The sequence below is a fragment of the Lynx rufus genome, unplaced genomic scaffold (assembly GCF_022079265.1).
Source record: "Lynx rufus isolate CCGP_SWC_20201006 ecotype Redwood Valley unplaced genomic scaffold, mLynRuf1.p SCAF_29, whole genome shotgun sequence".
Classification (NCBI taxonomy): Eukaryota; Metazoa; Chordata; class Mammalia; order Carnivora; family Felidae; genus Lynx; species Lynx rufus.
In genome coordinates, this window is record NW_025814844.1 from 848,150 (window position 1) to 991,456 (window position 143,307).

Consider the following 143,307-nt stretch of genomic DNA (forward strand, 5'->3'; position numbering starts at 1 on the left):
TCAATTGCACATTTATACAAAAACAATGAATGATTCAAAAAGAAAATTAAGAAAACAATTCCATCTATAATAGCATCAGATAGTATAAAATACTTAGGAAAAACTTAACCAAGGAGACCAAAGTTTTGTATGCTGGAAACTATGAAACATTGCTGCAAGAAATTAAAGAAGACAAATAAGTGGAAAGACATCTTATGTTCGTGGATTGGAAGACAATATTGTTAAGATGTCATTGCTACCCAAAATGATATACTGATTCAATGCAATCCCCACCAAAATTCCAATGATGTCTTTTGCAGAAATAGATAAATCCATCCTAAAATTCATATGGAATTCCAAGGTACCTCAAATAGTCAAAACAATCTTGAAAATGAAAAAAATTGTATGACTCACACATCCTAATTTTTTTTTTTTTTTTTTTTTAGAGAGAGAGAGACAGTGCATGTATGATCAGGGAAGGAGCAGAGAGAAAGGGAGAGAGAGAGAAATTCACAAGCAGGCTCCATGCTCAACACAGAGCCCAACTAGGGGCTCAATCTCACAACTGTGAGATCTTGACCTGAGCTGAAATCAAGAGTCAGACGCTCAACCAACTGAGCCACCCAGGCACCCCCTCACACATCCTGATTTTAAAGCTTACTAAAGGGGCGCCTGGGTGGCTCAGTCGTTTAACTGTCCAACTTTGGCTCAGGTCATGATCTCTCAGTTCGTGAGTTAGAGCCTCACATCAGGCTCTGTGCTGTCAGCACGGAGCCTGCTTTGAATCCTCTGTCCCCCTCTCTCTTTGCCCTCCCCCACTCGTTCTCTCTCTCTCTCTCTAAGTAAATAAATAAATAAACTTAAAAAAACTTATTACAAAGCTACAGTAATCAAAACAACATAAACACATACTGGCATAAAGACAGACATATACTGACATACAGACACACATAGCAGCTGCTTTAAAGTCTTTGTCAGACAATTCCAACATCTGTGTCATATCAGTGTTGACATCTATTGATTGTCTCTTGCCAGGTGAATTGAGATTTTCCTGGCTCTCTGTAGGCTGAGTAATACATGTTCATTGTTATAAAATCATTGGATTGTATCCATTTTGAATATTATGTCATGGGACTTTGTGTTCTGTCTAAATCCTATGAGAATGTTGATATTTTTGTTTAAATAGGCAATTGACTTGCTTGAATTCAGGCTGCAAGTTTTATCCAGTGTTCCATGGGTTGTGGTTTGGTGTCAGTTCCATTTGCAAAGCCTTTGAAGTGCTTTTCAGCTCTGTCTTCCAGATGTACCATCCAGTGGCCATTTTGGAACCTGGGTGGTGTCTGTCCTAATTTACTTTTCAAAAGCTATGGTGTGCTGTTTAGAGTCAGACCCATATAGTTAATAAACAACTTTGCAATCTTCCTGGTCCTTTCTAGTTCCTTGGGGTTCCCCTTTGTGGTCTTCTGGCCAGAAAGGTATGGCTTTATTTCCCCCATTTTGCCACATTCTCCCATGACTGGTCCCATATCTGGAGCCAAGTATTGGAGGAGAGAGAGAGAGAGAGAGAGGCCCACCCTTTTGGGAATCACAGCCTCTCTGATCAGAGGTGAATGTTCTCCTCACTCAGAATTTTAGGCTCCCGAAGTGGCCCCCGTTGCCACTGCTGTTTCTGCTGCTGCCACCACCAGCACAAAATTGTTTAGGGGGTGAGAAAAGAAAGTGCAGAAAAAAGAAAAAAAGAAAAATGGGATCTTCCTGTATTTCTCTCCATGTTTAGAGTCCCCCTTCCCACTCCTCTAGCCAGAGAAAATGAGCTCCTCCTGAAGCTCTCTCATTCATGCTATATGCATTTCCAGGTTTCAGACTGCATTGACTCTAAACTGGGGGATACTTGAGGGGGAAAAGGAGAAAATTCACTAGTCGTTCAGTAATACTTTGAATTCTGGCATTCTTCCCCAGTGTGCCCATTATTGTTTACTTTTTTGCTCCAGGTTCTTTTTTTTTTAATATTTATTATTTTTGAGAGAGAGAGAATGAGCGGGGGAGAAGCAGAGGGAGGGAGACACAGAATCTGAAGTAGGTTCCAGGCTCTGAGCTGTCAGCACAAAGCCCCACGCAGGGCTCGAATTCACGAGCTGTGAAATCATGACCTGAGCTGAAGTCGGGCACTTAACCAACCGAGCCACCCAGGCACCCCTCTTTCCAAGTTTGATATCTGCATTCAGTGGGAGAGATAGGGTGGAGTGTGTTGATTCCCTCTCATCTGGCACATTTCATTCTGTAGGATGTCCTCAACCCAGGCACGCATTATGACTCTGGTTGGTCCTAGGCACTTTTGCATTTGTGGGTTCCTTCCTGCATAAAAAAGTTAAAATATACTTTATATTGCTTTGGTATAAAGATGAATACAATGCAGACTGGATTCATACTATTGACATTTTTCCTTCTGATTTCAAAATAAATTAAGATTAAAATATTTTTGTGAGTCTCTAAAAATATCATGGATAAATTGATGCTGTCTCAATCTGAGTCTGTTCAAAGTTTCCTTGAGACTAGCCCCAGGACATGTTAGAGTACTGCTGAAATGATACTGTGTTGTTCTCAGCATATCATGATGATGACTGGATCATCATGGGAACCTTGATCGGTCATAGGAACCATGGTTCCATTGTCAGATTGCTGTCTGCCAGGTTTCTCCTCCATAAAGCTACCATTTTCTTCTTTGTGCTGGATAAGTATTTTGTGAGGAGATATCTGAGACTATGCTAATTCTCCAGTTGTCTATATTTGCCTAATAAACTACCCCCAAATTTAGTGCCATTGCAAAGACCACTTTATCATGCTTATGGATTCTGTGGGTCAGGAATTCAGACAAGGCATGGTAGTTCTGGCTTATTTCTGCTCCTCCATGATCTGGGGCCTCAGCTGAAATGACTTGAACTGCTGGAAGTGTCTTAAATGGCTGCTGGCTGGAGGATCCACTTCCAAGATGGGCTGGGGTGACTGACAGGCTCACTGGAGATTATTGTCAGTGGAGCCACCAATGTGTGGCTTCTTGTTGTGGCTTGGGCTTTTCATAGTATGACTGTGCGGTTCTGAGAGGCAGCGTTCCAAGAAAGAGTGCTCTAAGAGACAAGGATAAAAGTTGCAGGGTTCTTCTGGTCTGGCCTTAGAATTTACAGTGTCATTCCTGCCATGTTCTGTTGGTTGTGAGTGAAAATGCTCCAGCCAGACTCAGGGAGAGGGAAACTATTCACTTCTTGATGAATGCAGAAGAGCATGAAGGGTGGGAGATTTTGTTGACACCAATTTTAGTTTTGGGAAATACGCTCCATATTTTGCAATATTCTGTTCCTCATCAAACCTCGACCTACCAGCCTTAGAACATCCATGAAGTCTCTGGCCTGAATCAGTCCATCATTATGATGGTTTCTCTATTTCCATCACTCCCTCTCTTTTATTAGTTGGCTTTGTACTGTAAGGAAGAGCTTTTCCTTCTCCTTAATCAATATGACTCATAGATTCCTAGGTTATTCAGTGGGTTGTAGTTGGTTATTATCATGTTTATTTATTTGTTTGTTTGTTTATTTATAAAGGTTTATTTCTTTTGTTTTGAGACAAGGAGAGTGTGAGTGGGGGAGGGGCAGAGAGAGTGGGAGAGACTCCCAAGCAGGCTCCAAGCTCAGCATGGAGCCCAAATCGGGGCTGGATCCCACAACTGTGAGATCATGACCTGAGTCTAAATCAGGAGTTGGATGCTCAACTAACTGAGCCACCCAGGTGCCCCCTTATCATTTTTATTTTGATGCTCTAATTGTCCCAGACTTGGTGGGTGGGAGCCCCTTACTGTCCTTTTGACATGTCACTATTCTTTGAATACTTTATTTTCCAGTTGCCCCACTGACACTGGAATCAACTATTTCTTCAAGGAGTACTTTTCTTTTTAAAAAATTTTAAATGTTTATTTATTTTTGAGAGAGAGAGAGAGCATGAGCCAGAGAGGGGCAGAGAGAGAAGGGGACAGAGGATCCAAAGCAGGCTCTGCATTAACAGCCTGATGTGGGGCTTGAACTCACAAACTGTGAGATCATGACCTAAGCTGAAGTCAGACGCTTAACTGACTGAGCCACCCAGGCACCCCAAGGGAGTCCTAATTCGTTTTGGTGAAGGATAATGTTTAGAAATCAAGATCTGGGTGCCTGATGTGCTTGTTGCTATCTAGGCCTTCTCAGCGGGCAGTGCTAGGGAAAAAGTATGCACACACAAACATATGTATTTGTATATCTATCCATCTATACATGCACACACATACATAAACACACACATATATACATATACGTACATATGCATATACAAATATATGTGTATATTATACAATATATAATACATATTTTTTGTACATACATATATACAATACATACAATACACACATACAATACATTGTATATACATATACAATATATACAATACATACATACAATACATTGTATATACATATATGCAATACATACACACACATACAGTTCACCCTGATAGCTCCAGTTCTTCAGGCCTGCCCCCTTTCCACATTTGTAATTCTCCTCCAACAGTGAGAAAAACCTGGCTCCCATTATCCTCAATATATTTGTTCAATCCCCTTGTGTGTAACTGATTTTCCAACCATACCAGCTGCCTCCTTGGCTTCCAGCCATGTTGCCATCTCCAAGGGAAAAGAAGGGAGAGGGAGGGAGGAGAGGGAAGAGGAGGAGGGTTTCAAGCACTTTGCAAGCCAGCCTTCCACTCCATCCCTACTTCCACTGCTTCAGTTGGTCCTGACCACTGTTGGCCTGGCCTCTCTGTGGCTAGTGGCCCTCAGTTTCTCCCTGCCTCAGCCTCTTCAGCCCATTCACTCTTTCTGGCTTCCAAGAGTTTCTTCCCTTTCTTTCTATTTTATGATTTTTTAAAATTACAAAAACATTTCACACTCATGTTTACGAATTCAAATAATGCAAAGCATGTAAAGCAAGGCATGAAGGTTTATAGCTACCCGCCTGCACTCCACCTCCAAGAGGTAACCAGACTTCTTTTCTGTGCTTATAAGAGCACACTCATGTTGGGGCACCTGGGTGGCTCAGTTGGTTAAATGCCCGACTTAGGCTCAGGTCATGGTCTCACAATTTGTGGGTTTGAGCCCCACATCGGGCTCTGTGCTGGCAGCTCAGAGCCTGGAGCCTGCTTCAGATTCTGTCTCTCTCTCTGCCCCTCCCCCTTCACACTCTCTCAAAAATGAATAAACGTTAAAAAAATGTTTAAAAGAGCACACTCATGTATATTTATACAGTTTTAAATATTGAAGTAGGATAGTTTGATATATTTTCATTGCTTGTTTTCTTGGTCTGAGCATAAGAAATCTTCCACAATCTTTTAAACTGACACATTGGAATCCATTAAAAGAATGTACAATAATTTATCCTTTTACCTACAGAGTATGTTTTTAAGGGTAACTTTTGAGGGTAACTATGTTTTTAAGGTATGTTTTAATTGGTGCCGGATGCCCTTCATAACCACTGCCCGTCTCCCTTGGAACCTGTTGGGCATCCGCAGGCAGGTTTTTGCCTGAGTTTGGTCAGGGGACGCTGGAATTTGGAAGAGGAAGAAGAATTGAGTTCTGGGTGTTTACTCCCTAGCTCCTCGACAGGGTTGCACCAGGCTGGCCCTTCTCCTCACAGCTCCTGCAGGGGGCGCTCTCCACACAGCTCCTCCTCTCATCCCTCCAGGCCCAGAAAGGGCGACAGCCCCTGCGCTAGCTGGCGCCCCGCCGCCACTCTGTGCTTTCCGGTTTCCCCACACCTTTCCCACACTTTGGTAAATAATCCCTTTATTAAACTCAGATTGCCCTATTTACATGTGCAGTACGTTTGCACGCGGGGCAAGCACAGCATGGTCTCAAGGACCGTTTGCAAAGCGGTCACACACATCAACTCAGGCAGTTCCACCCACCACAGAGAGGTGGCTAAAATGTGAATGCAATTACTGCCCCGCCCCCACCCTCAGAGACAATTGAGGGCTTGTTACTACTGAAGAATAGAGAAACCTCCGTGCCGCACTGGAGGCCCCTAGTCCGCCAGGGATCTGCTCACACCACACCCTCTTCTCCAGCCACACCGGGGTGGGGGTGGGAGCACAGGCCTCCTACTCTCCCACCCCTGCTGACTCTGTATTTATCTTCTAAATGAAGCAACCGGTCAGCTCTTGAGAGGAGAAATTTCGGTAAAGCATGTTTGAGAGTAATTACCAGCATACGCAGAATTCTAACAGATTTATTCTATTCTGACTCAGCCACATGGGCAGCTACACAGCGCGCTGTCTTTATAACACACCACACCACACGCTATCCCGCAGTTTCCCTCGGCACAGTCACAGCAGGTGATGACCAGAGGTGGGGAGCCCGGTGCTGATTCTAGGAGAAGGCAACCTGAGTTCTGCTGCACACTGGCAATGACCTTGGGTTGGCTGCACTGAGCCTCTAGGCAGGGATGGCAAAGACCTTCAGGGCCTCAATTATAACTGAATGAGGCATGCACAGCGTCCCAAGCTCAGGACCCTCAGGAAGTGCTAACTCCCTCCCCAACTCCTCAAGGGTTTGCTCACTCAGGTTCCTTTTGGCTCTCCTGGCCCAGTGGTCATCTCTCAGCACAGACCACGGTCTAACCACCACTGTACCCTTGGCCACTGGCCTACTGAATGGTATTGATCACCAACACCTGTGGCCACTTTACAACTCCACCCACAGCCCTGATGCCCACTCTTCCCTTCCAGGGAGGCCTGCCTTCTCAGCTTTCTCCATACCCCCAACCACACTGCCCCTGGGGAACCCAGAGTCTGGCCTAAGCCTTTTTCTTTTTATCAAGGTGGCACCCCAGAGAAAGGGCCTCTGTCCCCGGATCCTGGAAAGTCTAGACCAGTGGGCTCAGGAAGCACTTGTGAAGAAATGAACTGTTTTGGTGTCTTTAAGTAATATTAAATATATTTCTTTTCCAGGGCACCTGGGTGGCTTAGTCCGTTGAGTGTCCAACTCTTGATTTCGGCTCAGGTCATCATCTCACGGTTCATGGAATCGAGCCCTGTGTGGGATCAAGCTCCGAGTCAGGCTCTGCACTGTCAGTGCTTGGGATTCTCTTTCCCCCTCTCCCTATACCTCCCCCACTCTTGCTCAATCTCTCTCTCTGAAAATAAATTAAAAAAATTTTTAAAAACCTTTTTTTCCTTCTGATCTTAAAAGTAAAACATTCATGGGGCACCTGAGTGACTCAGTTGGTTAAGCGTCAGACTTCAGCTTAGGTCATGATCTCGTGGTTTGTGAGTTTGAGCCCCACATAGATCAGGCTCTGTGCTGACACCTCAGAGCCTGGAGCCTACTCCTAATTCTGGGTCTCCCTCTCTCTCTGACCCTCCCCCACTTGCACTCTGTCCCTCTCTCTGTCAAAAATAAATAAAGATTAAAAAAAATTTTTTTAAGTAAAACATTCTTACCAAAAATTTGGAAAATACAAAAATAGTACTACAAAATCAAAATAGAAATCCAATCACCCAGAGGTAATTATGATTCCAGTTGTGGTAGTTCCTTTGGGTCCTATTAATTAAGTAAGTAAGTAAGCTCTATGCCCAAGGCAGGGCTTGAACTCACAACCCGGAGAGCAAGAGTTGCATGCTGTACTGACTGAGCTGTCCCTGGACCCTTTTCTATATGTGTGTAGAATATACACATTTCTTTGTATATTTATACAGTTATGTACGTAGTTAGCACATACTTTCATATGCTTTGTATTTTGCTTTTGTCATTTTACATTTTTCTCAAGAGTTTCTCCTAATTTTCATATTTTTCTAATTATTTAAATTTCCTTTTTTTTTCTTTCTGTTTAAGCCTCCTAAAATCCAGGAGCAGCATTTCAAATGCTGAGTAAGATTGCACCCTATGAACAACTCCAGCTGGTGGAGATCTAGGCTGTGTTCCATCGTTGGCTACAGCAGCAGTGCCCTGGTAATTACATTACTCATTGTCCACGCCTACTTTTATACACAGTTATGCACCCAGACATCCAAGTGTTTGCTGTTGTCCCAGTTCAATCATTAATTGGGCCCTCGCTCACTCTCAGAGGTGTCACCTTGTGGATAATAGATTACATGGACCTCCTTACATGGCTCCCCTCAGAGCCACCAGAGGGGAGGAGGGGTTGGCAGGGTGGGGGGAGGTGGGTGGAGGTGGTTCCTGGGTTCTGCTGTGGGCACCAGGGTGGAGGATGGTGACACCAATCCCTAAGATGAGGTGGAGCTTGTGGAGAGTGTGGTGAGTTTTGGACACACTGAGTCAGAAGCATCCAGGAGACTTTCCAGGACAGTGTCTAGGAGCAGCCCGAGACCCAGTCCTTGCCCACCAGTGGTCACTCGGCACAGGTGGGGTGCACTGGCAATCCTGTATTTGCTCTCCATGGATTGCTCAGCAGCTCAGTGGAAGGACACATGTGTTAGGGCACCAGTGAATGGGGGATGAGAAGGGATATCGAAGTTTCCAGCAATATATCACGACCTTCCCCTAAGCTTATCACACACAGGTCTCAGATGGTCAACACTGAAAGGCTTTGTTGTTATAAACTGTATGTCAGTCCAAAACAAGGGGGCACATGTTGACCCATCTCAGCTGGAGCTCTAGCTTGGTCAGATTTACTTTCCAACTTTGAACCTCTGCCTCTGTAACTCAGTGGCCCATTGGTGGGGAATCAATGATGGCCCACTCCCCTCGTTGACAGAAGAAAGATCTGGTGCCCAGAGAGAAGAGCGACCCCTGCAGGTCGGGTGTGGGGGATGCATCCTAGAACTCCAGGGGTGAGGTGAAAAGAGTAACCACTGATTCCACCATCTAAATCAATCCTCACTGCAACCCTAGGAGGGATCTGTCATCATCCCGATTTGCAGGCGAGGAAACAGAGGCTCAGAGAAGTGATGTTCCCTTGGTTGCAGAGACTGGCAGAGGCTGGCTTTGAACCAGGTCTCTGCTTTCTGCCCCTCTGCTTGCCCCTCTTGCTTCCAGAGCGAGGCTCCCTCACCTGTCTGCCTTTGTTGATATTACAGAACTACCCGGTGAATTTTAGCCTTCATTCAGCAGAAGTGACAGCCTGTAACACCATCCTGGGGCCAGGCCTTGAGCCGAAGATACAAAGATGAAGAGAATACAGCTCCTGACTTAAGGATTGTATCTAATGGCAGAACTGCAAAGCAGCATCTCTGTTGCTCAGGTAAGAAAAAGAAATCCCCAGGAAGGGGAGTACCCTACTCAAGCCGTGTGGTCACTGAGGGGCGAGAACAGAACAAGGCAACAACTCTGTCCCCTGTTCCTTAAAAAAAAAAACAGTCACCCAGGAACTCCTGGGTGGCCCAATGGGTTAAGCATCTGACTTTGGCTCAGGTCATGATCTCATGGTTGGTGGGTTTGAGCCCCACATCAGGCTCTGTGCTGACAGCTCGGAGCCCGGAGCCTGCTTAGGATTGTGTGTGTGTGTCTCTCTCTGCACCCCCACCCCCCAAATAAATAAACAAAAAATAATTTTAAAAAGTCACCCGTCAATACACACATAAGTTGCTCACCCTCTCGGGTAACCAAGGAAATGCAATCTGAAACCACAAGGAGATGCCATTTCATGTACCACTGACAAAAATTAAAAACTCTGATGGAAACAAGGAAGTGCTGGTGAGGATGTGGAACAGCGGACCCTCAGTGTATTGCCATCTGTATGGCACAAGCCCTTGTCATGAGCCTTTTGGGTGGGTGAAGAGGCAGTGGCAGAGTGGCCTCCTGGCCACACGCCTGTGTAATCACATGGGCCACACCTGCCTTACTGCTCTACTGCCTCTGTGTTGAAATTCCTAATAATTTATCAAGGGGTCTGTGTTTTGATTTGCACTGGGTCCTGCAAATTCTGTGGCCAGTCCTACCCAATGGTTTCACTCCTGGGTATATGCCCTAGAGCAACTCTTGCATATGGGTACTAGGAGGCCCACTGAGAATGTTCATAGCAGCTGTTTCTGCAAAAGGCCAGAGAACCACACAGCATGGATGAAATCGGAGAAACAATGCTGAGTGACAAAAATGTGAAGAATGTGTACAGCAGTGTCCCATTTTCATAAAAAGCCCAGATGAACAGTGTAATGGTGTGTGGGGAGATATGCATATGTGGTAAATCTTTGACACTGATTCTCAAGGTGTTTATGTTGAATACTCCTTATTTTGAACAGGGAATGACCCACCTGGGCATGCTGCACTGTCAGGATCAGGCATGGAGAGATGGACAGCACGCGGTGGCCTGTGTGTGGCACCCTGGCTGAGCCCCGAGGCTGAGGAGAGGCTGCCATTAAAGGGAATGTCGCTGGCTGGGGCCCAGGCCTCCCAAACGTTAGCAGAAGCTGCCGAGAAACAGCTTCACGAAGTGAGGCCTCGGCTCACGGAGAACAAAATGCTGCAAACAGACATTAAATGTCCCATGTTGCATCATGTGTACGTACAGCTTGGACTCTAAGATTTATAGCTCTTGGATTTTATCTGTTTCATCTCCAGTGACTCTATATTGTTTTTGTCTCTCTGGGCAAAAAGGTGCCTTTCCTTTCAGGAGGTTTTCTTTTCTAAGCTGCAGTTCTAAACGTTTCTTACCTTGGTTATCTTGTTATATCTCTTTTTTTTCCCAAGTTTTGTCATGTTGTCATATTACTTTTATAATTTCAGGAAGGAACAGGGGAGGGGGAGGAAGAGGAGGTGGAGGGGGGGAGGTGGTCTCTGATGCCACAGCCATAATGACTAAGGGGCCTGCCTGGGATGGGCAGTGGGGCCACCACAGCCCCCTGCGCTGTGGCCAGAGCTGGCATTTGTCCCGGACTGTCTGCCCAGGTTGGAGCAATCCCAGGGCTGCTCTGAGATTATACCCACCGCTTGGCCTTGGACATGCAGATGTCTGGGACTTCTTTGGCCCAAGTCCCCAGAAGCAGACCCAAGATGAAGTGTGGCTTTGAGTGTGAGCCTGACACCCTGACCTCGATTGGTTTAGCTTTCTCTGCCCCAGTCCAGCCTGGTGAGAATGGGAGGGCCATGTGGGACCAGAAGGAAGTAGCTAGGAGTTCTGGGACCCTCTAAGGGGAACTCTGGGGGCAAGGTAGTCATCAGCCCTCCTAGATGGCTTCCAGTTTCTGTCTCCCTGGCTCTGCTGGCTGTTGGACTTGCTTCTCCAGGTTGAGGCCTCTACCCGCTGGGCACAAGACCCAGTCTTGACCACCTTGCTCTCATCGTTCCTGGAGGCAGACAGTTGTCTGTGCCAGACTTGGCTTCTGGGTATAGGTCTGTCTCCCTGCTGGCAGAGAGCCTGGCTGATATCCCCAGCCCCTACCTGCCACCATGATGGCCTGGTCTGGCAGGTGAATGACACCCAGCTGCCCCAGAGGCCGTTCAATCCCTGCCTGCCTGGTGCCCAGTCCTTCAGGTCTCCCCCACCACTACCCTGTGGCTCCAGAGAGGGTGCTATCCCAGGCCCCAAGCTCAGTGACAGTGGGGTGGGGGGTGGTGTAGAGCCACCATCTGGCTATAGCAATGAGATATAGAATTGTGAAGCAATTTGTTTGTGAACAATCAAGACAGCATATACTTAAGAACGAGGTTCTGCTGGGCAGATTCTGCAGGGAGCTTCCAAGGAGGCGGAGGGGACCTGGCAAGGGGAAGACAGATGGATGAGTAGGTGGGGCTGGGGGGTGGGGCTCAGGGCCTGGTTGGGAGCCCCAGCCCCCTCTCAGTGACATGACTGAGACAGATAAAGCTGCCTCCCTTGCAATGAGGCTGGGAGCCGGAGGGGCACGGAAAGCTCTCAGGGTGATTTGGGAAGGGACTAGAAGCTAGTCTGGCAAGGCCTAAATGGGGACAAAGGCTCGGCATCCAAGGCCAGGCTGGAGGGGAGGAAGGGATACAGCAATCCAGCTAGTTGGCCCCAACTAACCCCGAAGCACAAGTGCCCTCTCACATTTTGGGGAGTTCAGGCAGCATTTTGGGGCCAAGGCTCAGCAGTGGCTGCATGGAGGCATTTTGGAATATTTTCCTATTCCTTGGGGGTCTGAGTTCAGCCAGGAGCACAAGAGACCTGGCAGATGCTGACCTGCTTTCTCCCTTCTGAGTGTTTTCACAGGGGGGGTCCTCATCCTCAGTGTCCCTGGGCCACTTCAGGCATCTGGGGGCTCCCCAATCATGTGAGGTCCCCTGTGGGGGGGGGGCGTGGGCTAGCAGGGCTTTCTCCTGAATTAGTCTGCTGGCTTTGTGGGGAGACTGGTAGATGGTCTCTCAGCACCCCAGCAGCTCCTAAACATACTCTGGACACTCAGGCACCAGCTGCTGAGAGGTGAGAAAAGAAGGCAGGACTCAGGTGACAGGGTTTCAAAACTCGTGGTTTATTGACACTTGAGCACAGTGACCCCTGGGAAGAGACTGTGTTTCTGGCCCTCTTCTCCTGGGACTTGCCCCTGCACACAGGGGAAATAGTAGTCCCATCTTGGAACAAGATGCGCCTTGCAGAGAACACCTCTCCCAGGAGCCCTGCTGAGACGCGCACAAATAAACCCTTGGCAAGGCTGGCATGGCATGTGAATGGCAAAGCTCGGCGCATTTGGCAAAGCTGTGGAGCCTTGGCGAAAAGCGTGGGCCTCCTGGGGCTGCCTCCTTTGGGCTACAGGCAGAATTAAACCAAAAACAGCTTATTTTGCACAGGCCCTTAAGGTGCCCATTTGGCTCTTGTCGGGGCCAGGCCTAGGAAATGCCAGAGCTGTGACCCAAGCCCTGGGACTACTGCTGAGGTGGCCAGACACCCAAGCCGGAACTCAGAACTGGCATTATAGGGGTAGGGACGAGGGCCACATGCTGGTTTCAAAGGGTAGGGGGAGATAGGACTGTGGCCAAAGGCTGGCTCAGGACCTCAGAGGGCCTGTGCTTCCCCAGTGAGGCCTGCCCCCATCACTGTCCCCAGTAAAGGACACCCCTTTCCTAGTCCTGGATGCTGAGGACAAGCTGGGTCAGGGAGGCCATGCATCTGCCTCTGGATTTCAGCAGGTTGGGAGCTTGACTAAAAGGCAAGGGAGACCCTGGCTGTGCCCTGCCCTTCAGCCTCACACCTGCAGAGGGAGGCAGCTGAGCCTGTCTGCCTCTCCTCCTCCTGCTGGCTTGGGATCAGCTCTACCTGTAAAAGCAGGGCTCCCTCTCTCCAGCTTCTGTGTTCCATATACGGCTAGCAACTGTAGCTCCATTCCTTTCCAACCCACTTAATTGTAAGAATAAACACTAATGATACTTAACCACCCCTCCCGCTAGCAGAGGGGGAGAGTTCCCTTAGCACTGGCAGCAGCTCTCCAGGATGTGCCAGGCTTGCCCTCGATGGGCCCCAAACCTCCAAAATTCCAAGATCTGCTGCACAGATTCCGTGCAACCCTGTGTCCTATAAAGGAGAAAAGGGGGCCCAAGGAGGCTCAACGACTTGCTCAGCTCATATAATGAGCTAGTGGCAAAGTGGGAATTTGAGAAGGGGACTGAGGCTTCTAGACTTGGGGTGCTGGCTAGAGGCCTTCTTGGGACTGTGGCCTGACAAGGAGGTGGGCCAGGACTTTCAGAGGCTGAAGATGCCCAGTGGCTCCCAGTCCTCCCTGGTCAAGAGGGAAGAGACCTCTATGCCTAGGTGCTTGCACAAAGCCAGCATCTGCGCAGTGGGAACAAGGGCTCCCTCCGCCTCAAGGCAAGGCTGAGCAGCACCAGATGGCAAGGGCCTCTCACAGACGAGAGGGGTGGGCACTGGGACGAGCCTGGAGAGATCTCCCGGTGGAGCCTTGAGTCTGGGCAGGAATCAGACCACCACGTGGGGAGTCCAGACTCCAAAGGTGAAACCCCACTCTTGATGGCAATCCCAGAATAAGATTAGCAAAGAAATGACAAAAACAAGCCCACACCTCTTTCCTCTGTTAAGGTCATGCTCAGGGGCAGCCAGGCTGGTAGGGGCCACATGCCACCTCTTGCTGGCCCTGCGCTGGGAAGGGCCAAAGAGGGGGCTTCTGGCCCCCAGAAGGCAGCAGGGCCTTCAGATTAAGTGCGGCAATACCAGGTCATTGTTGGCTCCCACCAAACCTTCTCTGAACTGCGGTGACCACATTTAAGATACTTTTTCTGTCACGAGCCCTTGAGCATGGCACTGACCACATCATCTTGGCTTCTTCATCCCTGCGGTGAGAGTAGGGGTGAGTGCTGAGCCTGTGGGCGGCATCCCCCATTGCCCCCCTGCCTGCCCAGAGCTGGCTCCCACCCTCCCTGCTGCACAGCCCTCGGGCCTCAGGGGGGTGGCTCTTACCAAGTCTGCCCTTCCCCGGGCTGATGAGTGCCGCCAAGGCTCTCCCAGCTCCCACCTTCCTGGAGCCTTGCTACTGCAGGTGGATTCTGGCCTGGGGGACACAGTGCCAAGCTTCCTCCTGCTGCCCACCTCCCAGTGACATTCTCCACGAGCCTCCAAAACCACCCACTGCTCTTCCCAGACCTGTAGGCCTGGGTCCTCCCACAGAGACCCCTCTCTGCCGGACTCTTCACCCAGCCCTGCCACTTCTAGCTCAACACACATGCTATATCTACCTCACTGGATGTGAATAGCCTGAGTCACCCAAGCTTCGTGGCTTCTGAGCCTCACCTGCCCAGGGCATGCTAGGGAACGTAGAGCTCTCCCCCAGGTGGTCAGGCTGTGGGCAAAGCAAGGTAACAGAGGGCGCCGCCATGGTGGGCAAGAAACAGGAGGAGGGGTTTGGGGAGCTGTGGGGCAGATGGATGGACAGACTCCAAACAGAGCCAGAACCCCCCAGGCTGCCTCCAGACTTGCCAAGCCTCGTAAGTGTGTTTCCCAAGGAAACCAATTCGATTACCAACACGAGACGTTCTAGGACATTCCAGTCAAATGAGAAGCCTGCTCATGGAGCTCAGTTCCTCAGCCTGGGGACCAGCCAGAGACATGGGCAGCAGGACTGAGGTGCGTAGGGAGGCTGGGGGAGGTGCCATGGTCACCCTGAACTCCCAGAGCCCCTAGGTCTGGCCCAGGCTGTGCAGCATAGCTCATGCTCTTTCAGCTGGTTTGCTGACTGTCAGCAGCAAATCGCATCACAAAGGGGCAGAAAGGAGGTGGAGTGGGAAGAATTCTAGCTGAAATCATGCCACTATAACAAAATAAATCCTGCTCTTGTAAAAACTTAAACATGCCTAGTAGAATCCATCCCAGGCCCGGCGGTTCTAGCCTCACCTAAAGCTGTTTAAGGCACTTGAATGGCTTATTAACACCACCTGGAAAAGTGTTTGCTTCAATCCTGATTTAGGAAAAAAAATTCAGTAATACTGCAAAAGAAGTTTCTTCCAAAAAAAAAAATCAATACTTAAGGTTTCCAAGAATAAAATAAATGCTAAGCTCTGCTTAAGTTACATGACACAACAGGTCACCTTGGCACTGACAAAACAAAGACAAAAACCTGAAATACTGCTTCTGAGTTCGACTGTCCTGGAAAAAAAAAAAAAAGACCACAAACTGAAGACACACACCTCATTGTCATTCTGACCTTCCTCTCACTGGGTGTGTGTGGGACGGGAGGGAACCAGGGAGGCTGGGGGCTGTGAGCATTCACTGCAGACCAGGTCCCTGGTGCTCCGTTCTCCCCAATTTGGGAAGCTGGCTCGGGAGGCCAGGTGCGTCAGCGGAGACGAGCCTCCCAGTGGCTGCCAGTGAGGAGCAAGTGAGAAACCTGTGCTGGACACCCAGGTCGCACTTGGAAATGTCCGTGGCTCTGGGTCTGCCTGGGGACTCATGCAGCATCCTGCTGCCCCATGCACATGCCCAGCATCTTTGGTCTGGCTGTGGTCCCCACCTGAGCCCCCTACCTGATGGGGCTGGGAGCAAGAGCTGCTCCACTTCTTGGGTCGTCTTTTCTTTGGTGAGGTCTCTTCCCTAGGCCTCCTTCAGAGAACAAGGCCATCCCACTGCCTGTCCGAGCAGGGCACATCCCCCACCACCCAGTCCAGTTCCACAGCCACCAGGATGGGCCAATGCAAGCAGCATGGGAGACTTGGGGCCCTGGGAAAGCACTGTGAGGGTGGCACCCACTGTCCACCATCACCTGTCGGGTCCTAAGGCATCTGAGGGGGAGGGTTACGGGGTAGGGGCAGGGAGCCTGCACCTCCTAGCGTCTCTGTGGAGCATCGGTCCCTGGCTCTGCGAGGCCAGTGGGCACGTCTCCTACCCCCTGGGCCCTGCCCTTCAGCAGGTCTTGGGGGTCCCTGAGGAAGACCACCATGACTGTGATGTTATCGTGGGAGCCCCGCTCCCGGGCTGCAGCCACCAGCTCCTCAGCAACCTGCAGCCCGCTGCCCTGCTCCCTGACCAAGTGGCTCTGGACAAGGCCCGCGACCTCCTGGTGGGGGACGACATCGAAGAAGCCATCACAGGCCAGCAGCAGGTAGTCCTCAGAGCCTGTCAGCTCCCGGGAGGCTGAGTCGGCCTCTCCTGACACGTAGGGCTTCTGAAAGACGTCCCCTGGGCACAGGAGAGAAAGGCCTCCTGTTGCCAAGTCCAGCCAGGCCCGGGGCCTCACTGTGGCCACCCTCTTCCGACGCCCGTGTTCACCAGTGAAATTGGATAGTTTCATGTGGTGCTAAGGGCAATGTGGCAGACCTATTGGGTGCAGAGTTAGAACCCAGCCAGACCCGAGATCAGCTCTACAAAACAGCCTTTTCACTTCCAGTGGAGCCGGGCCTGAGAGAGGGGATGACTGAGGTAAAGGACCTCACTTTTCCTCCCTTATACTCAGGTCTGCAGGTTCCCTTTCCCCCAGGTCCCTCTCCCTGAGGGCCCACATCCAATTCGTTAGCAAGTCCTGGTGGCTTTACCTTTAAAGTGCGACTCGAAACCACCTCCCCCTCCTCACAAACTGCCCAGAACCACTGATCCCCCTCCTTCTGCTCCTGCCCAGGGGTGTGCACCAGACCACACCACTGACACAGAACTGCCTAGGGTGTCCCCCTCCTTTTAAGGAGCTTCCACTTTTGGAGAAGCCCATCCTGCTGCCTCCGCACCCGGATGTGCCAGAGACCCAATAGGCAGCAGCAGCAGGGGGAAGGGCTATAAGGCAGGCACCGCAGGCGGCCTTAAGGATAGGATGGCGTGTGTCCGGAGGCTGGGAGGAGACATGTCACCTAGACGGGGTTAGCAGGAATGGAGTGTTGCCTAGGTACCTGGGGGCAGCAGTGTGGCTGCGGAGCCCAGAGTGAGGCCCAGCAGCTGTAGGATGCTGAGAAAACAGGATTGTGGGGAGAGGGGGCTGCTTTTCTTTTTTTTTTAAAGATAGAAAAAGGAATCATCAGCATGAATGGGGGAGGGGAGGACAATCCTCATTTATGACCTTTCAGCACATACAGTAGTTAACCAAGGACCTCCTGGTAGGTTTTTCTGGGGAACTGTTTTAATGAGGAGATAATCATGTAAGGGTTAACTTCTGTGATTATTTGTGTGAGATAGAAGTTTCTAAGGTGTCTGCACCTGCACTCTCTCAATTTACCAGAGGCTCCTCAGTCTGATTCCACGGCCCCACAGACCACAGGTGCTTTATCAGCACAGGATGCTGCTGTCCCCAACAGCTATGTGAGCCTCTGGGCCTCACGCATGAGGCCTTTGTCTCCTGCCCCCTGTCTCCCGTCTCCTTACCGATGGCTCTAGACACGGCCAGGGTCCCGTTGACTCTCCAGCAGTCCATGTGAGACACAAAGCCGCCCAGCGCTTCAATACGCTCCTTCTCATCCTGTGGGGGACAGCCAGAGTGGGGGCTGGGGTGCACCCGTGGGGAAGGGTGCCAAGTGCTGCTGCCTGAGTGGAGCTGAACTGGTTTCTTCTTTTTTAATGTTTATTTATTTTTGAGAGAGAGAGAGAGAGAGGGAGGGAGAGCGAGAGAGAGAGAGAGAGAGACAGAGCGAGCGCAAGCAGAGGAGAGAGGCAGAGAGAGGGAGACACAGAATCTGAAGCAGGCTCCAGGCTCCCAGCTGTCAGCACAGAACCCAATGCGGGGCTCGAAGCCAAGAACCGTGAAATGATAACCCGAGCCAAAGTCAGATGCTAAACTGACTGAGCCACCCAAGTGCCCTGAGCTGAGCTGGTTTCTAAGTGCTGGGGGCTGCGATTCTCAAACAATGCCCAGATGAGGCATTAGTGGAACCGCAGGAAACCATGAATAACCTAGACGTCCTTCAGTTGCAGCAAGGGCTACCTCAGTTATAGGGTGAACACAGCCAGACCATCCATAGTCACCGACCCCCCGACCCTCCCCCCCCAGCTGTCTCACCTTTCACTTGGGAATACTTTCTTCCTTGCAAGCTGCTGGGACGAGCCCAAGCCTGTGCTACACGTGGCCACCTGGCAGGATTGGATGAAACCTGAACCAGGCCCCTCAGCTGTCCTCCTACCTTATCCACTCCACCAGCCTGAACAGCTTCTCCAAAGTTGAGCCCAGAGCCGGTGGCCAAGTGGGTTCCCATCAACGGCCATTTCCCACTCGACCTGGAATACAAGGCTCTACACAGCTGGGCCCCTGGGCCCCCACTTCCGTGAGGCTGCCCTGTCCAGCCATTTCCCCTCATGGCCCTCCGGCCTCCCTTCTGCCCCCTGACTGAGTGGTCTCGCTCACCTGCACATTGCCCAGGCAGTGGTCAGTTCCTCCTGGGCTCGGCTGGAACTGAGGTCAGCTGCAGAGGTATCGTGCCCTGCACTGCGCTTCGGCCACCCCTAGGCTCTCCTGCTGGGTTTCCCCTCTGCTGTGCTCCCCACCTCCCTACTTCTGACAGGATAGGCCCACTCTCCTGCCACATGCTCGCTCTCACACACGTCTCAGCTCTGTGAGCATGCAGCCCCCAGGTCCATGTCCCCGGTCCTGCCTGTCATCACAGGATATCCTACCCGCCCCTCCAGACTCTGCACTCACAGGGAACACCCCACCCTGTCTTCCCTGGCCTCCAGCGCCCCTGGCTAATGGCATCACCAACCTCTTAGAAGTGTAAGGCCCTTTCCCCATCCTCAAAAGCCTGGATTCTTCTCCATCCCTCCTGATGCTGCCTTGCCAGGCAGGTCCTCCTCCCCATAGCTGGACAGGTGACTGCAGCAGCCTCTTTTGTGACCCAGCTCTCACCTTGCCCTCTGGTGGTCTGACCATTCTAGAAGCTTCTAGTAATTCCTTGTGAAGTTCCTCCTGACACAGGAGCAGGAGCCCTTGGTCTCTCAGTGGCTGGTCCTGGCTAAACCTGCCCTTTCCTCCTGGACTCCACCCCTGGCCTGCTGGGGTCCCACCTGCCATCAGGATTGGGCTGTATGCCTCCTTCCTGCTCATTTCCCTCTTCCACATCTCCCAACACTTTGCCCAAGTACTGTGGCTTGCAGCTGCCCGTTAGTCTGAGAGGTGCTGGAAGGCTCACTGCCTCAGCGAAGTGTCCTGTGCACAGTAGGTGCTAACTGTTTGTTGGCCTGAACTGAATCCAGTGGCAGCAAGGCTCTGTCCAGACAGCAGCAGAACAAGGCAGAGTGCCATGTGGTCCCCACATGTGCCTCAGAGCCGGTTTCAGCAGCTGCCAGACCCTTATTGCCCTTCACTGTGGCTCACTAGGTTGTTACTAGTTTCCCACTCTCGTGACCAGTGTGATGGTGGTTATTTTTCATGGGAGACCTTTGAGCCAGTCTTTGATGACTTCTCAAAGGGTGTGGGTGACAGGCTAAGCTTGGGATCACAGGGCTCATTAGCCGGGAGGGGCTGGCAGGGGCCAAGAGGGCCCTGGAATCTAGTCTCTGTAGCCATGTAGGGTGCAGATCAATGAAAGAACAGACACTTTGGCAGGCTTCTCCCATGCCGGCTGTGGTCCCAGCACCCCATGTGCACCAGGACACCCCATTCTTATCTCCTGGGAACCCCATTTCACAGACAAGGCACTCAAGGCTTGGAAAGGGTGGAGCCAGGACTGAGCATGGCTGTCAGTCTGTGATCTTTGCTGTGGTGTCATTCTGCAGGGCTCAGGCAGTGCTGGGGAGACACTGCCAGAAAAGTCCTCACTGGGCTGCAGAGGAGGCACAGGATGCCAAGCTTGTAGGGATGAGGGTGGGCAGGAGCAGGCAAGGCACCCCGAGCAGAGGCTTGCAGCTAGTCCTCACTTAGGCAGCATTTCACCTGACTGCCCATCTCAGGGAAGGAGGTCCACCAGGGAGCAGGTGCCGAATGCCCCAGTGCTGCAGTGGCAGTGGAGTGACACAGGACACCTGCCATTTCCCGGCGGTATGCTCTGGGCAAGTTACTTAACCTCTCTGAGCCTCAGTTCTCTCTATATGACAGGGAGGGCGTATGTAGGAGGTTTAGCACAGACCGAGCTGCAGTGAGGCCAAGGAATGCTGTCATTCCTGGCTGTTTTGGTGATCACGGCCTGACACTCCCTTGCAGTGCTTTCCAAATCTAGAAGCCACAAAAGGACAGCTCCGTTCAGTTACATAAAAACCAACATGTCTACAAGGCAGAAGCCCATAAACAAAGACAAAGCAGGGGGCAACTTGCAAATCACCCTGCAGACAAGGAGCTGACCTCCCTGGTGTATAACAGATGCCTACAAATTGATAAGAAAAATAGCAACAGGTCAGGAGACAAATGGGCAAAGGACAAGAATGAAGGGTTCTCACAGAAGGCAACGTAAATGATCTTAAGTGTTTGAGAAGATGCTCGGCCTCATACTGTAAGAGAAATGCAAACTGAATAACCACTTTCCTTCCTCTCAGACTGGTCGGTGGGGCTATGGCCAGAGGACATACAGCCTGAGGAGGGCAGTGTGGCAAAAGTGCCAAGACTGTAAATGGGAGTGCCCTGACTCATCCCTCCATTCCTAGGAACCGTTCTATTAACATACTTGACCCAGAACAATGCAACGCTATGCAAAGTCATCTAGTGCCGTGTGGACTTTAGCATGAAAAAGACTGAGGAAATCTCGGGGCGCCTGGGTGGCTCAGTCAGTTAAGCGTCCGACTTTGGCACGGGTCATGATCTCATGGCTCATGAGTTTGAGCCCCACATTGCACTCTGTGCTGACAGCTAGGAGCCTGGAGCCTGCTTCAGATTCTGTATCTCCCTCTCTCTGCCCCTCCCCTGCTCTCTCTCAAAGATAAATAAATGTTAAAAAAAAAAAAGAAAGAAAGAAAGAAAGAAAAAGACTGAAGAAATCTCAATGTCCATGCACAGGATGGCGGACAGATGGAGCTCTGCATAGCCCTGTGGAAGGTGGGGGCGTTTTCTGTGCTGATGTGGAGGCCTGTACATGTGGGGAAAGCAGAGCAGGGACAGGGCTCCCGGGCATTTCCCAGTATGCAAACTCCCACCATCCTACAGAGACAGACAGACTGGATACCTTTGTGAGATGTGGTCCAAGGAGGAATGTCAGACTTAGATCCAGATGAGGACCCTGAGGCTCAGACAGTTGAGTGACTTCAGGATCCCAGTGTAGCCTCTACCCAGTGAAGCCCCAAGCCTGCTTCCTTCTGACCTTGGCTTAGCATCACCTCCTCCCTGGAGCCTTCCACCCCCACAGCCCAGGTGGCCAGCCACCCCTTGCCCACATGCACAAAGTGCAGGACTCTGCACTTTGACCCCACTTCCTGGGCTGCCTCTCCTCTGCAGCTCTGGGCTCCATGTCACTGTGGTGAGAAGGGCTTACATGGGACTCTTGGCTATTAATGCCCCAACTTTAGGGAGGGGACCCCTCTGCCAACAGACAAATCCTGTTTGCCAACAGACAAACCCCTGGCCACTTGAATCAGGCAGAAGGACCCTCCCTCTGGAGGAACACCAGGATCTCCCTACGAAGACGGTGCAGGGCCCCTCTTGCTTCCTTGCCTACCTGACCATCCACTAACCCGAGCAGTCCAGCATGATCGGGGCCGGGGATGACCCAGGCATGGAGGGAGGGAGCCCCTTACCTGTCGCTCAGGTCTGTGCGGCTCCATCAGCTTCACCACCTGTCCCTGTTGCACCAGGATGACCTGGGAGTCCCCGAGCCAGGCAACGTGCAGGGTCTTTCCCGCAATGAAAGCGCACACACCCGTGGTGCCACTCTGCAGCCGCTGAAGGGAGAGAGGGCTGAGGGTGAGCCATGTGCTGGCACTGTGGGCCCAATCCTGTCCAGACTGAACGACTCCTGCAATAGTGCTCAGTCAGATAAAAGGAACAGACTCCAGAAGTACAGAGGGCACAGTCAGTCTCCTAAGGGTTATGCTGCATGACAGGAGAGCACGTCCTGTGTGGTCCTGCTTATCTACAACTCTGGAAAACACAAGCTCTATCGTCTATTACGTCTGAAAGCAGAGTGGTTGTCTGGGGAGGGTGGGGTGACAAAGGCCGGGAAGAAATTCTTTGGGGGTGATGGGTACATCCGTTATTGTAGACAAATGCTAAAACCTATCCAATTATACACTTTATTTTTATTGAACCAACTGTACACTGTATATTTGTAATATGTGCAATTTATTATGTGTCAATTTCATCCCAATTCAGCTATCTTAAATTAATAATACACTTAATTTAAATACTTGCTTCAGTGAATTGTTATTTTGGGAGGTGGCCCAGAGCTCCAGGGCCTTCCTCACCTCCCTTAGGTGACAGTGACCAGGAGGTCTGAGGCATGTCAGCTTTGCACCAGGCTCCCACTTTGTAGTTTTAGATGCTGTATGGTTTTCTGTTAAGATGCAAAGTCTGGGGGCACCTGGGTGGCTCAGTTGGTTAAGCGTCCGACTTCAGCTCAGGTCACGATCTCACAGTCTGTGAGTTCGAGCCCCACGTTGGGCTCTGGGCTGATGGCTCAGAGCCTGGAGCCTGCTTCCAGTTCTGTGTGTCCCTCTCTCTCTGCCCCTCCCCCATTCGTGCTCTGTCTCTCTCTGTCTCAAAAATAAATAAACGTTAAAAAAAAAAATTAAGAAAAAAAAAAGATGCAAAGTCTGGGGGCTCCTGCGTGGCTCAGTCGGTTAAGTGTCCAATTTCTGCTCAGGTCATGAATTCACGGGCTGTGAGTTTGAGACCCACGTCGGGCTCTGTGCTGACAGCTCAGAGCCTAGAGACTGCTTTGGATTCTGTGTCTCCCTCTCACTCTGCCCCTCCCCCACTCATGCTCTGTGTCTCTCTCTCTCTCAAAAATAAATAAGCATTAAAAAACTAAAAAAAGGGGGCGCCTGGGTGGCTCAGTCGGTTGAACATCAGATTTCGGCTCAGGTCATGATCTCACGGTTCGTGAGTTTGAGCCCCACGTCAGGCTCTGTGCTGACAGCTTAGAGCTTGGAGCCTGCTTCAGATTCTGCGTCCCCCCCCCAACCTCTCTCTGCCCCAACCCTGCTTGTGCTCTCTCTCTTTCAAAAATGAATAAACATAAAAAAATTTTTTTTAAATAAAAAAAATAAACTAAAAAAAAAAAAAGATGTAAAGTATGGCTTTGCTGATTTCCATTGAGGCCCGTGCTTAGAGTGTCTGAGGACAGTATACCCCCTTCTAAGTCTCCCTACGAGCCATGTCAACTGGGGCACATCCTTTAAGCTCTCTCAGCCTCAGTTTCTCCAAGTCTAAAATGGACAAAATTTTAGTAGCTACCTCATGGGGCTGCTAGGAGGGCCCCACAGAATTTCTGCATTCTGCACGTAAGGTTCAGTGGGTGGTTAAGTTCACAGAGGAGGGGCTGGATGGCTTCTTTCAGAAACAAGTGCCTCACCCCTACACGGTTCTAATTCCCAAAGAAAGAATATACCCAGTGGACACCAGCAGCTTGCCAAGACTCTGCCTGGGTGAGCAAGGGAAGGTATTAATCATGGGCTTTATTTTTTGTATTTTCCTTTCTTTTTAATTTTTAAAAAATGTTTATTTTTGTGAGAGAGAGCGCACATGCGCGCGCGTGCGCGCGCACACACACACACACACACACACACACACACACACACAAGCGGGGGAAGGGCAGAGACAGAGGGAGACCAAGAATCTGAAGCAGGCTCTTCAGGCTCTTTGCTGGCTCTTTGCTAACCATGAGATCATGACCTGAGCCAAAGTTAGATGCTCAACAGACTGAGCCACCCAGGCACCCCATATTGTATTTTCTCATGCTTTGACAAACTGGGGTACTTGCCAATTCTAAAGAGTGCCTGTCCCAGGACAGGAAATGTCTTCCCCCAGGGATGCAACCTTCATGTACGAGCCAGCTGGTCTGAACCCACTTCCTCAACCGTCTCCTCTGTTTCTCCCATCAGGCTGCTTCCCCTGGCCTGGATGGCTGGGGACTGCCCCTGTCTGTAGTCCAGAGCCCATCAGGTTATTCAAACCATCCAAACTTGTGACTTGCCTGCTCTGCCTCATCCAGGCCCTCCTGTGAGGCCAGAGCAAAGGCTCCAGTCATGCTGTGCTCTCTCCCTCTGCCTCCCGACCAACCCTGGTGCCCCCCACCCCCATGGCCTTGCATGGTGTGATGTGTCCTCTTGGGCACTGTAAATAATAAAACTCTTCTTCCAAGGCAGGTGTTTGTGCCTGTCACCTTGCCATCCCTGATTAAAAGAGAATCCTTGGCACATTTTAAAATAGACTGACCTTCCCTGTGAGGCCTGCACACCCACCAGTGGGGCCAGGCATGCAAGACCAGATGCATGCTTTATGCGGCTTTTATTCAAATGGAAAACAAGCCCCCTTTTACCATAAAAATGAAGTGATTTGATTGCCAACAGAGTTTAGTGAGGACCTTCTTTTTTTTTTTATAATTTTTAAAAATGTTTTATTTATATTTGAGAGAGAGAGAGACAGAGTGTGAGCAGGGGAGGGGCAGAGAGAGGGAGACACAGAATCTGAAGCAAGCTCCTGGCTCCCAGCTGTCAGCAGAGCCCAATGTGGAGCTCGAACTCAAGAACCATGAGATCCTGACCTGAGCAGAAGCTGGATGCCCAACCCAGGCGCCCCTAGTGAGGACCTTCTGACACCACCAATTGCTTTGATTTCCTTCCTTTGGCAAGGGCTGGGTCTCTCTGATGCTAATGGCTATTGGCCCCAAACTGCACATGAGGCCCATTCACTGGTTCTCACCTCTCGCTTGGCTTTCCAGAGGAACATCTCATCTGTGTGCCGGAAGGCTTCTCTGAGGGCTCCCGCGGGGTCTGTGGGCAGCTCTGGCCGGTGGGCCACGTTGGCGTGCACATGTACAGCAGCATACCTTGCAGCGTCCACCCCTCCATGGCCATCAAACACAGCAAAGTAGGCTCGGTCCACGGGGTCCTGGTAGGGAATGCAGTGGGAATCACACTGACTTCGCCCTGACCAAGGCTGTGACCTGGCCAGAGGCTTTGTCTGGGAGTAGAGTCCAGGTGCTGACTGGGGTGGATCTGGAGGAATCAGCATGGACTCTGCCATCAGATAGGTCAACCTGACTCAAGCATGAGGAACTGGAAGATTTGGAAAAGGACAACTCTCTGGAGTTGGTTTCACCTTCTATACTGAGTTGCTGGAGCATAAAATGAGGTGTGATGTACCAGCGGCTCCCAGTGCTGGAGATAGAGCAGAGCCCAGTAACTGTGAGTCTGGGGCAAATGAGAGAATCCTGGGGCCTCCCCTTATAACAGATTTGGGCAGACCATTCCCCTTCCTCAGTCCCTTAGCTGGGAAAGCAAGGTGGCCACGGTTGGTCTGGCCCAGAAGCCAGACGATGGGACAATGAATAGGACTGATGGGATGATGAATCGGGTCTCTCAGACCTCCTGGGAAGTACTCTGCCTCACCTAGCACCTTGGCCTTCAGATGACAGCTACAGCCGTTACTCCTGCTTCGGCTCTGGCTAGCAGCTCTGATGGGAACCCCAGGTGGCCCCCACCCCCTGCACAAGGCCTGCTAGGCTGTTCTGCTTGGGGGCCAGGAGGTGGAAGACTAGAGGTGGAGCACTCACAGACAGGCCAAAGAGCTGGTTGAAGGCAGGAAGGCACACGTGCCGGTCCTCCATTTTGCGGCGAGTATTCCGAATGGCATGGATGGAGACCAGCCACTGCTGCTGAGGAACCTGGGCACTCGAGGGCACCTGCTTCTGCCACTGGCTGCATATTTCCCAGAGCTGGTTAAAGAAACTTCGCGCCAGGCCCTTGGCATCCAGCACTGATGGGTATAACAGAAGACTGTTAGGGAAGCACCAACCAGACCAGCTGGGCTCCACTCGCTCTCCCTGCCACCCCTTCCCTGTGGCCCCTTTGGCTCAGCAGACAGCCCCCACCACAGGCTTGCACAGGCCCCATAAGCCCATGAACCCCCGGAGCATTCCGGCCTAGTAACAGGCACACCAGCCTAGTAAACTATGTGTGACAGCCTGTGTCATCAGCAGTGAGCAGTGTCTGGTTTGGCAATATGCACAGGAAGGAACCTCCTGTCCCACAGTGAGCAACTCCACTTGTGGGAGCCCACCCTAAGGAAATAGCCGGAGACGCAAGGACAATTTAAGGATGAAGTAAAGAATCATTTACAATTGCGTGTTAATTAGAAACACTATGTATCCAGTGACAGAATAAATTACATTCTATTCTCTTGATGAAGAATTAAGCTGCTATTAATCATGATTTTCACAACTAAACATGCAATTGCCACATGGCCCAGCCACTGCAGCCCTGGGCTTTTATCCCAGAGAAATTAAAGCTATGCTCACACAAAAACCTGTGAGTCCCAGTCAGTGTTCCCAGCAGCTTCACCTGTAATAGGCGAAAACTGGAAATGGCCCAGATGTTTTTCACCATGTGAGTGGGTAAATTTCAGGACATCATGCCATGGGATACTGCTCGCAGCAGGAAAGAAAGGAAGGAGCTATTGGCAGGTCACAGAAACCCGGATGGATCTCCAGAGAAGTATGTGGAGTGAAAAAAGCCTATCCCCAAACTTACGTATTCTATGATTCCATTCATAGGCATTCTTGAAATGACAAAATTATAGAAATAGAGATTAATGGTTGTCAGGACTAGGTACAGGGCATGGGGTATTAGGGTGGCCATAAAGGGTAATGTGGGATCCTCATAGGATGAAACTGTTCTGTATCTTGGCTATGTCAAGATCTTGGTCGTGATACTTAAATATAGTTTTCCAAGATGTTACCATTGTGGAGGGACTGGGTAAAGGATGCATGGAATCCCTCTGTGTTCTTTTTTTTTTTTCTTTTAATAATGATGGCTTGATGGTTATTCTTTTATTTATTTTGAGAGAGAGAGAGAGAGAGAGTGTGAGTGACCACAAGCCGGGGAGGGACAGAGAGAGAAGGAAAGAGAGGATCCTAGGCAGGCTCTGTGTTGACAGCGCAGAGCCTAATGCAGGGCTCGAACCTACGAATAGTGAGATCATGACCTGAGCCAAAATCTAGAGTTGGATGCTTAACTGACTGAGCCACCCAGGCGATTCCCTCTGTATTATTTCTTACAACTGCATGTGAGGCTACGGTTATCTCAAAATAAAGTTTAATGGAAAATAATTACAGTGTAAAACAAAAATGGCCTTTTAGAGTGTGTGAGCACGTAAAATGCTTATGTCATGATATTAAGGAAATGAGAAAAAGAGAACAGAAAATCCCACATACAGTTTGATTGTGAGGACATGAAAAAGCCTTTAGCTGCTTGGACTCGGAAAATAAAATGCAGGAAAGGCATACAATCAAAATGTCAGCAGTGGTTGTCTGCAGGTGGTAGCTCTGCCTGTGAGGTTTTTTTCTTAAGAATGCTTTCTTAGTGCCTTTTCAATTTTCCATGACAAGTGTTAGCCCTAGTAATCGTTTCAAAATATGCCCATAAATTCATTGATGCTTTGATTGGGAGCCCGGTTTCCTTTCCCTCAAGCATGGGCCTTAGTGACCTGCTCCTAGTAAACAGAATAAAATGGAAGTGACCATGACAGCTTCCTAAGAGACACTGTGGCTCCCACCTTGCATGGTCTCCCTCTCCCTGTCTGTCTGTGTCTCTCTCTCTCTGTGTCCTGGTGAATCACTGGCCCTGAGGGAAGCCGGCTGCCATACAGTGAGGATCCTCAAGAAGCCCTGTGGAGGGTCCACATGGTAAGGAACTGAGGCCTCCTGCCAATACCCAAGTGACTGAACCACCTTGGAAATGGAACTTCTGCCCCCACTGGTTGTAAGATCGTGACCACGATCTCCTGAGAGACCCTGGGCCAGAACCACCAGCTCAGCTGCTCCCAAATTCCAGACCCACAGAAACTATGGGATAATAAATGTTTAAGCCACTAAATTTTGGGAGAATTTGTTATGCAGCAACAGGTAACAGCTTCTACAACATGGCTTAAAAAAAAAGTGGGGGCAGAGGCTCAGTGGCTGACTTGGTTGGGTGCTCGACTTGGTTCAGGTCATGATCTCATGGTTCACGGTACTGAGCCCCTTGTTGGGCTCTTCCCTCACAACGCAGGGATTCTATCTCTGCCCCTCCTGCTCTCTCTCTCGAGGTAAATAAATAAACATTTAAAAAAATCCTATCTAAACCTGTTTTCTAAAGAAAAGATTAACAAGGAACAGGTCCCAAGGAAACCTCAGGTGACATGCCTCAGAGACTCTGTTCATTTCCACATGTAAAGCCCTCCTGGGACTCCTGCTGGCCCAGGTACATGCAGCAGGTACAGGTGAGTCAGAGCCAGTCACCTGGGGGGGGGGGGTTTGAGGGCAGACTGAGGAGTGTCGCAGGTCACACGTATAGGACTTGGGGTGTTGGAGAAGAGCTCCTGCCCAAAGGCAGTGGCTATAGAAGAAAAAGAGAGGCAGAGACAAGGTGGGGGTGCAGAGAGGGTCTGAGAGCACAAGAGGCTACGGGAAGACACATCTGAGGGAATCCATGCACCAAGGCGGGGGTGTCTAGAACTGGCCACTGCCACCATACCCAGGACACAAGGGCCATTCAGGTGTCTGGCAAGAAACGGGAGACCATCAGGACTGGACTGAGGGGCTGTGGGTACAGGAAGGCTCAGCTCAGGGAAGACAGGTCCACATGCACTTGGCCCAGTGAACCCCCTGCCAACAAGTCAGGACCGTCATTCAGCTGGCTGGACTGCACAGCGCCGCTTCCCCCAGTCTCCTCCTTCTCTCCTCTGCAGATGGCTATGCTCGTATGACTACCTGAGCTGTTGGGCTCCTTTCTTCCCCCTCTGGGCTCTGCTTTTATTTGGCCTGAGACACCCAGGGAGGCACAGGGCACCGTGTACCCTCTTGCCTTAGGTTGTCCTACCATTTCCGTCAGCGTGTTTGAACTTGAATCTCAGCTTAAGCAAAGGCAATTACCACTGACAACGATAAGCAATGGATAAGCAATGGGAGGTTCGGCTGGCTCACAGACTCCTGATGCCACTGGCAGGAGATGCCTGCTTGTCTGGCTGAGGGCCTCATCCAGGCGCCCATAGGACCTGCTCACTGGGGAGGGGCTGGCTGGCGTTCCCACCTGACACAGCTACAGAGGTCTTAATCATATCTCTGTCCTTGAGCAGTGATGCTTATAACACCTGCCATGATGCCAATTTTGCATGAATGGCTTCGAAATGATAGACTTAACTATGTTCTGCTCCAGTGACAGGGATAGCTGATCAAGACCACAGGCCCAGGCCTGCGTGGAGGGTGGGGGCAGTCTGTGATTTCCTCCTACATGGGCCCCTCCCTCCTTCACTGGCCTTCGGGAACCCCCAGGTGTAGGGCGCTGCGGGTGCCAGCCACCGCCTGGGGCCTTCCTGCCAGCAGGTGGCGCTGGTTTCCCGCCGGGACTCTTGGGTGGGGCACTCCCTTTGTGGGGCTGTGTGCCTGCAGGCTTTGCAGAGGACAATGGCTGCCTGTCACTGTGGGCCTCGGTCTCCCGCAGCTCCCAGGCAGGAATGCGAGGCAATGCTGGGATGGAACGTGGGCAGGGAGCCAGGGAAAAGGCAGGGCACACGGCTGAGGAGGGCTTGGCACCTGCTGAAGCGAGAGGCCGCATGATTTTCCTCTTTCTCCCCGGCCTGTTCTTGGTTTGTCTTCAATGCTCGTGCTAATGCTAAGCTTAAAGTAACATAGGTAATAAATACGTGACCTGATGGAAGTAATTATATGCAATATATAAAGAGACAGAATCAGCAAATTGTACAGTAGTCTCCTGTTCCCATCTGCTTGCTTTCCGCGGTCTCAGTACAGGCAGTCAACTGTGGTCTGGAAGATGATCCTCCTCCTGATGTATCGTCAGAAGGTCGACAGTGACCTAACGCTACCCTGTAATGCCAGGTCATTCACCTACTTCATCTCATCATGTAGGCATTTAATTATCTCAAAAAAAAAAAAAATTAAAAAAAAAAAAAAAAAAAAGGGGCGCCTGGGTGGCGCAGTTGGTTAAGCGTCCGACTTCAGCCAGGTCACGATCTCGCGGTCCGTGAGTTCGAGCCCCGCGTCAGGCTCTGGGCTGATGGCTCGGAGCCTGGAGCCTGTTTCCGATTCTGTGTCTCCCTCTCTCTCTGCCCCTCCCCCGTTCATGCTCTGTCTCTCTCTGTCCAAAAAATAAATAAAAACGTTGAAAAAAAAAATTAAAAAAAAAAAAAATTATCTCACACCAACACCAAGAAGGCGAGTATAGTACAGTAAGATATTCAGAGAAAGACCACACTCATACCACTTTTATGACAGCATATTGTTATAACTGAGTATCAGCTATACTCTTACTGTGTTGTTAATCTCTTACTGTGCTTAGTTTATAAATTCAAGTGCTCATAGGTATGTGTGTATAGGAAAAAATGCAGAATGTATAGGGTTTGGTACCATTTGCGGTTTCGGGCCTCACCTGGCGGTCTTGGAATATATCCCCCTTGGGTGAGAGGGGGGATCCTACTGTATTAGGAAAGTGAAAGAAAGACATGCAAAATAAGAGCCCTGACTGTTTCTGGGTTCCTCAGGCTGGGCGGTGTGGCTTGGGGCCCACCCTGCTAGCCAGTCTCCCAGGAGGAGGCAGACAAACAAGCCCCATCGGCCCATCCCCAAGCCAGCTTTCAGACACTGCAGAGTCTCCACCTGACTGGGTCCTGAGTTGGATCGGCCCAGGCAACGGGCCCAAGCTCTGGCATTTTCTACCAGCTGGACCCTGAGGCCGCCCCCAGCAATGGCTCACGTCACCCTCCTGACTCCCACGCCACCCTGGGGCAATGTCAGCTGAGGCAGAAGAGCAAGTGGGTGGCTGAGTTACCACCTCAGTCTCCTCCCATGTAAAACGGGAAAAGCGTTATTCATCTCCTGAGCTGTTCTGAAGCTCAGCTGCCCTCCCTCTGCTGACCTTGTGCTGGTGTGTTTTCTCTGCACCTCCATTCTGCCACACTGTCATGAACACATGTGGCCAGCGCTGCCCTTTTGTGGCCCTCAGCCACATGCTGCCTGAGACCACCCCTCTAGCAGCAAAATAGGAAAGGCTGTGGAGCCCAGGTGAGCCCTGACATCTCCCAAACTGGCACTCCCCTGAGTCCTGTCCCTTGTCTGGTTGGTGAGTCTGTCATGGGCTAAGCCTCCAGGCCAGGGAGGGAAGAGAACTCACGGGTCACAGGGGCCTTCTCTTCCTCGTTGTCATCTTCCTCCTCCTCCTCCTCCTCCTCCTGTCTGGGCAATTTCCTGAATTCAGAAAGGTCCATCTGCAGCAGCTGGGAAACCGCCTCGTGGGCCAGACATGAAGCAAGTGGTGGGGGAGCATTCCTGGGGACAGGAACAAGAAGTGAAGTGGGGCTGGCACTTCAGCAGAAGCTAATACCCCAGTGCCTACCCGACTGTTCCAGATGAGAGACCTCCTTTCCACTCAGGGGGCCCTGCCGGAGGTAGTGATAACTGCTCGCACCACAATGTGCAGCCGCAAGGAGCAGGTCAGCCTCCGGGCCTCAAGGAGCTGGATGGGACATCCACTCAATGCCATTCATCAGGTCCCAAGCTACACCAAACATGGGTAGGGCTGGTGGGGAAGAGATGTGTCTGCTGGCCCCCGTGACCGGGCCGGACAACTGCCCAATATCCAGACTGTTGACAGCTCATGGTCACCAATGCCACCTGGGGACCTCTAGGGTTTCGAGTCTTATGGGTTGAATTATGTCCCCCCAAATTCACATGTTGAAGTTCTAACTGCCAATGCCTCAGAATGTGAGCTTATTTAGAAACAGATGCAACTAAGTCACACTGGAGTAGGGTGGGTCCCTAATCCAGTAACATACAGGAAATTCAGACACAGATGCACACAGGAAGAACTCTATGCGGAGATGAAGGCAGAGGCTGGGGTAATGAGCCAGAAATCACCAGAAGGAACCAGCCCTGCTGATACCCTGATCTTGGACTACAGCTTCCAGAACTCTGAGACAACACATTTTTTGTATTTAAATTGCTTGGCCTGTGGTGCTTCTCACACCATGTCCATGGAAAGCCTTCCATGGCTCCCCCATGTGTAGGGGTCAATCCCCCTGGTGTCCCTATACCTCTAGATGCATCCTGACCCCAGAATCTGCCTCCCCACCAGTGGGAGCCCTTCACAGGCCAGAGGATGTGTGCTCATCCTTGTGTGTCTGTTCTTGAGGGCTGGGGGGCAACGCCCAGGGTAGCCAGCAATTCTCTGCTGGGCAGATGCAACTGGCTTTCCCCTAAGGGCAACCACTTCCCAACAGCCAGACAAATGGGTCACTTCTCTTTGGGGGCTGGGTGTCCGTGGTGTGTCTATAGATGGTCTTAGGAATCTACTGGGATGAATTTGTGATTTAAAAGGAGAAGGTGACTCAGGGGAGAAGCCTCTGGAACTGCCTTTAGAAAACAACCAGCCAAGACATGAGAAATGAGTTCCTCTGCTGTTTGGGGATTTCCTGCTAACTACTGGTTTTCCTTGTTCAAGCAGGGAGAAGGGGCGTTGCTCCCGGGGAGGTGGTGCTGTGACTTCCTGCAGGCCTGCAGAGGCCACCAGGGTCAGGGAAGCAGCTTCCAGCAGTGGTGACTCAGACAATGCTTGGCCTCAGGCCACAGGCCTCACTGCCTGGATGCACTGTCCACCCCCATTCAGGGGTCATCTGCCCGTGCACCCTCCAGGCCCGTGGGCCCTGCAGCAGTCAGAGCTCCTAAAGATTCCAGAAGGTGCTACAATGAACAGAAGGTGTGTGCAAGACCTAGGTACCCAAGAAATGCTCTAGTCTCACTTGCCTGCCTCAGGATTTTCAAGTTTGCAGTCTAGTAGCAAAGACAGAAATGCAGATGAATAATTATAGTGTAAGGTACAAACTGCTTGGGGACCTGAGACAGGACACAGAACCGCTAGCAAGGGGGAAGACAGGATATAAATCATTGCACCCTTGAACTTGGTGATCTGACTTCCTAACAGTCTCATGAATGACACCATTTATAATCTGGAAAAACGCCATGTGCCACTATGCTTAGAGCCCCTTACACCCAGGGGCCTGCACACCAGTGACAGGAACAGGAAACAGACGGACAGGAGCCCACCAGGAAGCTGCCAGGAACGTGCTGTGGGGTGTTCCTGACAGACACAGTGTAGACAACAAGTGACCACATGTGTGACTATCGGGTCTACACAGGGAAGAAATACTAGAAAAGGATGAAAATAACTGAAGATAAATCCCTTAAGATGACCGGAAAATACATGCCTTTACAATATTACGTTTTTGTTTTAAGTAGGTTTCGTGGAGCCCAACGCTGGGGCTTGAACTCATAACCCTGAGAGCAAGGCCTGACCTGACATCAAGAGTTGGATGCTTAACCGACTGAGCCACCCAGGCATCCCCACAATATTATGTTTTAAAAGTGTTTTAAGATGGATTTATTAGGGGGCTTACAGGGGCCATGACCCTTGGCCTCTCCCTCATGGCTAATGATCTCAGGCCTACTCCACCATCCTGCTAATTAACAGGGTGCCTGTTCAACACCTGAGCCCAGGCACTGCCACTAGGGCCTCATGAGGTCCCATGTCACCTCAAGCAAGTCCTGCTTTTCTCCTCCATGTAGCCTGAGACACATGGCCTCTGACAAAACTAAAACTCCCTCACCCCCATGGCCCTGCACCCTGCAGACCCCTCCAACTGACCCCTGACTTCTCCAGCTCAGGCCCATCCCTAGGCAGGAGGGCTGGTCACTTGCTCCTGCCACTGCCTGGCTGCCCTCCTCTTCCTCACCCCCTTGCATCTCCATCACCATGGAGCAAAACCAGCCCTACCTTCCAGGATTCCTGCCCCTCTGGGCACATCCCTCCTCTCTGTTCTTCCCTCCACACACCGGCAGCTGACTGACTGTTCACACTGGTAGCTTGTCCTTCTTCTGACTCTGAGCTACTAGCCTGGGGCTCTCTCCCGCCTCCATCCCCAGGTCACTTTCTCTTTATCCCTGTGGATGTGTCTTCATCCCTGGCATAGCAGGCACTATGCTGGTGCTCTCACTCTCCCCAGGGTCTTGGCTCTCATGCAGGGGCAGCCGGGGTACCAATCCTCCCTGGCTTGCATTTCCCCCCCGCAGCCCCTAAGCCCTCACAGAAGTCCCAACGGCTGCTGTGGGGACAGACCTTGTGGCCCTGGGCCCTGAGGGAGGCAGAGCCCTGGGAGCCCTCCTCTCCCCTCTCCAGACTCTAGCAACTTCGGCCTACTACATTTCACCAACTTGCTTTATGCCACCTGCCTCTAAAATATTTCCTCAAAGCAGAACAGAACAAGCCAGTAACACCCTTTGCACATGCCACACCCTAAAGGGACATGGTCACCGGGCATGTCTTCCTGAGCTCTGTGGGCTGTGGGACTGTCAGGGTAGACACGGGCCAGCTCACACTGACCTTCACGCTCATTGACTCAGGCTCCCACCCCATATGCGGTGAGCAAGAGTCCTGAACTCTGCTGGATCCCACCAAGCAGGCCCTCAGGGCAGGGTGTGTGTGCAGGGATAGAGCTGACCTGCCACAAAGGAAGCATGCTTGGGGACACTAAAATAAAATGCCAGTATGCTGAGGCCAGGTGTGTGTCCCACTTTAGGGGTGACACAGTGACTAGGGACTGTGGGCCCAGCCCCTGGGGAGGGAGGAGGTTCACACAGATGCTGCATGGCCTACTAGCCCTTACTATCTGTTTCTTTCTCCCTTCAAATCTGCCAAGCTTGCTGTGTCTCATCTCTGCACCTCAGCTGCCACCTGTGAACAGCAGACAGTACAACCTGGTCATTGTGGCCACGGGCAGAGTGGTAGGCACACGGCCTGGCCCTTGCCCACCCTGAGGCCTTGGCCAGTCTCTTAACTCACCTGGCCTTTGCCTCCCCATCTGTGAAATGGGACAGAAACAGGATCTGCTGCACCTGTCATGGGTTCAACTGTGTCCCCCCCCCCCCCAAAGATATGTTGAAGTCCTAACCTGCAGTGGCTCAGAATGTCACCTTATTTGGATTTAGGGTCTCTGCAGGTGTAAGATGAGGCCATACTGGAGCAAGGTGGGCCCTAAATCTAATAAGACCGGTGTCCTTATGAGACGAAACCCAGACACAGAGAGAATGCCACATGAAGACAGACACACGGGGGGAATGCCATGTCACGATGAAGGCCAGACTGCTGTGATGCATCTACAGGTGAAAGAATACTAAGTCCTGCTGGCAAGAAGCTAAGAGAAAGGCCTGGAACTAATTCTCCACAGTCTTTGTTTGAGAGAGCATGACCCCGCCGACACCTTGATCTCTGACTTTTGGCTTCCAGAACCATGAGAATATACATTTCTGTTGTTCTAAGCCACCCAGCCTATGAGTTTATGATGACAGCCCTGGGAAAGCAATGCAGCACGGTTATGGGGATGGAAGAGGAGGCAGGACATGTGGGGTGAGTGGCAGCTGAGGTCAAGTTCAACACATGGCACATGCCAAGCCCCTTGCTCCCATCCCGTGTGGCCCCCTCCTGGCTGGTACACCGCTTACCTGCTGCTCAGGAAGCCCATCGCCAGCTCGGCCAGCTCACCCTCCACCTCCTCCTGACTCAGCACTGTTCCTGGGACCTTCCATGGCAAAGGGCTCTCTGGGCTCAGTGGGGCTGGGAAGTCATGGAGGAAGGCATCCAGGAAGCCCGGGATCTCCTCTGCCATTTGGCTGCTCTGCTGTGGGTCTCGAGAGGCCATGTCCACAGCATCCCGGGGGGGCTCTGCTGGGGTTCCGGGTGATCTTCACTCTGAGGAGAGATGTGAGGGTCAGCAAACACAGTGCCCTGCTCTTGGGGTAACTGCGCCCTCACCCCACAATGTTGAGTGTGTGGTGCCTTGCTTTCTCTCCTTTACCTCGAAACATCATATGGCAGGTACTACACCAAGCCCAGGGCCTCAAGACAGAAGGGCAGGGCTACTGGCTTCACATATAGTTCAGAACACCCAAGTAAGTGGGAGCAACGACGCTGATCAGTGTCCTGACATGGGTCCAAGAGGGGATACTTGGGAGCCCAAGAGAAGGAGACAGAGCTGAGATCAGAGGCCACATGGGTGCCCTGAAGGAGAAGTGACAGAGAAGGAAGGTGTGTTCCTGGTGGAGGATGGCTGGCATGGCCAAGGGCGGGCAGCAGAGGGACTCCGGGGCCAGGCCATTGAGGCAAAAAAACACAACAGGTAATTCAACCTGACCCTGGGACCTCGGGAGCCAGAAGGTGAGGAAGTGATACCATCAGGTCTGTGAGCATAGAAGAGAGAAGGGACATCGGTCAGGGGAAGAAAAAAAAAGAGTCTGGACAGTGCCAGGGCCGACCCTGGGCTGTTTTGGACATGGACAAGAGGGGGAGTAGGAAGGGGCCCCAGAGGCTGCAGGGCACCCCAGGGGCGTGGGCAGGACAGAAGCCAGGAAACATCTGGCTTGGGGACATCTGTGATGTGTTTTCTCCAACAGGAGCAGTCCTGGGCCTCCTAAGCCCTGGCTGAAGGAGAAGCACCAGGTAGAGCCCAGGCTGCTGGGTACTGGGCACTGGCTCCCACCTGTCAGGCTCTTCCTCCCTCATCCTCAGGAAGGCCAAGGGCTTACTAGCTGCCAAGCCATAACAACCTTGGGAGCCAGGACGAGCCCCCATTTCACAGAAGGGAACAGTGAGGCTTGGAGAGGGGCAGCCCTTTGACAATGGATGGTAGGGTCCAGGAGGGATTCTGGAGCCCACAGTCATCACCACCCTGCCCAGCTCTTCTCCCACGAGGGCCTCACTCACTCATGGATCCTGCCCTATTATCCTCCCCAAAGTGGGCCTCCAGCTCCTCTCTCCCAGCTCAGGACCTCCATGCACTGCCAGCCCATCTTCTTCCCTTACCCTGCCCCCTTGGGCCAGCAAAGGCCTGTCTGTCAGACTCCTGCGTGGCCCGCCTGGACTCCTGCTTCTCATGTTCAGCCCTCTAGACTCAAATGGGTCTGGAGCCTGTCTTCTGGCATACACCCTTCCCTGTTCACTCTCAAAGCCCCACTTCCTACCCCACATCCAGGTGTGCCACACCCTGGCCACACAGGCGCCTGAGCCCACCTGAGCATAGGCGCCTGATCTCCAGGTTTGTGAGTTTGAGCCCCACGTCAGGTCCTGCGCTGACAATGCAGAGCCTACTCGGGATTCTTGGTCTCCCTCTCTCTCTCTCTGCCCCTCCTCTGCTCTCTCGAAATAAATAAACTTAAGAAAAAAACCCCCAAAAAGCAGAAAAGCACAGGGTGAAAAGGAGAGGGAAAGTTCAATGTCTAATCTGGGAGAAATTTGGAGGGACATGGGAGGTAAATAAAAAACAAACAAACAGGGGCACCTGGGTGGCTCAGTCAGTTCGGTGTCTGACTTCTGCTTAGGTCATCATCTCCCAGTTTGTGAGTTCGAGCCCCGCATTGGGCTCTGTGCTGATAGCTCGGAGCCTGGAGCCTGCTTCGGTTTCTGTGTCTCCCTCTCTCTCTCTCTCCTCTCCTCAGCTCATGCTCTGTCTCTGTCTCAAAAAGAAATAAACATTAAAAAAAATTAAAAAAAAAACAAACAAAAAACAGAAAATCTCTCTCTTTCGGAGACTTGTCAAAAGTTGACTTTTTAAAGTGGCCACAGAAATAATATAGAAATGAGGGCACTTATGATGGAAGGTAACGGGGACAGATTTAAAATCACTGCCATTCTTCACGTTTACTTACAAATAGACGTAAGTACAATGTGACCCCAGGTTACAAAAGGCAAACAGGTAAAAAAAAAAAAAAAGATGGTCAAAGAGAAGCAGAAATCAAGACAAGAGCAGGTCGGAAAACTGTATTCTAACCATAAAGGTGAGACTTTGTGAACTGGGAAGATCAGAAAGGGCTGGGAGCCTTGTGGGGGGCGGTGAGGGTCAACCGGGGAGAAGGCAGGCTGGCAGAGCCGCAGAGCACAGAGAACCAAGCTGGAGAAAAATAAGAAGACTGTGTATTTCCCAGCAGCCTCTGACACCCTCAGGCAGAGAAGGAGGCCACGCCACTTCTTCTGCCAGCGAACACCTCTGGCCTGTTGCTTAGCGGGGAGACAAATGTGAGTACCGCAGAGCTGCCCTCAAGCAACAGCCTGCACCCCCACTCCTCCTTCATGAAATGCCTTCTGCCTCCCAGCAATTCCGAGCCCAGAAACAATACTCTTACAGGCACTGGAATCTTAGGCGGCACAAAGAGAGAGCCTCTTAAGTGTATGATTAAGACCAAAATGAGAGGAGGGCTTGCTCGCTAACCTCCCCAAAATGCACAGGAGGGCCCTAGTTTGAGACACTCCCTCCTCCCCCGCCCCCCCCCCCCCCCGTGTAAATAAAGCACAGAATTCAAGACCCTTCACCTGCCACCTCACTTGCCAGGGGGCATTTGCTCAATGTTCTGGAATGCAGGAACCTCCTTGGGATGCTGTTTGCTGTGCCTGAAGTCCCCTTCCCCAGAGCCTGCCCCTTTCCCTGGGGGTTGGTGGCCCCTCCTCTCTGTCTCTGCCCCATGCCCACTGCCCCAAGCCCAGGGTCAGGCACAGGCCTGGATGGCAGCCTGTGACATGCCTGCTGAGTTGGGTAGGGGTCAGGGGTGAGTGGGGACGGCAGCACGGGCGTGACAGTGCTTGTGTGCATGCTTGGCCTGTATTTGCCAGGGTGTGACTGGCTTATTCCCAGGGCCTGCGCCAGCTGCCCTCCTTTGTTAGACAAGCGGGTGGCCCAGAGCCATCCTCCCTGCTGAGGACCAACCAGGCTTGTCTCTGTATCACCTGGCTGAGGCAAGGGGCCAGGAGAGGAACCAGGACACGGCTTTCCTTCCCTGGGGCCCAGCTGGGGTAAAAGTCAAGAGTAATTTCCTTCCTTGTCCTTCTTTTTTTCAACAAACTCCAAATCTGTGATGTCTGCCATACATACATACATAAGCAAAACAATCCCTGCCCCCAGGAGCCTAGGGCCGAAAGATAAAGGCATGAAGAGGGCAGGAGGGAGAGATTCCGAAAGTAAAGGGGGCCCCAGAGACAGCCCCAGTGCTAGGAGGGGCAGGGGACGGAGCTGTGGACCTGAGCTCTTGCAGGACCACCTGGAGGGGGCAGTCTCAGCAGCCAGCTGGCAGGTGGTGCAACATGAGCCAGAGCTCTGTTGGACGCCCTGACTGCGTGCACTCGTGAGGGGTTCTGAGGAGGGGAGCTCGTGCGTAAAGTCTGTGCAAATCATTAAGGCCCAGGGGTGGGCATGGGAAGAACACTGGGCTACCAGCCCCCTTGTCACCTGCCTCAACCAGACTGGGCACACTTGGCCCATGGCCGGGTCCTCGGGGCTCCGGGAATGATGCTGCTCGTCAGCTGGCAGCCGCGGAGGCTGGCATAACGGTGCCGCCAGCCTACATCTGCCAGGGGCCCGAGGCTGCCAGCAACAACGGCAGTCTTCCTGCATCTCCGTCTTTTTACCTCCCGGCAACCTGTTGTCATTAATCCCCCTTTACAGGTGGGGGTTGCAGCAAAAGAACCAAGTGAGTTGTTGGAAGTCCCTCAGTGGGGTTCACACTCGGGAGTCTATGGAGCCTGGCCCCTAACTGCAACAGAAACCCTGCCCACCCATCATTGGTCACCAGCCTGGGGATTCAGTCCCTCTTGGCTTCCCTTCTTTCATTTCTGTGCTCATCACCCTGGTCCAGCCCCTCACCTCCGAGTTCCTGTGCCTTGTCTCGTGGCATACCCTTTTGCCCCTCAGACCTCTTTGATCCAAGCTCTGCTGAAACTGTCACACCTTTGGGTCTAGCACACGGTCTTCCATGTGCTAGACCCCAAATAAAAAATACTTATTTTCCTCTAGTTTATCAGTTTTGACTCATAAGCTCAACTAATGCATATGTGTACAACTGCATTTTTCTAGATCGTGTGGACAAAATACTTGAGAGTCCTGCTTGACTTCAGGAGGTAGGAGTAATGCAAAAAATAGCAATCCTTAAGAACGGAAACTGCATCGTTACAAAGTATCGCCTTCATCTTTAAAAACTTGTCCGTAAATGGAGAATTTTCTTTTTTTATTCCTAAGCAACCGCGGGGAAGAATATGGTGTCAATTTTCCAGATCCTTTTCTACATACGTGACATTTTTCTCTTTAAAAAACGTGGTAAGGGGCACCTGGGTGGCTCAGTTGGTTAGGCGTCCGACTTTGGCTCAGGTCATGATCTCATGGTTTGTGAGTTTGAGACCCGCATTGCGCTCTGTGCTGACAGCTCAGAGCCTGGAGCCTGCTTTGGATTCTGTGTCTCCTTCTCTCTCTGCCCCTCCCCAACTTGTGCTCTGTCTATGACTCTCAATAAATAAATAAATGTAAAAAAAAAAATGTGGTGAAATATACATGACCTACAATTTACCATTCTACCCCAATTCTTAGGTCTACGGTTCTATGACATCAAGTACATTCACACTGTTGTGCAACCACTTTTTACAGGTGTTACTTTCTCTGTACTGAAGTCAGGAAGCCCACCCCTGTCTTCTTGGGTGTTATCATGGCCCTTTGTGCAGGGAACCTGGCAAGTGTGACGGCAGAAGCAAGATGCTGGCTGCCTTCTGCCACTGCCAGTGGGTGGTGTAGGCTGAGATAAGCAGCCTGAGGACTGGCACCTTCAAAGAGGAAGTTAAAACATTCTTTGGAGAACAGGGATCAGCAGAGAAAGGTTTTTAAAGACAGGGTTGGCCTCAGGCAATATCTCAAAAGGAATTCTACAAATGAACTTGTATAGAGGTTTACAACTTTCAAAGTGGTCTTCACATTGGTATTTGTTTTGATACCTCTTGCACAACTAGGCTGAGAAGTACATGCTGTCAGGCCACACCGCGAATGAAGAAATAGGCTTGGGGAGGGTAACAACCCACCTAATGTCACACATGAGGAAATGGCAAAGCCGGACTCACATGAGGTCTTCTGATGCCTTTTGTCACTTTCAGCTCAGTTGTAGGAAGAAAAGAATGAGATCTGACAACAGGCCAGATATGGGCATAAAGGGCAGAAGTGAGCTAGAGATGACCTCAGAGTGTTGGCCCTACATTCTATCTCCCATGGTGGGAGTACAGCTTGGCTGACAGAACTTGTCCCAGGAAATACCATAAGGACCTGTGTTCCGCTGGATGGAAGGCTGTGGGGGAGGAGTCCATCACCATCAACCGGTCCTCACTATGTGTTAGGTCCTGCATTAAAATCTCTACAATCAGGTGTCATTTCTCCCTATTGCACAGAGGTTGGGAAGCTTGGGTGAGGTCACACAGCTACCAGTGGTGGTGGAGTCCATCACCTCCCTGCCTGAGATTTAGATTTCACACATCTGGGGCTAAAGTTGCAGCAGCCCAAGGATTCCCTTTTATTAAAACACTCACTTTAAATACACTTGGAAGAGGGCCATGGGTGGAGGCAGGCCTTGGGGTAGGGGCACGTGGGCAGAGGTGTGGTCTGGCAAAGGTGCAGGGACTGGTGGGGTAGGGGTCAGGGCAGTGGGTCCAGGCCAGATGCTCCTAGGAATGGGAGCTCCGTCCGGGCAAATGGGGGGCACGTCACCCCTCAGCATCCATTCCGCTTCACCGCCCCCAGTTCCCACCTGGCCTTCGGCTCGGCCACACCCCCGTCGGCCCAATGGCCCCCCAATTCTACATCCTTGTCTCCCCTGCCCTCCAATTCCCTGCCTCGAGTTCCTCAGGCCCCCAAGTGTTCCCTCCTCTCTTCAGCTTCCCTACTCGGCCCCTGAACCCCTTGGGTCTTCCCATCTCGGCCTCCCTGCCTCCCCAGCCCCCTATTCCGCACCCTCTGGTTCCTCAGCGCCTCGTTTCACCCCTATATGCCTCAGGTCCCCACCTGAGCCTCACACCAGCGCGGTCAGCCCTCCGGTCCCACGCCCCCCCCCCCCCGGGCTCCTCATTCACCCCAAGGGCCTCACCTGCTACTCCGCCACTCCAGACCCCGCGAGCCGCTCCTGGCCGGCCCCGCCCACTTCCCGTCCCCCGCCGCCGCGGGCTCCGCGCAGGCGCAGTCGGACGGCGGGCGGGGTCAGGCCTCTGCTGCCCCCTGGTGGCCTCGCGGCCCTTTCATTACAAGTGGTGAAGAGCAGCGCCGCAACCAAAGGGTCGTGCGGCCACGCAGCGCCCCCCCCCCCCCCATCCTGGATTCTGGAGCAAAAACGCTCACCAGCGAATTGTTTCACTTCTCGAGCCTTGGGTTGCTGGGTAGACTGGGGAAAGCAACACCTGCGTCACAGCGCCCAGACTTTAAGCAGCACGTGTTGTCGGCGGCTGGTGAGTGGCAGAGCAGGGTCCGAGACTGCCCCGGGGTCCGCGGACCACCAGGCCAGGGGGGCACAGTCCCTGGGGCCCAGCATACTTTTAGCGGTTGTGTTAGTTTCTTATTGCTGCTGTGACAATTACCACAAACTTAACACAAATTTATTTATTTATGATTCTGGAGATCAGAAGTCCGGAGAGCTCTCAATGGGCCTTAAGTTCCTAGTGTCGGCAGCATGCGTGCCTGAATTTCTGGGTGCTCTGGGGGGAATCCGTTCCTTAGCCTTACCGATTCTAAAGACTGCCCATTCCTTGGCTGGCAGCCTCTTCCATCTTCAAAGCCAGGAACATTAGGACAAGTCCTCACGCTGCCACCTCTCCGACTGCCTCCTCTGATTCCGTTCCATTTTTAAAGACCCTGTGATGACTTTGGGCTGCCCAGATGACACATGGGTAATCTCCCTATTTTTTTTTTTAATTAAAAAAAATTTTTTTAATGTGCATTCATTTCTTGAGAGATACAGACAGACCACGAATGGGGGAGGGGCAGAGAGAGAGGGAGACACAGAATCCAAAGCAGGCTCCGGGTTCTGAGCTGTCAGCACAGAGCCCGACACAGGGCTTGAACTTGAGAACTGCGAGATACCTGAACCGAAGTCTGATGCTTAGCCACCCAGGCGCCCCTCCCTATTTTAAAGTTAGATGACGTGAAACCTTCATTCTGTCTGCAACCCTGATTCTCCTTTGCCATGTACTCTAACATCAACACAGATTCCAGGTATGAAAAGAAAACACGGACATCTTTGGGGGTGGGGCATTTTTCTGCTACCAAGAGAGGCCCATGAAAATGTTTTCTTTTAAAGCTAGAATAAATGAACTTTTAGATCAAAGAAAATGTTTTAATATATGATATTAATATATTCATCTTTATATCAATGCATTTGTAAAGTATAATTTAAAAAATTTAATGGGGGCGCCTGGGTTGCTCAGTCGGTTAAGGGTCCGACTTCAGCTCAGGTCACAATCTCACGGTCCGTGAGTTTGAGCCCTGCGTCGGGCTCTGGGCTGAGGGCTCAGAGCCTGGAGCCTGCTTCCAATTCTGTGTCTCCCTCTCTCTCTGCCCCTCCCCCGTTCATGCTCTGTCTCTCTCTGTCTCAAAAATAAATAAACATTAAAAAAAATTAAAAAAAAAATTTAATGGAGCAAGGACTCTCAAAAGTCATACTGCAGCCCCACCTCCTTGACTTCCTGGTCCACATACGGGCCTGTATCCTTCCCAGGAATTAGGGTCTCTGGGATGCTTCACTAACAGGAGGGGTTCAGTGAAGCAAGGAACCTTGGAGAACTAGCAGTTAGCTGACATGAAAGGAAGCCATTTTGGGTGGGGGTGAGTCTGAAAGGCAGGGTGTATTTAGGTGGAGAAAGCAGGGTGGGAGAGGGGCGCTGGCTCATCCCATTCTCCTGCTTAGATCCTCCTAGATCCTATAACCCCCTGTTAGTGTGGTGACCCCAAGAAAGCTTGAGGTTACTTTTATAACTTAAGACCTTAGACATGTTCCTTAGCTCAGCTGAGCCTGTTTCCTTACCAGAAAAGTGGGGACTACAGCAATATAGCAACCACATGATCTGATGGGGTCATTGTGAGTTGTGAAACCCTGAATCGGTGTTTCTCATAGTGTGTCCATACCACTGACATCAGAATGACCATGGAGGGGAAGTTTGAGAACCATGGCACAGGTGAAGTGGTGCATGGGACAGGACCTCCTGCACTGTGAAGTGGGGTGCCTGTGAAAGCTGGTTTACCTGCAATCCTCTTCAGCTGGGGCCCATGTTAGACTCTTTGGAGCACTAATTCTATTCAAGGTCAGCGGCTTAGAGATGACAGCAAAGTGAGGTAGTGCCCCTTGCACTATGGAGCTGGCCCCATAGGGGCACGAGACCAAGGCATTGCCTGTGAGATTACCTGTGCCCTGTGGCTTCTGTCAACCTCTCCCTGTCTGCATTCCATCATGCCTCAGCTTCTGGCTCTTGGCTTTCAATCTCTTGAAAGCAATCTTTCAATGTCACCCACCCCACCTAGCCACTGAGTTTGAGCTCTGCTTCTCTTACAAGGCTGCACCCCTGGCTTAGGTGAGCAGACCACAGATCTCCCGAAGTGTTCAGCCTGGGTGTTCCTCCCACCTCTGCCCCCTGTGACTGAACCCTCTCTTGGTCCCCAAATGACCATTATTCTGGAAACTCACCCTGAACCCTCTACTCCCCTGCTATAGGACCTCATGTGTCTACAGGTGGTTATACCTACCCCCTCCTCCTATCTTCCTGCCCTGTCCCTTCACACATTGCCAGACTCATCGTAGAGATGGGGTGACATTGCTCTTGGGTTTTCAAACCATGGGTGATGCTGTGACCTTGGAAAGAAGTTACAAACCCTTACCCCTGACTGCCTAGGGACCCCCACTTGGCTTCCTATTTCCAGCAGTGCTGCTTTCTCAAAGGGGGCTCTCAGAGCTCCCTTGGTTGCTGGTTATCTTCAGGTCTTTGAGGGCCTGACTGACGATGGAGGGTAGAGGGGGAGTGGGTTCACATCTGCAAGTCTGTGGTGCCTTCTCCTGTCTAGCAGCCCTGGAAGGGATGCCACACTCAACTGAGCAAATGCTCATGGTGCACCTCATGACAATATGTACTGGTCTCAAAGTGACAGGAATGGGTGTTGTCAAGGGCAATGGTCTGTGTCTAACCAATTCAGCCAGACAACCAGGCCCTGCTTCTGTGAGCCATGCACAAAGGCCTGGTCTACAGGAGTTCTGCCCCCTGCAGCCCCAGAGCAGGTCAGCCTGAAGCCACTGAAGCAGGTCAGCCACCTCCCTGACCTCAAGGGCAGGAGGTGCTGTCTCAAGGAGCACATTAGGCTGTTCTGGATGGAGTGGGCCTCATCTCTTCCTGTCCTCCTCGCTCCTGCAGCCACCTTGGAAGTAGCAGGAGGGTTGGATGCTGTTGGTTGGTATGAGATGAGGAGACCCAGAAGGCAGACTCCAGTTTCGAATGCCAAGGAGATTCATACACAAGGGACAATTGCAGAGAAAAATGAATGAACCTTTTATGATTAGCCCTGTTTGGGGCTGAAACCTTAGTGCAGAATTCTAGTAAGGAAGGAACAGGTGGTTTGGGCTTAAAGCCGAAGGTACAGTTTCTGTCCCCCTATGTCCCTCTGGCCATCTACCTGGGCTGCTTGTGTGTGTGTGTGGGGGGGGGGGGCTCCTAGAGCAGAAGGGAGTTGGGTCACCTTCCCACGGAGAAGGCCCTGGGTCCACTCACTATTGACAAGGTGGCAGAGCAGTCAGAGCCCTGTGCCAGGGACACTATCCACTAGCAGATGTGGCCTTGTGAGTGCCCCAGAATCTGACCACAGCAAGAGGGGAGGGAGGAGGAACACCAGCATTCTGGAAGCACCTCTTTCCCTGTGACACTATCCCAGCAGCCGTACTACACCTTCCTGGGAGCCTGCCTCCGGGGGCAGCCTTCCGGATGATGATGTGTCACCATGTCACTGCCTATTCTCTTTGAACTTCTTGAGTGGTTTCCCAGTGTTCCAGGGACACGAGGAGTGGCTCTTTGGGATCTCCCCAAAGAGGGAGGCTGGAGGGTGCAGCATTTGCTTGGAATGCTGGGTGAAGTCACAGGTGTATTCATGGAAGCTCTGCTCAGAGCCTTGTTATATTGTAGTGTGAACTGTGAATCTAGTACCCAGATAGACAATGTGCAAAATAGTTCTGACCCGCCCTTCACGAAGGTGTTCCACCACACAGCTTGGAAAGCTATTTTTCCGAGCTCCCATGTTGTGGAGCATGGGCAGGAGTGGCATATTCAACACGTGGTTGCCTAATGTGAGTGCTCCTCTGTGGGGACTGGGGTGGTGGTGATGGGGCACGGGAAGGACATCAGGCGGAGGGCAGCCCACAGGGCTGTTTGGTTTATGGATTATTTTCTAAATCACGCAGATGGGGGCGCCTAGGTGGCTCGGTTGAGTGTCCGACTTCGGCTCAGGTCATGATCTTGCTGTCTGTGAGTTTGAACCCCCGCATCGGGCTCTGTGCTGACAGCTCAGAGCCTGGAGCCTGCTTTGGATTCTGTGTCTCACTCTCTCTCTGCCCCTCCCCCGCTCATGCTCTGTCTCTCTGTCAAAAATAAATAAACATTAAATCACGCAGATGGCTTCAGTGGGGCTCCCTGCAGTTCACCCTGGGAAGTGACTGGCCTGCCTCTGTTTGAGACAGTAAAGGCTTGAGAACAGGAATTCGAAGAGGCCCTGGGAGGCTGCCAGGGTCGCATACACCACACACAGACCTGCTCAGAGCCACCGTGTGACCCCAAAAAATGGGCTGCAGGGAAGGCCAAGGTCCAGTGAGGACTTCTTTCAGCCCTGTCTCCTCCACCAGGCCTTCCTCCTATGACACCTGCCTGGGATAACAGGCAGTTGGTGCCTTCCTTTCTTCCTTGCAGACATCAGGGACGCTACCTACTTGTGCTACCTTGCTGTCTGTTACACATACTGAATTATGACGTGAGCCTCAGACTGAGCTTGATCCCCCTTTCCACACTTGGTGGCCTCCCTACAGGCACCACCGTGGTGTGTGCAGAAGGGAGAGGAGGGGCAGGGAGACCAGGAAGCGCAGTGAGGACGCCATAACCCTCTGATACCAGGGAAAGGTCCTGAGCTGCTTGCTCTGAAGGCAAAATACGTTTTAATGATTTCTGTGGCCCCAAGGGCAACTGTGTGAGCCTGGCAAGGGATGGCGGGGCTGTCATACAAAGTAGGCAGCCAGGGCTGACATCTTGTCCTTTGGCCGCCTGGCACTGGGCTTCACTGTGGGCCGACGGCCCCGGGCCCGCCCCCGGCCCTGCCTCCTTCCTGGCCCGCCACGGTGCATGGGGTGGCAGGAGGCCGCGTGCTTCAGCTCCACTAGCTCTTGGAAGATGGGGTCGCAGAAGACGCAGCCCGTGTGCTGTGTCTCGTCGCCTGGGAGCGGGGACTTGGCCTTGTTGAAGTCCACAGCCAGCAGGGCAGCCTCACAGGTGCTGCAGGTGTCGGCGGACACCCGCACGCGGTAGGCGTTCTCGAAGCAGTGCGCCACCACATTGCACTTGTTGCAGGCCACCTTCCACTTGGGGCCTGAGGTGGGGTCCAGCACCAGCACGCCGCTCTCGCATTCCACGCATTGGCCGATGCCCAGCATGCTAAGCGAGTGCTGGCAGGTGGGGTGTGTGCACTCGTTGCAGCCCATGCCTGGTGGGGAGGGGGCAGCCCATGATGCACACCAACCCCCACCCTGTGCTGTGTCCCCCCCCCCCCCAACCCCCCCTGTTGCCACCTCCCAGAGGGTCTTCCCCTAGGGCCTCATGGTCCAGATCTGTCGTCCCAGCAAAAAGTGTTCCTTGATCACCCTGGGTCTGGATTCCCCCACTGCCCTTGCCCCTGCTTCTCTGCTTATCTAAAACCTCCTCAACCTGTGAGTGTCACTCCCCCTCCCCCCATCATTTCCAGAAGGCTTTCCCGGTGGCCTCCGGCCAGGTCCATTCCCCCTCTTCACTTTGCTTCCACAGCCAATTCCCATCAGCTCCATGTGGCTCCTGTGCTGCTGGGTCACACGGAGCCACTGGCTGCCCTGAAAGATGCTGGAGGGCAGGGAAGGGCCTCAGTAACCCTAGTAGCCCAAATGCAGGCTGTCCCTGCCTCACAGGTGAGGCTTGAGTCAGGAAGGGTGAATTGAAACCCCTGAGGGTTCCCTAGACCCCTTGATGAACGTGGGTAGATGCCTCTTGCTGTACCTCATTCCTGTCTGTAGCATGGGGTGAACACGCTGGGCCCTGTACCTCCTCTAGACTCTTGGCTCAGTGCTGTTGGTGCCTCCCACTACCCACCCCTACCCATGCACATGTGTCTCCTTTCCCCAGTAATGACTGTGAGGATAGAGAACGGAGGTAGACGCTGACTGAGGGTGCACCCCTTGCCAGGTGGGGCCCCCCAACCTGCTGTATCACTCAACTCAACCTAGCCCAGGAGAGGGCACGGCATGCCTACTGCCCAGATCCCGAGTGAGTGGATTACAGTTGCCCTCTCAATTATGACCAGGACAGAGAGTGGCAGACTGGCTGGCTCCGCCTCAGCAGTGCCCAAGTACACCTCAGGTCTCCTGTACCTGAGCCGGTGAGTCCAGCCATAGCGTGGGGGCAGGGCAGGGGCTAGACAGGCACCACAGACACCCAGGGGGGACGGGGCAGCCTGTCTTGGGAGGCAGCGATTGAGGCCAAGAGACGGGGCACTCACCTTTCTTCATGTCTCGGAAGGGCGGGTGATTGGCGCAATAGGGGCACAGTGGGTAGCTCTTGCCCCTAGAGCCTGAGGACCACAGGACCAGCTCGAAGTCATCCAGTGGGCACCGGAGCTCCTTGTAGAGCTTGATGGTGCCATTCTGGGGGAGGGTGTAGGTCTCGTCGCAGTGGGAGCAGTGCAGGCGGCTGGGCTTGGCCTGCAGAAACACCAGGGAAGAGGCTCAGGGTCACTGAGGCCACCCTGCTCTCTGGCCTGCCCTCACTCTCCTAATACAGAAGTAACAGGTGACATGTAGTATATAAGGTATATAACATGATACATAAGACAGAATATGCAGCACTGTAATGTGTATGTAGTACGTAATATATGATACACACAGAAAATCTAACGTGTATACAAAATACATAATGTGTTACGTATGTCACACACATAGAATACATTATGTTTACATATTACTTATGTATTATGTATGCATAACACATAATACATATGTATACTTATGTACACAACAGAGACATACGTAGTAATATATGCGCAATATGTAATACATAATATGTAACCCATAACACACAATGCATAATGTGTAACACACGGAATATGCATATAATGTGTAACTTATAACATGTAACACAATACATAATGCATAATGTGTAGCATGTTGCCAGGCAAGGACCTCTCAGGCAAGGACCCATAGCCATGAGTCTCAGGACACCTGCTCCAGGCATGGAGAAAGGTAGTTCTAGAACCCCTGCATGTGTATTAATGCCCAGGATAGCAAATAATGTGTTGTTAGGAAAAAATGGACAATGTGTTTAAGAGCCCCCACAGCTCACATGTTCCTGGGGTCAAGGGGAAACTGGGTGTCTGTTGGCAAGGCTGCAGTAGGCCTCTCATTCTTGTGTGGCAGCCAGAACAATGATTTCTTTATGACTAAGGATAAGGCAGAGGTCTACAGAGGTGACAGGACTTGCCCAGGTCTGTACACAAGGGTGCTGTAGGCCAGATGGGGTGGTCACAGCCCTTCACCCTCATTTACCTGAATGTACTTCATGAACCGGTGGCACTTCCCACAGCGGGAGAGGGGCTTGCCCGTGGCTGCCAGGGGTGAAAAAGACACCTCCATCAGTTCGTCCATGCCTGAAAGCAAGCAGCGCAGGAAGAGTCACATCCTCCTAGCCTCCGGCAGCCCGCCTCAGACACGTGCACGGAGGGGGAGGCCACAGCAAGCATCTGAGTAAATGCGTCTCTATCCCTGAGGGTGCTAGGGTAACAGGAACAGCAGGGCTGCGGCCTCATGTCTCACATGAGCTGGGTGCCTCGTGTGTGGTGTTAAGATGCGTGCTCTTGGGTCAACTGAGTGACTCACTCGGTTAAGTGTCCAGCTCTTGGTTTCGGCTCAGGTCATGATCTCAATAGTTTGTGGTTTTGAGCCCTGCGTCGGGCTCTGCGCTGACAATGTGGAACCAGCTTAGGATTCTTTCTCCCTGTCTCTCTGCCCCTCCCCTGCTCGTGCTTTCTCTCTCAAAAATAACTTAAAAAATATCTTATTAAAACACAACTTATTAAAAAATACTATTAAAAAAAAGCCCGCTCTTTAACCCCAACGATGGTCCAGCAATGAGATGTTATTGCCCTGTCCTCCCAAAGGAGCCCCGGAGCCCGGAGCCCAAATCTGGACACTGGTCCCACACGGCTGGGGCAGCCCTGGCCCAGGGGCCTCTGGCACAGGGGTAGGGAAGAGGTGGGCTCACCGGCGATGGAGTCCACGAAGTAGTGGAACTTCCTCTTGAAGACATCCAGGGTGTGGCCCAGGACTTGGCGGTAGTCAGCTTTGCCCTGGGCGATCAGGTTCAGCTGCTTCTCGACTGCACTGCGGATGGTGGGGAGCACCAGCTCTGCATCTGCAAGTAGGGGAGTGCTGCTGTGAGCACTCGCACTGGGGAGCTGTGGCTGCCCCCACCAGCTCAGGCTGCAGTCCTATGGTCCCACGCCTTTCCTGATCTCCTACCCGGAAAATCCAGTGTCGAGTGGCCAGGGGCATCCTGTCTCCAAGACTGTGTCACAGTTCCTGGAAGTCCTCAGGCCAGGTCTGTGCCCTGCCATCTCCCCTAAGACCCTTGGAACCTCTCTGGGACAGAGCAAAGAGCTCTGCAAGGAGGACCCAGACCCCATCCGGAGCTGGTCTGTGGGGAAAAGCCCCTCGAGCCTCCTCTCTTGGATCCTTTGCACTTGTCCATTCATCCATCCACCACACAGAGACCCTGCTGGAGCACGTCCGGGGCCGGGCGGGGGGGTGGGGGGTGACAATGTAGCACTGTTCCAGTGGGAGTTGACCTGCCACAGGGCCATGGCCTGTCAGAGGCTGGGGGCTGATGAATGCAGAGCTGCAGCCCAGGCCAAAGTCAGGGAGCAACAGCCAGCCAGACTCATCAATCTCTTTTCTTTTTTAAAAGTTTTTTGAATGTTTATTCATTTTTGAGAGAGAGAGAGAGAGAGAGAGAGAGAGAGAGAGAGAGAGAGAGAGACAGTATAAGCAGGGTAGGGGCAGAGAGAAGAAGCAGGCTCCAGGCTCTGAGCTGTCAGCATAGAGTCCGACATGGGAACCGTGAGATCATGACCTGAGCTGAAGTCTGACACTCAACCGACTGAGCCACCCAGGTGCCCCACGGACTCACCAATCTTGTAGTAGCCATGCACCAGGACGATGCCAAGGTTGGTGGGTTTGAGTCGGCGCCCGCTCTCCACAGTGACGTAGTTGCGCTGGCAGATGTTGTTGATGTGCACGGGGATGCTGGCGTCTGTCCCTGAAACACATAGCAACACATACCAAGTGTTCCATAGCAGGCTCCCCATCAGACCGTAGGCTCCACCTTTGCTCCCACTCACCATGGGGACCCTGGTTCTCAGCCCCCTCACCTCTGTTTTTGGCTAGCACTGTGCTGGACACCACACCATGCGTTTTGAGAATGGTCTTGTGAATCCAAAAATGGCCCTCCCAGCGCTGGGCGCTTAATTCCCCTCTACAAACAACAGAGGCTCATGGAGGTTAAGGAACTCTGCCAAGGTCGTGGGAGCTCAGTCTGCCTGCCCCTCACATTTGGTAAATGCGACCTCCTTGACCTCTCCCTGCCTCAATTCTGAGACATCTACCCCTTCTAGAAACAGGGCTCAAGACCCCTGAACACGGAGGAACTCCCATGCTCGCTGCCAAATCGTCCCCTCTGAAACCTGCTCAGAACTGCCCACTTTCCAGCTCCCAGGTCCCTTGTGATTAGTTTCCAGGATGGCACCTCCCCTAGAGACTTCAGGGTCACCTGGCGCTGCCAGATGCTGCCTTTACTGCTCCCCCGTGCTGAGGAGCCTCCTCAGATGGTGCTTAGAGGCTATGGAGGCCATTGAGGTACCGCACTGGAAGGACAATGCTGGGATTAGGATCTGAGCCCCAGCACGCTCCCCGCTGTGCCCACTGCATCCTTGCCACTGCCGGAGTGGCAGCCCTCGCCAGTTCCTTTTCAAACAGCCCTGGGGGCTCCCGGTTAACAGGGCTGCCCAGGGCCGCTGTCTTGTTCAGAAGGTCACAGGAGCCCTTTACACGGGCTCATTTTGGTTATGGGATCTGGGCTGCTGTCCAGTATGTGGCTGCAGGGAGCCATGGATGTCTTGTCAATGGGGAAGGACAGAGGATGCTGGGGGAGCAGCACCCACACACCACTGTCACCAAACCCAGGTGAGACGTTCCCTGACAGTCACCTGTCACAACTGTTAGTGACAGAACAAGACTCAGGCACAGCACCCTGGATTGTTCTGGCCCTCCAGAGCTGGGTCAGCTGGTGCAGCACATCAAACAACAGGCAGTTCCCATTAGAGTGAACATTGCCTGGGGAGCTGGCCACACCTTGGGCTGCAGTTACTAGGTGCTGGGCACAGAAGAGTCACTGAGCAGGTCTGGACCTGCTCCTGGGATGGAAACCCTCAGGCCCGGGGCCTGGGTGGGCAGGAGGGTGGGTGCACCCACCAATGCCGTGCTTCTCCATGAGTGTGATGAGCTCGGCCTCTGTCAGGTAGTCGGGTGGGTTCGTCTGCTTCTCCAGCATCTTTATTTCACTCACAGCAAAAGTGTCGCCCCTCTGGCAGGTGGGCAGGCTCTCCTCCAGAGGCACACTCTGCCAGGGCATGATCTCCGTGAAGCCTGGAGGGAGAGGGTGCTGCCACTTAGGGTCCCGTCCCAGGCAGCCCAGGCCCAAGACCCTGGGCCTCCCTCCCCAGGTTCAATGGAGAATGTTCCGTCTGTCTGTGGAGGTGAGGGAGGAGCCAGTCTGGCCCTGCAGTTTTACCTGGAGAGATGACGGTCTTCCCTGTGCAGGTGAAGTGCTCAGGACCAATACGGAAGGAAATGGTGCTCTGGAGGTACTTGCAGTCGTAGCTAACTGTGGCAATGAAATGTCTGGTGATGTACTCATAGAGCCGCCATGCCTCACTGCCTGCAGCAGGCAAGGAAGTTGGTTACTGTCCAGAAGCTCTGGCTCTAAAGACCCCCCAGCACTCTCATTCAGGTGGCAGGGCCCTGGCCATCAGCACAGAATGGCAGGGCTGGCCTGCACTGAAGCTGGAGAGAGGAGTAGGAAGTGCGCAGGAAGGGAAAGTGAGTATCCTGTGCTGTGGTGGTTCCTACACAGTTACAGCTCCGACCTCTGCTTCCAGGTGGGACTGCTCTTCAGGGCCTGGTATGTTCTTAGTTGGTGACTGCAAGCTTGGGTGGTGCACAGTGGCTCCTGTCTCTACCTGCACGGTTCTCCCTTTCCCTGCCTCCTCCCAGTACACAGGCCCCCACACTGCCTTGGTCGGGTGGGAGGCAGGAGGCACACCCAGTGGTTGGGCCCCAGCACTCCCTGTCTTGGTCCCGTCCTGTCCCCTCCTTGCCCATCTGCCTCACCCTCCTGCCTCCTACGAGCAGCCACCTGCACTTGCACTCAGGCATACCACCCCACACCTGCTGCCACCACTTCTCTTCTGTCTTGCCCCATGGTAACAGAACACAACCTTCAGGTGACCCTCTGTGCCACAGCTGGGGGCAGGTGGGGGAGGGAGCCCCCACACTGCCAACGGGGCCCGACACTGTCCTAAGGTGCCACATGACTATAGCTTCCCACCCAGAAACTTGGTGTGTGTGTTTGAGTGAGTGTGTGAGTGTTGGGGGGAGTGACTGATACCTAATTCAGCCTCTGTGGCAGACCTCATGGGGGTAATGGGGGGATGGTCACCAGCATCATGGCCTTTCCGTGGGCGGTTGATACCTTCTGTTAACAACCGCTTCACCTGAGGGAGAAAAAACAAAGCAGTGAGTCTGGGCATAGCTGACTTCCCACAGGGAGGAGCCAGCACTAGTTCTGGGTTTGGCCAAAGTGCCTGGGAACACGGGTGTGCGGTGGCTCTGCTCACCGTGTCGGCCCAGTAGGGGTGGTTGGCCTGCTGCCGCAGAGGGCCCTTCAGGTCAAAGTTCTCAGGGTAGTGGGTGGTCTCAGTCCGCGGGTAGCTGATGTAGCCTTGCGTGTAGAGCCGCTCGGCAGTCTGCATGGCATGTTGTGGCCCCATGCCTGTGAGGGATGGGAGGCTCAGTGGGCCAGAATGTTGGGGATGGCCAGGTCCCTGCTAATGGGCCTGGGCACTCAGCCTCCCCATCAAAGGCGGCCAGGGCCTCCTGGCAGGTGGAGGTGGTTCTGAGTGGGCACAGCTAGAGCACAGAGCTGCTGGCCAGGCCACTGTGCCCATACAGCTTTACCTGAGGCCGAGGTCCTGAACCTGTAAAGGTGGGCCCAGGACAGGGATGCTCCACAGTGTCACCCTCATAACACTAGTGGCTATGCTGATTAAATGTGGCCTGCAAAGTGCTGCTCTCTCACATTCTGGCCATGGAGTGCAACTGTGCCTCAGCATCTGCTGATGTCCCACTATGACTGCAGAATTAGCACACACCCCCTGTTCTGAGCTCCGTGGGTGTTTCTGTCCTCGTGGCACTCCAGGACTACTGAGGGAGGGCAGCAGAGGCTGCCACTCAGCTATTAGCCACTCAATGTCATCACTGCCCTCCGAGGATCCCTGAAGGTGCTGTTCTGAGGACACTGGCCAAGGTTTCCCCAGGCTGCAGAGGCACCAGTGCCTTGAGGCCAACAGCTGTCAGAGACAGCCAACTTTCCAGTCAAAACCCCTTCTTCCTCCTGGGGCAACAAGGCTCAGAGACATTACATCAACACTGGTCACACTGGCCCCTGCAGGACATTAGCCTGGGGCATTAACCTCCCACCCCTGGCCTCTCTCCCTACACCAGGGAAGCTACTCTGGGGTGCTAAAGTCAGGACATCTCTCTTGGGTAGTGGCAGTCATTACCACTGTTGCTGTTACAATACACCATTACAATAATTTAATCCTTTTAGAACAATCAGCCCTGAGAGATGGTCACAATGGCTGCTGTTTTCTTGTGAGAAAACCAAGGCTCCAGGACAAGAAAGAAAGTAGCCAAGCTGACACTGGACCAGAGTTTGGGTCCAGGGCTGGAATTCCATCGTCTAATGCCTCTGAGGGGACTCCACTGTGCCAGTGACACACAGGCCTGCCCTATAGGTGGTCTCTGACCATGGCCTGCCATGTGTTTGGCCCTGGCAGCAGCTGCATGGATGTTCAATAATATGGTCTATTTTCCCCACATAAGTCCAAAGGGGCTGTTGCATATTAACCGATAATCTTCCAAAATGGAATCCTCTCTCGTGTTTGTCAGTTTGTTATTACTTATTTCCACTCTGGAAATGAAATCTGCATGAGGCATAGATTCCCACTAAGCCTCGAATGACACTGCAGGTGAGCTGTGGCTTAACATAGGTGAGCATGAGGCACTCAGCACAGGTGCACACAGCGGGGGGTGGGGGGGGAGGGGGAGGGGGCACTCAGCACAAGTGCGCATGAAGGGAGCGTGAGAGTCAGCATCACCCTGGAAGCCCAGGCATTGCACCAGGGCTGAATGGCTCACCGCATGCCTGCTCCAAGCCCTTCGGGGGCTTTAGAGGAATGCCCCTACGTACCCAGAGAAGAGCTAGCTACTCGCAGCATCTCCACAGTGTTCAGGGCAAGGGGCCTCTGCTTGGCCTTCTCTTTCCGGCTTGTGGCTTCTACCTAGAAGACAGAACAGATTCCAGGATTTGGGGTAGTGGGGAAAAGAGGCCATAATAGAGAATCAGGAGGTATGGGCAAAGGGTCTGGTTTCGTTCATTTGGTCTCCCTGCTTCTCAATTTCACTTATCACAGTGGTCTCAAGACTTGAATATTTATTTAGGCCAAGGAAGGGAAAAAGAAAGAAAATTCTTTCCAAGAGAACTTTCTAGGGAAAGAGAAAACTTGGAGAAACGGGGAAGAGCCAAGAGAAAGGGCTGCAAATTCAAACTCCTACGGGAGCCAGTGGCAGCCAGGCCATGGGGATGGCAGGTGAGGGCTGGAGCAGACCACGGAGTGCAGGCCCGTCTCAGGGGCAGTCAGCTGCCCTCACTGCACCTGAGTGCTTCCACCAGGGCCTACCAGTATTGCTACATCTTCCAGTTCATCAGCAAAAGCTGCAAATCAGGACTTTCATGCGAAATCTCATGACTTTCAAATGTTGGTGACCATTTGAAACGTTTATAAACATGAGGCAGTTTAGATAAAATACTAGGCAGCTTCCAACTCTGGGCAGAACAGTTGTTAGAAAAGAGGACTCTGTCTTGCCTGGGACAAAAACAATCCAAACTCAACTCCAATGCCTCATCTCTCCCAATCCCATGGAGACATGGCCAAGGCAGTGCCTTCTGAATTCCAGACAGACCAATGTGGGGGGTTAATTTGGGACAAAATGGGTACATGCTTCCGTGGAGGCTTGGGATCACTAGGGTCGAGATCTGGAGATGATGGCAGTGAGTCTCTTGAGGAACATGGTCAAGGATAAAAGCATGAGGCAGCTTTGGAGGAAGTTCTAGAAGCCTGAGTCAACTGCATGGGTGAGCAGAGAGCACCCAAGGAAGGCTGGAAAAGGACAAGAGAAGGTGATTGAAGGAGGCCAGGCTGTGCCTCCATGACTCTGGTAGCTGTTACTGCTGTGGACCTCTGTAATGGTGGCAGAACTACCTCCATCCCAGGTAGGCAGCCCCTTGCCAGGTGGTGTCACCCTTTTCCTAAAGGTCAAGCACATGTCCCTCAAATTCATAAAAACCCTGAGTAGGAAACACAGCACCATAAAGGCCATGAAAGCTGACTGAGGTTGGGATCCCATGTTAGCTGTGTGACCTTGGGCAGGTTCACTGATGTGCACACAGGTCCCTCCAGAGTTGTTAGCATTTAGAGATCACAGAAAGGGGACATCTGTGTGAAATGGAATCCTGACAAAAGGGGATAATGCCTGTGGGGCCTGGCAGGTCATGGGCATGGGGCGGTGCCCGGAACAGGGTAGGTATGTGGCACACTGGTTACTGCAAGCAGTTCTGTAACCTTTCTTCTTTCCAAAAGATGTCTGTGTTTTAAAGAGGGACAGAAAGATGGGACCCTAGGCCACAAGCTACTCTTCCGGCCAGAGGCTTCCAAGGTCTACTCCCAGCCAGAGCAAACGTGACAGATGTGGGTGGGGCAGGCCCACCTGGGCTTCCTTCTCCAGCTTTGTCATGTTTAAAAACATCTGTGCGATTTCCCGGTCAAACACTCGCACTCGGTCCCAGTCCAAAAGAAGAGATCTGTCTTTATCGGCATTAACCTGGAGGAAAAAGTATAAAAGGACAAAACAAGAGAGAAAAAATCCAGGTAAGCCCACTGCCAGGAGTGAAAATCAAGAGAGATGAAGCTGGTCCTTGCCTGGGAGCAAAATGATCCCAGCCCTAAGGTCTCACAGTCATACCTGTACAGGTGTGCAGGTGTACAGATATGTAGGCTGAGACCCAGCCCCATCCCAAGGGAAGACTGCTCTGACTCCAGGCTTCTGCCCCGAGACCAGGCAGGTGGGAGGGGAGCCGAAAGTCAAGGCTGTGTCCTTAAGGAGTGTTAGAAACTCTGCCTTGAATGCCATCCCTGCCCACGAGGTGCAGTTGGTCCATGGGCCCCTAGTCCTACGTCAACCAGACCAGCTCTGTATTATGTTTTAAACCTTATAAGAAGCTCACATGGAGAATTTTATTTGGAGAAAGGGCTCTAAGACTTTAAAAAATTTGAAAGTCAGTGGCCTATAGCCCTCAGTCCAGTCCTTGGACCTGACCATCACAGCTGATGGCCCTAGGGGTGACCCTGCCCCACACTGCCAAAGTGGAGTTCATTCCTGCTTACCCAAATTCAATGCATCCAGGCCTAACCTTATCCTGCCTCTCTATGAAGGCTGGGGTCTCTTCCCTGGACACCCCGCAGACCACTCTCTAGCCTCTCTCCTCTGTGCCCTTGGCCTCAGGCCCTTGCATGGCTATGATGATGGTGGAAAACTCTCAGAGTCCACAGCCCAAACCTGGAAAGACCCAGTGTGCATAGGGAAAGGAAATCAAACCTTGGCCTGTAGGACCCAGTAGGTCTCTGGTTTGAAGGACTGGATTTTATCGTGTCTCTCCACACAGAAGCCCAGGGTAGGGGTTTGACATGGTCCAAAGGAGATAAGGGAGCTGTCTAGATTGCCATATTTTCCCTGGAAGTATTTAGTCTGAAACCTATAAGGAGGAGGGGGCAGAGAAAGATATTCCGGTTATGTATTCACTCCAGACACCATTGTTAACCACCCATGTGAATCCAGCATGGGGCTACTAGTGAGTGCAGGGAGGGGACCAAGGTGGCTTCCCTGCTCAGAAGACAGGGGACAGGGTGAGGTCATGCTCAGCATGGGGGCTGGGAAGGGTGTGTGCAGGCAGAGAGGAATCATGTGTGTGCACACGTGACACAAAACGCAAGAGAGAAGAGCAGAGGTTCCACCCATCCCAGGTCTGGGAAGCCCTTCTACTATATTCTATCCCCTCCACCCTCTCCTGAAGACCCACACAGTGTAGACAAACACTCTGCTTATCAAGTAGTGGCCTGTGTGGTGTCATCAGCTAGACAGACAGTTCTTCAGGGGTTTTAGAATGTGGATGTTGGCCTAGTGCTAACCAGGTCCTGGGGTGGCAAACAGGGACCAGAAAGACAGGGGCTCTGGCTAAAGGGAGGGCAGCCAGCACCTGGTGAACGCGCAGCCGATGCGCAGGTCCAGCTCCTGCCGGGCATCCACTGACAGCGCCTCGTTATGGTCGGGCTCGCCCAGGCGGGCCATGGCGGCGCAGATGTCCGTGTCCGTGATGGAGCTGAATCTGGCCCGGAACACCGTCTTTTCGCCACCGTGGGTTGGATTCATGATGGGCAGCACGGCATCCAGTACCTGGGGGAGGCAGCCCAGCTGTAACCCACCACTGAGGTCTTTACGTCCTGCTCCACATTTTGCCTGTGAGGCCCGGGGCTGACCCTCAATGTGTGTGACTCCTGCCAGACCCTCCTCTGTCTCCTTCCCTGTCCAGAAGTCTCAGTCTCTCCACAGAACTCCTGCTACATGGCTGCTCTTCCACCCACTGACAAATCTGTTCAAACATCCCCCTTTTTACTACCACCCTTTCTCTCATCCTCTGCTCTCATCCCCGCCCAACCAGCAAATGCTATTGCCATGGGTGCAAGGGAGCTCAGTCACCAAGTCCATCCCACTTGACCCACTTCCCTTCTTTCTAGAGGGCAGAGTGCCAGGAGGGGTAGGTGGAACTTTTAAGAGACTGGAGAAAAGCCAGGGAAGGAAAACAGATATGAGGTGGAAAAGGCAAACGACAGGAGGGGTAAGGGCGCAGGGGACCCCCATGGTATGGGGCTTAAGAGTGGCGGGGTGGGGGCGGTGGCCCTCTTAGGGCTAAAGCACAGCGGGGGCTTGGAGCCAGACTCACTAAGAAGGCTGTGCTGTGGGAGGGGAGTCACACTGGAGCCTGGCCATGCAGCTTCTTTACAGGGAAGAGGTGCCTTTGTTTCTGAGGGGAGAGAGCCTGGTGAGCTTCCACTCCTCGATGCAAAGGCCCCCCAGGGGAGGAGAAGCCCTGCAGGGGAGGGGCCAGGAGAGGAGTGTCTGGGAAGGGACATAGCATGTTTCCTGAGGGTGCTGCGCTGGAACTTGGGGTGCCCTGAGCACCCTCTGCCATGCGGGAAGCATTTCCTGAGCCCCAGGTGTGCCAGGCACCAGGTGAGAGCTGGGGACACAGAGGCAGGAGGGTGAGCCTCACTAGGGGACACCTCCAGCCAGGACCAGCGTGGGGGCACCACAGCCATAGATGAGGCAGGCACCTGCTTCCCTGCAGGGAGGGTGGAGACAGGAGGTGGGAGGGTATCTTGGGTGGGGAGAGGACAGTGAAGGCTGGAGGTGAGAAAAGGAGTGAGGAATGTTGCTGAGTGTCAACCAGCCTTGGCCAAAGCTCCCTGAAAGGTGCCCAGTGGCCAGGATGCTGGAAACCAACCCTCTCCTTGAGGCAGCTTGATTGGGAAACTCCCATCCACCCAGAAAATTCTGCCCTTTCTGTTTGCTCTCACAGTGAGCCCCAGCAGGGGAAGTAACACTCCTTCACCCTTGGTAGAGTCCATGCATTTGAAAGTGTCTATGGAATTTTCAAAATAGAGGAGGAAAAAAGGCTATTTCTAAGGCAACATGGCTGATTCCCCACTGCAGCCCCAGAACGGGATGACTGCAAGTGAGGTCGGTGGGAAGGTTGGCAGTGAGGACCTCAGTGGGCACCCCTCTTACCTCAAAGCAGATGTTCTCCCCTTCCTTGTCACAGTCCAGCCACAGCACAATGTAGTCGCAGCCTTTGCCTTCCACCTGCCACATAGCACGCAGCGACTGGCACCTCCACAGCCCAGCCCTTCAATGCCCACCCATGGTGCTCCCGCCTGGCCCCTGAGCCCCAAGTAGGAGGGCCAGTGCCGAGTGGGACCCAGGCTGAGCAGAGGAGCTGGCTGCACTTAGGCTGCCTTAGCCACTTATAGAACTTAGCTTAGAACTTAGTTTTTTGGGCACAAAAAGTCATTAATGCAATGCTGCACAGAAAAAGGGCTGCAATAAGACTCAATGTTAATAGTGGTTGTCTTAGTGGGATCATAAATGATTTGTTCTTCCTTCTACTTTTTAATATTTTCCATGTGTATGCATTTGTTTTAAAATTAGAAAAACCACCACCAGTGCCAAACGATCTAAAAAACAGAATTTCTGCTCCCCAGGGCTGAGTGACAGGGCTGTCCAGGAGGGCCAGCAGGGGGCGCTCTCAGAAAGGGTTGCAAGGCCGCCAGGTTCAAAAAAGGGGGAAGGATTCAGGAGGCCTCCTGCAGTGCAGGGGTGGACCCCCCCCCCCCCCCCCGGGTGCCTGTGCTCTTGCATGCCCCACACACCTGCAGGAACTTCACCATGTTCAGCTTGGGGTTAGCTTCCTTCTTCTCTGTTGGGGCTTGGCTGAACAGCTCTGCAGGGTCCACCTTGTCCCACTTGTTGTACTTTCCTACAAACCACAGCCACAGTGACATCTGAATCACACTTCCTGGCTCACAGGGCTTGACCTCTCCAATCGTCATAACCTCAGGAGGATGGTGGTGGTCTCGCCTCAAAAACGGGGAAAAGGAGGCTTGGAGAACACTTTACCCAGGGCAATCCCACAATTGGAGGCAGCGCTGGGCCTTCGTTCCCCTAGGCTGCTGAGGTGACACCACACCTTGGCCACCCACAGGAGCTACCACTGGGCCGGGCTGCTGCTGCTCCAACCTCACTTCAGCACAGGCCCTGTGGCTGGAAGTGCCATTCCTGGGCTGGCTCACTTTGCTAGACCACTGAACTATACCACTCATACCTCTGTCTTCTCTTCCAGCCTGAATTTTTGTAACTCTCCCCCTACCTGGCACTGACAGGTGCTCAGGTGATCCCTGTGGGGAATCAATCTTTTGGGCCTCTTATCTGGTACATCCACCTACTTCTCTATTCAGGGCTCAGTGCTTGCATGCTTAGCCCTCCAGCTTTCTTTTAGTCTCCATTTTGTGTAGCCTGGGAGAATAGGGTCAGATAGAGTCAAGTTAAAATTTTTTTTTTATATGTTTTTATTTACTTTTGAGAAAGAGACAGAGTATGAGCAGGGGAGGGTCAGAGAGAGAGAGAGAGAGAGAGAGAGAGCGAGTGAGTGAGCGAGAGGGAGAATCTCAAGCAGGCTCCAGGCTCTGAGGTGTCAGCACAGAGCCTGATGTGTGGCTCAAACTCATGAACCACAGATCAAGACCTGAGCCGGTCAGACGCTTAACTGACTGAGCCACCCAGGTGCCTCAAGTCAAGTTTAAATCCTAGCTCCCCAACTGCCAGCTGGTGATAAAACTCAGTCCAAATGCTTGGCGACACAACTGAATTGATGTCATTGTTGTCACTGAGCAATAGGAAGGAGACCTTGCTGTGTGCTAAGCTCTTTACCTTCACTGTCACACTTAGTCCTCAAACAATCCTGGGAAGTGGATGGCACTGTTGTAAGACCCACTTCACATCTGTGGAACAGAAACTTGTAGAAGCCCCAGTCCCAGCCGACTCTTTGTCAACCACAGGGCCCTGCACCTAGCTCTGTTGGGTACTAATGCTGGCTCTTCCAAGGTGACACAACAATGATACAAGGATGACAATGACAGCCACTGAATGACCACTGGACAATAGTCACACTCAGCAGGAACCACCTCCCAAATGCCTGCAGAGGCCAGGCCCCCTAAGGTGGGCATTCTCTGCCTCCAGGAAGCACAGGAAGGAGCATAGGGCGTGCAGTGACTAAGGGGTGCCTCTGGGATGGGGACCCAGGGGCACTGAGCTCCAAAGCCAGGGTTCTGGGCATGTCACCCAGAGACCCTGTGTCAACCCTCCACAATCTGCTGGCCTTAGGACTCACAGGTTCTGCACAAACTCCTTGCCTGGAGCCCTCCCCTGGCTCCAAAAAAACCCAGGGGAGCACTTCGCAGGGCTTCCCTTAGCAGGGTGGAGGGTGAGCAGGGGCATGGGGGGCTTACCCAGGAAATCCAAGGTCATCACATGACCACAGACAGATGTCATCTTGAAGCGGACGGGCTGGCCAGCGAAAGTCCCTGTGTACTCGTGCACTGAGCATGTTCCGTTCAGCCCTTTGCGTGAGGACATGTTTCCTACAGGGCAGAAGTGCAGTGACGGCTGCTCCAGCAAGCCACAACTGCTGTGGAGGCCCCAGGCCCTGGTGTTGCCTCTCGGAGGGCCAGAGTACCCCTTCCCCAGACTGGTCAGTGATGATGTTCTCTGGGCCACTGCGGGTAATGGACTGCTGAGAGGTCATGGATCTCACGGAAAACACCGCTGCTGACCAACCAGTATGGTGTGCTCTCAATGCAGAGCCCTCTGTCTCTGAAGGCCAGGAGCACCCTCTCTGAACACTCTTAAGAGCAGACACTCTTGGGCCCTTTCTCTGCATTTCAGCCTCATTTCTTTCAAACTTTACTCAAAGGTATCCAGGGACCTCATTATCAAATTCCACGATATTCTCATGCTCCCCCCGGACAGCCCCTTGGCTGACCTTTCTTAGCCTCTGGGAAGTGGGCATGTCTCAGCTCTCCCCTCCCTTCTGGAGGGATGCTAGCCCACTGTCCTAGCCAAGGGGAGGTCATGGTGGACATCTGCCATTTCTGGGTACCCAGCATGCAAACACCCTTCCTTTCTGGAGGGAATTCAGAGATGGGAGGGGAAGTAGCACCCCACCAACTATCCCAGTGGCCAGAGTTAGGGTAAGGAACACATGTTCCCTTTCTTAGTGTCCTGGTGTCTCAGGAGGACCGCAGCCAAGGGTCAGCCTAGTGGCTGCTCTTGAGTGACATAAGCACACAGGCTGCAGCTGTAGCAGTCATGGGTTGAGGGTCCAGTGGCAAGGGTCCTGTGGTGACGACGTCCGCGGCATGGCCTCAGACTTAGACTGGGGTCTCAGACTGGGGTCAAATTTAGACTAGGGTGGGGTCTTGGCTCTGTCTTCTTCCTTCCGATGAATTCTCTTTCTGGGTAAGTTACCAGGGCTGGTTGCTGTTTATGACCAACAACATGAGAGGCACAGTACTTTGACAGCAGCCTGCCTGGTGTTATGCTGTGAAGTGTGCCTGTACCTTTTTGGAGTCCCAGCCCTGGCTCATACCGGGTGCGGCAGTAAATGCATCCCCCAGGTGCCTCGTTAGCACTTGCTATCTTGAACCAAGTCAACTCCAGAGAGCTGGAAAAAGAAAGAAATGACCACGCTCATAGATTCCACCCGCCCCCCCCCACCGCGTTGGTCTTCCCTACCTCGAGAGAGGATTTTAGCAATAGACTGGGCCAAGGATGGCTTTTCTGCAACCATGAGCACGGTCCTCATCTTGTCTTAAAGCTGCCAAGGGCTTTGGCCCTTCCCACTCCAGTTTCAGAGAGATGGCAATGAAGTTCAGAAATTGCTCTGCTCTTCTTTTTGGCTCAACACTGCTGTCAGCGCTGACTCCTGAAGAGAAGAAAAGACACGTAGAAAATAATAATGCTTCTAATGGAATCTATACCCCTAAGAAGGAAATTCACTTTAAAAAACAAAAAACAGGGGTGCCTGGGTGGCTCAGTCGGTCAAGTGCCTGACTCTTGGTCTCAGCTCAGGTCTTGATCTCAGGGTCATAAGTCAAGGTCGTTGGGCTCTGCGCTGGGCACAAAACCTACTTAAAAACAACAACAACAACAACAACCAAAACACAGGGGTGCCTGGCTGGCTCAGTTGGTAGAGCATGTGACTCTTGATCTCGAGGTCATGAGTTCGAGCCCCGTGTTGGGCATAGTTTAATTAAAAAACAAATAAATAAGCAAAAAGAAACCTGAGGTAAGAAAAAGAAGTTAGGGAAACTTGAAGACACTGAACAAATCAGGGCAATGGAATTGGCTCGGAGATGACCTTGGGGATTTAGGTTCCTTTGGGAGACAGTGACATGGCTCCATGACCTCAGGTCTGTCTTGTCCCCAGATCCATGCTACGAAGGCTTTGGGGCCTTTGGACCTGGGCTGATGGGCTGGAATAGGGCAGATGGCCCTCCTCCCAGGCCATGGTTCTGTTTACTCCTCAGGGCTGAGGGCAGCACCTCCACCTCAGCTGAGCATCAGGATGCCCTGGGACATTTTATAAAATGCAGATGCCCAGGCCACATTCTTCAGGTCTTTCTGATCCACAGCTGGGCGCTGGGCCTGAGATCCACTGGCCAGGGAATCCAGTCCCCAGAACTTAATAGCCCCTTGCAATGGGCTCCAATCTACCTTCCTGCCTGCCCCACACAACCTCTAGCATTGCAGACCATGCTTTTGGCCAATTAAATTGGACACCACTGTCTAAAGAAAAACATATTCTTAAGCCTCTGTTCCCTTGCTTGGAATGTACTACCAAGGCTGGAGAATGCAGCCTGGCCGCGTAACGGCTGGGCTCTAGTGCTAACTCTAAAGAGCTCTTCTAACACCCATGACAGTATGAGTCATTTCCTGCTGTCCCCAGTCCATTACAATGGACTGTGCACTGTGCCACAGTTAGTTACTGCCTCATCTCCCCACCAGCACAGGAGCAGCCTGAGGTCTAGATCACTGCTGGCAACCGTAATAGCTAGTTCCATGACTGATACAGGACATCTAATACCTGCTGGCTAAATAAAAGAAACATGGGCCCTTTCTGTCTTTTTTTTAAGCTTATTTACTTATTTTGAGAGAGAGAGAGAGAGAGAGCACATGCGCGCACAGGGGAGGGGCAGGGAGGGAGAGAATCCCAAGCAGGCTCCATCCTGTCAGCTCAGAGCCCAACGTGGGGCTCGAACTTACCAACTGTGAGATCATGACCCGAACCAAAATCAAGAGTCGAATGCTTAACTGACTGAGCCACCCAGGTGCCCCTGTCTTTTTGATCGTTATAGATATGGCCTTGACATTGACAAGTATGGCACTGTATTAAAAAAAACAAACACCAAAACGTGTCTTCTACTGAGACAACTGAGCCACCTTCTGGGAGGAAAATTAAAGCAAGACTTCTACTTTATAATTTCCACCAAAACATAGTCTAGATCTAGCAGAAATTTAAGCAAAAAGATGAAACGAGAAAAATACTAGAAGAAAACAATTTTGGTATGAAAGATACCTAAGGATTTCAGAAGCTCAGAAGCACACCTCTTCACGTTTAAAATCATTTGATTTCCTTTCCTGTGAATGGTCTATTCATATTTTTTATCCTTTTTCACCCTAGCTGGATTGCTGTTTTCTTATTTTTAGGAACTGTTAATATAATGAGGAAATTAGCTCTTTGTAGTAGGAGGGCCAGCAACACCCATCACGGCAAATTAGAGATAAAATGTTTACTGTTTACTCTAACAGTAAGTAGTAGACACTAAGCAAATACTGATTGAATAAATGGCTGCATGTATGAAACAATAATTTTACCTGCAAAGTGAATAATAAAAATACTTTTAGATGTCTAAATTTTAGAAATTTATTTTTTAATTTTAGTTTTATTGTTTTTTTGAAAAATTTTCAATGTTTATTTTTGAGAGAGAGAGAGACAGAATGCAAGCAGGGGAGGGGCAGAGAGAGAGGGGGACACAGAATCCAAAGCAGGCTCCAGGCTCTGAGCTGTCAGCACAGAGCCTGACCCGGGGCCTGAACTCACGAATTGCAAGATCATAACCAGAGCTGAAGTCAGAGGCTTAACCACCTGAGCCACCCAGGCACCCCTTAGATGTCTAAGTTTTAAAAACGGACTTTAAATCTGTATGAGTATTACAAGCACTTGTCACTGTTCTTTTTTCCTATGGTGTCAGTTTCTAGAAGTTTCATATTTCTACTATTCCTCTTCACATCTAAGGATCCTAAATACCTTTTCAGTAAATAATTAACAGATTCTTCTCTAAAGATCCCTTTAGAGAGAGGGCACCTGGGTGGCTCAGTTGGGTAAGCATCTGAGTCTTGATCTCTGCTCACATGATCTCATGGTTCGTGAGATCTCACTGTCAGCACAGAGCCTGCTTGGGATTCTCTCTCTCCCTCTGTCTTTGCCTCTCCCCTGCTCATGCTCTCTCTCTCAAAATAAATAAATAAATAAAAACTTAAAAAAAAAAAAAGATCACTTTAGAGAAAAATGTTTCACCCTAGCATCTTCAAAGGGATTACCTCATTCATCCACGGCTAGACAACTGGATGGTGCCAACAAAGGGCCATCAGCATCTGTTCTGATTTCTGCTCACCCGTCCACAGGACAGACTAGTTGTTACTCCCCACTAATACGTGTTGGTTTTTGGTAGTAGTGGCTCTAAAGAAACACACGTTCTAGTTCAACAGTTTATATTTCAGTTCTGCATGAGTACTTTGTGGAAAAAATATGACTTCCTTTAAGGATTCAGAATCACAGAATCCTGGGAAAGGGACCTTGGTGATGATCTGGTACAACCGTCTCAAGGAAGAACAAACTAAGACTCAGAGAAAGGGATTTTCCAAAGGTTACCTGGGAAATTTGAATTGGGGCTGAAACTCATGCTTCCTTACTTCCAGCCGGGTACCTTTTTTTTTTTTTTTTTAAATGGCACCAGGGTTCACCTCTTAAAAGCATTCTCCAGTTTTAACTGTGATTAATTTTCTGTGATTATTTGGGACTTATTTTTCCATTAAGGCACACTCAGATTTCAAAAGGGAAGTCAGTAATAGCTGAAAGCAATGGTTTGCAACCTTCATTATGCCATTGTTGTGTCATATACCATCTTAACCTTTTTGCTTTACCAACATTATTATTCACTTAAGTTTTTGCTTTTTTAAAAAGCCTTAAATGTACATTTTTAAAAAGGGAAATTGTATAGCCTTGTAGGAACTGAAAGCCTGTGATCAATGGCCAGAACCAGGTTCTTTCCGTAACCTATGTCGTGTATCGGGTTTGGTCTTGTTTTCTGGTAAAGCTGAGCCTAAAGTTCGTTCTCTTATTTCAAAAGGGGAGATCAGCAAGTGCTAAGGCAGTGTTGACAGCAAATACGCAGGGTTAGCCTGTTAGTACCCTGTCAACTATCAACAGCAATACCACCAATGGTATGTGTCCTTTGGGAGACGCTGTACATAATAAGGTCCTTTCTGTCAGTCTTATAAACAAGTGAACTTGGCTTGGGAGTGGAGGCCTCGCAGGGGTCCAAACAGCATGCAGAGCCCTAGGATTTCCCACCTTAGCAATTTAACCCAATACCCATGGAGTCAGGAAAAGAGGGAAAGAAGACTCCTCCTTTGGAGGCAAACAATTGCTACAAACTGCTACTTTGTTTAATCTTGCAACAGTTTGACAAAGCTGGTTTTGTAATTTTTAAACCATGATTAAACGGAGGTTCAGAACAATCCAAACTAGTGCCAGGTGACCTTTGCCAAGGCTCTGGGGAACCCAGGGCTAAGTGGGCATCAAGCCCACGTCGGGCTGACTTCTCCACGTCCTGTTCCCTAAGGCTTTGTGCTTAAACACAAATCTTTAGAGGCAAGATTAGGTCACAGTCTTCTTTTTTACCTGTAAGAAATTAGTGCCTCCGGATTCTAGCTGTTTTGTTCACAAAAGGACCTTCCCTCATCTCCATCAACACCTCAGAGAAACACCCGGTTGCCCTCACGACTGAGCCAGGGCCCAGGTAGCGGCGAGTGGAGCGTGCCCTGACTTGGCCCCGACCTCTGCACGGCCTCCCCGAACCTCAGTTTCCCTACTCGTGACAACAGATTCAGACAACAGACCCCACTTAAAAGAACCGCGGACCAGGTTGACGAACGAGAGTATTAACTGCAGCGCCTATTCCTTCCAGGCACCGGACTAAGCGCTGGCCGATCATCACCTCCCCGAACCGCCAATGCAAGCTCCGGGGCGGGAAAGAGGCGGCGAGAATGCAAGGAGGTCCTCTCCCAAGCCCCGGGCTTGGGATCCCTGGGCGCCCGGCCAGCATTCGGGAAACGTGCCCCCAAAATGCCGGCGCTTCCCGCTTCCCCGCGCCGCCCACCGCTCACCCGCCGCGGCTTCCGCCTCAGCTCCCGCTTCAGCTTTCGCTCGGGTGGGGGGGGGGGGCGATGCGGGGAACTCGGCAACCTTTACTTCCGGGTCCAGCCGCTGCTGGCGTACCTTCGTCTGAATTCCGGTGCGCGCACGTCGGCGTCCGAGAGTTCCGTGGCTCCCACGTTCCGGGAGCATGGTCTCCAGCCAGCCCTTGCTCGCCGCGGTCGGTTGGGGTCCCCAAACCCTTCCACCCAGATCCCTCCTCGCAGCGGTCCTTGGGGGGGGGTATCCCCAAGCCTCCATCCTGACCCCTCCCGGAGGCCTCCCCAAATCCTCCACCTTATTCTTCTCCGCTATTGCGATGCAAAAATGACAGTTGTTATAATGATTATGAAAACCGGATAAGCATGAAAATATATATGCTGTTGATAATTAAAATAATTAAAACTGCAGATGTGTGTATAGCAGGCTTCTTTCGATGCTATGCACCTTTGTGGAACGAACGAATGCACTGTGTAAAATATATCTGCAAGATGAATTGGGCAATAAAAGCAGTTTTTTTGTGTGTTAAAGCATTAGGATTATGGAAGACTTAAAATAATTTTCATGACCTTATTTTAAAATATCTTTTAAATAATAGCATATACACATTTCCCTTGCACCCCGCAGACACTTTCCCCAACCTGCCTTTATTGGAATACTAGTCCTGATAGATGCTCTGGAAAAAGAAAAGTTTTATGGTCAAATTAAGTTTGGGAAGTGCCAAAATTTAAAAGGCACAGTGAGATTCATTTTCAAAAGAGAACTCCTGATTCCAAACCCACTCTTTGGCAGGGTCTCCATCTCCAAAATGGCATCTTCCTGCTTGCTCAAGCCCAGTGCCTTGAAAGCATCCTGGATTTCTCTTTTTCTCACTTGTTGCCCTTCCAAAAAATCCTGCCATCCCCGTCTTCAAAATATGTTTGAGATCCAATCAATCCTCCCAGCTTCCACTGCCACCATCCTGATCCAAGCTCCATCTCCCTGGACTCCACCCTGCACCCTAAGGTCTGTTCTCCATACTGTTATAGCAGTCAGTACTAAAATTGGATCTAAGGAATGTGGCCAGTTGGCAGAGAGGCAACACCTGAGCCCCTCTGCTGTTTTAATCCAATTTGGGTTCATTCGCCCACTAAGAGGTAAGACCTGAGGCCAGCAGGGGGCGCTGAATAGTCAGCTGCCTCCCCCCACCCCCGCCCCCTCGCCCCTCGGCCTGGAGAGCCTTGCAGCCTTCCCTCAGATCTCCCAGGAAACTGCAGGTCAGGCCTTCCTGTGGACCCTCAGGTTGACAAATGACCCATATTCAGAGAGGAACCCTTTGATCTTCCTTCCTTACTACACAGGTGCCTGGTAGTGGTGGATGGGATACCTGAGAATTCCCGGATCTCTCTTCTCTCTCCTTGGTTATAGGCTTGATGGGGTTTTGGAGTGATGGGAGTCCCAAGCTGACGGCCAAGAAAGAATTCTTAAGACGTCTTTCGTGCAAAAGAAGGGGATTTTATTAAAGCACAGGGACAGGACCCGTGGGCAGAACGTGCTGCCCTGGGGTTGTGGCTGGTGACTGATTGTATACCTTCAGGTTGGGAGGGGGTTAGGGATAGTGTTTAGTCTCTAAGGAATTTTGGAAGCAAGTTTTCCAGGACCTTGAGGGGTTAGCTGCTGTTAGAAAAAGGTCATTTATTACTGTTTAGTAAAAACTCAGGCATGAGACCCTTTAGATGTATATCAGTGGGTCATAAACTTGGAATTTGATTGTCAACATATATCTTGGGGGTGGGGGTGAGATAAGGAAGTTTCCAAAGGAATTTTTGGTTCAGGTTTATTTATTATTATTATTATTATTAAATGTTTTATTTTATTTTCGAGAGAGAGAGAGACCGAGCACAAACAGTGGAGGGACAGAGAGAGAGAGGGAGACACAGAATCCCAAGCAGGCTCCAGTCTCTGAGCTGTCAGCACAGAGCCCAACATGGGGCTCAAACTCACAAACTGTGAGACCATGACCCGAGTTGAAGTTGGACGCTCAACCAACTGAGCCACCCAGGCCCCCCCTAAAGAAATGTTTATATGTTAAAGTAGACTTACAAGATCCTGGGGTTCAGGATAATGTTAACCTAAGATTGCCTTTTGCCCTTAGCAAAGTGTCACCATCGAGGCAGCTGAGCTCCCAGAAGAAGGTCACTCTGCCTGTCTCAAGGATGTGTCAATGAGCTGTAAACAGTAAGAAATTTTCATTTTTCATTTGCCTTTGTTGGTCACATCAGGCTGAGCCACGGTTTCAATAATGTTGTTAATAGTTAACACCCACTCAGTGCTTATTCTGTTCCAGACAGTTTTCTATTATTAGTGCATTTCATTCTCATTGCTATTAATAAGACAATTATTAATAACAATTATTGATATCACTATTCTTATTTTACACATGAAGAAATAGGTCACACAGATGTAAATGGCAGAGCCAGCTTTCAAGAGTAAGCAGCTCCGTTCCAGAAGCCAAGTCCTCAACCACTGGCTGTGGGGCTTCTCACTGCCTTCTCATTCTCTTCATCTTTTCAGGCTTCAGTCTGTGCTGACTCAGCTGGCCTCAGTGTTGGGATCCCTGAGAGACAAGGTCACCATATCCTGTAGCGGAAGTGGCAGCAACGTTGTGGGATATACCTCAAACTGCCAGCAGCTGCCAGTTCCTCAAAGTCCTCCTTTACAAGAAAAACAATCAGCCCTTGGGATTCCTGACTCGTACTCTGGCTCCAAGTTGGGCACATGGTCCTCCTGACTATTGCTGGGCTCCAGGCTGAGACAAAGCTAGTTATTCCTGTCACTCCTATGACATCTCAGTTAAGCCTGCATGGCTCAGAGCTCCAGACCCCAAGTGAGACACAAACCTTTCGTCTCCTCCAGCACATTCATGACACCTGCTGGGTAAATTTTACTGTTTCTTGTTACCAAGATGGTTTAAGTCCATTCTGGCATTTTTGTGTTTTTAGTACTCACATCTTACGTATGCCGGTTCTACACGCATCTCTGCTTTCATGGCTGACTGTGGCATATTGATAACACTGACCTTTGTACTTGGAAGTCAGTTTGGCTAGACCTAAAATTCTTTGCTCATGTTTTCCTTCCTCGAATATTTTAAATATGTGACTCCAGTTTCTTCTGGTATAAAACATTGCCTTCAATAAGTAAGGGTAGAAAGAGAGGGAGACAGAATCTGAAGCAGTCTCCAGGCTCCGAGCTGTCAGCACAGAGCCTGACTTGGGGCACAAACTCACAAATGTGAGATCATGATCTGAGCGGAAGTCGGGTGCTTAGCTGACTGAGCCACCCAGGCACCCCTGATTTTTCTTTCTCTTGTAAGTTATTATTATTATTACTTTGCCTCGATGCCCAACGTATATTTCTTTTTATTTTAAGTTTATTGATTTTACTAGAATACATCCCGTGTTGGTCATTGGGATCAGTTTTCTCAGGTGTACAGTTTCCCTTGGAATATATGGTTTCAAAAATGTTTTTTTTTTCAAATTTAAGGAAAGTTTCTTCGTTCTGTACTATTTGTACTTGACTTTGTACTGTTCTCTTGTTTTGGCTTTCCTTTTCAGGATCTCCTAATATACAGGTGTTGGATTCTTTTAGTGTGTACCTGTCTTTTAAACTTGTAAATTTTTCTTGAATTTGTTTTGTCAGTCTATTTTATATACTTGAAAGAGAAGAACACAGGTGGGAAACTTACATGAACTGATCTCAACCCTTTCCATAAGGCAGTCATCAAATATCACGGTACTGGTGTAAGGAGAAAGACAGATCAATGAAATGTAATAGAGCTTCCAGTCAAGGACAAACATCAACTGATTTTTTTGACAAGGGCACCAGAGCAATTCAATAGGAGAAAGGAAAGGCTTTTCAATAAGTGGTGCTTGGTGCTCGCTTCGGCAGCACATATACTAAAATTGGAACGATACAGAGAAGTAAAAACTGAGAACAAACTGAGGGTTGATGGGGGGTGGGAGGGAGGGGAGGGTGGGTGATGGGTATTGAGGAGGGCACCTTTTGGGATGAGCACTGGGTGTTGTATGGAAACCAATTTGTCAATAAATTTCATATATAAAAAAAAATAAGTGGTGCTTGAAGTAAATAAACCTCAACTCCCATGGGCTAAAAAAAGTTAATGTAAAACTTAACAGTTAATGTAAAAAAAAGTTACTGTAAAAGACAATAAAGGGCAGTCATCATAAATGTACACTTGATGATTCCATTCATATGCAAACACCTGTGTTACCACCATCCAGATGAAGATAAGGAAAACTCCCAACACCCCAGAAGGCACTCTTATTGCCTGCCCAGTCAGTACTCCCTCTTACATTCTGCTATTAAGGTTTGAATTTGCCCTGTGCTTTGTGTGTGCGTGAGTGAATATGTGTATTTAGTGTGGATTCAGGCTCTAGTCAGGAAGCAGTGCCTGTAGGGGCGTCTGGGTGGCTCAGTCAGTTAAGCATCTGACTTCAGCTCAGGTCATGATCTCACACTGAGCTGAAGCTCGGAGCCTGGAGCCTGCGTCAGATTCTGTGCCTCCCCCTCCCCTCTATCCCTTGTGCACGCTGTCTCTCTCTTTCTCAAAATTAAATAAACATTAAAAAACATAAAAAAAAAAAAAAAAAAAAGGAAGCAGCTCCTGTAATCTCTTTCCACAAGCAGCAGGGGGCGCTGTGGGCACATCTCTGATTGTTGGCCAGGTTGTTGCAAGAGGACCAATTTCTGGCTACTTATTTATTTAAGTCCCTTCCTCCCCAGGAATGGGTAGTTCTCTATCTTTTCCTATTCCCAGCCTAACTCCATTTCCATCTGAGGATACCATTGGATGTTATTCTTTGGGGGTGGGATGGGGCACAGGGCAGTGGTGGAGTCAGGGCCCAGGCCCTGAGGCAGCAGGGGCTTGTGGGACTGTCCCTTGGGTCTGCTTTTGGCTGGGCAACTAGCCCTCTGGTTTCCTGTCTGCCAACTTCTGCTCAGGCTCCCTGGGGATGAGGGGCACCAGAGGGATCCCTAATGTGCAGAAAGGATGCCCTCCTGCCAGGATGCTGGGGAGGAAAGAGCAGGGAGGAAGGAACAGAGTTTCCCTGTAGGGGGTGGGAGCCTGTGGGACCCAAGACAGGGGATGGGGAGGTACTTCTTCTGCTAGCTTTAGATTGTTCTTCTTTTCCTCATTACTCAAGTGTAAAGTTAGGTTATTGATTTGAGATCTTTCTTCTTTTTTTAAATGTTTATTTATTTTGAGAGAGAGAGAAAGCATGAGCAGGGAAGGGGCAGAGAGAGAGGGAGACAGAGAGAGAGGGAGACAGAGAATCCCAAGCTGCCTGGCGCCTTCAGCACAGAGCCTGATGGGGGCTCGAACTCACAGACCATGAGATCATGACCTGAGCCGAAAATCAAGAGTTGGTCGCTTAACCTGCTGAGCCACCCAGGCACCTCTCTTTCTTCTTAATACAGGCATTGATAGCTCTACCTTTCCCTCTAAGCGCTGTCTTTGTTGCATCCCATACCTTTTGGTATGATGTGCTTTCATTTTCATTCCTCTTCCACTATTTTCTCATTTCCCTTGTAACTTTTTTCTTTGATGTATTGACTAAGAGTGTGTTGTTTGATTTCCACGTATTTGTAAATTTTACTTTTTCTTGTTACTGATTTCTAGCTCATTCCATTATGAGCTAGAAAAGATATTTTGAGTGATCATGGTCCTTGCAAATTTATGAAGATTTGTTTTGTGACCTAACATATGGTCAATTCAGAGAATGTGCATGTGTACTGGAGAAGAACGTGTGTTCTGTTGTTGGGCGGCATGTGCTGTATATGTCTGTTAGGTCTAATTGGTTTACAGTGTTGTGCACAGCCTCTATTTCTTTATTGATCTTCTGTCCAGATATTTTATCCATTATTGAAAAGGGCATATCTAAGTCTCCATTATTGCAGAACTGTCTGTTTCTCCCTTGTCAGTGTTTGCTTCATATATCTGGGGTTCTGTTGTCAAGAGACAATGTCTTTCTTTGTCTCTTGTGACTGTTTTTGACTTAAAATTCACTTTGTCTGATATTAGTATAGCTACGTCAGCTACTTCACTCTTTGGTTACTATTTGCATGGAGTGAATTTTTCCATTCCTTTATGTATATGTATGATTCATATATAATCATTTTTGAATCATATATGAATCATTTTTATTTTTAAAATATAATTTATTGTCAAGTTAGCTAACAAACAGTGTGCTTTTGGTTTTGGGGGTAGATTCCTGTGATTCATCGCTTACATACAACACCCAGTGCTCATCTCAACAAGTGCCTTCCTCAATGCCCATCACCCATTTTCCCCTTTCCCCGCCCCCATCAACCCTCAGTTTGTTCTCTGTATTTAAGTCTCTTACAGTTTGCCTCCCTTTCTATTTGAAACTACTTTTACCTCTTCTCTTCCCTCATGGTCTTCTGTTAAGTTTCTCAAGTTCCACATAGGAGTGAAAATATATGTCTTTCTCTGATTGATTTATTTCACTTAGCATAATACCTTCCAGTTCCATCCACATTGTTGCAAATGACCAGATTTCATTCTTTCTCATTGCCAAGTAGTTACATGAATCATTTAAAAATGCATTCTGCTTATCTCTGCCTTTTGATTAGAAAATTTAATCTATTTACATTCAAAGTAATTACTGATGGGGTGCCTGGGTGGCTCAGTCAGTTGGGTGTCTGACTTCGGCTCAGGTTATGATCTTGCGGTCTGTGAGTTCGAGCCCTGCGTCGGGCTCTGTGCTGACAGCTTGGAGCCTGGAGCCTGCTTAGGATTCTGTGTCTCCCTCTCTTTCTGCCCCTCCACTATTCATTCTCTGTCTCTCTCTATCCTTCAATAATGAATAAACGACAAAAAATAAAAAAAAAATAAAGTAATTACTGATAAGGCAGGACTTCTGCCGTTTGGCTATTTGTTCTTTCACCTTCCCTTGAAGAGACTGTACCCTCCAGAAGGGCAGGGCCTTGGCTGCCACCAGCACCTCTGAAACCTTCATACCTAGCATGGTCTTTGGCAGAAGATGTTCACTGAAAGAATAATGAATGAAGCATTGCTTGTTGATATAACTTTCTCCTCCCCATAGGTTACTACCCCTAACTAATCCAGGATAGTAACTTCCCAGTTATGACCACAAGTCTGTGAACAATCCCTTCCTGGCTTGGGCCTTAAATTTAGAATATTCAGGGGTTTCATGGCCTCTGTGTCTAAAAGGATGCTTCTCCCTTGTTCCCTGCTCACCTGAAGAAACATCTTGGCTTTAAAATCGTCCAGACTCCTGAGGTGGGCAAGAAAATTACTGAGATTGTATTCTATCACTCTTTCTCAGAGAGATGCCAGTGGAATCATGGCCCTGTTCAGTTTGGCCAAGAGTCCCAGGCCTGGGGAAGCCTTCTCATAGCAACAGGGGAAAGTCCCACTCCAGCATCTCTGCCTCCCAGAGAGAGTCTGGCTCCAGCACCCACAACACCATCTTGATGAAGTATCTGATGCTATCTTGATCACACTGTCTGGCAGCAGAGGAGCAGAGAGCCTACTCTTAGCTTGATCTCATCTAGGAGATAGAGAAGAACTTGTCCGTCTTGCAGAAATAGCTCAGTACAAGGTCTTTGCATATTTCTTTTTTATTTAATTTGCTTATATTTTATTTTATTTTATTTTATTTTGAGAGAAAGAGAGAGGGTGCAAGTGAGTGAGGAGGCAGAGAGATACAGAGGGAGAGAGAGAGAGAGAGAGAGAAAGTGGGGCTTACCCAGAGTGGGGCTAGAGCTCCCTTGATGTGGGACTCAAACTCACACAATGTGAGATTATGACCAGAGCTGAAGTCAGATGTTTAATAACTGAGCCACCCAGGTGCCCGGTCTGTGCATATTTCTATTGCCTTGTGCTGCATCAGGCTCTGTGCTGACAGCTCTGGCTGTCACCCAAGCTGCCTTGGGCTCACCTACTCTCTGTCTGGGTCACTGGCTTGACTGCACATTTATGGCTGCTGCTTGGGAACAGCATGAGCATGTGTTCTATAGATCCTGTTACAAGTCTAGAATCAGGTCAAATTCTTCAGCTTTGGCTTCCTAGGGGGATGGGAGAGGTTGGTTTCGAGAGGCTGACTTTCAGGATAGTGTACCACCACATAATAAGCCCTGAGGCCAGAGACCTCAAGCAAGGGCAGGACTCCTGGTCCTCAGGCCTATTTCCCTGCTGCCAGCCTGTCCCTCCTTCCCCTCATCCATCCTTATTCCCTCTCAGATCCTTCCTCATTCCCATCCTTAGTACGTATCCATATCACTCCTACAGGAGGTACACACCTCTCACTAACCAACCTCATCTGCATCAACCTTGACCAAATCAGCTTTGTACCATCCCAGCCTCTCTTTCCTCACCTGACTGTAACTCTCTGACTCTCCTCTACCTGCCTCCAGCCCTGATGTTATGGAAATAAGCCCCATCTTGGGAAAGGGTCAGATCTGCACCATGGCTTTCACTGCCTCTTCAGTCAACTAGAAAAAGCAGAAAGAATCAGAGGTGAGAAGAGGCTCTTGGGGAACTCTTCCAGGCGGCCAAGAACTGAGGCCTTGCCTCTCACCGTGTTTCAGGCTGCAACTACCAAGAGCATGGAAGGGGCTGGGTTCCTTACCTGGATGGAATTTGCTGCAGGATTTTTTTTTAATGTTTATTTATTATGGAGAGAGAGACACACTCACAGAGTGTGAGCAGGGGAGGGGCAGAGAGAGAGAGGGAGACACAGAATCTGAAGCAGGCTCCAGGTTCTGAGCTGTCAGCACAGATGCACAGATGACAGCCGTCATACACACAAATGCAGCTGTCTGCATTTCTCCAGGTTCTGAGCTGTCAGCACAGAGCCCGAAGCGGGGCTCAAATTCATGAGCTGTGAGATCATGACCTGAGCCAACATTGGACATTTAACCAATTGAGCCACCCAGGTGCCCCATTGTGGCAGGATTCCGGAGAGCACATTTAGGGGGCATGCTCTCCCTCATGGAACAGACAAGGAAAACCAAAGCCTCTTCAGCAGCTGCCTCTGGAGAAGCCAGAGTTATGCTAACTTTGTTCTAAGTCTCCATTTAGCACCTGAAATCCTCAACTCTGCTTCTGCCTAGTGAGAGAGACCCACAATACAAGAACCCAAGCAAAGTGCCCTGTATGATTTCAGGAAAATTGCAGCTGCCAAGCCTGGGCACATGAGGCTAGAAGGGCCCTCACTGGGCAAATTTAGCTGAGGCTCACTGGCCGTAGGAGGAGGTGAACCTGACTTGGCCCCACTGGGCAACACGGGCAATTGTCTCGGAAAGGCTTCTGACTGGCTCCCCTGGAGTAGGTGCCTTGCTTTTGATCATCAGGTAGGAGCCAAGAGGCAAGGGTCACCCCTAGAGTAGGACCATCCCAATCCCTTGGGTCCCCATTCACAGTACTGAGACTGAACCCAACTGGAAACAGTCCAAGTCCTCAAGGCTTGGTGGGGCAAGGTAGAGGAGAGTCATTCAGACTCTGTCCCCTCTTTCCCAGGCATGCAGGAATAACTGCTTTATGACCCTTAGAACAGCACTATCTAGGAAGGGTAGGTCAATTTACCGACAATATAATAATTCTTTTTAAAAAGTTAAAAAAATGTTTATTTATTTTTGAGAGAGAGAATGTGAGCTGGGGAGGGGTGGAGAGAGAAGGGGACAGAAGATGCAAAGCAGGCTCTATGCTGGCAGCAGAGATTTCGATGCAGGGCTGGAACTCACAAACCATGAGATCATCACCTGAGCCAAAGTCGGATGCTTAACTGACTGAGCCACCCACGTGCCCCAGCAATATAATAATTCTAAACATGTATGCACATAATAAAATGTTCTCAAAATATATAAAACATAAATTGATAGAACTACAGGGAGGAATTAATAAACCCCCATCACGGTGGGTGATTAATACATCTATGTTGATTAACTATATGACCTGGTATATACATATTATATATACAAAATATGTATATATATATATATATATATACACAAAATTCCAAACTAAACTTTAGCAAACAAGACCCAAAAGAGTGTTAAAAGCCCAGGTAGAGGAGAGTCAGAAAGTTACATGTCAGGGGCGCCTGGGCGGCTCAGTTGGTTAAGTGTCTGACTTTGGCTCTGATCATGATCTTGCAGTTTGTGAATTCAAGCCCCATGTCAGGCTCTATGCTGACAGCTCAGAGCCTGGAGCCTGATTTGGATTCTGTGTCTCCCTCTCTCTGCCCCTCCCACGCTTGCTATCCTCTCTCTCAAAGATAAATAAACATTAAAAAATTAAAAAAAAGAAGGACAACATGTCATAATCAGGTTAGGTTCACCCAGCAATGGTTGAACTAAATGAAATTGTGTTTGGTCAAAAATAAATGAAAGAAGAAAATCATGCTATCATCTTGAAAGAGGTAGAAAAAGCATCTGGTAAAATTCAACACTCGGTTTATGCTGTAAAAGAAGAAATAAGAAATCAAACGCATAAGGTTTGGAAAGGAAGAAAAAAACCACAATTATTTGCAGATAATATGAACTTCTACTTAGAATGTTGAGGAGAATCAATTGACAAATTAATAGAAATTACAGGAGAGATTTATAAGGTGACTTGTAAGATCAATGCATGAAAGCCAATTGCATTTCTATATACTAGCAATAATTAGAAAATGTAATAATAGGGGTGCCTGGCTGGCTCAGTCAGAAGAGCGTGTGACTCTTGATCTTGGGGTTGTTAGTTTGAGTCCCACACTGGGTGTAGAGATTACTAAAAAAAATAATGAACTTAAAAAAAAGAAAATGTAATAAGAAAAAGCATATACCACACCAAAAAAATTATAAGATATCTAGGGATAAATCTATAAAAGTTTTTGGAGATCTATATAGGGCTACTTATAAAACTTTAAAAAATAAATTTAAAAAGGGGTGCCTGGGTGGTTCAGTCGGTTGAGTGTCTGACTTTTGATTTTGGCTCAGATCATGATCTCACAGTTCATGAGTTCCAGCCCCGCGTTGGGGTCTGTGCTGAGAGTGCGGAGCCTGCTTGGAATTCTCTCTCTCCCCTTCTCTCTCTCTCTCAAAATAAATAAATAAACTTAAAAAAATAAATTTAAAAAGGCATAAATAAATAGCCCATGTTTATGGATAAGAAAACAATATCAGAAGGATGTCAGTTCTCTCTATATTGACCTTTAGATGCAATGCAATTAAAATAAAAACCCCAGTAAAGTCTTCTGTGGATCTTAACAAAGTGATTCTAAAATGTACAGTAAAGAGTAAAGGGACAATAATTGCCTAGAGACTTCCAAAGAAGATGATTGGATTGGGGGTGATCTTTAGGGAGGGAGACTTGGTCTACCAGATACTGACCAATGTGAACAGACAACACAGAAATAGACCCATATGTGTGACTCTGAATTATGACACAGGTAGCATGTCACATCAGTGGAAATTGATATTATAATAAATGGCTATTTATGCACACACACACAAAAAAAGACTCCGGATTCTTACTTCAGACAAATAAGCACAGAAAAACAAACTTCAGATGAATTCAAAACTTGTAGGTTAAAAGTAAAACTTTAAGCCTTTTACTTGAAAATATAGGTGAATATCTTTCTGACTTAAGGTAGGATATGATTTCTTTTTTTTTTTTAATTTTTTTTTCAACGTTTATTTATTTTTGGGACAGAGAGAGACAGAGCATGAACGGGGGAGGGGCAGAGAGAGAGGGAGACACAGAATCGGAAACAGGGTCCAGGCTCTGAGCCATCAGCCCAGAGCCTGACGCGGGGCTCGAACTCCCGGACCGCGAGATCGTTACCTGGCTGAAGTCGGACGCTTAACCGACTGCGCCACCCAGGCGCCCCAGGATATGATTTCTTAAGACACAAAAAGTGATAACTACAAAAGGATTGATATATTTGATTATATTACAATTAAGTGGGTGGAGCTTAAAGAGTCACGGAAGCCCATATGGTTCTCAGGGTTTCTGGAGAAAGAGCTCTTGGGACCCTCCCCTGTGACCTGGACTGAGCAAGTCCTCACATTCCCTTCTACACAAAACAAATAATTGAAGGGGTACTTGGATGGCTCAGTTGGTTAAGCATCTGATTTTGGCTCAGGTCATGATCTCACAGCTCCTAAGTTCAAGCCCTGGATTGGGCTCTGTGCTGTCAGCGAAGAGCCCACTTCGGATCCTCTGTTCTCCTCTCTCTGACCCTTCCCTTCTCTCTCTCTCTCTCTCAAAAATTAATAAACATTAAAAAAACCAACAACAAATAATTGAAGAACCACTACAATGTGCAGGTATATTCTGTGAAAACCAGAAAAACCCTCATGTAAACAAATGGTTCAAATATGAATTTTCTGCACAAGAGAAGCTAGTTCCCTGTCTCCCCTAAAATATCTAAGGAGGGACACCTGGCTGATGGAGTTGATGGGGTCAACTTGATCTTGGGTCGTGAGTTTGAGCACCACGTGTGGCATAGAGTTTACTTAAAATTTTTTTTTAGAGTTTATTTATTTATGTTGAGAGGGAGAGGGAGAGAAAGGGAGAGAGAAAATCCCAAGCAGGCTATGCGCTGTCCACACAGAGTCCAACACAGGGCTCGATCCCATGAATCATGAAATTATGACCTGAGCCGATATCAAGAGTCGGACACTCAGCAGACTGAGCCACCCAAGTGCCCATGTTTACTTAAAAAAAAGTTAAAATATGGGGCGCCTTGGTGGCTTGGTTGGTTAAGCGTCTGACTTCGGCTCAGCCCATGATCTCGCGGTTCGTGAGTTCGAGCCCCGCGTCGGGCTCTGTGCTGACGGCTCAGAGCCTGGAGCCTGTTTCAGATTCTGTGTTTCCCTCTCTCTGACCCTCCCCTGTTCATGCTCTGTCTCTCTCTGTCTCAAAAATAAGTAAACGTTAAAAAAAATTAAAAAAAAAAGTTAAAATATTTAAGGATATCTTAGTGATAAAAGGGGGGGCAATATAAATAGTAATTCTTTTAACCTAGTGAAATAAAAAGAAAAGCAAACCATATTATCGTATGGAATGATGAATAATGTAGATTTATAATTCTTTATAATTTTTTTTTTGTATTTTTATTGAAGGGACCTACAGAAAATGATGGGATTTCACTGCATCCTGGGAATAATGCGTGGATCAGCTGAGTATGTCTGCATGGCCACATCCAGACGGGAGTAAGTCATGTGGAATCAGAGGCTATTTGGGGAAGCATTTGGACTCTCAGCACAGCTGTGCATTAGCCCCTAGTCTCTTTTTCTATATCAGAAATGATCCTCTAACCAGTACTTTTCTGCTCTCCCACCTGGAGGGTTTGCCCCCACTCAGGTGTCTGCTCAAATGCGCAGGCTGGGCAGATTGTCGTGTTCTCACTCTCTGCCCAGGGAGAACTTGCTTGGTACTTTTATTTCAAATAGTCCCTTTAGGGGCGCCTGGGTGGCTCAGTTGGTTAAGTGTCCAACTTCAGCTCAGGTCATGATCTTGAGGTTCGAGAGTTCGGGTCCCACATCTGGCTCTGTGCTGACAGCTCAGATTCTGTGTCTCCCTCTCTCTCTGCCCCTCCCCCATCAAAAAAAAATAAGCATTAACAAAAAAATCAAATAGTCCCTTTGGTGCCCACCTCATCAGTACCCCCAACAGCTTTCACATGAAATCAATGCCATTCATTTGTGAGCCTGTTTACACCAGGGCAGGGACATAGTGTTATTTTTGATCTATTCTCAGTTCTTGCAAAATATCTGTCCCTGGCAAGTACTTAGCAAGCACTGTATTTATCATATAAGTGGATAATGCAAAAATCACCACTGCTGGTAGGCTTTGGGAGGTGATGCATGGTATCCAAGCAGGGCCTCTACTTGTGAAGAGAAGGTGGAACAAGTGTAGCTGCTGGGTCTGGGGCAGAGGCCCTCTCCTGCCCTGTGCAGGAATTGTGTGAGGAATCTCCTGGGTTCAGGGGAGCTGGGGACCAGGGAGCGGGACGGAGCTCCCGGGCCTGGGCAGAAGAAGCGTGGAGCAAGTGAGGCACTGAGGCCTTTTCCACTACACTTGGCCTCTTTCCCATACAACTTTGGCTCTGGGAGTTGCATGGGCTGTGCCAGAATGCTCCAATGGAACTTCAGTGAGGCAAGGAGAACAGAAGGTAACAAGCAGGCCAGTGGTGTGGCCTGAAGGTCCGGTCTCTGCCGGCTTACTGGGGAGTGGGCTGTGTGGCTCACTGGGTGCTCTGTAAGCCTTTCCCACCTGGCTGATTCTCTGGCTCCTCTCTGGCTCTGTGTCAGTTTGATCCTGGTCTTCTAGTGCACCTCCTGCATTTGCGCCAGTCACTCATAAGTCCCCCTGCCTCCTCCTTGTGCCTCCACCTGCATAAGCCTTGATTGCATTCCAGCGGCGTGGTGCTGGGGGCCGCCTGAGTGGCTCAGTCGGTTGTGTGTCCGACTTCTGGTCAGGTCATGATCTTGCAGTTCAGTTTGTGAGTTCGAGACCCACATTGGCTCTCTGCTGTCCACCTGTCAGCACAGAGCCTCTTTAGATCCTCTGTTCCCCTCTCTCTGCCCCTACCCAACTTGCGCTCTCCCCTACCAATAAATAAATAAATAAATAAATAAATAAATAAATAAACTACAGACCAACCTCACTTATAAATACCAATGAGGGGCGCCTGGGTGGCGCAGTCGGTTAAGCGTCCGACTTCAGCCAGGTCACGATCTCGCGGTCCGGGAGTTCGAGCCCCGCGTCAGGCTCTGGGCTGATGGCTCAGAGCCTGGAGCCTGTTTCTGATTCTGTGTCTCCCTCTCTCTCTGCCCCTCCCCCGTTCATGCTCTGCCTCTCTCTGTCCCAAAAATAAATAAACGTTGAAAAAAAAATAAATACCAATGCAATGGCACTGAGCAGCACATGAAAATAAGAACAGCACATGAGTGACTAAGTGAGAAATACTAGAAATGCAGGGATAGTACATTATGAGGAAATCTTTAAAGTTCACCATATTAATGACACAAAAGAGGGGGAAAATTCCATATAATCATCTCCATAAAGGAGAAAAAATGTAAAGGAGTCATACACTCAATAATCTGAAATTTGGATACAGGTGTCTTAACAAAATTCATTTCTGGGTTATTTATAGTTTGAAAATAAAAAATAACTGTCAATAAGAATTATGATGGGATAAGTATTTAAGACGATAATGAATCTATTTTAAGTAAAATGAAATAATTTAGGCAGGCTATTAATTTTTATTTATTTATTTATTATTTTTTAATATGAAATTTATTGTAAAATTGGAGTCTATTAATTTTTTAAGCATAAAAGATTTTACTGTGTAGTGTGTTTGACTGTATTAAGATATATATGCTCCAGGTAATTCTTAAAGGAAAAACAGCAAGATGTTACTGTGGCTGGTTTTCACTCTCCTCTTTACACAGCTTTGTAAACATTCTTATCTGCTCACACATTTCTTTCAACTGACTTGTGTATACTTCCCTTTGGCTTCAGAGATTGGAGGGGATGGTTGGAAGTGTACATGAGGCTCTTTTTGTGATCAATTGTAAGCAGACACACATCAAGTTAGAAGACTACCAGACTGGTTGAAGAATGATATAAAAACATGGAGAGCAAAAAGAAAATGGAATGAATGGCTACCAAATCTCTACCTGGTATAGCACATTTTAGACTTAAACAACAGTAACTCTAAAAGCTCACATTAAACACATTCGATTTCAATACCAGTTTATAACCAATAACTCATTTAATCTTTACACACACACACACACACACACACACAAACAATTTACAAGGTATGTAGTACCTTATTCCCATTTTTGAGCTGAGGAATTCTTTGCTTGAGGTCATGTGGCTAGTAATTGGAGCCACACGATCTTAACATTGCATACTCTTCTCCCCCCGTGGAAGGTACTCAGCTCAGAGGACAGTTGTGAAGATGAGGTGTGCTAAGTCATGTTTGTTTCCTCAACCCAGTGCCTGCCATGTTGTAAGTAGTCATTAAATGATAGCTATTACTAGTATTATTATTAAACTATTAATATTAGTGTTGACTTGTGCATAGCTGGGGTCCCATGTGAGAGGCTTTCCAACCATTTTGTTCAATCCATGTACTTCAATATGGCACACACGTGAGAATATCCCCCCACTCTGTGATTAGATAAATTAATAAAGAGTTAAGACCAGGAAAATAGAGGCACTGACAGTGGAAAATTTTTAACTCACCAGTTAGTGAAATTGTGGATCAGGATGATGTTGTAAGAGAGTAATGAGCTAATGTGGCTGTCCTAGTTGCTGGACAATGTTCTAGTCAGGAGTCCATGAATGGCACTACTTTGGGATGAGCACCACATTCTGGAGTCTGGCTCTCAGCACTTGCATCCAGAAATTAGATACAGAGAATTATTTAGGCTCTTAGAAATTACTAAAATGAGCCAGACTAACCAAATAACTAAACTTTACATCATGTTGTCAATTATGTATGTATAATTAGAGACATGCCTCTCCTAGAGGAGAGGGGATATTCTGTCCCCTTATTGCCCTGGCAATGAGAACTCATTCTTGCTCCCAGTTGCCCATTGGAAATCACTCCAACGAGATTTCTTCTTTCCCAAATCCCACCAAAGCCGATAATGTGCTTTACTTTTCTGTAGCATTTACCACTATCTAAAATGATCTTATTTTCTCCTAGATTGTCTGCTTTCTTCCACTAGAATGGCAGGTTCTTGGATGTTTGTTCATTGCCATATCCCTAACTTCTAGAACAGAGCTTGATGCATAGCAGGAACTCAAATATATGTTTGAATGAGTAAATGTAATCTGGAGGTTGTAAATCCGAATTAGATGTATGTCAATTGAAACGTCTTTCCCTCAACAGAGAAGAGTTTCTTGGTAACTGAAGTCTGTTTCTGAATCAGTTTGTGCTCTCAGGAATCCTCCCTTAAAATACAATTTATTAGGTTTAAGCTGAGTTACAGAATAATGTGTTTTTTTGGTTCTCATTTCCATTCATTAGAAAGAAGACATGAGAAAATCAAAACCATGATGAGATACCACCTCACACCTGTCAGAATGGCTAACATTAAGAACTCAGGCTACAACAGGTGTTGGTGAGGATATGGACAAAGAGGAGCTCTTTTGCACTGCTGGTGGGAACGCAAACTGGTGCAGCCACTCTGGAAAACAGGTTGGGGGGGTCCTCAAAAAATTAAAAATAGAACTACTCTATGACCCAGCAATTGCACTACTAGGTATTTATCCAAGGGATACAGGTATGCTATTTCAAAGGGGGCACACACACCCCAATGTTTATAGCAGTGCTATCAACCATAGCCAAAGTAAGGAAAGAGCTCAAATGTCTATCAATGGATGAATGGATAAAGAAGAGGTGATATATATATCATATATATATATACACACATATATATACATAAATATGTACATGTGTATATATATACACATACATATGTATATATACATATGTATATACATATACATATGTATGTGTATATATATATACATATACATATACGTATATGTGGATGGAACTAGAGGGTACTATGATGAGCAAAATTAGTCAGAGAAAGACAAGTATCATATGACTTCACTCATGAGGAATTTAAGATACAAAACAGATGAACATAAGGGAAGGGAAGCAAAAATAATATAAAAACAGGGAGGGGGACAAAACATAAGAGACTCTTAAATATAGAGAACAAACAGAGGGTTGCTGGAGGGCTTGTGGGAGAGGGAATGGGCTAAATGGGTAAGGGTCATTAAGGAATCTACTCCTGAAATCAGTGATGCACTATATGCTAACCAACTTGGATATAAATTTAAAAATAAATTAATTAATTAAAAAAAAGAAAGAAGGCATGAGAGATAGGGGAGGGTTGGCTATGCAATAGGGTGTGAAATCCATTAATTCCTTATCCTTTTAACACATAAATTTCTTAAGCTCCTATCATGTTAGATGTTGGATAAGGGGGATTCTTTTGCCTCATTACTCAGTAATTAAAAAACAAAAAAGCAAAATTTGAATAGTTTTTCCAGCCAAAAGAAAATGCCGTTGAATGTGTGTCAAAATAAAGAAATAATCTCTATAAAGTATTGGATTTACCCTAAGTACAAAGCAGTTACTCATATAAGGTAGTGGGAATTCTGCCCAGAAACATCTAAGCCAGATGTGGGAAGTCCAGAAATGCTTTGCAGAGCAAGAAGCACAAAAGATGAGACCAGGATGTGTGGGAATAAGCCTGGAGAAGGGGGAGAACAAGTTTGTGAAGCTAACAGAAGAGCAAAGATAAAGGCACAGAAGCAAGGCAGAGTTGGGTCTGCTTGAAGAATCAAAGGAAGTTCCACCTGCTGGGAGCTTAGATTTTTATAAGGAACTTAATCTATTTCTTGCTTTAAGTCCCATTTCAAAGTATGGCTTGAAATTGTGCAGATATGCCTGACTCTATGCTGTTAATTTTTCTGTAGGATCTGTCAATATTTCCAGTTCTGTCTTATCATTTATTCTTTCTTGCATTTTTCCTTGTCCCAATACTGTTCCTGTCTCTATCCTTATTTCTTCGTAACACACAACCTTGTTATTTTTTACTTACTCTATTTTAAATAGTCCTTATTTTTAATTGGAAGCAAATAAAGCTTGTTATATTCATATTTTTTAAATGTTAATTGATTTCAATAGAGAGACAGAGAACGTGATGAGTAGGGGAGGGTCAGAGAGAGAGAGAGAGAGAGAGAATCCCAAGCAGGCTCCCTGTTGTCAGTGCAGAGCCTGATGTGGGGCTCAATCTCATGAACTATGAGATCATGACCTAAGCCAAAATCAAGAATGACCCACCCAGGTACCCCAGGAACTGTATTCATATTTTTAAAGTGTAAGACAAAAGTTAGACACTCATGACTTTAAGAAGTGACTCAGATGGGCCCTGACGTTTTATGTTCTGCAGTACAGATCTGGTTAAATGGATGGGGCTTTTGGAATAGTTTGGCAATGGAACTTTACCTCTACCAGTTACCCGCTGAGTGACACTGTACATTTTACTTATGCTAAGCTTCAGTTTCTGCATCCATAAAATGAGTATATAAATAGAATGGGGGAGACAGTGTTGAGGAGAACGTCTTGTCCATCATTATTATTAGTATCTCAGGATGAGAACTCCTAGATCTCTAATTCAGAGAGGACTATCAGAAACACAGTGCTTACCCTAGGGATATTTTAGGAAGGCAATGAGCCAGCATTAAGAATGTAAAGCACCATGCAAAGGGAGAAACCATTTTCTAAGAGTATGTGGGAAGGAAGAGCTGCTAGAGGGACCTATCTCAACAGACCGAGGGTTCCAGAAAAGGATGAGACTCTGAAACAACTTAAGTAATATTACATTGGCAAAGGGTTTCTAGGAACTTCCATGAAAAGCCTCACTTAGGGACCAGCTGGATCCACATCCACTCACATCTGAGCATGCAGGGCCACAGAAGACCCCTCTGGGAACTCTGCGTGATGAGCCCAAAATGGCGGGTGGCGATTGCTCTTATGGCCTCGGGGCACAGGTGTGGAGCGGGAAGTTCATCCCTGCTCCCACTCTGTGGGCTACTAGTGGTGTGTTGTTTTTTAGTTCCTAGGGATTGACCAAGGCTGAGGCTCTTAAGGCCCAGATTGTGCCCTGTATTGGATCTCCATGAAGGATCTCTGCAGGCAGGGATGTGTTGGTTTTGAAAGGTCCGGAAGGCTGGTGAGCCAGAGAATGACACAATGTGTTAAGGCAGGGCGAGAAAAGTCTCTTCTTCCTCCTAGGACTGGAGGTAAACAATTTGCATAAAGCCCCTTACTAACTAGAGTCTTGATTAAAGCAAAAGATTAAAGAAAGCTCAAAAGGGCGGTGGGGCCAAGCCTCTCCATCATGGCATTGTTCCCAGCCTTTCCTCATGAGGTTTTCTTACTGCTTAGGAGAGTTATAGCAACATAGGCTGTGATGTAAAGTCATGTGATCTTGGCTTAAATCCTGGCTTTGTCTCGCTTCCTGTGTGATTTTGGTAAGTTACTTAAGTTCTCTAAAGCTCATATTTTTATCTTTAAAAGGGGGATTATAATTATACTTGTTTTAGAGTTACTGTGAGAAAATATATACATCACACAGCACTGAGCCTTATAGATAATGGGTACTCAATTTACAATTGTGCTTTTAACCTTATGTGAATTGATGAAAACGCTTGCCTATTTTGGTTCATCTTGTCCCAGGGGCCTTATGGCACTCTCCTGGCAAACTAGTGAGGCCAAAACAAAGAGTCATTACGTGTTGAAAACTTTAGCAAAGAATGAAGTGGGTTCACATTGCTTTAAAAAGGGAAAAAGAACATTGAAAGGTAGGTTGTCACCATAGTTTACAATCTTTAGGTTCATGAAAGGATTCTCAGAGGAAGAGACAATAGGAGGGAGAAAAGAATGAATAAACATTCTGGACAATTGGAATAGCATGTGAGAAGGCCCTGAAATGAGCTGGAGCATGGTAGGTGTGGAGAACTGAAGTTAGCCTCTAACTGAGATATTAAAGCAAAGCATAGGTAAAGAGAAAAGCAGGGCCACATCTTGTATGGTCTTATAAGGCTTGTTAAACGGTGGTCATTGAAAGTATCCTTCTTGATCATGTATTTGTAATATATGCATTAAATTAATAATCTTAGGATATGGACAGTGTGGAATTGGCAAACTACTGCTATCCCATATGGTAACAGAAGCTAACTTTCTTCCATGAATGCTCTACTTCAAGTGGTTGATTTTCAGGGAGTCCTCTTAGAGAGGATCCTGGAGTTATCTGAATAAAAGGTCACCCTAAAGCTGTCACTGCCAATTCAGCCCCATCCAGCCATGGTTTTGAAGATGAAGATTCCTAAATGGAGCACTGAAGGAAGAGGAGACTAAAAGACATATATGGCCTTGCTTTGTGAGAGAATCTTTCCATTGTCTTCAGATATTGGCAGCAAGATCTAAACAACTGAAATTTCCCAAGGATGAGAAGGAAACTCTACCAAATCTACCAGAGAAACAGTGCTTGAGTGGGGCTTCTGCATGGACTCAAATGGTCCGGGGTGAAACTTCACTCTCTGACTGAGTTATTTGACTACGTAATCTTTTTGAACCTTGGTCATGAAATTATTGGCAGGAGCAAGCCAAATATTTCATGGAGAGCTCTACCCTAATGCCTGGCATGTACTAAGGCCTCAATAAATCCTAGTCACTATGCGAGGCACATGCGTGGCTTAGTCGGTTAAGTGACTCTTAAAAAAATGAAAAAAATTTTTTTTCTTTGCTTTTATTTTTTTAACTTTATTTTTTAAAAATTTACATCCAAATTAGCATATAGTGCAACAATGATTTCAGGAGTAGATTCCTTAATGTCCCTTACCCATTTAGCCCATCCCCCCTCCCACAACCACTCCAGTAACCCTCTGTTCTCCATATTTAAGAGTCTCTTATGTTTTGTTCCCCTCCCTGTTTTTATGTTATTTTTGTTTCCCTTCCCTTTTGTTCATCTGTTCTGTGTCTTAAAGTCCTGATATGCATGAAGTCATATGACATTTGTCTTTCTCTAATTTCGCTTAGCAAAATACCCTCTAGTTCCATCCACCTAGTTGCAAATGGCAAGAGTTCATTCTTTTTGATTGCTGAGTAATACTCCATTGTGTATCTAGATACCACCTCTTCTTTATCCATTCATCCATTGATGGACATTTGGACTCTTTCCATACTTTGGCTATTGTTGATAGTGCTGCTATGAACATTGGGGTGCATGTGCCCCTTGGAAACAGCATACTTGTATCCCTTGGATAAATACCTAGTAGTAGTGCAATTGCTGAGTCATAAGGTAGTTCTATTTTTAATTTTTTGAGGAAACTCCATCCTGTTTTCCAGAGTGGCTGCACCAGTTTGCATTCCAACCAGCAATGCAAAAGAGATCCTCTTTCTCTGCATCCTCACCAACATCTGTTGTTGCCTGAGTTGTTAATGCTAGCCATTCTGACAGGTGTGAGGTGGTATCTCATTGCAGTTTTGATTTGTATTTCCCTGATGATGAGTGATGTTGAGCATTTTTTCATGTGTCGGTTGGCCATCTGGATGTCTTCCTTGGAGAAGTGTCTATTCATGTCTTTTGCCCATTTCTTCACTGGATTATTTGTTTTGTGGGTGTTGAGTTTGTTAAGTTCTTTATAGATTTTGGATACTAACCCTTTATCTGATATGTTGTTTGCAAATATCTTCTCCCATTCCATCAGTTGCCTTTTAGTTTTTTTGATTGTTTCCTTTGCTGTGCAGAAGCTTTTTATTTTGATGAGGTCCCAATAGTTCATTTTTGCTTTTGTTTCCCTTGTCTCTGGAGATGTGTTGAGTAAGAAGTTGCTGTGGCCAAGATCAAAGAGGTTTTTGCCTGCTTTCTCCTCAAGGATTTTGATGGTGTCCTGTCTTACATTTAGGTATTTCATCCATTTTGAGTTTATTTTTGTGTATGATGTAAGAAAGTGGTCCAGGTTCATTTTTCTGCATGTCGCTGTCCAGTTTTCCTAGCACCACTTGCTGAAGAGACTGTCTTTATTCCACTGGATATTTTTTCTTGCTTTGTCAAAGATTAGTTGGCCATATGTTTGTGGGTCCATTTCTGGGTTCTCTATTCTGTTCCATTAATCTGAATGTCTGTTTTTGTGCCATAATTTTTTTTAATGTTTATTCATTTTTGAGAGACAGAGAGAGAGAGAGAGAGAGAGAGAGAGCATGAGTGGGGGAGGGGCAGAGGGAGAGGGAGACACAGAATCTGAAGCAGGCTCCAGACTCTGAGCTGTCAGCACAGAGCCCAACGCTGGGCTCAAACTCGTAACAGCAAGATCATGACCTGAGCCAAAGTTGGGCACTCAACCAGCTGACCACCCAGGCACCCCTAAATGGCTGACTCTTGATTTTGGCTTAGGTTATGATCTCATGGTTTGTGAGTTTGAGCCCCACATCAGCACAGAGCCTACTTGGGATTCTCTCTTTCCTTCTTTCTCTGCCTCTCCCCTGCTCTCTCTCTCTCTCTCTCTCACACACACACACACACACACACACTCACACACACTAAATAAACATTTAAAAAATTCTATTAATGGGATACCTGGGTGGTTCAGTCAGTTGAGCATCCAACTCTGGCTCAGGTCATGATCTCCCAGTTCATGGGTTTAAGCCCCACATTAGGCTCACTGCTGTTGGTGCAGAGCTGCTTTGGATCCTCTGTCTCTCTCTCTGATCCTTTCCTGCTCACACTCTCTCTCAAAAATAAATATTTAAAAAATCTATTCATTATGATTATTAGTATTTTTCATCTTTCACATTTTTGCAAGCATGTGATCATTTGAATTTCACAACTTTGTTAAAGTGAGTGTTGTAGAATCAGAAAGCTGTACTTGGCCAACTTGCCAGGCATTGCTTTAAATTCTCTAGTTTCTTTCTTGAAGTCATTTGTGTTAGTTCACGAGGGCATCCATACATAACAAAATAACCCACATTGGGTGGCTTACACAACAGATTTATTATCTGACAGTTCTGGAGGCTAGAAGTCTAAGATCAAGGTGTTGACAGAGTTGGTTTCTTCTGGGGCCTCTCTCCTTGGCCTGCAGATGGCCACCTCCCCACCTCACATTGGTTCCCTGTGTGTGTGCATGTCTGCGTCACAATCTCCTCTTCTTATAAAGACACCAGTCACATCGGACCCATATGACCTCATGTTACTTACGTCTTTCAAGGCCCCATCTTCAGATACAGTCACATTCTGAGGAACTGGTGATTAGGACTTCAATAAATGAATTTTGGAAGCAGGGTGAGGGGCACAATTCAGGCCATTACAGCAGTTTTTTAAGAAGTCTTTTTTGGGGCACCTGGGTGGCTCAGTCAGTTAAGCGTCTGACTTCAACTTAGGTCACGATCTCATGGTTCATGAATTTGAGCCCCGCGTTGGGCTCTGTGCTGACAGCTTGGAGCCTGGAGACTGCTTCAGATTCTGTATCTCCATCCCTCTCTGCCCCTTCCCTGCTTGAGCTCTGTCTCTGTTTCTCTCAAAAATAAATAAACATTAAAAAAAATTAAAAAAGCCTTTTTCAATGGAAATGCAAAAGTAGAAAAAGAAATAGTACGATAAATCCCATGTACCCCTCACTCCACTTCAATAATCATCAATACCAATCCTTTTACATTACATGCACAGCCTCTTCTTTCCTTCTGTATTTCTGGAAGCAAATCCCCAACATCACATCACTCCATCTGCGAATGTTTAGCATTTACCTCTAAAGTATAAAAAATAACCACGTCATTTCATCACATGCAAAGAACTTAATTTTGTATATATCAAATATCTAGTCTGTGCTCAATTGTGTTCAAATTTTCAGTCATCCCATCAGCTGTTTATGTCAGTCAGGATCCAAATAAAGTCCACATGCTGATTGGTGACAGATCTTTTCAAACTTTTTTTTTTTAATAAATTTTTTTTAATGTTTTTAAATTTATTTTTGAGACAGAGAGAGACAGAGCATGAGCAGGGGAGGGGCAGAGAGAGAGGGAGACACAGAATCTGAAGCAGGCCCCAGGCTCTGAGCTGTCAACACAGAGCCCCACATGGGGCTCGAAATCATGGACCGTGAGATCATGACCTGAGCTGAAGTCAGACGCTCAACCGACTGAGCCACCCAGGTGCCCCAACCTTTTTTTAATCCATAGATTGAGTCTTTAAAAAAGGTAATGTGTAGGTTTACTGTCAGCCTGACTACAGACATGGTCGCTTCCCCTTTCCCATTTTCCTTCATTATATTTAATACCTGTCATGTTACATATTTGTGTATCTGGTGTACTGTCTCTCCACCTGCCCATAATTAGAATAAAAGCTTCATGAGGGCATGGGAAACTTTTCTGGGAGCAAAAATTCGAATGTGTTCACCCATGGCCCCTTCTAACAGTGATTTTCAGAAATTTTCTCCTTAAGACAGGGAGGCTGAGAGACAGGTATTGCATTTATTTTTAATGATCATTCTCTTCTAAACTGATTTATTCAGGGAGCATCTAGGTGGCTCAGTTGGTTAAGTGTCCAACTTCGGCTCAGGTCATGATCTTGCAGTTCATGAGTTCAAGCCCCGCATTGGGCTCTGTGCTGATAGGTCAGAGCCTGGAGCCTGTTTTGGATTCTGTGCGTGTGTGTCTCTCTCTGCCCCTCCCCTGCTCATGCCCTATCTTTCTCTCTCTTTCAAAAATAAACAAACATTAAAAAAAACCGTAAACTGATTTATTCAGGGTGATCAGCTCAGCAAGAGTTGGTCCGGTGACTAGATGTTTGTTTGAGATGGTACTAATAAAGATGCTAACCTCCAAGATCAACCTGGTAGGGTTAGAGAAGGAAAATGGAGAAAAAGATGGCAATGGGATAGAGGGGGTTGTTTGGATAGGAATGGGAGGAATGGTGGCTTTGGCTTGGAGCAGGAGGTAACCTAGTGTCAGACAAAATGCACTGGACAATTAAGGAGATTTTATTTGGGTAATTGCAATGAGGAGAGCACTCTGGATCCAAAAATCTGAGTGTCTGGGCAGAATGGTTCTGCTTCACACTTTTATAGCGAGGGGTAAACCAGTTGCGGATGGGATTGTTTGCAAGTGGGTGAAGTCTCAAGTCGGTTATCTGAACAGCAAAAATTTTTGTTTGTGGTTAGTTTCAGGGAGACAAACATTTTCAATCTCAACAGGTTCAGAGTCTGTGTCTGGCCTTGCCACAGGTAAACAAGAGTCATGAGAAAGTGTGGGGAGTGAATCTTACCTAATGGGGAAAGGTAATTCTTTGAGGTAAGCTGTTTCCTAGAACACAACTTTTCAGAAAACAAAAGGCTGGGGATAGATTTCTTAACCATGGCTGTTTTCTGGGCACACAGGGCTCAGGTAAATTTCAATATTGTCACTAGTTTGCCTGTTAGAAGACAAGATAGACATAGAACTGCTGGAGTTTCATTGCCTTAAGAGAAGCTACCCACAAACCCACACTCTGCACCATGGGTATTCAGGTCTAGAACCAGGGGGGTTTGCCCAGGGCCTAGCTTATGCTGAGCTGAAAACAAGTGGAGATGATCTGATCTCAGGGAAGTTGCCTTCCTATCCTTCCACCTCCAAACCCACAGCTCTGGGTAGTTACAGTCTGAGAGTCTCCCCCTCCCCCCCAATACTACTTCTCCTAAGAGGCAAAAGGTGAAGGTCAGACCCGAGTAATTGTTTATTAGGGTTTTCTGGTGCTTTCTGGCCCTAGGGTTCATCCACTTTCTACCCCCTTAGCTATTTGGAGCTGACAGGATCCCAATCTGGTCTTCATCTGTTCTTTTGCCCTATAGTGAGCATGTTATATTTATGTTCAGGAAATAATTTACTATCAGTTGTATAATGGTCTCAAGCAAATGAATGGGAGAGAATCCACCAAAGCACTGACACTTTCTTTGGGCAGTGGTATCATAAGTGGTCACTGATTTATTCACTTTTAAAATTTCTGAAATATGTGCACCAGGGTGGCTCAGTCTAAGTGCCCAACTCTTGGTTTCGGCTCAGGTCATAATCTCATGGTTCATGAGTCTGAGCCCTGCATCTGGCTCTGCACTGACAGTGTGGAGTCCGCTGGGGATTCTCTGTCTCCCTCTTTCTCTGCCCCTCCCCCCTCCCAAAAATAAATTTAAAAAATAAAATTTCTGAAATAACTATTGGCATACACAGCCCTCTCAGCCCCGTCTCCCTACAGATTCTCAGCTCAGGCCTAAAGCAGGGCTCAGGGATGGACTGGAGAAGGCATTGAGTGGGGACTAGTTTATGTGAGCAACTCCCCCATCTGTAGGTCAGTAAAGGGGAAGAAAGACCTAGGGTAGCCCAGCCCCACTGCATCTCCCACAACCTGCTTGGTCTTCTGTGCTCCTCTCCTTGTGTGAGTGGGGATAGTTCTCAGAGATCTGGGGGCTGCTCCCCAGCATGGGGTCAGACCCCAGAGCAGGTACAACTTGGCCCCCTGCTGAGTGATCCATGTATCTGTTTTCTCAGCCCATGCTAAGTCAGCTGCTTTCCCTCTCCATGTCCCAGGGGTCAACTGGCCACACTCACCAGAGCGACTGCTTCTGGGTTGGAGGCTACAGGGTGTTCTAGTATAGGCAGAAACCAGGTAGCCCTCCCAGTTTCTCCTGTCCCTTTCTTCAGACTCAAGGAAGCCTTCAGCTCTGGGTCCCCAATTGCTGTTCTGGCACCTAAAGATGGTGCCAAGCATCTGCTTATATCTGACTCTAACCAGGTCTAGCTCTATAATCTCCTCACTGAAACAAAGAAGGACTGGGATTCACAGACTCTGAGTAATGTGATCCTTCGTGGTTGTTAAAAATCTTTTAAGTTGTTATGGTATTGGGGCACCTGGGTGGCTCAGTCAGTTAAGCATTTGACTCTTGATTTAGGCTCAGGTCATGATCTTACGGTTTCTGAGTTCGAGACCAGCACTGCACTCTGCACTGACTGCATGGAGCCTGCTTGGGATTCTCTCTCTCTGCCCCTCCCCTGCTCACATGTGCGCTAAAATAAATAAAAATAAGCTTAAAAAAAGGAGTTATGGTACTAATCTATAGAGACAGCAATTGAAAGTGAGTTTGTGCTTATGGTCCCTAATTCTCCTTCTCCCAACTTCCCATTAAATATGTTTGAGAGCTCAAAAAGGCTAACGCTCAAGACCACCCCAAAATAGAGTCCTTCAGTCTTATTTCAACTCTGTGGTATTGAGATGAAGCTCACCAACACTGGTGACACAGAGCTGACCCTTCAGAGGCCAGTCTTTGAGAGTGACAGGCAGGCAACAGAGCCCTCCTGTCTCCATCACACCTGGCATCTTAGAGGCCTGGGAGACTCACAGGCAGTCCCACCACTGGGTGATTCCTGTCTTTGCAGGAGGCAGATGGAGAGCTTCCTTCCTAGCCTGAAACAGCCTCAGAGAGGCTGCAGACACTGCATTCCAGGAGTAGTACTTTGTATGGGGTTGGGGAAACGCTCCTATGTGACTTTAAAGGGAAGCCAGAAGCTTGGGAAGTCCTGCTGCTGTTGAGGGTCAGAAGGAGCTTAGGGTGAGAGAGAAACAGGGATGGTGTGGACCTTGATGACTCTGATCCCACCACAGAACGTATTTGTGTCCTGGGGGTGGTGTGGGGAAGGTCTCATGCAGGACTGGGGCACTTTATTCAGCTTTGTCAGGGTATGGTGGCACTATGTGTCCAGTTGTTTTCTAGGAGTCATCCATTATTGTCATAAAAGTGAGGGGAAGTGAGGGGTGCATGAATGGCTCAATTGGTTAAACATCTGACTTCGGCTCAGGTCACGATCTCATGGTCCATGAGTTCAAGCTCTGCATCCAGCTCTGTGATGACAGCTTAGAGCCTGGAGCCTGCTTCGGATTCTATGTCTCCCTCTATCTCTCCCCCTCCCTGACTTGCACTCTGTCTCTCTGGCTCTCTCTCTCTCAGAAATAAACATTAAAAAAAAAGTGAGGGGAAGTGATTCTTTGAGTTGGTTTTATAAGATCAACTGAAGTACTTTTTTTTTTTAATTTTTAAATGTTTATTTTTGAGAGAGAAAGAGAGAGACAGAGCATGAGCAGGGAAGGGGAAGAGAGGGAGACACAGAATCCAAAACAGGCTCCAGGCTCTGAGCTGCCAGCACAGAGTCTGACGCAGGGCTCGAACTCACGAACTGCGAGATCATGACCTGAGCCAAAGTCGGATGCTTAACCTATGGAGCCACCCAGGCACCCCCAAAGTCCTTTCAATGGACTGAATTCACAACCCAGATCAGAGGCCATCTTAGTTCAGGAAACAGTTATCCTCAATGCACATGTAACCTCTTATCCACCAAGTCCATCATTCACCCCTAGCCACGTGCTCTTTCACTCTGGACATCACCCAAATTTGGTGTGGTTAATAAGGTTCCTTGTTTTCAAAGGATCACCCCCTCCCTTCATGGTCCTACTTCCTGTTTCTTCTGCATCCTGTTCAGTGCTGTTCCCAGCGGCTCTGATTCTGTGTGATCCTTTTAGGAGAATGTGCTGACCTCAAGATGCTCCTGGCATCAGGGTGGTAGGTAATGGCATCTAAAACCTGGTTCAAACTTCCATGCTATCCCATGATGTCATAGGAGCTAAGGCCTGTCTACACAGTGACCTACTTCACAACCCCCATAAATAGCCCATATTCCATAAAATGCAGGGGACTGGTCATTACCAGGAGATTGGGATGAACATAAACCTTAAAAATAACTCCATTAATCCAAATAGGATGGCCTGCCCTCAGCATGATTTTCTTTTGACCATGTTAAGACAGATCTTATGCATAAATGGTAGGTGGATAAATCGGCGGCACTATCAAAAACCAATGGGGCTCACAGTGGGGTCATCTGTCCTCAGTGGTGCTGGGAGCAGGTCTCTGTAGACTTAACACCCCCAGTGTATCACAGGTAAATGGTTACTTACAGGTCAAGTCCTCAAAAAATGTTAAGTTAATCCAGTCAGGGGTAGTGCTTTCTAGAAATTGAATTTAAATATACCTGTTGGGGGAAGAAATGCCTCTAGGGATTGTTCAGAATGAGGAGGTTCATGGAATCAGAAGGTCTGAGGAACTCAACAGAAGAGGTTACAATGTGCAGCACCACAGGGAGAAGGGGTCTGAGATGGTGGGGAAGTGGGGCAGGATCTAAGGAGCCTGAACAGGGAAATCAGCTTTTCTGCGGCCTGAGACCTCAGCCAACATCACTCCTCTGGTTCCTTCCCCATCCTGGGCAGGTAGTGCCTGTAACAGTGAACCCAGGAAAGGAAAATAAGGCAGGAAAGGGAAAACAGAAATAGAAAAATGGAGGGAACAAACAGAAGAAAAATAAGATGAAAGGAATGTGTGTTTTTCTCATACCAAATATGTGTTGTTTTCCATATCAACAAATTCTGACACTATGTGTCTGAAAATTCAATTCAATAATGACACTGCCTGGAGTTAACATTAGATTCCACAAGTTAAATGGCTCAGTCTCACAAGACTATGTCCACTTCAGATGCCAGCCACAAATGGGGTACCCAGGCTACTCATACTTCTGCCTGGCTGATTACAAATTTGGGGGTTCCCATCACCCTCTCAGGTTTATGACTCAGAACTCAGGAATGCACTTTACTTACAATTACTGGTTATAAAGGATAAACCTCAGTAACAGCCAAATGGAAGTGATATGTAGGACATGGTATAGAGGTTGGGTGACACAGAACTTCCATTCCCTCTCCAGTATGCCACCCTGCCAACACGTCCATGTGTTCACCAACCCAGAAGCTCTCCAGAACTCATTTTCAGGTTTCAAATTTTTTTTAATGTTTATTTTTATTTTTGAGAAAGAGAGTGAGAGAGACAGAGTGTGAGTGGAGGAGGGACAGAGAGAGAAGGAAACACAGAATCTAAAACAGGCTCCAGGCTCTGAGCTATTAGCACAGAGCCCTATGCAGGACTCAAACCCAGGAGCCTTGAGATCATGACCTGAAGTCAGACACTTAACTGACTGAGCCACCCAGGTGCCCCATTTTAAGTTTTCTTATGGAGGTTTTCATTACATAGGCATGATTGATTGAATCATTGGCCATGGTGATTGAGCTCAGTCTCTGATCCCTTTTCCCTTCCAGAAGGTTGGGGGTGAGGCTAAAAGTTTTAAAACTCTCTAATTGTGTGGTTGGTTTTTCTGGACATCAGCCCACATCCTAAAGCTATCTAGGCCCCTCTTCCCTAAGGAGTTATCTCACTAGCATATAAAACACAGTAAATTCCAAGAGTTTTAGGAATTCTGCAGCAAGGAACCAGATAAATACTGAATGTTTATTTCTTATTATATCACAGACATCAATCCCACCATACTGATAATTACATTAAATACATATGGCTTAAACACATCAAAAGGCAGAGACTCTCAGATTTTATTTGAAAAAAATTTTTAATGTTTATTTATCTTTCAGAGATAGAGCGTGCGTGGGGTGGGGTAGAGTGAGAGAGGGAGACACAGAATCTGAAACAGGTTCCAGGATCTGAGCTGTCAGCACAGAACTCAGAACGGCGAGATCCTGACCTAGGCCAAAGTCAGACGCTAAATGGACTGAGACACCCAGGCACGCCTCTCAGATTTTATTAAAAAAAAAAAAAAAAGACCCAGCCATATGCCACCTATAAGAGACCTACTTTATAGTGATATGTAACACACTTGACCTGACATTTATAGAACTCTCCACCCAACAATAGCAGAATACACATTCTTTCTAAGCACCAAGAGAGACTGTATCCTAGGTTATAAAACAAATTGAAGAAAACTGAAATCATACAAAGTAGGTTTTTGAACAAAATAAAACTGGAAATCAATTAGAGAAGGATATCTTTAAAATCTTCAACTATCTTAAGATTAAGGAAAGTCAACAAAAAGTCAGGAGGGAAATTTTAAAATATTATGAGTAGAAGGAAAATAAAAATATAGATGACCCTTGAACAATGCAGGGATTAGGGGCACCAAACCCTCACAGAGGCAAAAATCTGTGTATAACTTTTGACTTCCTCCAAAATTAACTACTAATAGCCTACTGTTGACCAGAAGCCTTACCAATAACATAAACAGTCAATGAACACACATTTTATATGTTATATGTATTATACACTGTATTCTTACAATAAAACTAGAGAAAATATAATCATAAGGAAAAACATTTATAGTATTATATTTGTCAAAAAAAAATCCACGTACAAGTGGACCCTTGCAGTTTAAATGTTCAAGAGTCTACTGTGCTATGTATCACCATTCATGGGCTGCAGCCACAGCAGTGCTTAGAAAGAAATTAATAGCATTAAACACTTATGTAAATATGCCACCCACAAAATGATCTTACTGGATGTGTACCCCAATCTGGGGGAGACTGACTGGTGCTCCCTTGAGGAGGAGATAGTCACTTATGAGCCAGGCCATTAGGTTCCTGAACTTTTCCCATAACTACCCAAAAGGCCTGCAGTAGGAATGATTGGACGGAGATAGAAACTGAAAGTTATGACCTTATTGTGGCTAGAAACCCAACATATTCTTTGTACAAAGAAAAGAGAAGAAAAAGCATGGCAGAAAATGTAGGATTATAGCACAGGATGGTTTTGATCCATTGACCTTTTGGATTATGAGTCCAGCACCCTTTTGCTGCCTGTGCCTCTACTGTAACAAAAATCCCTATTTTTAGGGCTATAGGGGCAAACATTTGTGACATCCCTGTATCACAATGAAGAGGTTAATTCAAACTAAACTTAAACCCAGGGTCCTTAAATCCTATAAAGCAACCATGCCATGAGGGAGGCCTCTAACCCTAATGGTGCTGATTGGAGGATCTCTGGAGGAAGAAATTTATACAGATGAGGAAGAATGTAGGGGAATCCACTGAAGCATACCCAGTGACTGGAAGAGGAAAGAAAGAAACCTGGACATAGTGAGGGAACAACTGTAACAAAGGCTGAAATAAGGGTCCACAATTTGATCCAACTGGAAATTCAAAATCTAAAAATTTTTATACAACAAAAAAGCACAGATTGATTGGCTTCATGCCTCTACAACAGAGGTTCTGAATTAACTTTAATATCTGCTGAAATGTACCAGGTGGTAAAACTTCATGGCTTTAATACTGAGGTCCAAATTATAGTTGTATCCTTATAAATTTAAACAAGGCCATCCTTATAATCCTTTAAGGGAGTTACTGAATATAAAGTAGAGAACAAATAGGTAGGCTTTACCTTAGCCATCAGAACTCTTGCCTAAATCTTCATGGCCATAGCACCCATTGCCCAAACATATCCCATGGTGGGTAGGAAAGTTCTGCCCAAATAAGTAATAAATTAAAATTAAGACTCTGGCAGTGGCTAAAATGAACAAATCAGGAGACTACAGATGCTGGCGAGGATGTGGAGAAATGGGAACCCTCTTGCACTGCTGGTGGGAATGCAAACTGGTGCAGCCACTCTGGAAAACAGTGTGGAGGTTCCTCAAAAAATTAAAAATAGAGGGGCGCCTGGGTGGTGCAGTCGGTTAAGCGTCCGACTTCAGCCAGGTCACGATCTCGCGGTTCGGGAGTTCGAGCCCCGCGTCAGGCTCTGGGCTGATGGCTCAGAGCCTGGAGCCTGTTTCCGATTCTGTGTCTCCCTCTCTCTCTGCCCCTCCCCCGTTCATGCTCTGTCTCTCTCTGTCCCAAAAATAAAAAAAAAAAAAAACGTTGAAAAAAAAATTAAAAATAGAACTACCCTATGACCCAGCAATAGTACTGCTAGGAATCTACCCAAAGGATACAGGAGTGTTGATGCATAGGGGCACATGTACCCCAATGTTTATAGCAGCACTTTCAATAATAGCCAAATTATGGAAAGAGCCTAAATGTCCACCAACTGACAAATGGATAAAGAAGATGTGGTTTATATATACAATGGAATACTACTTGGCAATGAGAAAGAATGAAATCTGGCCATTTGTAGCAATGTTGATGGAACTGGAGGGTATTATGATAAGTGAAATAAGCCAGGCAGAGAAAGACAGATACCATATGATTTCACTCATATGCAGATCTTGAGAAACTTAACAGAAGACCATGGGGGAGGGGAAGGGGAAAAAAAAGTTACAGAGAGGGAGGGAAGCAAACCATAAGAGACTCTTAAGGACTGAGAATAAACTGAGGGTAGATGGGGGGTGGGGGAGAGGGGAAAGTGGGTGATGGGCAGGAAGGAGGGCACTTGTTGGGATGAGCACTGGGTGTTGTATGGAAACCAATTTGACAATAAATTATATTAAAAAAAAATTAAGACTCTGGCAATTACAGGGGTTCCTGGCTGGTTCAGTCAGTAGATCATGTGACTCTTGAGCTCAGGGTCGTGAGTTTTGGTGTTTTTTAATTTTTTTTTAATTTATTTTTGAGAGACAGAGAGCGTGAAAGCTGGGGAGGGGCAGAGAGAGGGGAACAGAAGATCCCAAGCAGGTTCTGAACCACAAGATCATGACCTGAGCTGAAGCTGGATGCTTAACTGACTGGGCCACCCAGGCACCCCTCAGGGTAGTGAGTTTGAGCCCGATGTTGGGCATGGAGGCTACTTAAAAAAAAAGACTTTGGCAATTACAAATTGGCTTGACAAAATTGAACCCCCATGGACACCCCTCCTCCACTAAAATAGTTACTATAGCCCAATGTAAATTAAAATAGGCCTCTTTCAAAGGTTGAAACTTAGGACCTAATGAGTGAAGAAGTGATTATCCCCACTACTTCTCCATTGAAAAGCCCAATATTGCCTGTTCTTAAACTTGGAAAGAAGGCAGGTACCTCATGGCAGATTACTGCAACCTTAATTCCGTGATCACATCACTTAAGGCCCCAATATCCAATATTATTGAAATTACTGACTCCATCCGATCAGTAATCAATAAATATTCTGCTATTACAGATTTGGCTAATACTTCTGTTCATCGCCTATTTCAGTGCCTCTCAGCCACAGTTTGTCTTCATCTTCCAAGGGATACGATATACCTTTACCAGGCTATCTATCCATGGGCTACCTTCAACAGCTTTGCCATCCATCACATAAAATCTTTGAGGGCAAGCCCTTAACTGCACCCAATTTTCTCAAGAAGCACACAAATAACATTGTATTGATGATATCCTCCCTCCAAAGAGATTCACTTGACACACTCATTAAGGAGATACAAATACTAGAGCTCACAAAAGGAGGATGGGTTGCCAATGTCCCACACATAATGCAATGTCACACCACCTCACTTAAAAATCCTGAAAATTGGGGTGCCTTGGTGGCTCAATCAGTTAAGCATCTGACTTTGGCTCAGGTCATGATCTCACAGTTCGTGAGTTTGAGCCCCGCATCGGGCTCTGTGTTGACAGCTCAGAGCCTGGAGCCTGCTTCGGATTCTGTGTCTCCCTCTCTCTCTCCCTGGTTCTCCCCCACTCACACTCTCTCTCTGTCTCTCAAAAAATAAATGTTAAAAAATTAAAAAAAATCTTGAAAATTATTTGGCAAACCATCCCTGACACTGTCAGGAAACAGTTAATGTTCTCAGCATCCATGGTATTAATACAGCTCCAAAATCTTTTAATTCTTTTGGGCCTTCAGAAGTCAACACATTCCCTATTTACAAATTTTACTTAATCTTATTGATGCTTATTGCAAATCGACCCACATGGAATGGCAATTCCTCTAACAAAAGGCTGTAGAATCTGTCCAAATTAGAATCATCAGGCAATCCTGTTAGGGCCTTCAAGGATTCCTTTACTGTAGAGGCTTTAGCAATCTCCTCTTATACCTCCTGGAGTTTCTAGACCACCTATGATGCCCATAAGCTTACAAAGGGATTTTTTTTTGTTTTTAATTTTTAATGTTTATTTTTGAAAGAGAGGGTGCAAATGAGTGGGGGAGGGGCAGAGAGAGGGAGACAGGATCTGAAGTGGGCTTCGTTTACAGCAGAGAGCCTGATGCAGGGCTCAAACCCATGAACTGTGAGATCATGACCTGAGCTGAAGTCGGACACTCAACCGACTGAGCCACCCAAGCGCTGCCACAAAGGGCTTCTAATACAAAAAACTGACTTCCTTGGTCCTGCATTATACATTATAAGGGTGGCAAATGCTGACTACTTACTGGGCCAGAAGGCAGTGGGTTAATGTATTTAAAAGCTGAATGAAAATAAATGCCAACCCCAAATCCTATATCCAGCAAAACTGTCCTTCAAAAGAGAGAGAAATTAAGACAATTCCAGATAAATGAAACTGTAGGGAATTTGTTACCACTAGACCTGTCCTAACTCAAAGCTGTGTGAAGAAATAAAGGTCTCAGTAAAGGTAAAAAAAAGTATTATAAAGTATTACTGTAACTTTAGTTTATAACTCGACATTCTGTTTTCTATGTGATTTAAGAGACTAATGCATGAAAAAAAGTATTGGTCTATTTTTTGATGGTATATACAGATGTAATTTTGCAAAATCAAGATTGAAAAAGGGTTATAGAAGCAGAGTTTTTACATTATAAAAGTTAAACTGGTATAAATTCAAATTAGGACTTGTAACCTTAAAATGTTAAACATAATCCGTATCATAACATCACAACAAATAGCTATAGAACATACACAAAAGGAAATGCTAAGATAATTAAAACATTTCACTACAAAAACAAACTGAACATGAAAGAAAACAGTAATGCAGAAAATAAGGAGAAAAAGTTAGGAAGCATATAGAAAAGAAATAGCAAAATGACTGAAGTAACTCCTTATCAATAATTATAGTAAAACCTTGGATTGCATGTAACTTGTTCTGTGAGTGTTCTGGGAGATGAGCAAACATTTCTAATAAATTTTAACTTGATAAGTGAGTGATGTCTTGCAATATAAGTATGAGACGCCAAACATCACATGATCACAACAGAGCCAACAGTTCTTCTCTCTCTCGCTCTTGCTCTCACTCTCTCATTCTTGCTGTGGGATTGTGGGTGATCATCTCCTATGCATTGATGCTCAGTCTCAGGCTTCAGTATTTTGCAGAAATCAGTGATTTTTCAGAAAGTTAGAAGGTGCCCACAACTGGCACTAGTGTATTTTTTGTCACTTCAAAGCACCTATGGACAGTCCTTTGCTTTTCCATACAAGAGCAAGCTTAGGAATGCTTTGCTTCATTCTAGGTCAGGCTGTCTGCAGGTATAGACTTTTTCCTCTGCTGCCTTATTGCCAGATACATTAAATGCAGTATATGACAAGATTTTGTTAATATTGTAGTCAACATCCGTGAGAGTGTACACAATGGCCCCCCATGCAGAAAAAGGTTGAAAAGAAAGGCAGTAAGAAGGAAGAGATGATTATGGTGGAAGTTAAGAAGGAAATCATTGAGAAGTATGAATGAGGTATGTGAGTGGCTGAAATTGCAAGATTTTACAAGAAGTCTATGTTGACCATTTGTACAATATATATATTAAAAATTTTTAAATGTTTATTTATTTTTGAGAGACAGAGCGTGAGCGGGGGTGGGGCAGAAAGAAGGGGAGACACAGAATCAAGAGCAGACACCAGGCTCTGGGCTGACAGCACAGATCCTGATGCAGGGCTTTGCACCCATGAATCGTGAGATCATGACCTGAGCTGAAGTTGCACGTTTAACTGACTGAGCCACTCAGGCGCCCTGGCCATTTGTACAATAAAAAGAAGAAGGAAAATAAGGAGGCTAGATGCAGCAAAAGGAGTCACGAGAATATCAAAGCAATAGCCGTGTGTTCTGGACGATGTAGAAAAGCTGCTTCTGGTTTGGATAAACAAGAAGCAACTGCGGGTAGTACTGTAACTGAGAACTTTATCTGCAAGAAGGCAAAGGCCTTGTACACTGACCTGGGATAAGGTCACCAAGAGAACCCTCAATTCTGCTTGGAAAAAACTGTGGCGTGATTGCGTTCTTGGACATGACCTAGAGGGGCCACCAGTTGTCGATGAAATTGTGTCATTGGGGAAGACCACGGGTCTGGAGGTGAATGAGGATGACATTTAAGAGCTGGTAGAGGAACATGGCCAGGAGCTGACCACTGATGAACTGATGGATCTGCATCACGAGCAACAGCAAGAGGTTATGGAGGAGATATCATCTGAAGAGGAGGAGGAGAACAAGGCAGAGGAATCCCTCACTTCAAATGAGATTGTGGAAATGTGTAAAATGTGGGAAACTGCAAAATTCTGTAGAAAAGCACCACGTGAATAAGGCTGTAGCAGTGCAAGCAATGAATCTGTTTAATGACCATGCAATGTCCCATTTCTGGGAAATCCTCAAAAGGAGGCAAAAGCAAGTGTCATTGGATAGGTTCCTTGTTAAAGTTGCATGAAAAGAAAAAGATTCCATTGAATCATATGATTCATAAAGTGCCTAAGAGCTTCATTATATGTAAAAATCCCTGGGAGGGACATAAAACTCATTGGTGTGACATACAATGTATGTATGAGCATGTTTTCTTTTTTCTTTTTTTAAGTTCATTTTGAGAGAGAGAGAGAGAGCAAGCAGGGAAGGGGCAGGGAGAGAGGGTGAGAGAATCCCAAGCAGGCTGTGCACTGTCAGCACAGAGACTGAGGTGGGGCTCAAACTCAACTGTGAGAATATGACCTGAGCTGAAAAAAGAGTCAGATGCTTAACCAATTGAACCACCACCCAGGCTCCCTTAGGATGTTTTCTGAGTGTGCGTGTCCACGTTTATGCCTGTAATGATGCGTCCTCCCCCTCTGAATATTCATCCCAACCCTAATAAAAGGACCATGCTTACCCCTGCTTGGGGAGTTACAGCTTTAGAAATGAGTCCCTGTGATTTCCTTATGTACTGCAAATAAACATGACGTTGTGAGGCACCTCCACCTGGTGTAGTCTCTGTCTATAATTCACCAAAGAGCAATCTGCATTGGTTGGGTGATAAGGACCAGAATGGGCAATAAAGACTTTGTCCTAAAAAAATCAGGGATCTGTGTTCTGATGGCTTTTGTGGATAATATAGGTGCAGTTAGAAGCAGGCTGCCATTGTTATAACTCCCACAGGCTAAGCAGATTCCAGGGAATTTGAAAAGACAGCAGCGGTTTTCTCCCCATTTCTCCCTTTTCCCTTTTGGGATCTAGACATTGAAGGATTTAGATATTCTACATCAACAGCTTCAGAAACTTTAGAAAATCACTGCATATATCCTGGAAAGATGCAGGCTCAGAGAAGAACAAAGAAGACCTTAAAGTTACATCTCAGGTGATCCCCAGCAAAGAGATTCCCTACAACTACAAAAAACCTAACCTAGCAAACCTTAGAGAAAGGGAAGAATCTGATTTATGGAGTCACCACATTGTGAGATTCAAATATCTAGTTTTCAAAAACAACCCCAAATCCCAAGACATAGTAGGGTACCTGGGTGGCTCAGTCGGTTAAGGGCCCGACTTCGACTCAGGTCGTGATCTCGCATTTCTTGAGTTCAAGCTCTGCATCGGGCTTGCTGCTGGTTAGTGTAGAGCTCACTTTGGATCCTCTGTCCCCATCCCCTGTCCCTCACCCTTTCACACTCTATCTCTCAAAAATAAACATCAAAAAAATCAAAAGACATATCTCTGTCCCTCCCCCACTCACTCACTTTCTCTCAAAAATAAATAAAAACATTTAAAAAAGAAAATATAAAATGTACACAAAAGGAAATGAGAAAGGAGTCCCGTTGCACTGCAAAAGTGTCAATTAAACACAAAAGAAGTGTGGCAAGAAATGAAGAAGAAAAAATACTATAAGGCATATAGGAACCAAATAGCAAAATGGCAGGCATTTACTTCTTATTAATTACTGTAAATATGAATGGATTACAGTCTCATCAAAAGATTGATATTGGCAAAAAGGACAAAAAACACGCGATCTAACCATTGTTGTCTATGAGGGCTTCAGTGGCCATATTAATATCAGACGAAATAGAATTCAAATTTAAAAAGTTAAAAGAGACAGAAAACATTATATATTAATTAGAGATTCAATACAATAAGATGTAACAAGTATAAACATTTACACATTTAATAAGGGACCCTCAAGATACATGAAGAAAAACTGACAGAACTAAAGGGAGAAATACATAGTTTTACAATAATAGTTGGAGAATTCAATAACAATCAGATAAAAGATAGGAAACAGAGGACTTGAAGCACACAATAAACCAACCTGATCTAACACACACATGGGACATTCATCAGGACTGACCACAAAGCAAGACTCAACAAACTTAAAAAGATAGATATTATAGAAGGTATCTTCTCTGACCACAGTGAGATGAAGTTAGAAATCGGTAAGATGGAGGATTAGGAGATCCCAAGCCCAGTGACCCCACAAAACTAAGGATTTAACTACCCAAGCATGAAAATAGCTCTGAAAGAGATACAGAATACAGCTAATGAGTTGCAACAACCCAGCAAAGCACAAAAACTGAGGATAATCACATAGAAAAGGGTAGGAAGAATTATATCTGTGTCACCACATCCTCCAGACTGGAACATCTCAGTATCAAGGGGAATTACCAGGACTGCCAGTTCCCTTGTGGGGAAGATGAGAGCAGGAGGACCCCAGCAATCTTTATCACTACTGTAAATCCCCTCAGTCTTCAAAGATGTGGTTCCTAGCTGCTGGAGTAGCTAGGAGCTAGAGTTGTTGTGCATCACCCAGAATGCATGCTGCCATGCGACCTGACCCCTAGCCACCATCACTGTGCTAGCTCTTTCCCTCACTGCTGGTGCCAGCTTAAGCCTGCCATGAATCTTGCACCACATTATTCCCTATACCAGTGATAATGTGCACCCCACTCAGCCAGCGGCCTCACACTCACTCACAGATGGTCTTTCCCTAACAAACCAGCCTGGAAAATCTAGAAGAGGTGACTGCTTCTTCTTCTTCTTTTTTGATAATATCATTTTTTAAAATATTTACTCTGAGAGAAAGAGAGAGAGAGAGAGAGAGAGAGAGAACATGCACGTGCACAAACAGGGGAGGGGCAGAGAGGGAGAGAGAATCCTAAGCAGCCTCCACTGTGTTGGAACGGAGCCTGGCATAGGGTTTGATCCCATGAACCCTAAGACCATGACCTGAGCTGAAATCAAGGATCAGACACTTAACTGGCTGAGCCACCCAGGCGCCCCAAGAGGTGACTGCTTCTGAAAATGCACAAATCAATAAAAGATCACAGGATAAAATCAAGGAAACATGACACCACAAAAAGAACATAATAAATTTCTAGCAATCATTTCCAAAGAATAGGGATCTATGAAGTGCCTGACAAAGAATTAAAATGGTTTTGGGGTACTTGGGTGGCTCAGTCAGTTGAGCACTGGACTTTGCCTCAGGTTATGGTGTCACAGTTCATGAGCATGAGCCCTGCTTCTGGTGAGCCCTGTTTCCGTCTCTCTCCAAATCTCTGTCCCTCGTAGGATTCTCTCCCTCTCCCTCTGTCTGCCCCTTGCTCACTTGTGCCCTCTGTCTCTCTCTCAAAAAAATTGTTTTATTTATTTATTTACTTATGACATAGAGTGTGCATGCACAGGTTGGGGGAGGTGGAGAGAGAGAGAATTTTTTTCTACTGGCCTTTTCCTCACCTTGAGAGAGAGAGAATCTTAAGCAAGCTCCATGCTCAGTGTAGAGCCCGATGCAGGGCTTGATCCCATGACCCTGGGATCATGACCTAAGCAGAAACCAACAGTTGGACGCTGAACAGACTGAGCCACCCAGGTTTAAATAAGCTCAGCAGGCTTCTTGGGAACCCAGACAACTCAACAAAAACAGGAAAATATGTGAACAAAATAACATGTTTGATTAAGACATAAAAATCATAAAAAAAATCAAACAAATTCTGTGGCAAAAGAGCATAATGATATATTGAAAACTGCAATAAAGAGTTTCAACAGCAAGCTGCATCAAGTAGAAGAAAGAATCTGTGAACTTGAGGACAGATCATTTGAAATTATCAATTTAGAAGAGAAAAAAGGAAAAGATGAGAAAGAATGATGAAAGCCCACAGGATTTATGAGATTCTATCAAATAAAGCAATATGCACACTACAGGAATACTGAAAGGAGAAAAGAAAAAGAGGCGAAAAGATTAACTTAAATAAGAAATGAAAACTTTCCAAGTCTAGGGAAGGAAATAGACATCCAGACCCTAGAAGCTCAAAGGATCTCAAATAGTTGAACATATAGAAGTCCACACTGAGACATATTACAGAATAGTCCCCCTTTATCCACAGTTTCGCTTTCTGCAGTTTCAGTTACCTGTGGTCAACTGCAGTCTGGAAGCAGATGATCCTCCTCCTGATGTATTGTCAGAAGGTCAACAGTAGCCTAACACTACCATCACAATGCTTATATCATTCACCTCATTTTATCTCATCACATGGTCATTTTTTTTTAAATTTTTTTTTTTAACATTTATTTTTGAGACAGAGAGAGACAGAGAATGAACAGGGGAGGGGCAGAGAGAGAGGGAGACACAGAATCTGAAACAGGCTCCAGGCTCTGAGCTGTCAGCACAGAGCCCGACGCGGGGCTCAAACTCACGGACCGTGAGATCATGACCTGAGCTGAAGTCGGACGCTTAACCAACCAAGCCACCCAGGCGCCCCAATCACATGGTCATTTTATCATCTCACATCATCACAAGAAAAAGGATGAGTACAGTACAATAAGATATTTTGAGATGAGAGACTACATTCATTTTCTTATTCCAATATATTGTTATAATTGTTCTATTTATTATTAGTTGTTGTTAACCTCTTAGTATGACTTATTTGTAAAATAAACTCTATCATAGATATGTATGTATAGGGAAAAACATAGTACATATAGGGTTTGGTACTATCCATGGTTTCATGCACCAGTGGGGTTCTTGAAACGTATACCCTACAGATAAAGGAGGATTACTGTAAACTTTCAAAGAAGCAGACAGAATTTTAAAAGCAGCAAGAGGAAAGCATCTCATCACCTATAAGGGACTGACCACCCCCCCATAAGACTACAACTGAATTTCTCAACAGAAACTTCGCAGGCCAGGAGAGAGTAGGTTGATATTTAACGAACTAAAAGAAAGACTGACAACTGACAACCAAAAATACTATACTTGGCATAACTGTTCTTTAGCAATAAAAGGGAGACAAAAAAAATGAAAGGGAAACAGTGGGGGGGGGGTCAAGATGGCAGCAGAGAAGGAGCCTGAGTTCACCTCCTCCCAGGGACACAACAAATGTATAGCTACATATGAAATAATTTCCATACAAAAAGACCTGAAAATTAGATGAACAGAACCTCCAAAATGAAAGTCAAGGGACAGCAATGAGATGGGTAGGACTAGCAGAGACAAGGTTTCACCAAACAAACAAACAAAACCCACCCCAGGTGTGGCTACCCACAATTAGGAGTGATATCAAAAACACAGAAAGTCTCTCTGAGGAGGAGTTGGGGGTTCCACATCATGAACTACAACTGTTAGATCCTTCATAGGAAAAATGAGCCCCCAGAAAGCTGGACTTTGAAAACTAACAGATTAGAGGAAAACCATAGAGCTATAGAGAATGGAGAACCCATTCTCTTAAAGGGTTCATGAGATGAGATGCTGGGGCCCTGCAATAAGACACCAGTTGGAAAAGTGCCTAGAACACAGGTGAAGGAAACCCACTTACTAGTCCTGAAGCATCTGCTACAGAGGCAGAAATCTGCTAATATAAGCCCTAGGGATGGAGACACTGTTGGGCGCCATTTTTGCTGTCAAATTCTACTTTGGTAGTGCCAATACTGGCAGGTGCCATCTTGGAACTTTCACTCCAACCTGCTAATGCTGGTACGCATGCACTGCTTTAGAATCCTGCTCACCACTGCAGCTAGGGCAGTAGCCACAAAAGCCACTTCAGCACCTCAGCCAACTGGGCCAGTAGGAAAACACTGCCCATGACCATAGCCATATCAGCAACCACAGTGCCCCAGTCAGCCAGGCCAGGGGGAGAGCCCTGTCCACCTCTGCAGCCATGGCACCACCAGCCATTGCAGCCCCAGCCATCTGTGCAGGCAAAGAGTCCTGCCCACCAGAGTGCCACAGCCACTCTCCTGCCAAAACAGGTGAGCACATACAGCCCACACGGGAGCATTCTTGAGGCCCTGGCTCTGGTGATGAGGGGGGATTGTGCTTCTGGGCCCCATAATATATCTCCTACAAAAGCCCACTCCTTCAAGACTGGGAGAGGTAGTCAATTTGCCTAACATGTAAAAACAGAGTCAGGCAAAATGAGGACTCAAAAAAATATATTCCAAATGAAAGAACAAGACAAGACCTCGGGGGGGGGGGGGGAACCCTCAATGAAACAGAGATAAGTAATCTGCCTGATAACAGGTTCAAAGTAACACTCATAAGGATGCTCACTGTACTTGGGAGAAGAATGGAGGAACACAGTGAGGCCTTCAAGAAAGAGTTAGAAAACACTCAAGTACCAAACAGAGCTTAAGAACACAATAACTGAAAAGAAAAATACACTAGAGGGAATCAATGCAGATGAGATAACACAGAAGAATGGATCAGCAATCTGGAAGAATAGTGGAAACTACCCAAAGAGGTTTGTTTCCTTTTTTTTTCAAGAGAGAGTGAGAATGGGGGAGAGGGGCAGAGGATCAGAGATAGAGAATGTTAAGCAGGCTTCATGCTAAGTGTGGAGCCCTATGCAGGGCTCGATCCCACCACCCTGGGATGGTGACCTGAGCCAAAATCATGAGTCGGACATTCAACCAACTGAGCCACCCAAGCACCCCAGGAAAAAAATTTAAAAAAATTTTTTTTAATGTTTACTTATTTTTGAAGGAGAGAGAGAGTGTGAGTGGGGCAGGGGCAGAGAGAGGGAGACACAGAATCCAAAGCAGGCTCCAGGCTCTGTGCTGTCAGCACAGAGCCTGATGCGGGGCTCGAACTCACAAACCGTGAGAACTCACATGACCTGAGTCAAAGTCGGACGCTTAACCGACTGAACCACCCAGGCGCCCCCCCCCCCCAAATTTTTTTATTTGAAAGAGAGAAAGTGAAAGTGTGAGAGGGGGAGAGTGGCAGAGGGAGAGAAAGAGAGCATCTTAAGCAGGTTCCACACTGAGTCTGTACAGAGCCCTATTCAGGCTCCTCATCCCACCACCCTGGGATCCTGACCTGAACCAAAATCAAGAGTTAGATGCTCAGTGAAACTGAGCCATGCAGGTGCCACAAGAACAGGAAAAAATTATATATTGTTTTAATTTTAGAGAGAGAGTGTACATGAGCAGGGGAGAGGAGCACAGAGAGAATTTTAAGCAGGCTCCACGATCAGCATGGAGCCTTACACAGGGCTTAATTCCATGACCCTGGGGTCAATCTGAGCTGAGCGTCAGATGCTCTACCAACTGAGCCACCCAGGTGCCTTGAGAAAAAATTGTTTTGTTTTTTTTTAATGTTTGTTTATTTTGAGAGAGAGAAAGAGTGTGCATGTGGGATTGGGGGAGGGGTAGACAGAGAGGGAGACAGAGAATTCCAAGCAGGCTCTGTGCTGATAGCACAGATGTAGGGCTTGAGCTCATGAACTGTGAGATCATGACCTGAGTCAAAATCAAGAGTCAGATGCTTAACTACTGAGCCACCTAGGTGCCCCCCAAAATTATTTTTTAATTCAATATAATTTTTTAAAGTTTATTTATTTATTTTGAAAGGGAGAGAGACAGAGAACCAGGGAGGGGTAGACAGACAGAGAATCCCAAGCAGGCTCTGCGCTGTCACCACAGCACCCAACACAGGGCTCCAACTCACAAAGCGTGAGATCAGGACCGGAACGAAAATCAAGAGTCAGATGCTCTACCAACGGAGCCGCCTGGGGGCCCTGAGGAAATTTTTTTTTTTTAATTTTAGAAAGAGAGAGGGCACAGGAGTAGAAGAGAGGGGCAGAAAGAGAGAGAAAAAGAATCTTAAACAGGCTCCATGCTGAGCACAGAGTCCTATACAGGGCTCCACCCCATGACCCTGGGATCATGACCTGAGCCAAAATCAAGAGTTGTATGTTTAGCAAAACTGAGCCACCCAGACACACCAAGAATAGAAAAAAAAACCCCTATTATTATTTTTTAATTTGAGAGAGAGAGAGCGTGCACCCCCATGAATGGGGAAGGGCAGACAACGAGGGAGAGAGAATCCCAAGCAGGCTTTGCAATGTTAGTGTGGAGTCTGAAACAGGGTTTATGCTCACCTGAGGCAGGGTTTGAGCTCACGAACTGTGAGATCATGATGTGAGCTGAAGTCAGATGCTTAACCAACTGGGCCATCCAGGTGCCCCAAGAGAGAGAAAACCTTTTTTTAAAAGAAATATTTATTTTTGAGAGAGTGCAAGTGAGGGAAGGGCAGAGAGGAGGGGACAGAAGATAGGAAGCGGGCTATGTGCTGACAGCCTGACAGCAGTGAGCCCCATGCGGGGCCTGAACTCATGAACCATGAGATCATGACCTAAGCTGAAGTCGGAGTCTCAACTGACTAAGCCACCCAGGAACCCCACTAAGAGAGAGAAAATCTTTTATGAAAAAATTTTTTAACGTTTATTTATTTATTTTTTTTATTTTATTTTTTTTTCAACGTTTATTTATTTTTGGGACAGAGAGAGACAGAGCATGAACGGGGGAGGGGCAGAGAGAGAGGGAGACACAGAATCGGAAACAGGCTCCAGGCTCTGAGCCATCAGCCCAGAGCCCGACGCGGGGCTCGAACTCACGGACCGCGAGATCGTGACCTGGCTGAAGTTTGACGCTTAACCGACTGCGCCACCCAGGCGCCCCTAACGTTTATTTTTGAGACAGAGAGAGACAGAGCATGAACGGGGGAGGGGCAGAGAGAGAGGGAGACACAGAATTGGAAGCAGGCTCCAGGCTCTGAGCCATCAGCCCAGAGCCTGATGTGGGGCTCGAACTCATGGACCGTGAGATCTTGACCTGAGCTGAAGTCTGACGCTTAGCCGACTGAGCCACCCAGGTGCCCCGAGAGAGAAAATCTTAATCAGGCTCCACACTTAGCATGGAGCCCTATTCAGGGCTTGATCCCATGACCCTGGGATCATGACCTGAGCCAAAATCAAGAGTTGGATGCTCAACCAACTGAGCCACCCAGGTGCACTAAAGAAAGTTTTATTATTATTATTTTTTGTCTTTAGAGAGAAAAAAGGAGGGAAGAGGGGCACGGGGAGAGAGAGGAGAATCTAAAGCAGGCTCCACACTGAGTGCAGAGCCCTATTCAAGGCTCGATTCCACAACCCTAGGATCGTGACCTGAGCCGAAATCAAGAGTCAGATGCTCAACCAGCTGAGCCACCCAACCACCCCAAGACAAAATTATTTTTTTAAATTTACAGTGAAAGCATGAGCGGAGGAGGGGGACGAGGGAAAGAGAGAATCTTAAGCAGGCCAAACACCCAGTGAGGAGCCTATATAGGGCTTCATCCCATGACTCTGGGATCATGACCTGAGCTGAAATCAAGACTTGGATGCTCAACCGACTGAGCCACCCAACCACCCATAGAAAAAATTTTTTTTTAAGATTTAATTTTTAAGTTTATTTTGAAAGAGCGAGCAAGCAAGCATGGGGGAGGGGCAGAGAGAGAGAGGGAGAGAATCCCAAGCACGCTGTCAGTGCAGAGCCTGATGTGGGGCTCAAACTCACAAAATGTGAGGTCATGACCTGAGCTGAAATCAAGAATTGGATGCTTAACAGACTGAGCCACCCAGGCGCCCTGAGAAGAATTTATGTTTTTAGTTTTAGTGAGAGACAGCAAGCAAGCGGGGGAGTGGGACAGAAGGAGAGAGAGTGTTTAAGCAGACTCCACACTCAGCATGGAGTCCTACACAAGGCTCCTTCTCATGACCCTGGGATCACCTTGAGCCGAAACCAATAGTTGGTTGTTCTACTGACTCAGTCAGGTACCCTGAGAAAAAATTATTTTTTAAATTAAATTTAATTGTTTTAAATTTATTGAAAGGGAAAGAGCGGGTGTGCAGTGGAGGGGCATAGAGATTGGTAGGGAGAGAATCCCAAGGAAGCTCCCCACTGTCTGCACAGAGCCCAACATGGGGTTCAAACTCACAACCCATGAGATCATGAGCTGAGCCGAAATCAAGAGTTGGATGCTTAACTGACGGAGCCACCCAGGTACCCTGAGAAAAAATTTCCCAGGTACCCTGAGAAAAAATTATTTATTTTGTAATTTTAGAGAGGGAGAGAGAGAGAGCAGGAGTGGAGTGGGGCAGAGGGAGAGAGAGAGAGAGTCTTTAGCAGGCTCCACACTCAGTGTAGAGCCCTACGCAGGGCTCCATCCCACACCCCTGGGATGATAACCTGGGATGAAATCAAGAGTCGGATGCTCAATGGACTGAGCCATCCAGGTGCCCCACAACAAATTTTCAATGTAAAGAAAATAGACTTATTTTGGAAGAAAATGCCATCTCGGATTTCATGGCTACAAAGAGAAGTCAGTCAATACCTGGCTCCAAAGCTTCAAAGGACGGGATGCCTGGGTGGTTCAGTCGGTTGAGAGTCTGAGATCATGACTCCAGCTCAGGTCATGATCTCATGGTTTGCAAGTTCAGGCCCCACATTGGGCTTGCTGCTATCAACACAGAGCCTGCTAGGATCCTTTGTCCTCCTCTCTGCCCCTCCCCGGCTTGCTCTCTCTCTCTCAAAAATAAACATTAAAAACATTAAAAAAAATTATTTTTCAAAGGTCAGGCTGACTACCTTGTTAGGGGCGAGTGCAGCTGGTGACCTGAAGTTGAAACCAACGCGCATTTGCCATTCCCAAAATCCTAGTGCCCTTGAGAATTATGCAAAATCTACTCTATAAATGAAACAACAAAGCCTGGGTGATAGCACATCTGTTTACAACACAGTTTACTGAATATTTTTCACCCACTGTTGAGACCTATTGCTCAGAAAAGAAAGATTATTTTCAGAATATCACTACTCACTGACAATGCACCTGGTCACCCAACAGCTCTGATGGGGATATACAATGAGATTAATGTTTTCATGCCTGCCAACACATCTGTTCTGCAGCCCATGGATCAAGGAGCAATTTTGATTTTCAAGTCTTATTACTTAAGAAATATATTTTGTAAAGCTATAGTTGCCATAGTTATTCCTCTGATGGATATGGGGCAACTAAACTGAAAACCTCTGCAAAGGATTCACCATTCTAGGTGCCATTAAGAACATTTTCATGGTAGCCATGAAGAAAAAAATTTGTAATAGATACATAAAAGATAAAGAGAAAGCAAATTACTACCCAAAAAATGATCAAATAACAAAGATAGCAAGAGAGGAAGAGGAGAACAGAACTGCAAAATAGAAAACAGTGAAAAATATGGCAATAGTAAGTCCTCATCCATCAGTAATTACTTGAAATGTAAGGATTACACTCTTTATTCAAAAGGCATAGAGTGACTGAATGGATAAGTGAAACAAGAACCAGTGACATGCTGTAAGGCACTCATGGTACATCTAAGAATACACAAGACCGAAAGTGAAGGAATGGAAAAAGATATTCCATGCAAATGGTAACTAAAAGAAGGAGTGGCTATGCTTATGTCAGGCAAAACAGACTTTAAGTCAAAAACTGTCTGTAGAAACAAGGAATGTCATTATGTAATGATAAAAGGGTTAACTCGATAGTAAAAGATAGAATTGTACATGTATATGCACCCAGCATCCCAGTGAATATACAGTAGTCAATTTTATCCACAGTTTTGCTTTCCACAGTTTCAATTAGCCATGATCAACTGTGATCCAGAAGCAGATGATCCTCCTCCTTCTGAGGTAACGTCGGAAGGTCAATAGCAGCTTAACATCAAATCACAATGCCTATATCATTCACCTACTTTATCTCATCACATAGATACTTTACCATCTCACATCATCACAAGAAGCTGACACAATATGATAAGAGAGAAAGACCACATTTACATAACTTCTATTAGGGTATATTGTTAAAAATGTTTTATTAGCTACTGTTGTTAATTTCTCATTGTACCTAATTTATAAAGTAAACTTTACCATAGGTATGTTTGCATAAGAAAAAGCACAGGATATACAGCTGGTCCTTGAACAACACAGGTTTGAATTGTATAGGTCCATTTATATGTGGCTTTTTGAAGAGCTGACAGCAAAAGCCACAAAGCATTTATTTACAATTGCACAGGACCAAACTGAAGTCACTGGCACAGATGTCATGCCTGTTGCCGAGTACCTGGAAAGGCTCAATGAGGCTGTCAGCATACCTCCAGGGGACCCAGGACTGGGAAGGGTGCAGGTCAATCCCATGTGCCAATGGGGTGGTTGGGTTGAGCTCCTGGGGATGGCAGGCAGGAGGCTAGTCTAGGAGAATGTGCCCAGAGGGCAGGGATAGCACACCCTTGGTGCCTCCAACACCCCGCAAGGCCTCCATGCACTGGGCTTTGGGGATGTGCTGAGGTGACTGCAGGCCTTGGGCTCCTCCTGGGCTGGGTACGGACTCCTTCCTACAGAGATGCCCTGGTGTCAACGGCCTCCTAGATGCCAGCACACTCAAGTTTGGCAACAGCAGTTGTTGACCATGGTTGGTGGTACACCTGCAGGCAGATGGGCAGCTATACTATACCTCCGGGTTACTGTTGCCGCCTGTGGGCCCACCCAGCATTGCCACTGCTGAGCCAAGGCTTCCAGGCTGCGGAACATTGCCATTGTGGGGCCAGGCCTGCCACTGCCGCCATCACTGTCCTGGCGCAGTGCACCTATATACAAATTGTTTTCAGTAATTAGATATACAGTTCTGTAAATGTATTTCTCTTCTTCATGATTTTCTTAATGCTTTCTTTTCTACAGCTTACTATATTGTATGGATACAATATATAACACATTTAACATAAAATATGTGTTAATTGGCTATTATTGGTAAGGTTTCTGATCAACAATAGGCTATTAGAAGTTAAGTTTTGGGGGAGTGAAAAATATACACGGGGGGTGGTTCAGTCAGCTAAGCATCCAATTCTTGATTTTGGCTCAGGTCATGATCTGCAGTTCTTTGAGTTTGAGCCCTACACCAGGCTCTGCAGAGCCTGCTCTTGGGACTCTCTCTCTCTCTACCTCTTCACCACTCTTGCGCATGCGTGCACTTTCTCTCCCTCTCAAAACAAAATAAACTTAGAAAACAAATAAAAGAGAATTTCTTTAAAAAATTATACATAGTTTTTTTTTTTATCATGTCGGGGGTTGGTGCTCCTAACCCCCATGCTATTCAAGGGTCAACTTACTAGCAAACAATTCAACAGCATAGCCAAAGTGTCATATACCATAACCAAGTAGGATTTATCCTTGGGATGCAAGGTTGGTCTAATATATGCAGATCAAATGATGTGATACACAAAATAAACAGAATGAAAGTCAAATATTACATTATCATCTCAGTAGATGCAGGAAAATCATTTGACAGAATTCAACATCCAGTCATGATAAATAAAACCTCTCAAACCTCAACATAATAAAGACCATCTATGTAAGGTCTACAGCTAATATCGTAACCAATGAGTTAAAACTGTAAGATTTTCCTCTAAGATCCAGAACAAAGCAAGGATTCCCACCCTCACTACTGCTATTCAACACTGTCCTGGAAGTTCTAGCCAGAGAAATCAGGCAAGAAACAGAAATACAAGACATAGAAGTCATGAAGAAAGAAGTAAAATTATCTCTTTGCAGACAGAATGATCATATATGTGGAAAACCATAAAGACTCCATAAAAAAACTACTAGAGGAGCAGCTGGCTGGTTCAGTCAGTGGAGCATATGACTCTTGATCTCAGGGTTGTAAGTTCAAGCCCCACGTTGGGCATAGATATTACTTAAAAATAAAAATTTTAAAAACCAACCAACCAACCACTACAACAAATTCAGTAAGCTAGCAAGATACAGAATCAACCTACAAAAATATAAGGTGTTTCTAAAGACTAACAATGAACTACCTAAAAAAGAAATCAAGAAAACAATTCCATTTACAATAGCAACAAAAAGAATAAAATACTTAGAAATAACAAAAGAGGTACAAAAATTAAATGTTGAAAATTATAAAAGTGCTGAAGGAAACTTTCAAAGACACAAATAAATGGAAAAACATCCCATGTTCATGGATTAGAATACTGTTATATGTTCATACTACTCAAAGTAATGTACAGATTCAATGCTACCCCTATCAAAATCTTTACAGTGACACCTTTTACACAAATAGAAAAACTGAAATAGAATTCATATGGAACCATAAAAATACCACAAATAGCCAATCTTGAGAAAAACAAAGCTGGAGTCCTCACACTTTCTGGTTTGAAATTACATTTCACAGCAACCAAACCAAATAAAAACAGACATATAAACCAATGGAACAGAAGAGATAATCCAGAAATAAACACACACATTTATGGCCAACTGATTTTCCACAAGGGTACCAAGAACACCACATATGGTTTTGGGAACATGGATATCCACATTCAAAAGAATGAGATTATGCCCCTTATCTCACACCATACACAACAATCAACTCAAAATGTATTAAAGAATTAAACCTCAGGTCTGAAACTACAAAACTCCTAGGAAAAAAACATAGGGAAAAGTCTTGATATTGGTCTTGGCAATAACTTCTTGGATATAACACAAAAGCACAGGCAACAAGAGCAAAAATAGACAAATGTGGGACTATATGAAATCAAAAATATTTGGCTTATCAAAGGAAAGAAGAAAGCGAAAAGGCAACCCACAGAATGGGAAAAAATGTTTGCAAAGCATATATCCTAATAAGGCATTAAATATCCAAAATATAGAAAGAACTCCTAGGGGCGCCTGGGTGGCACAGTCGGTTAGGCGTCCGACTTCAGCCAGGTCATGATCACGCGGTCTGTGAGTTCGAGCCCCGCGTCAGGCTCTGGGCTGATGGCTCAGAGCCTGGAGCCTGTTTCCGATTCTGTGTCTCCCTCTCTCTCTGCCCCTCCCCCGTTCATGCTCTGTCTCTCTCTGTCCCCAAAAAAATAAATAAACGTTGAAAAAAAAATTAAAAAAAAAAGAAAGAAAGAACTCCTACAACTCAATACTAAAAGTATCAATAACCTTATTTAAAATGGGCAAAAACCTAAATAGCATTTTTTTATTTAAAGAAAATTTTAATGTATTTATTTTTGAGAGAGAGGGAGGGAGATACAGAGTGTAAGCAGGAAAGGGGCAGAGGAGACACAGAATCCGAAGCAGGCTCCAGGCTCTGAGCTGACAGCACAGAGCCTGACATGGGGCTCAAACTCATGAGCCCTGAGATCATGACCTGAGCCAAAGTCAGATGCTTAACTAACTGAGCCACCCAGATGTTCCCTAAATAGCATTTCTTAAAAGAAGAAATTCAAATGGCTAATAGGGACATGAAAATGTTCTCAACATCTCTCATCAGAAATATGTAAATCAAAACCACAATAAAGTATCACCTCATACCTGCTAATTTGGGTATTATCAAAAAGACAAAAGATAACTAGTGTTGGTGAAGATGCAGAAAAAGGGAACCCTCATACACTTCTGGTGGGAATACAAATCAGTACAAACGTGAAAAAAAAAGTATGGAGATTCCTCAAAAGATTAAAAGCAGAGCTATCAAATGATCCAGTAATCCTACTTCTGGGTAAATATTTCAAAGAAATTGAAAGCAGGATAGCCAAGAGATATTTGCACTCCCATGTTCTTTGCAGCATTTTTAAGATATGGAAATAAACTAAATGTCTGTCAATGGATGAATGAATGGATAAAGAGTATCATATTTTCTTTATTCATTCTTCTGTCATTATACATTTATATATATATTTATGATCCTGCCATTTGTGACAGCATGGATGGAGCTGGGGGACAGTATGCTAAGCAAAATAAACAAGACACAGAAAAGAGACATACTGAATGATCTCACATGTGGAATCTAAAATATTCAAATTCACAGACGCAAAGAGTAGAATGGTGGTGGTCAGGGGTGGGGACAGGGGGAAATGTGGTGATGATGGTCAGAATACAGTTTCAAGTATGCAAGATGAATAATTTCTAGAGATCTAATATATGTACCTTATGGTGCCAAACATTCACAGTACTGTTATTTTATGCATGTAATTTGCTGAGAGGACACATCTTAAATGTTCTCACTACACACACACACACACACACACACATGCCCCATACCTATGTAGAACTAATATTGTATATTAATAAGTTTGACTCTGGTGATCATCCACAATATATATACATACAGCAAAACACCAAATGCATAACTTAAATATATACAATTTTTATATGTCAATGATATCTTAGTAAGACTATTTTAGGAAAATTATTATGAGAAAGTACTATGAATAACTATATGCCAACAAATTAGATAACCTAGAAAAAGTGGAAAAATTCCTGGACACATAAAGTCTACTAAGACTGAATCACAAAGAAATTGAATTTCTGTATAGATCTACAACTTTTAAGGAGATTGAAACAATCAAAAAGCTTCCAGCAAAGAAAAACCCAGGACCAGATGGTTTCATTGGTAAATTCTACCAAACATTTAAAGACTTAACACCACTGTTTCACAAATGCTTCCAAAAAACTGAAGAGGAAGGAAAACTTCCTAACTCAAGCTATGAGGTAAGCATTAACCTGACACCTAAGCATTACCCAGACACTACAAGAAATGAACTACATGTCTTTCACAAATACAAATTCTAAAATCCTCAACTAAATATTACCAAGTGCAATTTAACAACATTTAAAAATTATTATACATCATAACCAAGTGAATTTTATTCCCAGAAAGCAACATTCAAAAATCAATCAGGGCGCCTGGGTGGCTCAGTCGGTTGAGCGTCCGACTTCAGCTCAGGTCATGATCTCACTCTCCGTGAGCTCGAGCCCCTCGTTGGGCTCTGTGCTGACAGCTCAGAGCCTGGAGCCTGCTTCAGATTCTGTGTCTCCCTCTCTCTCTGCCCCTCCCCTGCTCAAACTTTGCCTCTCTCTCTCTCTCAAAAATAAACAAACAAAAATTTAAAAAAAATCAGTCAACACAATTATACAATTGTACAATTATACAATTATATTAATTATAAAATTAGTATAACGAAGGGGAAAAGCCCCCATGATCATCTCAACTGATGCCTATTTGACAAAAATCCAACATCCTTTCATGATAAAAAGAAACAGTCAATATACCAGAAATAGAAACAAGCCACCTCAATGTAATAAAGGCCCATAATGAAATACCACAGGTAATGCTATACTGAATGGTGAAAGACTGAAAACAAGCATGTCGGCTTTCAACACTTCTATTCAACATAGCACTAGAAGTTCTAGATAGTGCAGTTAGGCAAGTAAACGAAATAAAGGGCATTTAAATCGGAAAAGAAGAAATAAAATTATATGTTTGCAAAGTTGTAGGATACAAAAATCAACAAATAAAAATCAGTTGTATTTACATATACTAGCAATGAACCATCCAAAAAATGAAGAAAACAACTCTATTTAAAATAGCAACAAAAATCATGAATGAAAATGGAATTATTACAACCAATCCCTCAGAGATACAAACAATTATCAGGGAATTCTATGAAAAATTATATGCCAACAAATTGGACAACCTGGAAGAAATGGACAAATTCCTGAACACCCACACTCTTCCAAAACTCAATCAGGAGGAAATAGAAAGCTTGAACAGACCCATAACCAGCGAAGAAATTGAATCGGTTATCAAAAATCTCCCAACAAATAAGAGTCCAGGACCAGATGGCTTCCCAGGGGAGTTCTACCAGACGTTTAAAGCAGAGATAATACCTATCCTTCTCAAGCTATTCCAAGAAATAGAAAGGGAAGGAAAACTTCCAGACTCATTCTATGAAGCCAGTATTACTTTGATTCCTAAACCAGACAGAGACCCAGTAAAAAAAGAGAACTACAGGCCAATATCCCTGATGAATATGGATGCAAAAATTCTCAATAAGATACTAGCAAATCGAATTCAACAGCATATAAAAAGAATTATTCACCATGATCAAGTGGGATTCATTCCTGGGATGCAGGGCTGGTTCAACATTCGCAAATCAATCAACGTGATACATCACATTAATAAAAAAAAAGAGAAGAACCATATGATCCTGTCAATCGATGCAGAAAAGGCCTTTGACAAAATCCAGCACCCTTTCTTAATAAAAACGCTTGAGAAAGTCGGGATAGAAGGAACATACTTAAAGATCATAAAAGCCATTTATGAAAAGCCCACAGCTAACATCATCCTCAACGGGGAAAAACTGAGAGCTTTTTCCCTGAGATCAGGAACACGACAGGGATGCCCACTCTCACCGTTGTTGTTTAACATAGTGCTGGAAGTTCTAGCATCAGCAATCAGACAACAAAAGGAAATCAAAGGCATCAAAATTGGCAAAGATGAAGTCAAGCTTTCGCTTTTTGCAGATGACATGATATTATACATGGAAAATCCGATAGACTCCACCAAAAGTCTGCTAGAACTGATACATGAATTCAGCAAAGTTGCAGGATACAAAATCAATGTACAGAAATCAGTTGCATTCTTATCCACTAACAATGAAGCAACAGAAAGACAAATAAAGAAACTGATCCCATTCACAATTGCACCAAGAAGCATAAAATACCTAGGAATAAATCTAACCAAAGATGTAAAGGATCTGTATGCTGAAAACTATAGAAAGCTTATGAAGGTAATTGAAGAAGATTTAAAGAAATGGAAAGACATTCCCTGCTCATGGATTGGAAAAATAAATATTGTCAAAATGTCAATACTACCCAAAGCTATCTACACATTCAATGCAATCCCAATCAAAATTGCACCAGCATTCTTCTCGAAACTAGAACAAGCAATCCTAAAATTCATATGGAACCACAAAAGGCCCCGAATAGCCAAAGTAATTTTGAAGAAGAAGACCAAAGCAGGAGGCATCACAATCCCAGACTTCAGCCTCTACTACAAAGCTGTCATCATCAAGACAGCATGGTATTGGCACAAAAACAGACACACAGACCAATGGAATAGAATAGAAACCCCAGAACTAGACCCACAAACATATGGCCAACTCATCTTTGACAAAGCAGGAAAGAACATCCAATGGAAAAAAGACAGCCTCTTTAACAAATGGTGCTGGGAGAACTGGACAGCAACATGCAGAAGAATGAAACTAGACCACTTTCTCACACCATTTACAAAAATAAACTCAAAATGGATAAAGGACCTAAATGTGAGACAGGAAACCATCAGAACCTTAGAGGAGAAAGCAGGAAAAGACCTCTCTGACCTCAGCCGTAGCAATCTCTTACTCGACACATCCCCAAAGGCAAGGGAATTAAAAGCAAAAGTGAATTACTGGGACCTTATGAAGATAAAAAGCTTCTGCACAGCAAAGGAAACAACCAACAAAACTAAAAGGCAACCAACGGAATGGGAAAAGATATTTGCAAATGACATATTGGACAAAGGGCTAGTATCTAAAATCTATAAAGAGCTCACCAAACTCCACACCCGAAAAACAAATAACCCAGTGAAGAAATGGGCAGAAAACATGAATAGACACTTCTCTAAAGAAGACATCCAGATGGCCAACAGGCACATGAAAAGATGTTCAGCGTCGCTCCTTATCAGGGAAATACAAATCAAAACCACACTCAGGTATCACCTCACGCCAGTCAGAGTGGCCAAAATGAACCAATCAGGAGACTATAGATGCTGGAGAGGATGTGGAGAAACGGGAACCCTCTTGCACTGTTGGTGGGAATGCAAATTGGTGCAGCCGCTCTGGAAAGCAGTGTGGAGGTTCCTCAGAAAATTAAAAATAGACCTACCCTATGACCCAGCAATAGCACTGCTAGGAATCTACCCAAGGGATACAGGAGTACTGATGCATAGGGGCACTTGTACCCCAATGTTTATAGCAGCACTCTCAACAATAGCCAAATTATGGAAAGAGCCTAAATGTCCATCAACTGATGAATGGATAAAGAAATTGTGGTTTATATACACAATGGAATACTACGTGGCAATGAGAAAAAATGAAATATGGCCTTTTGTAGCAACGTGGATGGAACTGGAGAGTGTGATGCTAAGTGAAATAAGCCATACAGAGAAAGACAGATACCATATGGTTTCACTCTTATGTGGATCCTGAGAAACTTTACAGGAACCCATGGGGGAGGGGAAGGAAAAAAAAAAAAAAAAAAAAAAGGACGTTAGAGTGGGAGAGAGCCAAAGCATAAGAGACTGTTAAAAACTGAGAACAAACAGGGTTGATGGGGGGTGGGAGGGAGGGGCGGGTGGGTGATGGGTATTGAGGAGGGCACCTTTTGGGATGAGCACTGGGTGTTGTATGGAAACCAATTTGTCAATAAACTTCATATAAAAAAATAAATAAATAAATAAATAAAATAAAATAAAATAGCAACAAAAATAATAAAATATTTAGGAATAAACTGAACCATGGAGATGACAGATCTGCACACTGGAGACTACAAAATTATAAAATGGAAATAAATTAAAGAAGACCTAAAGAAATAGATATCCCATGTTCATGGATTGGAGGACTTCATACTGTTATGACAATACTAGATTATTGAGACAATCCCCTCAAAAAGATTACTTGACATCCCAATTCCTGGTACTTGGGAATATGACTATTTTGAAACAGTCTTTGCAGATGCAATCCGTTAATATGAGGTCATACTTGATTAGGTTGGCCCCTAATCCAATAAGACTGGTGTTCTTATAAGGAAAATTTGGACACAGACACAGAGGGAAGACAGCCAGGTGAAGATGAAGGTAAAAGACTGTAATTATGCTGCTACAAGACAAGGAATTCCTGGCTTAGATCAGAAGGTCTAAGAGGCGAGGAAGGATCATATGCTAGATATTTCAGAGAGAGCATGGCCCTGCCAACACCTTGATTTCACACTTCTAGCCTCCAGAACTGTGATGGAATAAATTTGTTTTAAGCCACCCACACTGTGGTACTTTGTCATGGTGGTGGAGAGAGGAGGATGGGAAGTTATTGTGTAAATGTACAGAGACTTTTTGGGGTGAAGAAATTTTGGAAAATAGTGGTTATGGTTGCAAAACATTGTGAATGTAACTCATGCCACTAAATTATACACTTAGATTAATTTCCATAGAAGGAACAGAGAAAGCTATCAGGATCTATTGTGCAGGAAATACCACACCTAGTTTCACTTGGAATTTTACTAAACTTTTAGACTTTTAGAGACTATAGATTTCCCCTCTAAGTAGAGCATTCTTATGTAAGCTTTCATAAACTGAAATGGCATAAAGCAAAGCAATTGCCATTAATTTATATGGAAAATACTTTAGTGTTCCCAGACCCAAAAAATAACCTCTTCTAGGCTTGTCTGATACCCTGCTAACAAATGCACAAAATAAATCAAGATAAAGCACAGATGCTCACAGACACAGTCCAAAGCTACCATGGCTTGACGCTGAGATGCTGAGTGGAGTTCCCAGGGAAGAAACTTGGCAGGACCACTGTTGCTGCTTGGGGTACTGCTTGGGGTGTGCATTGCTTGCTGCAAAACAAATGCTGAATGCTATCTTCCCTTTTTGCCTTTCTTCATAAAAGTGAAAATCCTCCTCGGATTTCTTTCGCTTAGGGAAAAAAGGTACTAACGTAGGTCTTTCATAAAAAATGAAGTAGCATAACGCAAATTTTCAAAAAAGCAGGGGACACCTGTGTCTAGGAAGAAAACAAACAGCAAAAGTGAGACATACTGAAACATCGTTCCTGAATAAGCATCATTCTAGACTGACATATGTTGGAGGTATATCTTACAAAATCAGGAATGAGACAAGGATACCCACTGTTTATTAGAGATCCTAGCCTGGGTGATAAGGAATGAAAATTATATTGGAGACATAAAATTGGAAATAAGTAAATAAAACTGCTGCTATTGCAGATGATAGACAAAATACAAAAGTATAAATTATTAGAGATAACAGAGGGAAGTGTAATGGACCTAGAAAATAAGAGTAGTTCTTGGGAAGTAGTGCAGAATAGGGAGCAGGTTGGGAAGAGACATGCATTAGGTATCAGAATTTCTTATGAAGCAAAAATAACTAAAATTACTCTGTTCCATTAGCCTGCCCTCCACCGTAATCACCTTTGTTCCATATCAGTTGCTTTTTCTCCAGAGGACTCTATGTAAAGGGCCACTCCATGAAAAACAATTCTCCATTTCACCATCAAAGGATGTGACACATCCTTCATCCTCCATCTTCTTGATTCCTTCTCACCGTACCTCTCATTTCTCTGCCTGGGAGGGCTCTCCCCAACTCTCTGGATGTCTCTCAACACTCACCTATCAGTCATTGGTATGTTTACAGAGAAGACATGATTCCCTCATCTCCCCCAAGCCCCTCAAAAAGAGTAGTCGCTATAAAGGAAAACCCCAGTTCTGTCTACCTCCTTCATAAGGAAAAACCCAGCTCTTCCCTACTGGGAGTCTTTCTCCTGTGTCTCCTTTACTACTCACACAAAATACTTCACTTCTGACACTTTTGGTCACCAAATGTGTGTGGATTTTTTCCCTGCAGCAAAAATTAAGTCATACCACATCTCTGACACCAGAGATTCTGACACCATCCCCCTGGAGATAGTGGCAGATCCCAGTTTATGGGCTCAGTCCCACAAGACTACCCCCACCCTACTTGAGCAATAGCAAGGAGGAGGTCCCCATGTTACCTACAACTTGTCTGATTTGGCTACAAATCAGAGGCTCCCATGTCCCCCACCTGAGGTTCAATTATTTTGCTAGAGTTGCTCACATACCTCAGGGAAACACATTTATCACTTTATGAAAGGGTGATAGATAATATGGAGGAATAGGCAGATGAAGAGAGACACAGAAGTTGGTATCGGGGGGGGGGACAAGTGCAGGAGCTTCTGTCCTCCTGCAGTTGGGGTGCATTACCCTCCCAGCTTCCCAGTGGAAGCTCTCCAAACCTCCTTCTATTGTGGTTTTACGGAGGTTTCCTCATGTAGGCATGACCAATTCATTCCATTGCCAACCCCTCTTCCCCTCTCTAGAAGATGAGAGGTGGGGCTGAAAATTCCAAGCTCTTAATTATGGCTTGGTCCTTCTGGGGATGAGCCCCATCTGGAAGCCATCCAGGAGCCCACCTAGAATCACCTCATTAGAACAAAAGATGCTCCTAGTGTTATCACTTAGGAATTTATAAGAGTTTCAAGAACCCAGCATCAGGGATGGGGTCAAAGACCAAATGTTGGAACAAAAGATGTGCCTAATGTTCTTATCACTTAGGAAAGGACAAGTGTTTCAGGAGCTCCTTGCCAGGAACTAGACAAATACATATTTTCAATGATCTCATAATCCTCCAACTCCAGTAACCCCTCATCGTGCTGGTGGCCTGTTGTTCTCATGGAGCTCCTCTGAAACCAGCTTTCTTATTGGTTTGCTCACTTGTTTGGTGCTCTAACCCCATTCAAAGTTAAGTCCTTTGGAAGTAGAAACGTTGAATGTTTACCTCTGTTTCCCTCCGTGAGAGCAGTTCAGTTCTGAACAAAGCAGGAAGTCAACAAATATCTGAATACACGGCTGAACGAAAGCTCTGTTAACACCTTATTTTCATCTATTCCCTTGATGAACATTTCCTTTATCCCACTCTATAAACAAATGTTTTGAGAAGAAACTCACCCAACTGCTTGTTGTTCAAAGTGGGAATACTGAAGCAAAATGAAAGGGAAATTGAGGAAACAGACCAGAAGGACAAGTGCTTGGAGAAGCTGTCTTTTTATATCCGGCATTAGAACCACACTTGCACGGTGCAGATTTTTGACCAGTGCTTGTCAGTTTCATGAAATCATTGAGCCCCAGCTGGATCCAGAAACTGCAGTCCCCACCAGAATGTTCATCGTGTTTTTTCTCATTTTGGTAGGTTTCTTTCAAGCCACACCATCCATTGAGGAAATCCCCCTCCACAGCTCCAGGACTCATTGCTGCTTCTCTTTCCCATCTCAGCTGTGTGTTTTAACTCAGGCCACGGAGGTAGAACAAAAGATGCTCCTAGTGTTCTTATCACTTAGGAATTTATAATGGTTCCAAGAGCCCAGCATCAGGGATGGGGTCAAAGACCAAATATTGGAAGGAGGCCACGGAGGTAGAATTAGTCAACATCAGGTCAGCCCACCCCAGTGCTTGTAACATGTGCTGCAACCTGGTGTGCACCTGGGATAGTTCCACTCTGTTGAAGCTCCCTCACCCATATTTTTCCAAGTATACAACATGTTCGTCAGGGACAGGGTATTACACACACTTCAGCTCCTTCAGCCCTGATAAGTGCTGCAGCACGTTCATGATACCTGACGTGGAGATGATATTATCATAGAACACAAGAGAGTGGAGGTGGGAGCAGCAGCAAAGGGCAGGCAGCAGGGCTTGGAGCTGGGCTTCCTTCAGCCGGCAGCTTCTCAAGTTCAGGTGCTGCAGAGTGCCTGACACTTCACCCAACAGAGCCTCGAGGGGCCCAGGGACCATTTGGGACAGATTATTGCCATGGAGGACCAACTCCTTCAGGCGGGTGGCATGAATGCTCTGGGACAAGTAGGTGATGTCATTCTCAGTAAGCCTACATCCGTTGATCACCAGAGTCTCCAGTGGTTTTTGCAGGCCACCGTGGAGAGACAGACAGTTACTTCTTGGAAACTGGAATGCAGCACTAGATAAATTTGGGCAAGATCCAGAAATCTGGCTTGAAAAAGTTGCACTATGCCTACCCCAGTCTGGATGCAAATGGGGGGAGCCAGGCTTCTGTGGTGGTTAAGAACATAAAGCTTGGAGTGCAACATTTCCCATTCCTAACAGGACCTTTCTATTTTTTAGAGTATGGTGTTGGGCACACCTCTTAGTCTCAGCTGCCTAATGAGTCACATAAACACAGTTATCACTCAGACTCCATAAGTTGCTGTAAGAATTAATGACTTTTAGATATAGCTCTTACACATGGTAAGGCCTAAGTTTTACTGGTTGGAAGATTCACAAAGATGGTTCCCCATGCTACTATTTGCTCAAAGACCAGGCCCCTGGAGAACAGCTCCCTATTCTAGGGTGTGCCACAGACAGATCTGTGAGACATAAATGAGGGCAATGAGTTTACCAACTTAGGTGTTGTGGGGGCAATTCCCTCCCTCAAATACCACCCGCAAAACTTAACATCCTTATTTACCCTTCTCTAAGCTCCATGAATATGAGACCCTGATTTTGTTCAGGGTTTCATATCCATTCTTAGCTGTTTGCTTGGCACGGACTAAGTGCATGAATGAATGAGCAAATAAATGAGTGGATGAGATGCCAATTTCAGACATAAATCTTTCCCTTCTATAGCAGCCAACAGCCACTGGCTGGCCCAGGACCCCAGCCTTGGAGTCTGTGTCTATCAGTGACTCCACAAACTCACAGAAGGGGGAAGTCCAGGCTTGTCTCTGCTCCGACAGAGCAATGCTCATAGACGTGTTCAGGGATCTCGGCCTCTGTACCTTCAGAGGGACCTTCCACATATTCACCTAAGCATCTTATGAACTGGACCAAGAGACAGCCAAAGATGAGGTGGAGCTTCTGGAGGTGGCCCAGCAGACTCAGCAAAGAGAAATAGTCCGCAGGGAAATCCCAGGGGATGTTGTTCATGATGAGGTTGCCCAGGTTGTACATCTGCCCTACCTGGGTGAATAACTGGATTAGGTCCGACTGGGAGAAGAATATGCTTCTGTGATGAAGCCTCGCCTCTTGGATGGCCTCCAGCTCCAGCATTCCCAGGATCTCTACGAGGCTGTGGAACAGCCCTTGGTTAATGACCAGTATCTGACAGTGGAGGCACAGCCAGCCATGGCTCTTCTCAACTCTCTGCAACAAGTATAAGGGGAACACAGATGGAAGAAGCCAAACAAACAACCTAGGAAAAGGTCTGTGTGTATTTCCACAGGTTCTTGGTCATGCCAAGGCTGTTCTCTGGAGCTGGTGTGAGCTGGTCTGCCTCTGGTTCTTCTAGCATGTGCGTGATGACAAAGGGTACGGGAGTGGTCTCAGAGCAGTGCTCAAAGTCATGGATAAAATCCAGCACCTTTAGCTTTGATCTCCTGTAGGGAAAGAGAAGGAGAGCAGAGATTTTGACTTTCAGGACAGTATAGCAGAGCTGGTATGAGACCAGCAGCAGCAGACCCTGGGAAGGGGCCTCTGTGCCCGCCAGCCCTGCCCACTGCCATCTACCATGCCTTCCAAGTGTTCTCCTCCAGCCTCATCCAACCTCAGATCCTCCTCATCCCAACCTCTTATATGGTCCAGGGGTATCACCCAGGAACCTAACCACACTCTTAACCACCTCAGCACGATCAACTCTAAACTACATGAGGGCTTACTTCTCAGAGGGACTCTGAATAGTGGCCTCAAGGCCTCCCCATGATTGATGTACCGCCAGGAGAGTCTGGCATATCCATGGGCCCCACATCTCTTAATCCAGCTCCTGCTTCCTCAGTTCAATGTGCCCCTACCACACCCTGTCTCTAGAGTTACTGGGGCAAGCAACACTGGTAGGAGCGTTGGTTGGTAGCCGATCTAGTACAGCTTCTAACAGGTCTTGAGTCATTGATCTATTAACGATCCCAGATGGAGGCAGGGGAAGTGCTAGGCCCATACCATTGCTGTCACAGGCTTCGTGTGTTCCCCCATTAAAGGCTGCTGTGGACAGTGTTGGGAAAAGGCCCACAGGGAGCTCTTTCACGGCATGTACAGTTGAGTCCTCATCATTCAGCAGGCTCTGTGCTGCAAGATCCAAGAGACTGAGAGGGTCTTGTCTGCCTATCTCCACTGACCTGGTGCAAGGGAAGGGAAAATCCTGAATGGATTTTCATGGTGCTCAGCCTCCTTCTGTTGGGCCAGGACAACCCAGCATCAACCACCCTTCTCAGCAGGAAGTGAGCCCCAGATGGCCCCCACCTTTCCTTCTGTCCTACAACTTCTAGTTCTAAATCTTCAGCTCTTTTGCTGCTGATGTCACCTGGTGTCCTTCACCCTGATACCAGCTGGATGAAATGAGAATAATTGGGGTTTTACCTTTGTTCCTTATTGGGCTTCAGAGAGTATAAATTGTCCCAAACTTAATTTCTTGAGCTTTCCCCAAGACTGTCACCATCTTCAAGGTGATTTTAAGGAGCAGGACTGAACAACCTATCTCTTACACTAATCCCATGGTTTTGTCTGCCTTCTCCAGCAAACAGGGCTTCTGAAACAGTAATGGCAACTTTGCACATGTTCAGATCTGTCATCCTTCCTGCTTTATGGAGTGCATTCCTACTCACATCCCATCAGGCTTCAATGCAATTCAGAGACCAAAAACTTATTCCAAGAAATAAAAAAGATATAAAGCTCCTCTTATGGAGCTAGTAAAATTTTGACACAGAATGTCAGAAAAAAAAAACAAGAAAAAGGAAAATTAAAGCACCATTTCATGTATAAATAGATACAAAGGTCCTGAATAAAATGTTATGAAGTAGAACTAAGCTGAGTCTTATAAAGGAGTAGAATCACAAAGCATTTCTTCCAGGAACAAAAGGAGAACACATAAGAGAATCCCTCAGTGAACTTCTGATTACACTTGGATAACGAAACATGAGTGCTCTGAGCTGCCACCTGAAAACCCAAATGAAGTAAAGAAGATCTAAAACCAGAAAGTCAAAAGAGAGTGAATTAGACATCCCTGCTCTTCAAGAAAAAGGCACGCTTTGGAATCTGGAAAAGGGTGGATTAAGGGAAACATTGTGCACACTACGGAAGCCAAAACCTAAGCCCACGTGGGTGGCAAAGAAAGAAATCAACTGCAGAGGCTTCAGGGTGGGTCAGTTGGTTCAATATCTGACTCTTAATTTTCAGCTCAGGTCATTATCTCCTGATTCGTGAGATGGAGCCACGTGTTGGGCTCTGTGCTGACAGTGGGGAGCCTGCTTGGGATTCTCGCTCTCCCTCTGACCCTCTCCCCCCTGCGTGTGCATGCACTCTCTCTCTCTCTCTCAAAATAAAGAAATAAACTTTAAAAAAATCAATTGCAGAACCTGCAAAGGCCTCAGGAGTGGTTCTCACAAGTATGGCCCTGGGCAAGAGCCAGAGACCACAGCCAGCACTGTGGTACTTGTGGTGGAGTCTCTACAAACACATGCATTTACCTCCACCACCAGCACATAGCCAGCAATCCACACCTGGGCCCAACCTTTCTCTGGTTCCCGCCCTGACTCTGCTCTGCTGCTTCCTGGAGCAGCTCTCAGCCCTCATCCTACAGCAGGCTACCTGATCGTCAGGGACAAGCAGGTTGCACTAGGGCAGGTTTGGTAAATGATCATTTTAACAAATGTAACATTGGACTATGACCCGAATGAATCTTCTCTACTGGAGCATTTTCCGCTTTTGTATGAGTGAGAAGAAGCACCTGCTGAGAGATCAGGCCTCGTAGGCAGCCTATGGAGCAGGCAGGGCAGAAGAGTGAGCACCAGGTCCCTGTCACAATCCACCAATTGTTCTGAAGGCAGAGCTCCTCTGGAGCTGACAGAGCCCTTGCTGCAGAGACCGTGACAAGTTTGAGCCCTCCTCTGTGCTTCTGAAATGTCCCATTTCTCAGGAGGAACAGCCCAAGGGAAGCCACATGCCTGGGACCCTCAGGGGTGCCTCTGTCCTTGCCTCTCATGCCCCTCTCACTCAGCAAAAATTAAGTCCAAATACCAAACTCTTCATGAGGGATGTATATCCTACCGACGTCTGCACAGGACAGAGAGAAGAGGTTCCACAAAACTCGGCAGTGAGAACTCAGCACACTGAGCGAACCTCCCTGTTCCTCCCTCAGCCTGTCAGCCTTCCTGCCAAATGCCTTTCTTAGGAAGAGCCATTCCCACCTCCAGCTTCTCCCAACTGAAGCCCCTAAGCATTTCCCCACCCAGCACCCGAAGGATCCTCACCAACCTCCCTCTATAACGTAAGCATATATTTTACTTGTCCCACTGATTTTCTCAGGGCCTTCTCTTAGGTCCCAATGCATCTTTTCCTCTGAATGGGTCTCTGCCCAGCAGGATATGATGAGCTGAGGCCTCTGGTTCCTGTGAGCAGTCAACAATCAGCCACTATCTTCCTTGTCCACAAAACCCAAGGTCTATTGCTAGCTTTGCACCACCACATTTGCACCACCTGAATGCACTTCATCTGTTTGGGAAGGGGCTCCTCTTGGATTCCAGCGGCCTCTAATCTTAGGGGAAACTTAAAAGAGGAAGGCTGATAAGGTCAATTATAGTCTTGGCCACTGCATCTGGTCTTGGGCTACAATGGCCATCTTATCCTCCTTGCATTATTCATTGTAGATTCCCCTCAAGATCACCTACCATCTCTGCTGTCCTTGGTAGCTTACCAGGTGGCCTGACTCATGCCTTGTCTCTAAAGGGTCTAAGCCTCTGCTCACTCCACCTTCTCCAGTGAGGGCTGTAGCGCCTGTGTTTTTACTGCCACAATGGGGCAAGGCAAAGAGATAGCTAAATGGATCCCCTGGGAGTCAAACTTATTCCTCTCTATCCTCTGGTTTAAAAGGAGCCCTACCTTCTCCTGATCTGGGTCACTTACCCCCACCAAGATGGGGCTCCTTTTCTTGCCAACTGGGTGCTGGACACAAAGATGACAAAGTGTTCAGGTGGCAGCCATAGCTTATAACTCAATGGGACTCTTCTGTTTAACAATGGATGGTTGCTGAGCCTAACCAACTTTATGACTCGGCGGGTCTGCCACAACTTACCTCATGACAAGCAGTCCTGGACATGCAGTCCTGTTGTGTCCAATGGTCTTCTGCCAGGGTTTGGCAGCACTATAGGAGCTGCTCTATAAAACATATCTGAGGAGTGCCTGGGTGGCTCAGTCAGTTAAGCTTCTGACTCTTGATTTAGGCTCAGGTCATGATCTCACAGTTCATAGGATTGAGCCCTGTGTCTGGCTGTGCACTGATGGCACAGAGCCTGCTTGGGATTCTCTCTCCCTCTCTCTTTGCCCTTCCCCTGCTTGCATGCACACACATGCACTCTCCCTCTCCCAAAATAAACAAATGAACGAACGAACAAACAAATAAAACATATGTGAGTCTCTACTGCAGACTTCACAACCTTGCTCCAGGTCCCTAGAAGTCAGGGTTGTGATTCTCCATGGCACCCTTTCCTGCCACTGATACCTCCCAACCTCTAAAATCTGCCAAGTCTTATGGCCCAAGCAACAGGGCTGCTTTCACTACAGGCTAAATTTTGCTGCTCTGCAGAGAACTTTCCTATTCTGGGATCTACTCAAAAGCAGCAGTCTTTTGGGTCACCCAGTATACATGCCAGAGAAGTGTTCCAAGATATGGAATATGCCGTCTCCAAAACCTGAAGAGTCCTATCAGTCACTGTGCTTCTTTGCCATAGAAGGTGAAAGTTACAAATCACCTTTTACTCTGGATGATATGTTCTGGCATGTCCTCGACCACTGGGACACTCAAAATCGTTCTCATGTGGCAGATCCTTGAATCTTCATATACATTCTCTCCAACAATGCGGTGCATGTTTCTTATTAAGGCCTCCAATATGCCAGCCATTTCTTACTAATGTAACTTGATTAACATGCTATAGAAGTAGTGAGTCAATTTGATGTTCTGTAGATGCTCAGGTGGTAGATGGTCCAGATCTCTGTGAACTGTGACAGAGGATGGAAGGGTATAATCCTGGAGCAAAATTAAATGTATACTGTTGTCTGTTCCATGTGAACACAAATGGTATCTGCTAGGGACAGAAAGGAACACATTTTCCAGTTAACATTTGTATATAATATACCTGAAACTTCATTAATCCAGTTCTAGTAAAGACAGCACATCTGGCATAGCAGTTTCAGTTGGGGCTACTGTTTGGGTGAGTTTTAAGAAGTCTCAGCCAACCTCCAGGATAAATTTGGTTTCTGCAGGGGTAGACTGGTGAACTAAATGGAAATATGACAAGGACCACCACTCAAGTCCTTTACAGCCTTAAGAATGACAAAATTATCTGTCACTCCTCCTAGTATGTGATATTTTCTCTTTACTATCTTTTAAACAAATTTTTAAATATTTATTTATTTTTTGAGAGACAGAGTGGGAGAGGGGCAGAGAGAGAGAGGGAGACACAGAATCTGAAGCAGGCTCCAGGCTCTGAGCTGTCAGCACAGAGCCCAACACACGGGGCTTGAAGTCACGAACCATGAGATCACTATCTGAGCTGAAGTTGGATGCTTAACCCACTGAGCCACCTGCGTGCCCCATGATGCTGTGTTTTTTAAACCATTTCTATAACTCTTTGTGGGTCAGGTGCCTTCGCTGCCACTCCAACCTTTATGGCTCATAGTAAAGTGTGTAAACCTGCCTTCTGATGGTTAAATGCTACTGCCTGACTTCAATTGCTTAAGGGTCCTATCATCTCTGTTTCTATTAGTCTAATTCTGTAACACTCTTACTGTTTTACACTCTTCTGTTTACACTCTTACTGTAACACTCTTACTGTCAGCACTGGCCTACACAGGTACACTGCCACTGGACTGTTCAATGTCACTGTTGCCTCTCTCATCAGCATATTCCTAAGAACGCTGGTAAATTGTGTGTTTGACAGGGCTTCCTGTGGGATATACCCATTTGGTTGGGTTTTCTAACCTTACACAGTAAGTGTATTATACAACCTTACACAGCTTGACAACTTCCCCCAGTGTATTAGCCCTGAGCTGCAACCTGTCAGCAATCCAGGAATTCCAACCTCACTTAGCATGGGCCATTGTTTTCTTTCATGCTTCTAGAAGCCATCATAGTAGCAAGTCCACACAAACTTCTGGAATCCCTGGCAAGATATTAAATCTTGTATCTCAGAAGAAGGCTCCCAAATCAATAAATTCACCTTACCCAATCTTAACTCTCCCCCCTCCCAACCTTATCAAGCACCCACAATCCAGCCCCAAACATAGTCCCCAAGCTGGTACATGCTGGTTAGATCTTCCGTCTTCTTTAGGGTGTGGTACCTTTTCTCCCTTCTCAGCCTGAGCACATCTCTTGTGTTATGCTGAGACATAACCCTATTACAGGCCAGGAGGGAAACTGGGGAAGACAGCAAGAAACAGATGTTTTGTCTTCCTGAAAGATGTTTCTGCAATGTATTCAAATAAAAAATTTAGTTTTTAATAGGGTGGGTTGGCCCACTAACTTCTGCAGGTTCAGAGGGTCAAGGAGAATTAGTGAATTTGAGATGACAGAGACCTCAATGCAAATAACTCCATCACTATGCCAGGGTGCTATTCCTTCCCAACAGGGATGACTTTGGCATAGCAGACCTATGGTGGTTGTGAGTTTAACCTTCTTCAGAACTCTACTTTCTGAAGATTAAGTCCTGGCCGGATCCTTAGCTTTCTCTGCTGCCGACCCCCAACCCTCACCCCATCCCACCCCCGGGGTTAGATGAAGGCCTCTTTATATGCTACCAAGGAGATCCTCAGGATGGCTTTCAATTGCTAGTTGGCTCCCTGCCTTTATCCTTTATTATGGTGTCAACCCAGCCTAACACTAGCATAGTTCCTTATGCTTTCCAAAGCGCCTAATCTACAGCACTGGCTACTGCATTCCCTTCCATGGGCATACCATCCCAATTCAACACCAGTGGAAGCTTTAACTATGGGGCCACCATCTTGTGCCTGGGCTACCTGAGCTCCACTACGCCTTCCACCAGGGATGGCTTCTCAATGCCAGCAGGCGGTGCGCGGTATCCTGAAGCAGGACAGGGTGAGGTGTGAGCCTCAGCCCATCCTTGTAGGTCCGCCGTGTGGGCAACGCTAGGAACTGGGTTTGTCACATGCCCTCTGTCCCATTGTGTTGGCCACAGCCTCCAAACGAGGTCCGTAAGGGCACCACCTGCGGTCTTTGGTCAAGGGTAACAAGCAGCGCAGGTGGCTACAGCAAGAAAAGACCATCTATCCTAGCCCTGTAATAATGGAGTCTGTACCCACCTGGGAATCCGCCTATTTCTCCATGCCACTGGTTCGTGTGACTTTCCTTTGGGAACCTCTCTGGATCCCCCATCAATTTTCTTGGGGAGTGTCCTGCATCCGGAACGGGCCACCTGAACCGCACGAGAAAGCAGGAAGCCAAGGGCCCAGGCAGCTTCCAATCTGGTGTCCTGAGGCCTCGGTGTGCAAGCCCTGGGCTCCTGTTCCACACTTTAAGGCCCCCGGCGACCCCACAGTCCAGGGGGCAGCTGAGAATGGCACCCTCGGAGAATGAGAGCCGTCGCAAAGAGCCCGACACGGAAGACTCAGAGCCTGACTGCAGCGCTGCAGAGACTCTTAAGACTGCGGCCTCTTCCTGGGTCAAACGTGGGAGGAGTGAAGGGCCTGCCGCCTTTTACATTGGTCACGAGGGCAGGGCCTGCTCCCCCTCACTTTGGGTCAGGTGGGAAGTGGGGGCTGGACAAGTTTACCTCCTCCCCCAACTCTCTATGGGTCACGTGGGTGGGGGAGGGGGGCTGCCTCTTACCAAGGAAAGCGTGGGAAGTGAGGTGGGGTGGGCCTGTTCTCCTCAAGGGATCTTGGGTGCGTGGGCGGGGCCTGGTCGCCTCACGTTGGTCATGTGCACAGGACCTCATTTTTCTCACCTGGTATCACGTGGGAAGTGGCTGGGGCCTGCGCGCCTCATACCAGTCTCATGGGTGGTGAGTTGGCTGGGAAGGACTGAGAAGCACACTTGGACTGCCGTCTGCGGGTCGTGTCACTAGTGTGGGCTTGGAAACATGGGGGGGCTGTGTAAGTTCCGGTCTGCAGGTTGGGCAGGCCAAGGCCTGGTGCTGGCCTCCAGCCAGCCAAGACCTGTTGGAAGGACTGAGGAGGGGGCATGGAGGACCCCCGGGGGGCACCTGGACCCTGGGAAGGTCCTCTGGGAACTGGGAGAAAGAGCCTCAGCACCTGAGAAAAGGGTCTTTGTTCGCTGAAGTCCCGGCACTGGGCCTGAGGATTAGGTCTGGAAGGCGGCCCTGCCCCTAGCATCAGTTTGAAGATCCCTTCTGGTGTTGGAAAGGGGTCCCAGAGGTCTGCAACTGGCTTGCTCTGAATCAGATTTTGTAGAGAGAGCAGGCTCTCAACCTTCTCCCCTAAGGCCATCAGAAAGCTCACAGAAGTAACTATCTCCTAATGGACGCTTGCCCTGTGGCAGGCATCCTGGCCAGGGCTTTGTATACCTTATTTCCTCCCAAGAATCCTGCTGTGGGGTTCTGTGGACACCTTTCGTTTTCTCCTCATGTCTGATCCATATCGTTTTCTCTTACTGGAACACTCTTCTCAACTTTATTACCTTCATTAAGGCTATCATTGGAGAGCGTGAGAAGATGGCAGCGTAGGAGGACGCTGGGCTCACCGCGTGTCCTGCTGATCACTTAGATTCCACCTACACCTGCCTAAATAACCCAGAAAACCGCCAGAGGATTAGCAGAATGGAGTCTCCGGAGCCAAGCACAGATGAGAGGCCCACGGAAGAGGGTAGGAAGGGCAGCGAGGCGGTGCGTGCTCCACGGACTGACGGGAGGGAGCTGGAGCGGAGGGGCAGCCTGCTGGCCAAGCAGAGCCCCCGAGTCTGGCTGGCAAAAGCGGAGGGGCCGGACGGAGTGTGTTCCCACAGCAAGCGGGACTTAGCACCTGGGAGGTCATAAGTTAACAGCTCTGCTCGGAAAGCGGGAAGGCTGGAGGACAAAGGGAGGGAGAGTTGCTGAGCCCCAGGACGACAGAGCTCAGTTTGGCGGGGAACAAAGGCACTCGCCAGTGCCATCTCACTCACCCATCCCCCAGCCAAAATCCCAAAGGGAACTGAAAGGGCGGGCCTACACTGGCTGACTCCATCTTGTTCTGTGTCCTTCACCTTGACCACACCTCCTCTCCTTGAGTAACCCCCCTCCCCTCACCTGCCTAACAGGACTCGGACCCTTCCGCAGCCAATTGGCTGAGGTCATAGCCATTACCTCACCAACTGCCCCTAGGCCCCAATAAAACCTTTGTCCTTTTGAAACTCGCTCTCTCTCCCTGGTATCCCACCGCTGTGTCGTGCAGGTAGGGGATTGAGCTCGAGCTAGCTCGAATAAAGGCTCTTTTGCTTTTGCATCAGACTCGGCTCCCTGGTGGTCTTTGGGGATCACGAATTCTGGGCATAACATTTGGGGGCTCGTCCGGGATCCCCAAGACCCCCAAGGGACCCCCGACCCGGAGAGCCTGACTGGCCATGGTTAGTGTCTGTCTGTTTGTTCTGTCTTTTCTGTGTGAGTTCATTTCTGGAATTCTGGTAGTGCCCAATGCGGTCTAAGTGGACTCACTGGAGGACCACGGGCTGGGAGTTTTGGAAGACGTTCCGATCCTCCCTTCTGGAGGGACGTGGAATCCCCTCAAAGGTCTGAGACGAGGCGGGTCGCTCCCGCTGGTCGGCGTGAGGCCGTCGTCTTTGGAGGGACGTGGAATCCCCTCATCGGTTTTGGAGGGACATGGAATCCCCTCAAATGTCTAAGCTAGCTTTCAGTTTTTCTTCCATGGAGTTGGAAGACTTTCTAGGGGCCCTCTGTTTGTCTGTTTTTGTGTTTCTCTGTTTTATTCTGTGGACTTACTGGATGGACGTTATGGGACAGACTCAGACTACTCCTCTAAGTATTATGATTGATCACTTTAAGGATGTGAGGGGAAGAGCTAACAACCTCAGTGTGGAAGTCCGAAAGGGTCGGTGGCAGTTTTTTTGTTCTAGCGAGTGGCCAACTTTCAATGTCGGATGGCCACCAGAGGGGACCTTCGACCTCCCTACCATCCACCGAGTCAGGAGTATCATCTCTCGGCCTAAGATGGGCCATCTTGATCAGCTCCCTTACATTATCACTTGGCAGGACCTTGTAGAAGACCCACCCTCTTGGCTTAAGCCCTTCCTAGCCCCGCTCCCTCCGGAGCCAAAACCCATTCTTGCTTTGCAGGGGACAAAGAAGAAGAAAAGTCTTACCCAGCCTTCAGCACCCCTCTACCTTGTCCTACAGGGGGGTACTGAAGAAGAATTAATTTTTCCTCCCCCGTATAACCCCTCTAGGATGCCGGAAGAACACCATCCTCCCCCTCCGGGGGAGGCAGACGCTGTTCCGAGAGCGGGAGGCAGAAACACTCCAGTGGGAAGCCCGCCCTTTACCAGACAAAGGGCTCAGAGGGAGCAATCCGCCTCCGCTGCCGACTCCACTATTCTGCCCCTGCGAGCCACCGGACCCCCAGACGCGGAGGGGAATCA

General features: G+C 47.5%; 2 protein-coding genes and 1 non-coding gene across 9 annotated transcripts; 1 reads left to right on the forward strand and 2 right to left on the reverse strand.

The window, feature by feature from the left end:
* Positions 1 to 12,411: 12,411 nt before the first annotated feature.
* PPM1F (protein phosphatase, Mg2+/Mn2+ dependent 1F) lies at positions 12,412 to 42,477 on the reverse strand. 2 transcript variants are annotated; one of them, XM_047090245.1, is made up of 8 exons: positions 42,434 to 42,477; positions 35,999 to 36,245; positions 31,620 to 31,774; positions 26,009 to 26,211; positions 25,156 to 25,344; positions 22,032 to 22,175; positions 17,748 to 17,841; positions 12,412 to 16,580 (listed from the first exon to the last, which is right to left on the reverse strand). In XM_047090245.1, the coding sequence occupies exons 2-8, from the start codon at positions 36,193 to 36,195 to the stop codon at positions 16,228 to 16,230; spliced, it is 1,335 nt and encodes a 444-aa protein (XP_046946201.1). In that variant the 5' UTR covers positions 36,196 to 36,245; positions 42,434 to 42,477; the 3' UTR covers positions 12,412 to 16,227. The 2 variants fall into 2 exon arrangements, with proteins under 2 accessions (XP_046946201.1, XP_046946200.1); XM_047090244.1 differs by lacking the exon at positions 42,434 to 42,477 and adding an exon at positions 37,831 to 37,873.
* A 5,021-nt stretch (positions 42,478 to 47,498) lies between these two features.
* TOP3B (DNA topoisomerase III beta) lies at positions 47,499 to 69,234 on the reverse strand. 6 transcript variants are annotated; one of them, XM_047090279.1, is made up of 19 exons: positions 69,167 to 69,234; positions 64,451 to 64,640; positions 64,305 to 64,379; positions 63,166 to 63,297; positions 61,531 to 61,637; positions 60,890 to 60,964; positions 59,301 to 59,497; positions 58,643 to 58,799; positions 57,755 to 57,868; positions 56,178 to 56,268; positions 54,544 to 54,698; positions 54,315 to 54,420; positions 53,439 to 53,585; positions 53,120 to 53,293; positions 51,780 to 51,908; positions 50,856 to 51,005; positions 50,141 to 50,241; positions 49,099 to 49,300; positions 47,499 to 48,057 (listed from the first exon to the last, which is right to left on the reverse strand). In XM_047090279.1, exons 4-19 carry the CDS (start codon positions 63,290 to 63,292, stop codon positions 47,576 to 47,578), a joined length of 2,514 nt encoding a protein of 837 aa, XP_046946235.1. In that variant the 5' UTR covers positions 63,293 to 63,297; positions 64,305 to 64,379; positions 64,451 to 64,640; positions 69,167 to 69,234; the 3' UTR covers positions 47,499 to 47,575. The 6 variants fall into 6 exon arrangements, with proteins under 6 accessions (XP_046946235.1, XP_046946234.1, XP_046946232.1 ...); XM_047090278.1 differs by lacking the exon at positions 64,305 to 64,379 and having other exon boundaries at positions 50,141 to 50,199; XM_047090276.1 differs by lacking the exon at positions 64,305 to 64,379.
* On the forward strand, positions 64,887 to 64,959 carry TRNAK-CUU (transfer RNA lysine (anticodon CUU)). The gene has a single exon. It is a non-coding gene; the product is annotated as a tRNA-Lys (tRNA).
* Positions 69,235 to 143,307: the final 74,073 nt, after the last annotated feature.

Bases quoted from the DNA above. Each gene is read 5' to 3' on its own strand.
- PPM1F (XM_047090245.1), bottom strand. From the start codon at position 36,195: ATGGCCTCTCGAGACCCACAGCAGAGCAGCCAAATGGCAGAGGAGATC. The intron at 22,176-25,155 runs GTGAGAACCAGT...CTCTCCCTTCAG, and splicing joins TCTGGAAAGCCAAGCGAGAG to CGGCTGCAGAGTGGCACCAC. The intron at 17,842-22,031 runs GTAAGGGGCTCC...TGTCCCCCACAG, and splicing joins CGCACAGACCTGAGCGACAG to GATGAGAAGGAGCGTATTGA.
- TOP3B (XM_047090276.1), bottom strand. From the start codon at position 64,520: ATGAGGACCGTGCTCATGGTTGCAGAAAAGCCATCCTTGGCCCAGTCT. The intron at 59,498-60,889 runs GTAAGAGGGGTG...TGCCTCCCCCAG, and splicing joins GGGAGAACATCTGCTTTGAG to GTACTGGATGCCGTGCTGCC. The intron at 54,421-54,543 runs GTGAGCAGAGCC...TTTCTCCCTCAG, and splicing joins ACCCCTACTGGGCCGACACG to GTGAAGCGGTTGTTAACAGA.